The 137,368-nt window shown below is 26.7% G+C and overlaps 4 protein-coding genes across 8 annotated transcripts; 2 read left to right on the forward strand and 2 right to left on the reverse strand.

Annotated features, from left to right (window-relative positions):
- Nucleotides 1–1,541: 1,541 nt before the first annotated feature.
- LOC135929598 (fasciclin-2-like) lies at nucleotides 1,542–34,393 on the reverse strand. The gene is made up of 17 exons (XM_065466254.1): nucleotides 34,308–34,393; nucleotides 21,756–21,918; nucleotides 17,224–17,360; nucleotides 15,831–15,965; nucleotides 15,486–15,623; nucleotides 14,911–15,023; nucleotides 14,486–14,645; nucleotides 6,536–6,681; nucleotides 6,033–6,195; nucleotides 5,411–5,605; nucleotides 5,183–5,275; nucleotides 4,778–4,978; nucleotides 4,048–4,301; nucleotides 3,725–3,920; nucleotides 3,004–3,298; nucleotides 1,923–2,031; nucleotides 1,542–1,821 (listed from the first exon to the last, which is right to left on the reverse strand). The coding sequence occupies exons 1-17, from the start codon at nucleotides 34,351–34,353 to the stop codon at nucleotides 1,810–1,812; spliced, it is 2,556 nt and encodes an 851-aa protein (XP_065322326.1). The 5' UTR covers nucleotides 34,354–34,393; the 3' UTR covers nucleotides 1,542–1,809.
- A 13,394-nt stretch (nucleotides 34,394–47,787) lies between these two features.
- Nucleotides 47,788–70,150, reverse strand: LOC135929547 (uncharacterized). Of its 4 annotated transcripts, none has more exons than XM_065466179.1 (2): nucleotides 70,049–70,072; nucleotides 47,788–49,228 (listed from the first exon to the last, which is right to left on the reverse strand). In XM_065466179.1, exons 1-2 carry the CDS (start codon nucleotides 70,055–70,057, stop codon nucleotides 47,993–47,995), a joined length of 1,245 nt encoding a protein of 414 aa, XP_065322251.1. In that variant the 5' UTR covers nucleotides 70,058–70,072; the 3' UTR covers nucleotides 47,788–47,992. The 4 variants fall into 4 exon arrangements, with proteins under 4 accessions (XP_065322251.1, XP_065322253.1, XP_065322254.1 ...); XM_065466181.1 differs by lacking the exon at nucleotides 70,049–70,072 and adding an exon at nucleotides 69,578–69,811; XM_065466182.1 differs by lacking the exon at nucleotides 70,049–70,072 and adding an exon at nucleotides 67,014–67,032.
- A 5,598-nt stretch (nucleotides 70,151–75,748) lies between these two features.
- On the forward strand, nucleotides 75,749–87,777 carry LOC135930500 (uncharacterized). The gene is made up of 18 exons (XM_065467305.1): nucleotides 75,749–75,908; nucleotides 77,981–78,201; nucleotides 78,254–78,300; nucleotides 78,659–78,831; nucleotides 79,264–79,370; nucleotides 79,690–79,783; nucleotides 80,114–80,267; nucleotides 80,646–80,761; nucleotides 80,876–80,996; nucleotides 81,295–81,383; nucleotides 81,488–81,580; nucleotides 81,623–81,709; nucleotides 81,997–82,161; nucleotides 82,458–82,724; nucleotides 83,342–83,623; nucleotides 84,303–84,629; nucleotides 84,851–86,416; nucleotides 86,696–87,777. Exons 1-18 carry the CDS (start codon nucleotides 75,888–75,890, stop codon nucleotides 87,734–87,736), a joined length of 4,971 nt encoding a protein of 1,656 aa, XP_065323377.1. The 5' UTR covers nucleotides 75,749–75,887; the 3' UTR covers nucleotides 87,737–87,777.
- A 23,669-nt stretch (nucleotides 87,778–111,446) lies between these two features.
- On the forward strand, nucleotides 111,447–137,066 carry LOC135930074 (oxysterol-binding protein 1-like). 2 transcript variants are annotated; one of them, XM_065466862.1, is made up of 14 exons: nucleotides 111,447–111,706; nucleotides 117,316–117,521; nucleotides 124,452–124,969; nucleotides 125,162–125,396; nucleotides 125,527–125,659; nucleotides 126,085–126,325; nucleotides 127,238–127,501; nucleotides 128,270–128,515; nucleotides 130,007–130,149; nucleotides 130,510–130,684; nucleotides 131,813–131,982; nucleotides 135,448–135,595; nucleotides 135,675–135,747; nucleotides 136,382–137,066. In XM_065466862.1, the coding sequence occupies exons 1-14, from the start codon at nucleotides 111,492–111,494 to the stop codon at nucleotides 136,531–136,533; spliced, it is 2,919 nt and encodes a 972-aa protein (XP_065322934.1). In that variant the 5' UTR covers nucleotides 111,447–111,491; the 3' UTR covers nucleotides 136,534–137,066. The 2 variants fall into 2 exon arrangements, with proteins under 2 accessions (XP_065322934.1, XP_065322935.1); XM_065466863.1 differs by having other exon boundaries at nucleotides 111,447–111,655.
- The last annotated feature ends 302 nt before the right edge of the window (nucleotides 137,067–137,368 follow it).

Raw genomic sequence — 137,368 nt, forward strand, 5'->3', positions numbered from 1 at the left:
TTCGCTTTTAGTTTAGAAAGCTTGTGGGTGAGTTATAATATATATGTAAAGCATCGTCGGCTGACTAATATTATCGATTTATTCCAACTTTATAAGTGAGCATTCTTCGTAATTGTGACCTTGGCTATGTTTTATTTTAATAATATCCCAAAATTTTAAAATTATATAATTTAATATTCACTATTCATTATTCAGTTTAATGAATTCCTCATGAATTTATTTTATTGAATGCGAGATTAATGGTAAAGCAAACTCGGACATGAGCCACCAAAAATATTTTGGTTATATATCAAGGAGGACAAACAATCACTCAAAAAGATAGATAGAAGCAACGGAAAAATTTAAAGTTGAAAATCTATTTAATTAAATATATAGTAAACGTAAATTTTTTAATTTGCTAATTTTATATTCAATAAGTTGTCCCGGAAAATCTAGCACCATTTTTGTTTAATTCTATATCGATTAATGACCGAGAATGACTATAGATAACTGTTAATAAGAGTCATGGACAGTTGGAATACTCTAAAATCATGAAACATCAAGAAGTTAGACATTAAATACGGAAAAACTAAATCAAGTAATTATTGCTATATTAAATATTTATTTTATCTAACCATTTTCTTAAATCTTCTTCCTTTACCAAAAATTCCCCTTAATCTAAACTAACTTGAAAAAAAAAATTAATATAAATTTTCATTTCTAAAAATCGTGTTTTTAAAATTTATTTACTAATTCTTTTACATTTCAAAGAGGCTGGCATACCAATATCATTCACCCCATCTATATGATGGATCCCTTTTAATATAAAATCATAACTACATACCCGTTCAGATCAAATATTTCCTCGTGTAGGGAATGTATAAATTTAAAAAATATTTTATTGGAAAAATGGAATTGTCCACAATAAAAATGAATATTCACCAATTTAAATTTATCATTTTTATCGGGAAAGAAATATCATAAGATTTCCGTCAATTGGTATCTGCTCCGAAGATCTTTATAGAAATCCATCGTTCAAATTTCCTATTAAGTCTAACTTGGGACAAAAAAATCAAACTTTATAACAAAAGTTATAGGAATCGTTATACTTTTAATTCAACATAAAGCAAGTTTTTAATATGATAAACATAAAACATTCATAAGTTGCATGTTTCTAATGACATATTTTCAACTCATAATTTAATTTCTCTAAATTAGGATTATCCTATATTAATTTAAAATATTAAAGGTAAGCATCATATAAACAAACATTTATCTTAATTTTTTTTATTTAATAAAATAAAATTTATACAAAAATTTTTTTTATAAAAATAATATTAAAAATTGATATTTCTAAATGTGTACAAATAATTTTTTGGTTAAATTATTAAATATATAGTACATAATATAAAATACGAATGAATATTATAGTACAAAAACTATTTGAGCATATAAATACAATGATTATTAGAATGTAGTTTTAAAAAAAATACTAGTTAATTGGTAATTTTTTAAAAATTAAAAATTTCACATGTGTAGAAAGTGGACATAAGCAGGCAAAGTTATAAGCGTTTTTAAATAAAAAAAAAATGCTATGATTTTAATATGATGATCTATGAAGCAGATTTTTTGTATACGTTAATAAATATATATATTTTTTGTTAAAAACACGAAAAAATTTAAAATAAGTTTTAAAAAGAGTATAATTTATGGAATGGCGAAAGATTATTTCTAAGATTTTTTTTTCCTTGTGAAGTTGTGTATATACAAAATAAAATGCTATATTTATATCCAATACTTTAATGAATCTTCATGTCCATTTTCTTTGATTTAAGCTTCATTCTTTATCCAAAAAATATATTTTTTTAAAAAATTTATGATAATGGAGGTAAAATATTTAGAGTCGAGAAGTGTATATAACAACTACTATAAGAAATTTAAACTTGAGATAATGGTGTCGAAATCATGGGTGCATTTTCAGAAAATTCGGATAAAGCAGGCATATAATTTTCAAATGGTTTTTCCTCGTTCAAAGGTTGCAAGTGATTATTACTAATTTAAGTGAAGTGACAAAATAAATATAATATTTATTATTATAAATATCGTGATGTTTAATGTGAATTTAATATAGTGAAATTGAAATGTGTGTTTTTAAACCCCGGTTTTGTGTGAGTAAATAAATAATATTAAAAATCACGCATTTAATATTTCATAGTATCTATTACATAATAAAATTATAGTTTTCCTGCCATGGAATAAATACGCAAAGGATTAAATACATTATTATATAATATATAATATATGTTATATTTTTTATTAATTAAAATAACATTTTTATTTTTTTTATAAATACATAGTATATTCTCAAAATATTATTACACAAATTTTTTGTATCAATTTGTAATATACTAAATATTTGTTTAGAATAAGATAAAATTAGTGTTGTTAAACGGCTCGTTTTGAGCCGATTTTTAAAAACGGCTAACTCAGTGTTTTATCCAGAAAAATATTATACAAGCCTGAAAATTTTGCTCTTAGAAGAAGCAAAGGTCTAGACATATAGTATCGAAATTTCGAGGCTTAGTCAATATTTTTTTGGCGAAAATATTGAGTTAGCCGTTTTTAAAAATCGGCTCAAAACGAGCCGTTTAACAACATTAGCTAATATAATTGCTTATTAAATGATAATACTCGCAGAAAAATATGATAAAATACGAAATAATAAATTTTTCGTATAAACCAGGTCGAATATAATTTTAAAAAAATTCCAAAATTTTTGAAAAAAAATCCGGGCGAGGCCGAAAATTTTTTAATCTGGGCTGGGCCGGGCCGTACAAATGGTACATCTGCAGGTCTCTGATATTTATAATGTTATGGATATTAAATTTAAGGCAAATTTTTTCGCTATACCTATAGATTGAAAAATTTGAAATTCTCTATTCTTAAAATTAAACTCTCATTACATATTAAAAGTTGAGAGAGAGGGGGATTATATTTTAAGGATAATAAGGTATATTGTGAAACCCGTGATTATTTAAGGCGTGTCTATTGGTAGAGGATATGGTTGATGAGTCATTTTTGTCGATATCCTTGGGCGATTTCAGATCAATTCCCCCGTTCTCTCGCACGTAATTTTTGCCCCTAAATTTGATAGAAAGGAACATGATGAGCCCGCACTTGTTGTTGCAGTAACAATATAAATCCACGAGTAAGAGGGCCAGTAGGCAAATCAAAATAATCAGTGCCATCCAAGCTATTTTAGTCAGTCCCCTGTGACTGGGATTGTAATCACCCGGGCCTAAGGGTGCAGATATTTGATCTGTAAGGGTATTTGAAAATTTAAAGTTTAGAAGGTGGAATTTGGGGGGATTCGGAATTTTTTAATAATCATTTTCTCGGGGCGATTTTTAAATTTGATAAATCTGATTTGATGGGAAATGCATTCCAACGTGTGTGTACCCACCTAATGAATTTGTGATTATTACCGCCATTAAAGTGTAAGAAAGTTTAAAAGTTAAAATGCGGAAATTCTTAGGAGGTACCTTACGCATGTTGGAATACATTTCTGGTCAAATAAATCGCCCTGAATAAAATATTTAAAATTAAAAGTTTCCGAATTCCATATCCCAATAAGACACAAATACAAATTAAATCAATAATATTTTTTTGTAGTTTATTGCCAAGATAGAAATAAAATTCATTTATAAAGCATAAATAAACAAAATAACTATTATATTTAACAAACCTGACATGATTCTGATGACAATACTATCTGGCAGGCTTAGGCCTATTAAATTTCTTGCTCTAATTTCTATTTTGTAAATCGAATCTGGCAGCAAATATTTGATACGAAAATGGTTTATGGGTGCTTTTATCCATTCAATTTGGTAAACTTTTGACTTATGAGGCTTGAATTTAGTGGAGTTTTTAGATGATGTACCCTAAAAATATAGAATAAGAAGTAAACCTATTTTATATTTATTAGTATATTTAAAAAATATATAATAATTGTTCAAAGAAAACTTCAAATTGTCATTAATTTCCACATTAAGTGAGTGAAATGAATACCTGGATCCATTTAATTTCATAGTCTAAGACCGGTTTACCACCATCTAAGGGTTCTTTCCATATCAAATCGTAACCCAGTTCTTCCTTACTTGTCTTAGGGGGAGAAACAATTGTTGGAGAAAAAGGAACCCTTTCTTTTGAGGTTTTTACGTGAAAATCTTTTGATTCCTTGCCGTTTCCTACTTCGTTTCCGAAGTATAGCGTGAAAATATAATCGGTATCAGCCCGTAAGTTGTCTATGATGTAGGGACCACCTTTATCGTATTTATTAATAATGATAATTCTTGGTAAGATACGATATATTGTATATTATTGATAATAAATATCTTGGAAGCCTACTAAATATGCACGATTGGAAAAGATTTTATCGCATTATCTAACTGACATAAAGGATTTTTTTTAGATAAGCAAGGATTGGAATATTTTTAATAAAAATAATCACAAATTATATTTTCATAATTTTTATCGAACGCGTTTTATTTTTCGAAATTTGATTGAAGTCAGAGTTTGTTATAAATTCTACGTCCAAAGTTGGTTTACTTTTAGTAATGAATAATGTGTTAAGATGCAGCTGTCCTAAGTTTTATGATAGACAGTTATATCCTATTACATTATTGCTTAAGAAAAGTAAATTAGCTTTGAATGTAGCTTCAATCTTTAAAACCCCTAGAACTAAAAGATATATTTTTTAAAAAAACGCCTAAAAACAGTTTACAAAAATAAAACTGACCAATCATAAATTTTTTGATCTGATCGTTTTTCGTAATATCATTAGGTGCCTGATTGAAAGTTTTAAATTTGACGTATATATCCGTGACATTGAGGATTGGATTTAAATCGTCGTGAAATAATTCATTTTCGGATACTTGGAAATTGACGGTAGTTGGGGTTACGTGTGTAAAGCGAACAGTGGAAGGTGGAGATGGTGGTACTTGATGTGTAATATTTTGAAATTATTAATATATATATATAACAGAGCCTTGTTTCGATCTCTCATTTATATATTCAATGGCGTCATTTATTTTTGTAGTTTAGTAGTTACTAAGCCTGCTAAAAAGACAACGTCACTGAATTTTGTATTTTTTCCTATTTTAACAAAAAATGTAATATTTAATAATGAAGAAAAATATTTTACCAGCTTCTTTGATAATAAATTCATGTCGATCCGTGCCGTAAATATTGGAAGCTTCGCACCTCCATCCATCCCCATAAATACGGGGATTATGTTCTACCTATTGGATGTAGATATTTTTACATGATAAACAAATCATACATGACTAGATAAAAATAAATTAAGAGGGCCATCTATTTTATATTTTTGACTAATTAAAGATTTACAAAATAGAATTTTTTGCAAAGGAACCTACCAAAAAGTTAGATATTCCATCTATAGGATCATAATAAATTTTCGAGGAATAGGTAGTTAGATCTCTGTCTCTAAAATACCACCTAAAGATGGACATTGGGTTTGAATCAGCTTTACAGGTAAGATTTATGGAATGACCTGCCCATAAAAAATATACGCTCCTGCTAATTAATTTGTCGATTATCGGAGCGTCTTGTATAATATTTTAGAAATAAAAAAAATTTAATAGAAAGTTTAAATTCATTATATGTATAAAATTATTCTAAATGTAGACTTAGTGTTGTTGGAGGGCTTGACAGCCATTTTTTCAAAATAATCGGGTTGTTTAAATCGCGATTTAAAACAGTTTCATTTAAATCTGCAATCCCTAATTTGGGGTAAATATTTCACCAGTCGCTAATTTTTTTTCACCTGCTTTCTCAAGGATTAAATTAGAAGTTAAGAGAACCTCCTAATCCAAATCAAAAAAAAATTTTAAATCTCCTTGGCCTCAAATGACCATTCAATTTTGTTGAAATGTTATTTCATGGTATAATTATAATTAACCAACGACGACATATCAATTAGATAAAAAAAAACTTCCTTATACAGCCAAATTATAAGAAAATATTATATTTACATTGAACAGTCACTAAGTTGTTTTGCCTACTATTTCCCGCGTTGTTTTCAGCTACACATGAATAGGTACCGGCATCTGACCTGGATACATTTTTTATGATTAAAATCGCATTGACTATTTGAGAAGAGAGAAGGAATGATTCGAATGATACCCTGGAATTGTTCTTAAAAAAATATATTTTACTGTTAAAAAAGATTTGTAAAAATAAATTTTAATAAAAAAATTATTCTCTTTTTTTAATAAAAATAATTTGTGATGTTTGGGAAACAAAAAATTTCGTTGTGTACAAAATCAAAAATAAATAAAATTGGAATTTTCAAAAAACTTAAATTTTTTACTATTCGGTCAAATTTCTAGTATTAGGCAATATTATTATTATAAACCTAAATATAACTATAGTTTTTTAGATAATTCAAAACCACAAAATTCATATTTCAAAATGTAAAAAAAAGACTTTAAAATCCAGCTTTTTATTAAAAATTATTTTTTAAATTTAACTCTACTTCATCGAGTATTTGTGATTTTTGATCATTTGATTCTTTAACGATATGGATTGTAGGAGACGGATCACCTTCAGCCATACATTCCACAGTAAGATTTTCGTTTTGTTTAACTGTATGATTATCAAATCTTTTGATAATAGGAGGTTCTGGATTTTTTTAAATATTAATTAGATATATAATCTTATGAATATAAAATTTAAAGGATCTTTAAAAAATGAGTTATTTTTCTAAAAAATGATATGGCTAGCTAATATCGTTTAAGCGTGCGAAAATCAATTTAATTAATTTTAAAATTCTCTCAAATAGAAAATATTTTAAGCGTGTTATGGACATAGTTTTCTCTTTCCCATAGCTACTGTTGTTAAATGACTAGATTTTTTGAAACGACTAACCTTAGCCAAAATAGTAGGCAAACCTGGAAATTTTGCTCATAGATGGCAAAGGTTTAGACATCTATTAACGAAATCTCGAGGCTTGCATAATATTTTTTGGTTAAATGTTGAGCCATTTTTAACAATCGAGCCGTTACAACACTATCCATAGGCCACTGAATTCGCCTTTAATCATATTCCTAACTGTAAATACTAATACAAAATTAATAAAATAAACAATTTAAAAATCTTTGGTATTAAAAGATTACGAAAAAGGGTTATTTTGCTTACTCGTTTCCAAGCTTAATCAGGGTAATTCCACCATCATTTTTAAAATGAATGAAACTTGGCATAAAAGTTAAAGAGATTGTATATTTTATATAAATTTAAATGCCCTAGCTCAAATATATCCCGAATTATGTGCCTTCAAAGCCTTTTCCTCTTTTAACGAATTTTAAAATACTCAAAATGTATTTGGTCTAAAGTAACAAATTTATATCATTTTGTAGCCCTTAAATTTCTCCAGAAAATAAAAATTATTTTAAATGAAATGTGCTTATTACCAATATATTTATATACTTAAATAAAAATATTAATGGAGGAAAAAAAATTAAAATTTATTTAGTATTTTATAATTTTAAATTTTAAAAATAGAAATAGAAAAATCAATTTTAAAGGGCCTTTATTGAAACGATGAAACTTGTCAAATATGTTTATTATCAATATTTTTAAATATTTAAGTAAAAAAAGTATTAATGGAGAAATAAGAATTAAAATTTTATTTATTTTTTTAATTTTAGAAACAAATAAAGCAATTATAGAGGGCGATATCCATAAAGATAATTGTAATATATTTTCTTTTTATTGGGTTATAAAAATATCTAGTGTATATAATAATTTTATATTAATGGTTATAATCAAGTTATTAAAGTATCTAGATATAAAAAAGTGGTATCTGATCTAGATAGATTTTGTTTAAAGTATCTTTATCTAGATATTATCTTAGAGGTATCTATATCTGTTTTTCGATACTTTTAAGATAAATTTTGATATACTTTTATTTAACGCTTTTTTACATTACAAATAAAAATAATTGAATGCAAAATTTATTTATTTCATATGAGCATATAATTTAAATATATATATATTAAAAAATATTAAGACTACTATAATAAAATATATATATATATAAATATCATTAAATATTGTGTGCAAGTTTATCAATAAACCAGACAAATTTTGATATTACAATCCATCTCAAGAAATCTGCCATTTTTATTTTCAATATCTCGACTTTCATTTTTGGAAAAATTATTCTAAAATTTGTTGAGTTTGAGTATTAAAATTTAAATCATTATTAACAATCATATCGGCTGCTGTGGTGTGGGATACCTAAAAAATTGGAATATTAAATTATTTGTTTTTTTTCACAGGTTATTTGTTTGCAATCAGTTGAAGACCTTGATAATTCATCAACTAATCTTTGTATTAATTGTTTTTTTCATTAACAGTGTTAGATGCCTTATAAATTTAAAATTACAATTGTACACATTTATTTAGTATCTACCAGGGTTGGCAAGTGTCAATTGACCAGTCAAATTCAGTCAATTGACCGGAGGAGTATTTGACCTGTCAAATACGGTCCAATGCTCTAAAAAATTTAAAGGAAAAATGAAATAAAAATATGTTTAAAAAAGGGAAAAATGATGTAAATACATGTGATCACAATGTTTGCTTATTTGGGTCCACAATATCAAGAGGAGAACTCAATAGCAGTGAAATTAATGAAGTATGTGATATAATTCAAGTATTAGCTATTTTACAAGGTAGTGATGACCAAAATATTTTAAGTGATATAATTAATTTCAGAAGCAAAAACAGCATGTTTAATATAGCAAATTATGTGGAAATTAGTAATTTCCAGAAACAATCAATTCCGACCTCAAGTTAATAGATTGTCTACCTAATTAATTTCAGAAGCAAAAACAGCATGTTTAATATAGCAAATTATGTGGAAATTAGTAATTTCCAGAAACAATCAATTCCGACCTCAAGTTAATAGATTGTCTACCCTGCCCAGAGACTAACAATTCCTAGTTCTACTTCTTCTTTAGAAAGAAATAGGTCGATTTGGGTTAATATTCTTATGAAAATAGAAATCGATTGAAGAGACATCTGGAAAATTGATTAAAAAATATTATAGAAAATGTTAATATTGAATATGAATCAGAACAAGACTCTTAGTTAATGAATGACAATGAATTTAAAAAATTAATATTATAGATTCATTTTACTCAAATAAAAGTTAATATTAACTTAAAAAAACATATATTTTAATTTGACCACATTTGACCGGTCAAATATCGGTCAATTTACCGAAACGTATTTGACCGGTCAAATGCACAACCCTGGTATCTACATCCTTAAATGTTAAACAATGTTGTAAGTTGAGGTAATGCTAACTGAAATTTTCGTATTTTTTGGAAGACATGGCAAACCTTTTACTATCAGAGATTTGTTTTTTTTATTTTTAGATATTATTTTAAAATATGCTCTATAAATTGACCATGGAAAAACAATGTCTGTGTTGATGCTTCATTGATTATTACATCTTCCTCTTCTTCATTATTAATATTAATCTAAAATAAATTTTTAAAATTAGTATAATAAAATAAAATTAACATAAATCATATATTAGTATAATAAAATAAAATTAACATAATCACTTAATCATATATTAGTATATTAAAATCTAAAAATCATTATTTTAGTTATATTTTGATAAATGTGATATCTAGTCAATAAACTTTTTAGCTCATTTCATAAATTTTAACAATATAATCCTAATTAAATTTATGCAGACCTTAAAAGTATAATAAAAATTGTATCGGTATCTAGATAACTTTTTAACCGATGTATCTGTATCTAGATAATTTTTAGACGATATATCTGTATCCAGATCCATTTAAAAATTATATTTTAACAACTCTGTATATAATATAAAATGTAGGGTTTCGAACTGAACCCGGAAAAGAAAACCCGGATTTTTGGGAAAAAATCTGAACCCTAACCGAACTTGAACCCCGTTTATAAATTTTCAAAACCCCGAACCGAACCCGGGAATTTTATTTGAACCCAGAACTGGGTTCAGTGTATTGTTTAAATTAATATAAGATATATGTATTAGAGGTGGGCGCGGGCCGTGAAATTACGGGCGTGAGTGTGAATAATTTTAAATTCCAAGGCGTGGCTGGGCGTGACGGGCCTTCCCAAAATTTTCCCAGGGCGTGATCATAAATTTCCCGTGAATTACGGAAATTTTAATTTTTAAAATTGTTTTTTTATAAATATAAATTTGCAATTTTATAATTATATTATACATTTTCTTATTTAATTTAGTTCTTTTTTAAAAATGAATAATTTATGAAAACTATAAATTTCCGCATTTTATAAACAACATCCGGTATCATTTCGTTAGTTCTATTTTCTTTTTATGTTTAGATGTTTTTTATCGCGAGACTTTATGCTAAATTTTGCTTAAACTTTTTATAGAAAAGTCAGTTATATTTTATTTGTGAAAGTGAAGAATTTTACAAGCTAGGCCAAGAGATATTAGTGTTACATATGGATAGCAAAATAAAAAAGTTGTGAACCTGAAATCTCTCATGAATACTATAGGTCCAAAAATATACCATTAAATAAAATTTTAGATTAAAAGCATGATCAATAATAATTACTTGTCCATAATCACTGATATTTGGACGGATGACTATAAAAATCTAAGTTTTTTTTAACCATTATAGGACATATTATCATTAAGAATTTTAATTAAAAACATTTGTTTTGGCCACAAAGGCAATGGATGAAAAAACGTCAAAATTATATGTGTAGTCAATTCAATTTTAGGAGAATATACAGAAGTAGAAAATTACTTAAATAAATGTATAGTCGTGAGTGATAACGGAGCAAATCTTATAAGTGCATTCAAAGATAGCGAAATGCTAGCATGTATATGCCATATACTAAATAATATGCATTATATTTTTGACAATAACTGAAATAGCCTTAAATATAAATGATGTAGAAAAATATTACAATATTTCGAACAATCTACAGCTAATAGCAAACTGCCACACCCTTAAACAAGATGTAATAGCGAGAATAACGAGATGGAACTCTGTATATATCATGATACAGAGTTTCTTAAAATCATATTCTGAAATACAGGTGTACTTGTTTAGCAAGCAAGAATTAAATAGATTAGCCACAATTGATATCAGCATCATACGCGAGTTAGATAAATTTTTATAAATATTTATAAGAATGCTCGGATAATCTGAGAGCAGATTCCCGTCCCACAATAAATGAAATTTGTCTATGGAAACAAAAATTAATAAAATTTTGTTAACCTTCTGAACGTGATACAATAATAAACAAAACCTTAAAATACAAAACAAGATTTCTTTTAAAAGATTATTATGCAGCCGCTACATAAGGTAGGCTTAATAGATATTTCAAAAGACTTAAGTTTTTAATAAAAGAAGAAAACGATAATGATATTAAATTAGATGATATGCATAAGTCAATGCCAACTATCATTTATAACTTTCCTAACTTATCCGAAACTCATAAAAAACCGTATATTCTAAATGATCAATACCAACTATCACTTTCCTAATTCATCCTACACTCATAAAAGACCGTATATTCTAAATAAAAAATTTAGAGAATTTCTAGATGATTCTGATGAAGCAACAACATCACCGATGGAAGCTGTGAGGATGAACTTAAAAAATTCATATAAGATAAATAACAAGACAATATTTTGAAGTTTTGGAAGCAGGAATATTCATTTCCTTTTTTGAGAAAATTAGTCCCGACAAGTTCGGCTTCTAGTGAAAGGTTATTTTCTGTAGCCAATCTCTTTATTAGAGGAAAGGAGTATACAATTGAAATAAAAAAAAAGATGGACATTCTTCTTTTTCTAAATAAATTCCGATTTATAGATTCTATTTATTTTTTGTTATTAATATGGATTATGAAATTAGAGAAATAAATAGAATGAATTCAAAAAGGTGTAAAATTATAGCAATAGTTTCTAAAAATTTAAGAACACCGAATTTTCGGGCGTGAATCAAAATATTGCTTGTCGTGAGCGGGTGGGTCGGGTCGAAATTTTTAGTGATAAGCGTGAATGGGCGTGATATTTTTTTATTTCCACCGTGAGCGGGCGGGCCGTGAATGAAAAATTAGGCCCGCGCCCACCTCTAATATGTATATTGTAAATACAAATATTAATAATTTATGACATTTTATAATATTTTCAAATTTCCAATTATGTGAATTGTTAATAAATTTTAAACAACTTATTTCATTTACTTTATAAATTTTTTCAAATTTATTCTCAAAGATTCCTATTGGATTGTTAATAAATTTTAAACAATTTAATTCATTTACGCCATTTATTTTTAATTTTTAACTTAATCTCAAAGATTATGAATTAGAGGAAAATGAAAGTGAACAAGTCAAAGTAAAAATTAATATATTGGATAATGTTAATTTAAAGAAATACGTCTAAATAAATAATTTTAAATTTATACGTGACTATGCTTTGTATTTTTAACTATATTTTGCCCATAAATAAAATAGAAATTTTATTATTTATACCAAATTTATATTTATGTCTAGTTTTTTAATTATGATTTAAATATAGAATATTTTTTTTTATCAATTCAAAAATTCTTAAACCCGAGCTGAACCCGGAACCAAACCCGGGTTCAAAAATATTTCCCTGAACCGAACCCAAACCGACCTATTTTTTAACCTTAAACCGATCCCGGGCAAAAAATTTGCCGGGTTCGTATCTCCGATAAAATGTATATTTTATTTATAAAATATATTAAGATTAACTTTATAAATAGCGCCCTTTATAATTGCTTTTTCTATAGCTAAAATTATAAAAAAAACAAAATAAAATTTAAATTCTAATTTTGTCCATTAATATTTTCACTTAAATATACCAACACATTTCGTGAGTTTCATCATTTTAAATAAGGCGCATTTCAAAATAATTTTTTCCTGTTTTACCGGAAATACGATGTTTAAGATATTTTTTATATAATTTTTCATTTTCTTAAGTAGAATTTTAAGGTCTACAAAATGATATAAAATTTGTTACTTTGAACCAAAAACATTTTGAGTATTTTAAAATCGTTAAAAGAGAAAAAGGCTATCATCGAACTTTGAAGGCTCATTACTCGGAATATATCTAAGCTAGAGCATTAAAATTTTGATTTGTGTAAAATATACAATTTATTTAACCTTCATGCCAAGTTTCATCCATTTTAAAAATGGTCGTCCGAAAATCACGTTATTTTGGTCGATTTATCATGGAATTACCTATCAGTATATTTTAATTTGAACTTCCAACATAAGCCTATTCAAATATGAATCGAATAGTAAATTATTCTTATTCGATTTTTTTTGTACAAAAAGTATATAGTAAAATATACTATTTTTATTTGATTGGTATAATTATGAATAGTAAATTGTTCAATTCATTTAAAAGAATCAAATTGAAACAATTTATTATTAGATTCGTATTTTCGGACATCAATGATTAATTGAATTTATTAATAAGTGTATACCTGGTGTAAACTAATAAGTAAAGTAGGCATTTTATTCTAATATTTAAAAAATCGTGATACAATTTGGGTTTCATTTTTTCCAAATGTTTTAGTGTTCAATAAACTGTAAACACTGGTCATTAACTTTACATATAACATATAATCAATGACATTTAATTATAGTAATCTCTTTCCCTATCTAATTTGAAAATATTTAGCCTTACGAAATATACTCATTATATATTAACCTTTATAATATGAGCCCTAGGAACTCAAAGTAGATATTTTACACAAATATTAAAAAATGGAATATTATACACCCAGGGATGAATTTTCACAAAATGCATTCGAATAAATGTGTCTTTAAAAAATTTATTTTAAATATAAATACCCCCTAAAAGATTGAAAAAAGTATTTAAATATAAATACTTTGACGAATAATAGAAATATATTTTTATATTACCAATAACATTTTTTTCTTATTTAATGATATTTTATTAACCATTTTTTTAAAATTATATAAATAATAAAATAACATAATATCAAAAAAATAGCAGGTATTTTTTTTATTTTTAAATTATATTATAGACATTAATATAATAGAATAAACATGATTTAGGAAGATATTTAAAAATTTATTTCATCAGTTTCATTTTCAGAATGAACCTGGTTTATTTTAATAAAAGAGTTAAAACAGATAAGATCTCGATTTTTGTCTCTAACTCCAATCATAAAATTAATATTTAAAGAAATAGATTCTATATTTATAATTTAATTTTTTATTAAAAAAATGTCTTTGTAATAATTATTTAAAATATAAATACTCCCTGAATTATTCAAATAAATACTAAACACAAAAAAAACTATTTGTATTAGCATTTTATATACAACTATTCGCGAAACTATCGAACTCTTTATTCACCTAATGTTTATTTATTTTTCAAATTAAAAACCTAGTAAATTGATTTTAAAATCAGACATGATTGTTCCTGGTCTGTTAACCGCCTCGCACTTGTAAAAGCCTTCATCGTTTTTCTTAATGTCATTTATGAGCATATATCCTTCACTTGGATTAATGCGGAAATTGGAATCATTAAATATTTTGACAGAATTCTATTAATTAAAAAAAAATATTTAATTTTAGTATATTAATATAAACATTATCACATTTCTCTTATTAGATAAATAAACCATGTAAAGAATAAAAGGGTTTGTTGGTAAAATATTATTAGTTATATCATTAGAGATGAATACTGCCCGACGGATCTTTAACCGAAATAATTTTTTTACAGGCTGCCGCGCTCGATTTATAGGGAGGGGGGGGGGTTTCTGGCCGTACAAATTTTGTGATAATCATGATATATATTTTTTAAATAACCTTGTAAAAGGTTATTTCTGGTTGTGGTTTACCGTCCGCCTGGCATAATACTTTAATGTTAGTTCCGATATGTGCAGTAACATCGCTAGGAGGATTGACCCATAATGGAGGAGCTAATTTATATTTTTAAAAATATGGTTTTCATTCCTTTTTCTTTTTCAAATTATTCGGATAAAAATGTAAATAAATCATTGATGATTAGTTTGATCTAAGTATACTATATATAAAAAGTTTTAGGTATAAATTATCAATATAAATTGATAAATAATATATATAATTATATTGGTTTTCGAGCTTAGCTTTAACAGGCCTAGAAGCCATATTAATATCTGGTAAGGATCTTATATTAATTTTTTTGTTAAAACTTTTTAAAATAACGACTATAATTCAAAATTTTTAGAAAGTGAAAACTCAAAATTTTATAAAAATATAATAGCCAAAGGCCTACAATAAGTGGACCTAAAGAGCTCCAATAAAATTTAAACGAAAAACCAACAACTAACATGCCACCCCCCCCCCCTTAGCAAAATCCTGGCTATGCCTTATTTTAAATTCAAGACCAAAATTCTTTTTACATGTAACATTGACGCGTATGTGTTTTTCCATCATAGTTCCTAACTCGGTGCTGGTTGCTAAGCATATGTATTGGCCTCCATCCGAGGGCTGCACTGATTTTATCAATAACCCATCTTCTTGAAATAACACCCTATCATCTTAGGTGGATCAAATTAAAAAAATTAATAAACATCATTCTTTCAGCATAATACTCAATAATACAGAGTTAAATTCAAGTTTAGGGCATATGTATCAAACAAATTTATATATACTATTTAATTTCACTATAAAAAAATTATTTTATAATGTTATCTAAGTATTATTTTAGAAAAGCCCCCTTTTTCTTAATCAATTAAAATACTAACTGGGTGTTGTACTGCCGGCGACAAGAGGCCAAGTAACTTCGAGAGGTTGTTCTCCTATAACGGAACAATAAACCTTGGATGTCGTATTGACTACCAACTCCTGTTCTTCTGGGGCATGTATAAATTCTATCGGTTCTGAATGAAATAATAATTGTTTTACATAGCATTTTTATGGCTATATAATTATATATTTGACAAAACAATTTTAAGATTTTTTGATTATTCAATATTTTCTTAATAACCACAGCAACTTTATTTTAGTATTTTTACCCCTTTTAATCTATTCATCCTTTTATTTTAGACTTAATTTGTTGGTATAGCTTCTCCTTCAGTGATAATAGTCATAAAAGAGCAACTAATGAGCTTAAAAGAAGCTAATTGGGCTTAAGAACGCCCATATAATATGGGTTATTGTTAAACTATGTTATAGGCTAAATAAAATGCGATATATTACATTTTTAAAGTTTAAAGGTAAAAACACTTAATTCTCTTATAATAACGTTAATTTAATGTTTCGAAATTTAATACATTTGATCAAGAAAGTCACAACTTGTTTTTCTTTCTATATTGAAAAATTTGTTTAAAAAAGGAAGACAATACGTTTTATCAAAACCCTTGTATAAATGTTTTTCAGGCATTTAAAATAGCTATAAATACAAGCTTATAAATCGTTTATAAATGATAAAATCAACTTTTTATAACTCATAAATATTATTATCTTTTAATCTTAATTACCTAATATATCCCTCCCCTTCTCCGTTTTTTTTTTCATTTCAATTTTCGAACTCACATTGTTTATATTTATGTAATATAATGTATATGTAAACTTAATCTTTAATATAAGAAAAAATAAAAAAACACACAATCTACAAGTGTCGCTTTTTTCGAATTGAATTTTTATAATTATAATGGAAAAATTGAATGCAACTTTTTAAATCATTTCATAATGATATCATCAAATTTGTAGATCTGGGTCTGGGGGAAATTAGCTTATTTTCATTTTATTTATTAATATAATGTATTTTTTTAAATGGTTCAGAATTTCACAATAAAGGAACTCTTTCATTAATATTAATATTATAATTATTCTCGTTCCAGATTTTATTAATAATAATTTTTCTAATATTAGAAAAATATTTATTTATAATATTAAAAAAATAAGGTTAATACTTATTAAATATACTATAATTATATAATATTTGAAAAATTCGCAAACTATGATATTAAAGATCTTTTTTAAATTACAAAAATCTAAAAAAAACCCTTCGTTATTTTCCAACTAATTGATTCTTAACCCAAAAATAAAATTAAATTCTTAAATTGCCCAATTATTTATTAAAAAAATGCAAATGAAGAGATAACGCTCTAAATTATTATTCGCGTATTGTTTTACGGTAAGTAGTGAGTTCAATAGTTTTCATAAGTTTGGAGCCGCTGATTTCTGCCACGCATGTATATACGCCCACATCCTCTCGGCTTATGTTGTATACGTATACACGCGCCTTTTCTTCAGTGTGTTCTGCGTAATTCCTAAAAATAATTTGAAAAATGTTTTTTTTAGTCAAATAGTGTTTTTCCTAAAAAAATAAGTGTCTTATTTAAAAATATATTGTTCCTTTTCATGAATTGAATGATGATTACCCGAAAAAGGATATTATGTGACTAAGATTTTCCCAATTTGTAGGAACATTGCAAATACAAGGCAAAAATGTCCTACTAATTCGAGGTTAAATATTATATAAAATCAGTAGCGTATTTAGGAAGGGAAGGGGGTCAAGGGGACATTTGCACCAACCGAAATCTAACCTAAATGAGATAAAATATTATATAATTTTTAATTTTGACCACACACCCCCCCCCACCCAGCAAATTATAGATAAGCTATTGTGTGCATCAACCAAGAGATGGTTATGATAGTCTAAAAATAATAAGAACTCAACGAGCAAATCAAAGAAAAAAACTTTTATGAAAACTTGTTTATTGGTAAAATTAATTTTCGCAATATCTGAAATGATTTTTACTATTTTGTTTATTTAAGTAACATTATGATCTCTATATTGGGCTCATAGTGATCGGTTCTGATAAAGAAATTTGATAAAGATTACCTATAAATATTATAAGTTAATAAAATTTAAATAGTGCCAGGTTAAACTTAATTGATATAGACGGTAGTGACATGTAAGTGCCAAATCTTCGTTTTTTTAAAACCCTTTTATGATGATATTTAATTTTAAAATAGATTTTTAAAACGTAATAAATATAAAAAAAAGAAAAAAAAAGAAGGGGGTGAACCGAACCAAGTTTATATAATATAAGGGTTTTATATTATTATTACGTGATATTTTATGCTATTATATATTTATTTTACAAAGTTATAATTACAGAATGTGCAGTGCATGTTTTTAATCTAATAATTTCAATTTGAAACACATCAATGGCAAAGCAAATAACTATAATATAAATAAATAAAATGATAATTTTGAAGAAAAAAAGAGAAGGGAAGGAAGTTCTATAACTCATATCAAGTCCAACAAAAAAATAATAATGATATTTTATATGATATAGTAATAAATCAATAAATTTGTGTTGGTTGACAAATAAGAGGACGGGTAAAAACAAAGCGAAATAAATTATTATCATAATGGTCCCGAATTAAAAAATAAATAAATAACAATATATTTTACAAGATATAATGTTAGTAGTCAGACTCAATATAATCAATAGTTTATTGACGTTAACTTTTTTTTCGCAAATAACTAAACCTCAATCCAATCTAAATTTAAGATATTTATCAGTTTGGAAAAAAAATCCTAGGAAAGGGGACAAATCCAAGAACTAAAGCCTTTTTTTAAAATTTACAAGAAACCAAACCTGGTCTTATTTTTACTTTTTATATTATATTTAAAGAAAAGATAAATAAACTATTTATTTTATCTTTGTTTTTCCCCTTTCTCATTAATAATAGATTGGTCAAAAAATAACAAAGCAATTTTTTTAAGAGTTCAAAAATTAGGTCCCGTCGTACATCTTGTGAAATGTATACACCTATTGCAATTTGAGCATTATAATATTTTCCACATTGTATTCATTTATTTAAAGCAACTTTTTAAAAAATTTTTAAGGTAATAAGTTTTTCGAGGAGGGTTTTTAGCCCCGGGAAATGTGAACGATTGGCGGGTGGGTAAAAAATTGTTTTAAACATTGGCGGGGTGATAAAATATGAGCAGGACGGGTAGGTCGGATTTATGTTTATTAAAAGATGTCTTTATTTCAAAATTTAGAATTTTTTTAATATAAATTTTCTGGGTTTTGAACCAAGCCTTGGACTAGAGGTCTGCATTGGGCGGGATTTAGCCCACCAATCTAAGTGAGCGTGCGGGCGAGCAGGTTTAATTTTTTAGAGAACGGGTGGGCGGTGGGACGGGTTAAGAAAAATATTTAAACTATGCGCGGGCGGGCGGGTTAAAAAATTAACAACTTTTATTTGTTATTCATAATCATTTATGTGAATAATAAAAAAATGCTCCATGAAATTCAACATCTTTAATACCAATCGATATCTGAGCATGTGTTGATATCGAAAACATGTAGTTGCATGGAAGAATATAATATCAACGTGAGTGAAAATCTGATTTTACCTGTGTCTCTAAAAGAAAAGAGAATTCAATAGGTATATAATTAAATGCCAACCTTACCTAATGACATAACAAAATATTTAAATCTTAAAGTAGCGAGTTTTTGTATAATTTAGCGAGATTCAAGGCTACTTGGTTTAGTTTAAGTTTACATATATAAACAATTAATTTAAATTCTTTTTTTTATTTATTATTAATGGTTTCACTTTTTATTTAAATATCTAATTAAGTGGAGGATATACTTCAAATGGATATCCTACTTAAGTGGAAAGGACAAGAAAAAGATTTATCAAATCCCTCAAGTTAACTAGTGCTTCTTCTGAACGAGTAATTAACATTGCTGAAAGGTTTATAGAACAAAAAGGAAATTGCATGAATCCAAAAATGTAGATTCATTATTATATTTGCATTATAATTAGAAATAATATCAATAATATTAATTTTATATTTATATTTTTTACATAAATATTTTATTAAATTAAATAAATTCCTGTAATTTAAATTGAATATTTTTTTGCTTAATATAGCAATTCCTAAATTGTAAAACATTTTTGTAGGGATGTAGAGCTGAAACTGAATCATTTTTTTAAATTAAATTTTAAAAAAATTGAAAGAATGAGCTGATAATTTTATTGGCGGTATGGGTTAAAAAAAAATTTATATAATGGGCGACATTTTATTAACTTAAATAAATTCCTGTAATTTAAATTGAATATTTTTTTGCTTAATATAGCAATTCCTAAATTGTAAAACATTTTTGTAGGGATGTAGAGCTGAAACTGAATCATTTTTTTAAATTAAATTTTAAAAAAATTGAAAGAATGAGCTGATAATTTTATTGGCGGTATGGGTTAAAAAAAAATTTATATAATGGGCGACATTTTATTAAATTAAATAAATTCCTGTAATTTAAATTGAATATTTTTTTGCTTAATATAGCAATTCCTAAATTGTAAAACATTTTTGTAGGGATGTAGAGCTGAAACTGAATCATTTTTTTAAATTAAATTTTAAAAAAATTGAAAGAATGAGCTGATAATTTTATTGGCGGTATGGGTTAAAAAAAATTTATATAATGGGCGACAGGTTAGAGACTAATGGGCGTGCGGGTAAAAAATTTTAGACTCATGCGTGGGCAGTCGGGTATAACTTTTAAAAACTATAGGCGGATTGGGCGGGCGGATTTAATTTTTTTAATATTGAAAGGGCGGGCTTGTGGGCTAAAAACCCGCCCATTGCAAACCTCTACCTTGGACTCTTGATCTGGGATTAAAAAATATTTAAGTTTATGAATGCGGACCCAATTTTTTTCTAAACTAGTATCGAGACCGGGTTCAGTAATTTTTAATTTTTTTGTTTTTACTTCTAATGTTATAAGATAACTGTCCTAACTTGATTACCGTTTTTCCAAATTTATTACCAGTAATAGCTTGTTTGTAATTAACTAGTAAAAAATAATTATATATACCAGACCTGGACCAAACGGATCTGAGTTCTGCCTGTCTGAACTGTACCCTAGTACTTTTAAAATTTAGAACCTGGACCCGTACCAAACCCGGCAAATATCTTATATATTATTATTAAACAATGGGCAACGGACGGAACAATATTTATAAACTAAGTTTCCATGTTTGCATAAAAAAATGATGAGACATAATAGGAATTTTATGCAGTCCTCTTGTCATAAGATAAAATCAGATCAAACAGTCATTCACGAAAATGGAGGTACTTATTCAATATGAAATACTAAATTTAAGATCTCATTTTATAATATAAATTTTTCCACCATGATATTTAATTTAGTCCGCTAAAAAAAATTCAATATAGTTGAATATATCCTTAATAATATATCTCAAACTCTTAGATAAACATGGACACCTGGTATACAATAAGAATTTTTTTAGACAGTAAGAAAGTCTAGTAACATTATTGACAAAATTGATATAATTTTCGGATATCATTTTTATGAATGAATATGATTAAATACAAGGCAATGTTTCATAAGTTTTATTGAAAATTTCAGGTGGTGCCAAACGGCCATTGTAAAATTCTACCTATCAGAGTGCATTTTCACAACTCAATCCTCCAAATATTCGGGGAATTTGGCACAACCCAATACTCCAAATAATCGGGGAATTTGTCACAACCCCGCTTTCTAACCGCACTAACTATTAATCGGTTCTATTTTGTATTAAAAAATTATTCTCCGACCGATGATAAATTTTATTAGCAGGGTATGCAGGCCTCCGGAAAAAAACTGAGTATAAATAAATTTAAAAAATATGCTAACTTTCTATTTTCGTCGGTCATCTCTTCCCCGGATGGAGTAAACCATTTTATGTTGTAGGGCTTGGGGGTGCCATTACCGGTACATATGGCGTAAAAATTTTCCCCTAATTTTCTGGAAATTTTGGGGCTGTTCGGGGTTATAAATATGCCGTTTTCTTGGGCATCTATGTTTTGAACCAAAAATTGTTATAACAGAAAAAATTATTATTAAAAAGAACGATATAATAAAAAAAAAATAAGCATAAATATTTAAATCTATATATCATTTAGCGTTTTAATCAAGATCAACATGCTTATAAATTGAACTGTCAGTATAATATAGAAACTTACATTTAGGCGTAAAATTTTTTAATTTCATTAGCTAAGTATTATAGCGTTATATATCCACCTTTTTGTAAAATGCTTTTTTTATATAAATAAATTCTTCAATACCATATTCTTATATATCTACAATAAAAATGTTAAAATGTAATTGAAAATAATTGATTACATTATTATTCCTTGCAAGAAATATATTTATTTTTAGCCCCCTTGACAATTTTAAAAAAAAATAGATATAGAACAGTATAATATTCAGCCGACGATTTGATAATAAAAATCATTGAATATTTTTATAAAAGAGTATTTTGGTTATTGGGATAGAACTAATGGCAAGGATGAATTCGATAACCTTAATTTTTTTACACCTGCACTGGTTAAAACGCGCCAATTATTAATATAAAAAAAGCAAATGGTAAGTGATTAGCACTGGCCTATTCATTATTTTTATTCCCTATAAATTAGTTTGTTTTTTAATAAAAAAATATAATATAATTTTTAAATAGTAAATTATTGCGATTTCGACAAGTTGTACTCTAAAGGTTAAAGCACTTTTTTTCATTATCAAATTAGGGAAACTTATCATTTAACAGCTATATATTAATAAAACGATTTAAAATTATAGTAGCTTCGTATCATTTCTTTTATCTTTCTATTTGCGGCTTTTTATTTTTCTGAATAAGATGTGCCAATACCACCTTTTTAGCCGATAGACTATCTATCGATCTCTTATTATATATCAAAATTGAGTGTGAAATAATACGAAGAATAGTCGATTGAACGTATGATTGTAAACTGCATATTAATCATAGTAAAACGCAAATTCTAAAAATTTCCATTTATTTTAGCTTTTATAAAATAATCCGGTTATTGAAACTCAAATATTTTATTAATATGATCCAACATAAAATTATATGTTAGATCTTATTCAAAAAACCTTATAATTTCTACTTGATACTTTTATTTTTAAGATGAAAGGCTTCCAAAAACACCCATTCAATTAAAATTCAAAGAATCTTCGCGTGAGACTAAAAATTATAAAACATTCAAAGGTAAAAAAATATATATATTTATATTAATATTTGCTTCATTAACATAGGTATAAAAATTTGTGTAAATTGCTAAAACATTTTTATAAATAATTTGTAAGAATAATTTTTTTAATTAAAAAAAGTGACAGCCAAACATAGTTACAAGTTGCTATATTAAAAGGAATGGGTTATTGATCGTAAATTGAAATTGCGTTTAATTATTTCATATTTTTATATTGCTAATTATATAATTATGAAAACCTATCTTTAATTAAAAAGCGCAAACAATGTAACTATTTTTACCAAAGACTCCCTAACAATCTAAGAAAGGGGTTGGGGGGGGGGGGTGATAGTGCCACATTTATTGACTCTTTTCATACTTCTTTATGTCCTTTTTTTAGAAGAATGGGAAAGGTCAAAAACTAAAATTCCTGTCAAATGACCCTAATCGGTTTATAATTAAAAAAAATTGAATTTGTATTTCGAGGTGACTAAATGCTTTCGGAATTATTTCCTCTACCTATTCGAGATATTTCCATAAAATCATATATACATATACCAACCTATTTTTATAATATTAACATTTTTTGTAATAAATATATATTAAATTTGTATTCATTAATTGGTATTGCATTTATTTATGATAGTATTTTGTATATTTAGTAATATATATTTACATGAGTAGAAAAAAAATTTACAATATAAAATATAGTATATCATAGAAAAAGAACAGATAGCGTCATAATCGATATTTTTATCAAATCAATATGGCAAACAGAGTTACGTATTTTTTTTATAAGTCGAGTTCAAGAGTTATGTTATATTAAGTCTATTCTTATTTACAATAAAACCTTGCGTCGGCGCTCTTATAAACAAATAAAACTGTAAAAAAACATTAAGAAAATCCCGAATAAAACATTTTGGCAAGTGCCCAAGTCCGATCTTTAAGAGTTCGGGTGGCGGATCGATAAATTATATAATAAATTAATATTGAAATAAAATATGTTTTTCCCTTGAGGTGGTGTCCAAAATATCAAAAAATTCGATTCACATACTTTTGATACTTTATATTGAAAAAGATATAAAAATAAAAAAAGTCCAAAATATAATTAGAAAATTTTTAAAATTTAACATACGAATTTTCATTAAAATTTTTTAAAAAGATTTTGGACATGTCTGAAATAAAAATTGTCTTTAAATTAATATAGGAAGATAAACTTATTTACTGCTTCTTTCTTTCTTTCTTATCCCAGAGATGCCTATTTTATGAGGAAAAGACTTTCTGTAAAAACTATTAAAGCTTTATTTTATGGATAAAATAAAAAAATATCCATATTTAATAACTACACTACGTTCAGTTCAACCAATAAAAAATGTTAGACAAAATAATTTTGAGCAAATAAATCATATAGAATATCTAAAATTTGTCAAAGGCAGATGTACCAAACACTACCACACCCCCTAGTGAGTATTGTATGTTTAAAAAAAAAATTAAATATTCAAATTTTTCACAATGCATAAATTAGTAAATGATAATAAAAAAAACATTTCTATTTTCTAAAATATAGACTCCGAATTTTACCATCGCATATTTTACAACCCGATTTTGATATTATTTCTAGAGAATAGGCAAATAAATATGATTGCCTATAAAATTTTAAATGATTAAATTCTGGTAGTATAATTAATTTTTTCGTTTTCAAATTTAAAGATACACGAATTTATTTTGTTCTAATATTGGCGCAAAATTCGAATTTAGTGCTGATCTGTCCCTTTGTTCCTTATAATAATCAATTTAAATATTTTTATGGCCATGAATATTCCATAAATCGCCACTTAACAAACAGGAATTTTAAAAAATATATATTACGAAGATCCTGTTTAAGATAACTAAAGCAATACTTTTAATATCTGGGTAAAATTGCCTTAATTTATATGCGTTGTCAAATAAAAATTATTTAAGAATTGAGACGTGAGTTAATTTATTTTCACCAAATTGCTATGTTTTTTAAAAAAACCTCCGAGATAGAGGTAATATTTTTAGGCCAAAAAATAGAGCAATTATCTAACTATACTCCTTAAATATGCGACATTTCGATTTTCGAAAGTCAGTTTGAAAATAAAAAAATTTGATCAAATTTTACCTAAAAATGTCAAAATATTTTGTAATTTTAAATGCAAAAAAAATCTTTCAAGATGAAATCAAAAATTTTTAAAAAAATATCTTTTGCTCAAATTATTTATATCTGGTATATATATTTGTATGAAGTATATTATCCTATCCAAAAAATTTATTTTTAAACAATATTAAATATTTATGGGGGTATTTCTGTCCGATAAAAATTAGGCCCATAAATTTTTTCGCCCAAACCCGTAAAGGCCAGGCCCGAAATTACTTTACCCCTGACTGTTAGACTGTCCGATGTCTACTTTGCCCCGAGTATATTTTTACTATCCTATCTCTCTATCTATTACAATGGAAAATTGCTAGTTTATAAAAACATAAAACACATATCACTTATCAATAGATTTAGATAAAAAAATAAAATATTAAATTTTTTTTTTAAAAAAAAGGATTGTTTTTAAACCGCTTATTATTATAGGTAATAATTTTACTATTCTTTTTTTTTGCATTGCATTTTTGTTATAATAAATATACAGTGAAAAACTTCTCAATTCACAAAAATAAATAAAATAAATTATTATAATATTTCATATCTTTTGTTCAAAAAAATTGTCAAGAGAAAAATAATTTTAAAAATTTTTTTGTTAAAAAACAATATATTTTTACATATAAAACATTAATAATGAATATCAATCGAAAAAGTGTCACGATAAAGGTAGCCTATCAATTATTGTAATCAGGGTTTTTTTGTCACAAGGAGTAAGTGATTCTTTGTAAAAAAAACTTGCCTGTGGTCGAATGGGTATGTTGATGTTAAAATAAAAATGCAGGATAATATTTTTATAAAAATATATAAATAAAACAAAAATATTTGGTAGCTTTAATTTTAGCTTAGGAATATTATGGCACGGATTAATATAAGGTTTTTATATTTTTTGAAATGGAGCTACATTTTATAGAAGAATTGGCACTGAATCTATTGATTCGGACCGATTTTTAAAAAGATCCGATTCAGATTTTAGCTAAAATAATATTAAATAAGTTTATAAATTTTGCCCATAGGTGGCACAAAGGTTTGGACCTCTAATTGAAAAATATCGAGTCTTACCATAAATTTTTCAGATTTATAACATTAATTAATATGATTTTAAATGGCATTTATAAAATTAGAGAGCATGTTGATAGTTGTTCCGTGAAACGTTAGTTCTGTTCATTATTGCATATTTATTAGGGCGGTGCTGATATAAATATCTGATCGGCATTGAAATTTAGCGTTTTCAAAAAATTGTGTTATTTTTTCAACTTAAATCATTTTTTGAAAGCCTTTTTTTAAATTTAACAATTTACCGGAAATGTATTCCAACATGTTTAGAATACCTATCTTATGAATTTTGGAAATTTTGAGGTTAATCTTTGAGTCATTTATAATTTATATAAAAAAATCTAAGGAAAAACTAATATAAATTATATTAAGTTCAGAAGTTCATAGCGAAATTGTCACATATTTATAGGGTAAGTATTCCAAGCATGATAAAAAACATTTCCGGTTAAAATCAAAATTTTAAATAAACGCGCTAAAAAAATGATTTAAAGTTGAATAAATAACACAATGACGCTAACATATATAATTATATAAAAAAATTTATAATTAATGAAAGAAACTAAAATTCAATTTATTTTGTAATATTCAAAAAATAATTAATAATTTTATATTACTTTTTGTTATACTATCTGCAACAAGAAAAGAAGTTTAAACTATCTAATTAAATTCAGCTAGTGTTGTTAAATAAATTTAACCCATTTTTAAAGGTTAGCGAGATTTTGGCCAAAAGTAAATTACTCAAACTTATTGATTTTGCCCATTGATGATAAAAAGGGTTGGACTCCTAATGGCGAAATTTCGAGGCTTATTGAAATAATATTTTGGCTAAAATTTTGATTTAGTCCTTTTTATAATCGGTTAGAGCTGTTTAAAAACCACATACACCCATAAACATTACAAATATTTTAAATATTATTAACTTTCGAATAATAAAAAACAAAATACACTTAATCATTTGGATAATTTTATGAGATTAGTTCAAAGATAGATGGTAAAATCAATATTATTATTGAATCAGTTTTTTAGTGATATCGGATCATTTAAAAATTTGTGGATCGGCATGGCCTTAATATTTATATTTAGCTAGCAAACTTAAATAATTTTAAATGAATATTTATCATCTAATGTAACACAGTCTAACAACTTCCGAGTTCCTTATCCCTTGGATGTCCCCAAGCCTTTTTATTTTTTCAAAATATTTTTATAGTCCTTTTAAAAAACCTTTTTATAAATTTATTTTTAGTTATCCTATTTTAGAAAAAAAATTTTATACAATAAGTTTTTTTTATAAAGAATGTTTCCTGTCATATATTAATCCAAGATGTAATGTCTAATATAAACCTTTTTAAATTGAAATCGTATTAATTGAATAAAAAATTTTACATTAAATATACTTTAAATAATTTTCATTTTTTTCTATCTAAAAATCCCTAAATTAATTATTGTGTTTTATGATAATCAGTAAATTATTATATCTTAAAGTTGTATAGTATTATAGCAATATCATAAAATATTTTAATTTTATATTTAGGTTCTAATTTTTTTTATGCTAATTACCTATTGATAGACCAACGTACCAATTAGAGATCTGCAAAGTTAGGCCCGACCCGAGTCCGGCCCGAACGGGCTTCGGGCCGAATCGGGTCGGACCTTGGAAATTTTATTAAATATATCTAAATTTATCAATTTTATATTGAATTTTTTATGTAAAACAAAAAATTTTGATTTAATTTATTGAAACTAAACGCTATATAACATATGTCTTTTATTTTAAGTAATTATATATATTAATTTCTATATTTAAATAAATTCGGGCCTGGCCGGGCCGGTAAATTTTTTTAAAATAAATTTCGGGTTCGGGCTGGGCCGGCAAAACTTTTTAAAAAAAATTACGGGCCGGGCCGGGCTTGAAAAATTAGGCCCGATGCAGATCAACCAATAGTAAGGGAGCGTTGGTCCAAAAATAATTTCCATCAATAAAATATATATTAACTATTTCTAATAGCCAATACTTTGAAGATTCAGTATGTGAATTTATCCAGATTAAATTAGGCAGGAGGAAAAATTCCAGAGATAGTAGTCGCGGTTATAAATTGACCCAAAAAGGGGGTGGGCAGCCTTCCGATTGAATGAAAGTGGTGGAAGAATAAGTCGAAATAATAAAAAGATTTGCGATTCACAATATATTTTTAAAAAATATTTTCGATAACAATTTGTGAGATTTGGGTATTTATCAATAGTTAATTCATCATTTTTATTATTGAAAATAATAGTGTAAAAACTGGGCTAATATGAGTTATTTACGATCTGAGAAACTATGTACTCTAAGAAAATGTTGCGGGTAGAGCTTCACATGATAAACTTGTAAACGTTTCAAAAAATTTGACTCATTAATACAAGAAAAAATTTCTTCATTGTTGCTAAAACTAACCGAACATTTTTTTTTTGAAAAATTAATACGTTGTTTCGAGAAAAAAAATAAGGCGAATTAATTGCGTTTTAAAAATAGGATTTTTATTTTCGATTTTAAAAAATAATGAAATGGTAAAAAATTTGGGAATGGATTGATGGTAGTAGAATATTATAATGTTAGGCATTATAATCAATGATTGTAATTTTTAATTAGTATATAGAAGTGTCAAATTAACCTTTTTTTGAATACAATTAATTCTCTTTTCCTATCTAACTGGTTAATAATCATAAGATTGTTATCAAATGTTTAAATAATATGGCATAGAGATTTAAGATTAAATAATAATGAAAATTAAAATTCTTTTATAATTATTTCAAATGAATTATTGATAATAACCTACGAATTATGTTAAAATAAAATATACTTAGTTATGAAATTAATATTTTAATAAATTTTATAGAAATAAAAATATGATCTCTAACCTAAATAAAATTTTCATGGTGTAAAAGTAGTAGCCTTTGCTTTATGCTTAAATTAAAATCTTGGTAAGTAGTTAACCAAATTATATCTTTATTTATTAATTAAAATTATTGATTGATACTACATATTATATTTATGACCAATAACAATAAGATAATCATAATTAATGTTGTTAAACGGCTCGATTTGAGCCGATTTTTAAAAACTGCTAACTCAATATTTTAGACAGAAAAATATTGCTTAAGCTTAGAGATTTCACTAATAAATGTCCAAATCTTTATGCCATCTAAACCTTTAGACTTGCGTAATATTTTTCTGATTAAAACATTGAGTTAGCCGTTTTTAAAATTCAGCTCGAATCGAGCCGTTTAACAACACTAATCATAATATTATGGAATGGATTTTATTTATAAAAAAATCTCTTATCAGATTGAAAGATATATTTAGTTTTTATTTTATAGCAAAAATTTGATGATTGTTGATAAAAAGCGCATGCTGAAAATTTTTGCAAGAAATATTACTATTCATAACTGGAAAAACAAATTAAATATTCGTTATGGTTTATTCCGTCGAAATTTTACATAAATTATTTAAAATACCCATCGATTTATCATATTTTTTGACCAAAAATATTCCATTTTTTATGATTGCATAAACATGAAATTTAATGAAGCACATCTTGTACAAAATTCAAATTTATATACTATATTATATCCTACTCATTTTTTTAGACAATGTGTATTGATTTTTTGGGGGGGAAAGGGGGGCAATGAGGACAACGAATTTCGGGCATTTTTTGGAATTTAAATTCTATTTGTCACGTAATGATGTTGTCTCATGAGTTTGAATAAAAGAAAATAGATAAACTAGAAATTACATCAGTGTTATTTCTTTAAAAAAGAATTGGCCAGTTAGTATATTACACACTAAAAATCCATTTAATGATCGTAATTTAATGAATAGCATTAAAATAGAAAAAAATAAAATAAATGTTTTGAGATTTTTTTTCCATTATGAAAAATTCTGGGCCTAGATTATAAAAAAAAATTTGCACCGAATCGCGAACAGACTATGGCCAAAAAACAATTAGAAAGGTCTCAATTACTTTAAAAAAACAGCTGGTTCCAAAAATATGTCACAAGCTTGGGTTTTAATTTTTTTATTTAATCTCAGTTGTTTAACCAGAAAAAAAATTGTGCCCGAGGAAGTCTCTACTCTAACCATAAATAATAAAAAAATTATTCCTAATAATTTTCCAATGTTGAAAGAAACGTGGTTCATTAAATCTCTGAGCAACATTTCAATTGGTATATTTAAATATTATATTGGATAGGAACTATTTGAGCGAATTCCCAATTTAGGCAAGGTTTATGGAAGTGGAAAGGATTCTTATTTTATCTATTGTGGGAAGCGTTTAAGCGAAATTTCTTTTCTGGGATAAAAATTATCGGTCCCTCTAATTCAAATCTCAAATTCAACAGGTTTTACTGGATTTGCTTTGCTATTTTGAACATGTAGACAATCAATAATATTCAATTTCCTCATTTTATATTTTTAATAAATTCAAATCTTTTTGATTGGCCAATCAAAATATTATGTGGAAATGTGAGATCATATTAGATATACTTACCTTATTAAAATATCAATTTAATCATATCATATAACAATCAAGCCAAAATGCCTTTTGTTTAATCCTGGCCAACAATTACTTTTCCATTTTCCTAAAACTTACGGAGCTGGTTCCTATTTCTGCGTCATAGTTTCCTTTCTCTCATATCGTTATCACTATCAAAGACCTTTTTCGCTATATAATCTATCTATCACTCCATAGAGTATTTTTGTTTCTCTGGAAAAAGGAAAAAATAACCGTTTGTTGTGTGGTGTTCGTTGCTGGATAGTCATAATCCGATTACTGACTAGTTTTTGCCTATTCACTGGAATTATCACCTTTTAAACAATTTGTGGTAAACCCATTTTAGCTTTTCCTTATTTTCATGAATAATTTCTAATCTCAATGGATATGAACATATTCTCAATTAGTTCTAAGTAACTATCAAGGCTTACATTAGATGTTAAACTTAAAATTAGCCACCACCCACCCTTAAAGTAATTAAATTATTTTGGCAGTTCATGGGTATAGGCTTTTGTTTTGCCCATTTCTTTTGTTGATTAGCCTATAGACGTTTAAGCGACAGTTCTCGGACTGTTGCGCGTACAAGTACGTGCGGCTTGCCCACAAACGTGTGAAGGGCTCCTCATTTTTTTTCTCCCCTAAATTAACTATCCAGTTTGATGGATTTTGAGGAAAACCTAGCGTAGCTCTGTTGTATCCACAACACGCTTTTATCACCGTATTCATAAAATATTCCAAGTATATTTTCGAATGGTCCTATTTTTAAAAAAATTATAGCTTTACGAAATATTTTTTAAAAAATAGAAGAATTAATTAAAAGTTGGAGGGATAATTAATTTTGGTTTCCTACAAATCTCATATTAAAGTTTATTTGATTTTATTATTTAAATCAAAAAATCGTTATTATTTTTAATTTCTCATTATATCTAGTAATATAATATAATTAGCATATTACACCAAAATGAAGGGATTATTCCCGATAGTGTATAACGCGAATAGGAACAATTTTTAATTACATTACTTAGATTATATTTATTTTATTATTATAAACTCTATAAAAATATATGGAATTTAATGCGGACTGATTATAACTTTAAAAAATTGTGTAATTCTTTCTTATTGTTATATGCTAATTACGTAAATTTAGGTTGATATGTTGAGCAACGTGCCGTTTTGAATGGCAAATATTAAATTTTAAATGCTTAAGGACCCAGAAATTTCCTCTCAAATTAGACTTATTCAAATATTTAAAATGATTTTTGTAAATACTTGAAAAAAAATATTATTTAAATAGACAGGTATAAATCTAAGATTGTAAATGTCTGAAATGTATTTCCATTAAAATAAAAAAAACCATTAATGGAGATTTAAAATTTATAGTTGAGAATTGAATTATAAGATGATTTTAACAGAGACTTTACATAAAAATCATATGTTGACACTTTCCATAATTTTAGGCCCGTTTTTTTCCATCCTATGCAGTGGGGATTGGTTGTTTCTCTTATGCCAATGAACTATAAGAATATATTAATTTCAAAGGTTTTAATATATATCATCTTCAGGTGGTAAAGGTAATTGATAAATGTAAAAAATATAGAATATAATATTTTAAAAAATTTTTCATTGATACTTTTAAAGCTCAAATACCTATATTTTCATTGATTTATAAATATAATGTATTTAATTTATATCTGAATAAAATAAGAAAAATCTAGGACTAAGAAGCAGTTGTAGCCATAAGATTTTAATATAGCTTAAAGATACTTTTACACATAAGCATATCCAGGATTTTGCCAAGAGAAGGGTGAATTGTCCCCATAAATATCATTGGAGATTTGTAGGTCCATTTATTGTTGGCCTTTGACCATATTAGATTTTTATAAAAATAAATTTGGGTTTTCATTTATTTAAGAATAAGAATACTAAAATTTTGAATTATGTTATTATTTTAAAGGCTATTAACTTTTACTAATTTTTCTATCAAAATCAACATTTTTTGGGGAGAAGAGTGTATGTATGGGGAAATTTTTTTTAGCTTAAAATGATATTTATGAGAACAAGCAAATTTGTGTTGGGGAGGGGAGGGTTTCTCCCTTTTCCCTCACCTTGGTTTATTGCCTGCCTCTTCCAATAAAAATTATTCAAAAAAATAAGGAAACATTTTAAAACTTGAAAATATAATTTCTTTTATTTAATAAGAATAAGACAGCTAGATTTTTTTGGAAAAAAAATTAATTAAATTGATAAATTTTATATATTTGTAAAAATTGATAAATAATTCTTAATAATATATGAAATTTTGGCAGAAGCTGATAACATATAAAGCTAAGCTATGCCAAGTGTTTACTTTTTTTAGTAGTTTTAACTACTCAGTTACATTTATTTAAAAGTAGCTGGTAGTTTAGCGCAACTAACATCATCAATAGCTAACATATATAAAACATTACTTCAAGGTCCACAAATGAAAGGTCAGAGGCAATATTTAATCTAACGCTATGAAGAATTTGCTATTAAAACTAGTTTGGACAAGGATAGTGATATTAAACATGAAGTATTAACTTTTCCCAAAGATAAAATAACTGATGTGTTAAATAATTAAGTAGATTTTCTTGTGATAATTGGATCTTATTATATTTATTATTTTGTGGACAAAATTTTCTAAAAAAATAGGAGTAGATTACCAATATCCAGTATTCATAATTTTGAGATAACAGATTTTAATAAATGTTTTTTAGTATATTTAATTGTTCTTTCATAATGTTTTACTTTTGATTTGAAGTTTTATGGTTCAGATAACTATTTTTTTCTTATTTAAAAATAAACATTTATTTTATTGGGGAAGGGGTCAAATGGCCATTTGGCATTTTTTTAAATAGGCCAATGCATTATTATATTGCAGTGGTAAAATAGTCATCCAGCTGCTTCTATGAGAAATAAATTTAATTGACAAAGATGATTACTTTAGAAAATTGTCACTAAAAAAATATTAATTATTTTTTACATCTTGGATTAGCATATAATAAATGTATGTATGCTATGTAGGTAGTTGATAATTTTCGTGTTTATTCATTTCTTTTTTTAATGATTCTTGCATTTATACATTATGTATCCAACTAATAAATTAATTTTTATTTAAATAAAACTTTAACTTTGGACATACCTAAATTATTTTTTGAGATTTTTATTTGAAGGTAGCTTAATAGATCATATAATGTTTACTCTGTCTATGAATAATAGCTATAACTAAGCTTCATTATACCCACAGCAGCATGTAGCTCTAGCAAGGATACATTTTTTTGAAAGTGCTTCCAATTGTATCCATCCTTGTTAAAGTAATAACTTTTATTAAAAATCGTTATCTTTAAGAAACCAACAAATTTATTTCGTACCCAGATATAATTTATAAATATTATACAATTATATTACATCAATATACAATATATAACATTACTTGATAGTGCTACAGATAATAGGAATAAAATCAAAAAATATTCCATGCTTTATAAATTTTTGAATATTTAAAATTATTCATCAAATAATGACGCACAAGAAAACTAAAATACAATAAAGAAATATCATTACAGATAAATAAAAGAATAAACAAATCATAAAAAGTATTTAAAAAATTATATATTTATTTTTAATTAGACTTTATGTAAATATTAAATATTTTGTTTTGAACAGGCCAATTGTTAGTTATATAGACAATCACAATATTATATTAGAAAACCCCAGCTATGCTGAAAGACCGTAAAACGGTTAAGTTCCCTGGCAAGGGGAGGGGGATAACCTCATGGGTTGGTGTTATTTATTTATCCATTAATATTATTAGTGTTTAAATGCATTAAACTTTTTTTTCAGGCATTTTTTGCTAGAAACCTAACTCATCCACTGAATAAAAATTTTCTTTATTGCTATGGCGTTTAAGATACAAAAGGTTTTTATAAAAATAAAATAACAAAAAAATAATATATAATTTTATTTTAATAAAACGAAAAAATAAAATATACTTTAACAATAGTATGTATATATATTTATAAAATGCATTAACGATATATCAATTAACATATCCTTGAGTAAATTATATCCTAAAACAAAATAAGAATTTGTTCTTTGTACAATGTTTATACATTAAAGTTACACAGTAGAATTGGGATGGGAAAAGGAGGGTTAATAGGTAGTCTTTTCTGTAAAAATTCGCTAATAATTTTTAATTCTAGTTATAATATAATTAAACTAACCTTTTTTATTAAGATTTCGATATGTTGTATAGAATTATTTTATAATTTAGATTTTTATTATTTTCACAGTATACTTCTTACCCATGATGCCTTTGGACTTATTAAATATAGGGTGCTAATTGCTTATTGAAATCAAAAAGGGCCCCCGTCCCACCCACGGGATCAAAAAAAGATGAATATTACTTATTTTTATGATAAGAAAAATAATCAATTAAATTATTAAAAGATTATATTAACATAAACATAGATATTTATATATAACTATCAGGAAATATGAAATCGCGGCCCAATTCTGGAGAATATTTTGGTTGACAGGAAGTAAGACATAGTGGGGTTGCCCCCGTTTTTTTAATATGTCATAAAATCGGATTTTGTAACACGATTAAAAAGCTATTTACATTGTAAATCATAAGATGTAAGAACATTTAGAATCTGAGATAGAGCCCTGTACTGGCTGTCCGAAGCCTGACTCGAGCCTCTATCTCGGACATAGGAGACTTTTTCTTCAGGCTATAAGCTCGAAAATTAATTATAAATATCCTCATTAATCATATTGTTTTATCAAAATATTAATCAGAATCCCATGTCATTCTTCAACTAGCACATTTTACTTATTCATTTATCTATTTTTTTTAACAATTTCCTGTGGTTGTGTTGTTAGTTAAAACTCTATTACTTACACACAGCATATTCTGTCAGGTTAAATAATTATTGCCAACATAAAATTTGGAATATTAATTAGTTATATCAATTATGAAATATTTTCATCTGATAATTTTTGTCATACCTAAAATCTATTCAAAAATTTTTTTAATTGGGCTCGGGTCAGACTGGAACAAAAAATTTGTGCTCGAATTTAAGGTGGGCTTGGACCAATTTTTAAATTCGGGCTCGAGTCGAGCTCAGGCCGCAAAAAATTTAATTTGCAGGTCTCTAAGTATAGACACTGTACAGGTATCCATACCTGAACCAAACCATCTAAATACTTGTATTTTTTATCCGCCCTAAACTGTAAAAAATTTTTAGCCGAACCTGAACCGAACCGCTATAATGTTTCTGAAATGGTTCGAGTCTCACAATTTTATGCTTATAAAATAATGTGTAAGTTATTACTAGTATATTGCAAAATTTTTAATTATGTTTGAATTGTTTTAAAAATTATTATCAATCACATTTGATTGATAAGTATCAGTCATTTTTTATAAACTTTAGTATATTGCCATTTTACAACATTTTTCAAGCTTATAAATAATAATGCCTAGAGAAAAATTAAATCCAATATATAAATTATTTACATATAATATTATAAATGATACATCAAATCTGATATCATACTGACAGTGTCGGCTACCCAAGTTAGTGTGGAAAGAGTTTTTCAACAATTAAATTTATATTATCTCCTTACAGATATAATTTTAGTGAGACGAATTTTGAAAATATATTAATTGAGCGACTTAATAAAAAAATTTGAAGTAATTGTTTATATTAAAATTAATCATTGATATTTATTTGTTATATTTATAAATTAAATATCATTTTTGAAAAGAATCATGATAAACGTGCCAGTATGTAAAAATATCTTTTATTATTATTAACTTTATTATGTCTGTTTCTTTTTCTTTTCTTAAGGTATATATACATTTTCTAAAATGTAAATTAAAATATATATAAAAAACAAAAAGTAAGATTACAAAAAATAAAAAGTAAGGTTACGAAAAAATAAAAAGTAAAGTTACAAAATTAGATTATAAAAAGTTGGTATGCAAAAAAAACAAAAGTAAAAGTAAGGTTAAAAATTAGACTATAATGTAACATTCTCCCTCTTCTGAAAGCCTTCCCAAAAATTCATCTGAGAAGTCATAGAGAGTTTGTTGTCCAAATAGTTAATCGTTTTGGTAATCAAGTTGTATCACAAATCATCATAACGTTGGCTTGTCCCAATCGTTGGTTTGTTTAAATCGATTTTTCACGTTGGTTTGTTTAAATCGCAAGCTTGATATCTTTATCGTAAGTTGTCTTCATTAATCATAGCTTGCTTGGTAGTACTCAGTTGTTATTATTATCATTTTTAAAAATTGTTATTATCATCAGTAAGTTGCGAATAATAAGAAATAATAGTTCATCATATTGGATATAAGAATAAACGACGAATGATAAATCAACAAGATTGTTTTATAATATTTTCAGCGTTTTAATTTTTTGCGTTTTATTATAAGCGTTTTAATATTTAATTTACTTTATGCAATTTAATATTTATTTTATATTTTAAGTTATGTAGTCTTTTAAATTATCAGGTTTTTGTTTAATTCGCACAGGTCTAGAAATAGGTGTTATATCGTTATTATCAGTAATTTTTATATTTTTGTCCACACTTCCCTCCTTAAAAGAATCCTTAGAGTCATAGTTGATAATTGTATTAAAACAGTTTCTAATTCTTATTTGATCTAAATGTCTCCTCAAAATACCTTTCTCTGTCTTAATTTGGAACATCATGTCACTTTCTTTATGTGTGATCATGCCTTTGCACCATTTATCAATACCTTGTACTTTATACCAAACAAAATCTCCTACATTAAAAGTTCTATTACGTGGTAAAGTAACGTTTATCTTATTCTCCTTCTCCTCCAACGGTTTTAATAAGTCCCATTTAATTCTAATATCTCGATTAAACATTCTCTGTGAAGGTGTAACACCTGTAGTATCATTACGCGTATCTGTAATTAAATAAAAATTTGCCAAGTGTGATATCTAGGTCAATTTTAATATTCCTTTTCATATGTGTTTTGAACGTTCTCACCATGCGTTCTACCTGGCCATTGGATTGCTGGTGATAAGCAGATGTAAGCACATGTTTAATACCAAAATTGTTGCAAAATTTTTCAAAATCGTTACTCGTAAAGTTAGTGCCGTTATCAGTAACTATAGCTTCAGGTATTCCATATAGCGAAATAGTTTTAAAGATTTCTTTTAAAGTAACATCAGTCGTAATATTTTTAACAGGAATAATAATTGGAAATTTGCTGTAGGCATCGACTATTATCAACCAATTTTTTGTGAAAAACGGACCCGCATAATCTATATGTATCCTTTCAAACGGTTTGGTAACCGAAACCCATGGTTTTTGTATCTTTATAGGATTATCATGATATATGTTACAATCGTCACAACTTTTCACTTCCATTACTATATCATTATTTATACCAGGCCACCCCATGTAATCTTTGGCTAAGGATTTTATTTTTCCTGCTCCCAAGTGACCTTCATGTAATGACTGTAGTATATTTTTTCTCATAGAAGACGGAATTATGATTCTGTTGCTTTTGTAAAGACAATCCTTAATTATACTTAATTCCAATTCAATGTTTTTATAAATGTATTCATTATAGGCCTGTTGTTATTAATATCATTTATAACTTGTTTTAATTCAATATCTTTCAAAGTTTCATCTCGAATTTGATTAAAATTAATAGGTATAACTCCCCATATTCATTTATTATAGTGATATTTTCAATAGTTTCATCATGACATTCTTGTGGTAATCTCGAAAGACAATCAGGAACAACATTGTATTTACCGGCTTTATACTTTATATTAAAATCATATCCTCCTAATGTAATATTCCACTTCTGGAGTCTTATGGTACTATTATCCTTAAGACCCTTAGTAAAGATGTGAACTAGAGGCTTATGGTCAGTAATAATTGTAAATTTTGTGCTGATTAAATATTCCTGGAACCTTTTTATAGCGAACATAATGGCGAGAGCCTCACGCTCAATATTGGTACAGTTCATTTCAGATTTTAATAAAGTTCTCGACGCGAAAGCTATTGGTTTTTTTTTACCGTCTTTTTCAATATGAAATAGTACAGCTCCTAAACCACATTTCGATGCGTCAGTGGATATCCCTATAGGTAATTCAGGGTTAAAATATGTCAAAGCAGCAGGAAGACTAATCAACTTCTTAAGATCATTAAAACTTTTAGAGTGTTCAAGGTTTCAAGCCCATTTTTCTTTGTTGACAATCTTATATAGAGGATCAGCAATTTCTGCAAAATTGTTCAAAAATTTTCTATAGTAGCCAGCCATTCCCAGAAATGTTGATAATTCAGCAGCTGATTTTGGTTCTGGCATATTAATTATTGCTTCAATTTTGTCGTGATTAGCATGAATCCCCTTAGCGTCAATATCATGACCCAGGAACCTCACTTCGTTTTTAAAGAACATACTTTTATTAAAGTTAGGTATTAGCCCAAACGATGATATTCTATCAAATACTTTTTTTATGTTGTTAAGGTCGGTTTCATCGTTTTTTCCAGTTATAAGTAAATCATCAATATAAAATATGATGTCATCCATATCACCAAAGATTTGATCCATAATCTGTTGAAAAATTGCAGATGAGGTCTTAAGCCCAAAAGGAAGTATAGTAAATTTGAAAAGAATAAGGATTCTAACGATATGGCGCGAGGTGCGAGTCAGTAAAAATATATTTTATTAACTAACTTCATTCTCTTTTCTTAAGGTATATATACATTTTCTAAAATATAAATTAGAATATATATAAAAACAAAAAGTAAGGTTACGAAAAATACTAAGTAATATAAGTTGAATTACAAAAATAAAAAGTTGAATTGAAAAGATAAATTTGAATTCATAAAAAGTAATACAAGTTGAATTTGAATTCCTAACCAAATAAAAATATAATGAACGTATGCAATATAAAAAATACTATTCAATAACCAATATTTTAATTTATTAATTCCTATAATGTAACAAAATTGATAATATCCCTTGTGCGTAGATATGGTTAAAATATTTCTGCAACTTTTATCAATTGGTATCTGTAAAAAAGCATTTTTAAAGTCAATCTTCGTAAGTTTCTTTTCTTCTGAAAGTTTAGCTATTAGATCATTGATTCGCGGTAAAGGGTATCTGAAATCTTCTAGAGCTGGGTTTACAGTGTCCTTAAAATCAGCACAAAGCCTAATGCTCCCATCATCTTTGTAGACAGCGGTAACAGGACTTGCCCAACGGACATCATTCACCGGCTCAATTATTTTATCTTGTATCCATTTCTTAAGTTCATTGCTAACAAGATCAATTTTTGAATAAGGAATACGTCTCGGCGGTATAATTTTAGGTTGGGCATCTCTTCTTAAATATAACTTGACACTTGCTTTATTGATTGGCCCATTAGTCAATTTAGATTCACACTCTTTAATTAATTTTTTTATTTCATCTTCGTAATTAGTGTCAACATTAGCTATAAATTTATTTAAAATATTTTTGAAAGCATTGATCCATGTACGTCCCAACAAGGCATTTTTACTTGATTCGACGACTACCGCTTGTAAACATTTTGAGATACCTTCATAAGTCACTTTGACTTGAGTAGTGCCGATGATCTTGATTAAATTTCCGTCATATGCGGTGAGTTTTAGCTCGGATTTCTTAAGATCTCTAATACCAAGTTTTTTAGCCAGACCATGAGGTATAATAGTGTGTTTGGAGCCCGTATCCACTTGCATACATGTAACAATATCGTTCACTTTTAAGGTAGTCATAAATGCGTTATCTTTGTCATTGAGCATGTCACCAGATAAGTTGTTAACATTGAAATCATTATCATCTTTGTTCTTTGTAGAACCAACTTTCTCTTCGATAATTTCTTCAATATCCATATTATAATCATTGTTGTATTGTATTTGCTTTCTATTATTGTTGTCGCTACCACTATAATTATTTGAGTTATTATTATATTGTATTTGTTTTCTCTGATTATTGTCATTACCTCTATAATTATTTGAATTGTTGTAATAGGATCGGTAATTGTTACGATTTCCGTCACTGTATTGGAGCTGTTTTCTTTGATTGTTATCATACCATGTATTATTTCTACCATAATTAGATTGATTATTATTGTTATAGAGATAGTTGTTGTAGTTATAGTTATTATAATTATCGTGGTATCTTGAATTATTATTACCGTAATTGTATCTAAAATTATTATTGTAATTCCCATTTCTATTATCGTAATTATTTCTAAAATTATTTCTAAAATTATTATTAGGTCTAAAATAATTATTGTTGTCGTTTCTATTTTTATTGTAAAAGTTTTTATCTTTATCAGACTTTTTATCATTATTTATATAACTTATATTATTATCATCTGACTTAACGCTAATACAGTCCAGTTTCACCCCTAATTCGACCTGGTTTAATGCTAAGTCAATATTTTTAGAGAACTTATATTTTATCTTATCATTTAAGGTAGATGTATGTAATTTTTCTTTTAATCTACTGTCGTCCAAAAAATTACATTTTTCGATAGTCTTATGTACCACAGCATATAACTCTCTGACGAGTTTTGCTGCAGCAGATTAAATTTATTAATTTAAATGTTTTTATCTTGCACAGGTAAAAGGTAAGTTAACTTTTTAATCACAATTTTAAGATCTAGAATGTCGGTATCAGAACAAATTGATTTAATATTGTCAAAAACCTCGTCTGATAAATTATTAAGCAAAGTATTTATTTTAATAGAGTCCGATGATGTGCTGGTAGAAAAATAATTTAATATTCTGTCTAAATAAATCTCGGTAAGTGGTCACACTAACTTAGGAATCTTATGTATAAACTCTTTATTTCCATATTTTATTAATAAGACATATATATAGAAAATTATAACATTTTATGTTTCAACAATTTATATTTTGATGAACATGTAATTTAATTCAATAAATTCAGATTCATTATATATGTAATGCTTGCCATTAAGCAACTCGAAGCAATTAATCATATCTCTTAAATTAACAAATTCAAATAGAACATCTTCAGTTCCCCTAATTCTAGAGTAATTTACATCACAGTTGTAGGTTAAATCAAACAAAATATCGTAAATCGAAATTTCATGAGGAATATTGATTAATTTAAAAGCGAACATGATATATATAAAAAAAAATATCACAATGATTTTACCTTTTATTTTCTTCCTTTATATACAAATAATAAATTTTTTTATTAACCATTTTTAAAAAAAATTTTATTTTTTAAAAAAAATTTCCATAAGGCGAGTTTTTTATGCCTAAACTGGAGGGGCACCATGAAAAGAATCATGATAAACGTGCCAGTATGTAAAAATATCTTTTATTATTATTAACTTTATTGTGTCTGTTTCTTTTTCTTTTCTTAAGGTATATATACATTTTCTAAAATATAAATTAGAATATATATAAAAACAAAAAGTAAGATTACAAAAAATAAAAAGTAAAGTTACAAAATTAGATTATAAAAAGTTTGTATGCAAAAAAAACAAAAGTAAAAGTAAGGTTAAAAATTAGACTATAATGTAACAATTTTAAAATGTGCAATTAATAAAAATGAAGGTTTTATGTATGTGTTTTTTATTTTAATAAAAAAAAATTCGTTACATAATTCGAATGTAGGTTTGAATACAAAAGTGTTCAAACCGGTTTTTATAGGTTCGAACCGAACCAATATTTTTATTTTTTGCGAACCGAACCTGAACCTTGAACGGTTATTTTTATCCAAACTTAAACCGAACTGATATTCGTTACGGTTTGGATCTCTGACATTGTAATATATTTATATATAAATAATTTTTAAATAGTGATTAAAAATCCGATAATAAGACAAAGAATAAACTTATTAACAACAATATATGCTCATTTTTTTTAAACTTTATACAATTGCAAAAACTTTTTATATATTTTACAAACCTTTTCAAAACAACTAAATAATTATATATCAAAAAACTATTTTAATTTTATTCATTGCAAACTATATGAGATTAAATTCTCCCTATTTATTATTCCTCATAGATGACTAAGTAGACTTTCTTTTAACTGTTAAGTTGCCCTCTCCCCACTATCATAAAAGGTTGTTAAAGTACCGCGATATTGAATGTGATATTTATTTCTGTTCTGGTATCATGCTCTATATGCGATACATTTGACATCTTTATCGTTGTTATAATTTTTTATCTACCTTTTATTTACAAAATTTATATAAAGCAATTCCTAGAAGCAGCATCGGGAAAGTAGAACCATTTTGCTTCCAAAATTTTGAAGGTGGTATGGGCGAGGCATCTGAAAGGGAGTAGGATCAGAAATCTTCATGGGCCTTAATTTTTTGATCAGGCCTAATCTAGGCCCCAAGTATAAAAAAATTTTAGGCCAAAGCCCGACCAATATTTATTATTATAAATTCCAAATTCCGGTCAAAGTCAAAGTTTCAAAATTTTCCTAAGCCTCAAAAATTTAATTTATTGGTCTTAATAAAGATCAATATTTGAGTTTATTTTCATGCAATCATTTTGTTTACTACAATACTAAAGTTTATTTAATAAACTTCAAGTAGAAAATAATTGCAATATTTTTTTATGATGGCAACTCTTTTAAATAAACTAAATTTCTTTAAAAAATTTGGCCCAAGCCCTAAAAATGATTTTCCAAAACCCAAGTCTGATTTATTGCAGGTGTATCAATTAAATATTTGGATGAAATAAGGCTAAATCATAGTGCTTAAAACTGCTTCGTTGTCCTAAAAACACCTTCAATTGGCGCAGAGGGTGGGAGGGTTGTATTATATTATCTAAATGCAAAAATCTCATTATATCGGTATATACACTTTTATAAAAAGCCCTGTTGCTCTGTTCTAGATATTATTTTAGAGTTATCTATATCTATCTTTATATGCATTTTGATATCATTTTATTTTATGTTTTTATTAAAAACAATAATATTATTAAGATTCAAGTCGTAAATTACCTTGACGATTATCAATTTGACTTTAGGGTCAAAGAGGGTAGCGAGGCTGTTGCCCAAACCCTTCGGATTTATATCGGTAATCCTCCACTTAATTCAGTTTTAAGTTGATTTTAAATAGGTTTTTTATAGACCTGCATTCTCCTTAAAATTCTTTGAAAGATTTCCTAACTATTCCCATTATATAAATTCTTGTTATGGCCAGAATTCTTTTTTTAGTTTTTGGGGACAATGTTTGAATTCCGAGGAGGGTATCCAACAAGGGGATTCTTTTGGCTAACTCCTCTTTTGCCTAGTATTCATGACATCGTTTCTAATATAGTCAGATTTAATCTTGACCATAACCTTTGGTACCTGGACGTCGGAACCTTATGTGGTCCAGAGTCTAATGTGTTAGAAGCCATTAATTTCTTAATTGATGAATCCAAAACCATAGATCTTGTTTTATAATTTGGACAAAACAGAAATTAGTTTTTAGATGGATCCCCATCAGGTTTTAATTGCGTTAAGGTTATTTATCGGAAGTCAATCTCCCTTTTAGGATCCCCGTTATAGTGCTATCCCCATAATAGAAAGTCTATAGAAATAAACTCTTTGCTTAACTAAATAGAAAACAATATTCCCGCCCACCTATCTTTATATTTAATAAGGAAATTTAACATCATTTTTAGGCTTCATCTTCATTTCTAAACTTTTCCTTCCTTTCAACCTTAGACATGAAAATTAAAAACTTCCTTGAGGTTATCTTAAACATTTATTTTTCTGAATTTAGTTGGGTCATTGCCCAACTTCCGACCAATTTAGGGACACTCTCTCTTAATTTAGTTTCTTTATCAGCCTTCCTTTCTTCTCCTCTTCAATGCGAGGAGGTCTTGTGAGGGGTAGGGATAGTCTATTTGAAACTGCCTGTGACTTATGAAAGAAAATTTTATGCCTTTTATCTCTTCCACAGCCCTCGGCAAACAGAGACTTTCTTAACTCCCATCTGACTAACTTTAAGAAATTGATGAGAATTAACCCCTCCATTGAAGACACTCCAATCCTTAAATACTTGGGACAAAATTCAGGCCATGTATGGTTTGAAGCTGCTTAGTGCTGATCTCGGCCTTCTAAGGGTAGAATATTTGGCTGTTACAAATCTACCCCAAATATGCAAAGGGTGAAGGGAAAACTCTGACCCTAAGGACCGGCATGGTTTAGGTTGTTTGCATTCTAAAGGTCGGTTCAGTCGACATAGGGTATTTAACTCTATACTCGTATAAATTAGGGTTGACCAACTACCCTAACCTTCTGGAACCAATCCACTTATCCCTGTTGGATGGAAAAAGACCAGATGGGCTCACTAACATCCTTGGTTTAGAGAAAAACACCTTATTTGGGATTTCACTTGTGTCTCCCAATTTTCCTCTAACCCAAATGATCAGATTATTACAGCTGAAAGATCAAAAATTATAAAATATCACGACTTTCTAATTTTCACTTTATCCAAATAGTTATTTCTAGGCACTAGACTATCATTTTTTTTTTAGATTTTATATAAATAAATTTCTCAAATTAATTTGGATTACGGATCCGCGTTTAAGATTGAGTGATCGAGATTATTTTATATTACGTTTTATTTTATCGTATCAACATTATTTTAAAATTGAATTTAACTTGATATCAATATCAATTGTCAAAATAAATTGATTTTAAAATAATGTTAATACGATAAAATAAAACTTTATTATAAAATAATCTCGATCAATTATTTAACAAAGATGTTACATTCAACTCAAATTGCTATATTTCGAGGCAACTATCTTAGTTTCCTCGGATCTCAATTAGACTCCTTTTTTGCCCCCCCCCCTCCTCCTCCTCATAAATTTTATTTTAAGCAATGGATGACGACAACATGGCAAATTTTATATTATCATTTATTTGATTAGGAAAATAATTTCTCCACGAATATAATTCCCCAAATAAAATATTTTAAAATTTTGAGAAAGTCAACAAAATTAAAAAATTTCAAAATCCCAAATAAAATTGTTAACCAAAATTATTAACAATAAAAAGTAGTTAATGTTAAACTAAATTTAATCTAATTTTTAAAATATTGTCGAATAACCCTAAACCATATAATTAATAACTTTATGGCCTTATCTCGAACCCAGTTTTAGTAAAATTTAAGCAAAGAAATTATTATAAAATAAACTAATGCTTAACTATATCATACCCCTAATCTTAATTATCTCTTAGATACGTTGCTGTGGTATTAAACAAAATATTATTATAAGTTAACATTTAATTGCAATGATCCGGCCCGAATTTTCTAAAAAAAATTTAAAATCGATTTTTTGGCAGACAGCCAGGTTTTTGATTTAAATAAATATAAATCTGAAATTTGTGTTTTAAATTCACCTCTCGAAGTTTCGAGGCTTAAATTAATTAAAGGATTATTAAATAAATTCTTGTTTGCCTTTAAACATTTTCCCCAAGTTTTAGATATTTATGGGAAAAAATTTAAAGGTTTATAATGACTGGAAGAAATTTTATAAAAAATACTATCAATTTTTTCTTTTAAAAAATATTTACAATTTTTAGAACATAGATTCAAAATTATGAATTTATTTATCATTTTCTAAAAGTTTTTTAAATATCCTAATGAGAGATTTTAATTGAGGGTTTTCTTAAAAATGGTTAGTCATATAAAAAAATTTCAATTAACTGGAAAAGTGGTTTGACATAAATTTACTCCTCTCTCCTTTCCATTTATAAAATAGTTACCCCTATAATATTTTATCTTAGCTTTTTAAAAATAATCTTTTGTAATTGTTTCATTTTCATCGTAGCCACTCTTAATTAAGTGTCACACTTTATTTATAAAATGTCAAATTTCTTATTTGAATCTTTTTATGCTATCGCTGCTAAATAAAAAGATATCAAAGATACTACCAAATTTATCGAGTCTCATATTTTATTAACCTATTTAATAAATCAGAATTTAAACGGAAACCCCCCTTAAACATTGAGAATACTCAAAGCTCAGAAAAAATACTGAAAGAATTATTTCATAATGCTCAGATATAAAACGGAATTGCCCAGAAAAGGGATATTCAGTTATAAATTGCCCAAAAAAATATCTGAAAGAATAAAATAACTTTTTTCTATTGATTTTAAGAAAATAATATATAAAATTTGGGCCAAAATTAAATAAATTAGATTAAGGCATCTATACGGAATAAAATTATATTAATTTAAAAATAAATATCTCTGGCAATGGATAAGTCTAGAACATGTATCATTTTAAACGTTCAAAAATGACGAAAGAGAATAGCGCCCAACACACTGAAAAATGGATAAAAAATTTTTATAATTAAAATTAAATTTTTATCATAGGAAATATGATTCTTTTATATATTAAGACTAAAAAGCATAGAAATACTTCCCTAAATTTTATTATTTTGATATAAACAATAGTAGAAATTTTACGCCTAAAAAGAACTGGATGTTATATTCAGATTATATAAACATTTTTTAGATATTTCTTATATATTCACTTATATAAAAGTAATCTCATAGTCTTATCTATTTTATTTGAATTACGCCCAACAAATAGAGAAAATCACAGGGATGTGAACCCGTACCCTCATATTTTTGCTGAACCATAACCCAAACCCTTTTTAAAACATGAGGGTTCACAAGGTATCAAAAAATATTTTCTGAAAATAATAAACTATAAAAAAATTCACAAAAACATATTTTCTTCGCATTTTTCAAAATTTTCAGTTTTCCTATCTTATAGCTAAAATAAAATTTTATTATAAATACTATAATATTCACAAGTTTATGTTCTTATTATTATTTTATAAAAATAAGACTAAACTATAATTTATTGACTAACTTATCCGTATAAATACCACCAATATGTTATAATATTTATATTATATATAAAAAATTTAAACTGGATGATAAATACCAAGAGATTAGTATTACTAGGTCTAATATAGAATCATTGCAATAGTTATAATTAATGCATACAAATGTTTAACTTCTTTTTACACGCCGCCTTACTACATTGACATAATAATCGTCATTATACATTTACGAAAATATAAAAAATAGATAATATTAATCTTGCTCATCTCGCTCACCTTCAACCTTTGCATAGTCTAATTTTGCATAAAACGCATTCGTCTTAGAAATTTCGCATTTCACTTCGGCTTCGTTAAATTTTTGAGCCCATAACAAGGCTTTATTTTTTTTGATTTCGGGAAGAGAATTAAGCGACACCATTTTAAACATAACACCGATTCCGAGAAAACCAGCGCACTTCAAACAAAACTCAGCATTTTTCGACACCTTGAAATCGTGAAAATAGGCCACGTCTATGAATCTCGCCCATTTCCATCCAAATTGAATATTTTCTACATTCATATGAGCGCGATAAAAACGGTCAAATCTCATGTAACTATCGATAGTATCATCGGATGTAAAATAAGAAAAAAGTTTGTTTTTACTCCAACCTTCTACTTCCTCCTCCTTAGCCTTTATAACTGCGAGTGCTAAAGTGATCATCCTCATTCCGTTTTCCCTACTGTGAAACATGCAAGTCGCGTCCAAGATATCAACGATTGGCTTATTAGGAGGATGGGATCGTTTGCAATGAACATATACGGCTGTTAGTATGCTAAATACGTTCCTACATAATGGATGCCCTCTATAAAATGTGTTCTTTAATTCAGATAAACATGTTTTGTGAGGATTGGGAAATATAACAAGTTTCATATACAATGATTTATATAATCTTTCAAGATCTGAAAACCGTTTTGAAATCGAGTCTACAGTTTTGACAGTAATCCTTATCAAAATCAAAGCCATAAATCCTACAATTCTTTCCAAAAAATTTAATTTTTCTTCACCCTTCTCTTCTAAAAATCCGAAACTAACGTAAGGTAAAAAATTGCTATTTCGAACATCTGTTAATGTAAGATCAAGACAGGTTGGATTAAAATTTTCAATCAGCGGCACAAGGATAGACCCCTCGCTAGAAAAATGATTTTGAAAAATATAAGTTCCAGTTTTATCTCTGGCCAAAAACATCGCGGCTCTCAAAATAACCCCCGCTTGAAGTCCTTGCGTATCCCCTGTCGAGAAAAATTTCAGAAATCTGTAACATATTTGTTTTCTAACAGATATAGTTAAGGGTTTGAATTTGATTTTATCAGCCTCTACCAAAAAGGATGCATCGTCCCAAGTGTTAATGGAAATAATAGGATCTAAAATTTCACAAGTGGAAGGGCCTTGAAGATTTCCAAGTGGCTTTATTATACCTTTATATTGACGAACCATGTTTAAGAGGTGAACCTATAATTGACAGGGAAAAAATGTATATAGATAATGAATGATAATTAAAGATTAGGAAATGCACTAATCTTGTGTATAGTCTTGTTAACGAATTAATCAAGAACTGAAGCCAAGTTTTGGGTCGAAAAAACAACCTACAACATTCGAGTTATGAATTCGAGCCGATTAGAGGACGATTATTTCAAATTAGTATTTAAGTAACATTTGTTCGGTTCTTTTTCATGTGGTATATTTTTTACTTGAGTAGTGAATATGAGTTATAAACTAGAGTCGTGGACTCGATTCATTTGAGTCGTAAACTTGTGTTGACTAGAGTATGAGTATTCAAATTAGTAATTATCAACAACATCGAAGTAATTATAATGAATTTAAATTAAATCCCATTTTTACTAATTGTACTATTCTTAATTTGAAAATATTGTATATTTTTACTTTACGCTATCAATATAAACGTCGCCCTAGTTATAAATAGAGGACGACCAATTCTATATTAATCGAATATAAAAAATTAATAAAAATTAGTGAAAATGAATATATGTAAGAGATCTGCAAAGCCCGGCCCGTAGCTAGGTGGAGCTTAATATTTAAAAATATTTGGGCTGAGCTTACATCTTGAAATATAAATTTTGCAGGAAAGAAGGCACCAGTATTTTTTTAAATAATTTTCTATATTTAAATTGGGCCGGAGAGTTTTTATTTTTATCTCTGGTCTAGTTTTTAAAGACAAATAAATAGAAAACTCCTGATATTTTTTTAAAAACCGATCCGATCAGATATTTTTTATTGTTTTTGGTTGTTTCATGATTGTATATAAAATTATAATTTTTTTTTATTTTATAAATAATTTCATAATAATAAATTAATAAAAGGAACTAATATACAACCTATTTGTTGGAATGTCTAGAAAAATAGTTAAAAATTTTACACTATTTTTGGTGATTATCTGCCACAAGAAAAGAATTTTAAAATATCTAACGAGTCACATTCAGTCAATGTTGTTAACCGGATCAATGTATTCAATTTTTAAAAATGGTCATCTCAATATTTTGATCAAAAGTAAATTACTCTAGCTTATTTATCTGGCCCACATATGGCAGAAAGTTGTAGACTTCTATTGGCGAAATTTTGGGGCTTAGGTAATAATATTTTGGCTAAAAATCTTGATTTTGCCCTTTTAAAAATCGGCCAAATGGAGCTGTTTAACAATATTACACATTCACCCATAAACATTGCAAATATTAATGAGATTATTAACATTTGGAGAAAAAGAAAATATTGATATTTTTATAATATAAATATAGATTCGGTATTAGATCGGTTTTTTAGAAATATGGGATAGGTGAATAATTTTTAGATCGGCACAAAGCCCTGTATTAAATCAATATTTATTTTGATATTATTTATAAATTAAATTCCAATATAAGAATAACAGTGAATCCACACTTTTTTCGATTGCAAATTCTTTCCAGCAATGCTAAATCATAATAGAGAAGAAGCGGTAGTTGCTGGAATTGCAAATATTTTTCTAGCTAATCTTGATAACTTTGATAATTCATTTTCCTGCCATTTTCACCAAAGTAAGATATCCTTTTAAATATATCTCCCACTTGAGATGAGATCTAGAAATAAAAAAGAAAGGTTTTATCTTAACCCCTCAAGATATCTTGTTGGGGTAAAATGGCTATGGATTGTTGTTAAAAAGTCGAATTCACCCGACTCCGACTCAGAGTCTGAAGTCGTTAGTCGTGAACTCACAAGTCGACTCAAGTCGTGAACTCAAGTCGACTCAGGTCGTGAACTCAAGCCGACTCAAGTCGTGAACTCCAGTCAACTCGAGTCATGCACTCAAGTCGATTTGAGTCGAGAACATGAGTTTTCCATTTGAGTCGTGAACTTAAGTCGACTAGAGGACGAATATTTTGAATAGGTATTGTATAATATTATTTTTGTTACAATTAATTTGTGGTTTTCATGCAAAATTTGAATTGATAAGAATTTAAAATCTTCTTTTTTAATTAATATTTTTGTGAATTATAAATCTTTTAGTTGAAATCTTTTATAGGTTTATTCTTATCATTTTTGTAAAATTATCTATTTTTTTAGTATATTAAAAGAATTAGTTTAAATAATTTATAAATATTTGTATTAAATTTTTATGTTATTTATAATATTTTAATGTGACAATTGTCATGCTATTTTTTAACATTTTTGAAATTTTTAGTACTAAGGGTAAAAATATAATTTATATTATAAATATGTTAAACTATAAATTCAATGATGATGTTCCTTTGTAAAAATGACAAATATCATAATCTATATTTTAAACATATTAGTTTATTTTTGACGCTATAATGGGTAAAAATATAGATTGTAAATATGTTAAATTAAAATTTCAGCGAAAATTTCCCCTAGATAAGTGACAATTGTCATAATCGTTATTTTTAAAGTTTTTTGAAATTTTTTGACGCAAATAAGTATAAATATAGGCTGTAAATACGTTTAATTTAAAATTCAGTGAAGATGTACCATAGATATGTGACAATTGTCATAATCGTTATTTTTAAAATTTTGTGAAATTTTTTAAAGCAAATGGGTAAAATATATATTGTAAACATGTTAAATTAAATTTTCAATGGAGATCTACCATAAAGTGACAATTATCATTTTTAATTTTTTATTTAATTTTTTTGAACTTACAGGGTAAAATAATAAATTGTAAACATGTTAAATTAAAATTTCAGTGAATATGTACCATAGATAAGTGACATATCTAATTCTCAACTCCCTTTTGAAATTATTTTAATATATATATTTTGAAATTATCACATTACTCATATCCATTATTTTTAAATTAGGTTAATATGATCTTGTTGGGAAACACTTAAACCTCTGGGCAGATGATAATACTATCATATATGTTAAATTTTTTGAGCCAACCGGAATGGAGTTGAACTAGAAAGATGCATCAATATAAAACATGATATTTTTGGGAACAACAAATTTAAAAATATTTTTTCTTTAATCTTTTAAATCAATTTTAGATCTTAGAAACTACTATTTGGATATATCTAGTAAAATATGCCCCTCTCTGATTATACTATTCATACAAAAAATCTATTTATATTGTTATCATCTAAATCAATCATATATATGAATTTTAATTTATTAAAATTTCAATGTAAACAATAACTTTATAATGAAATAGGTTATATAAATAATGATTTAAAATATCACATTATTTAACAATGTACGATTAAGCTTTATAATTAAAATATCATCAAGTATATCTTTGTCTAATCTTGTCCTTAGAGAGGTTACAGTTAGTGCTAATGCACTAAATGCTCTCTCAACTGAGACCTGGGTGCAAGGAGCAGCAAGAATTATTTGAGATAATTTAAATAATTCTGCATCTTATTTTTTTTATTTTGCATTATATATAAAAAAAAAATTTTGTAATTTTTAATTTTAAGTTTAACTTTCTTGTTTTTTCCTTTTATTTTTATTTTCACTTATTTATTATATTTTGAAATAAAAAATCAGGAATTAATAATGTTATATGAAATAAAAAAAATGAATAAAATAATTGTTTTATAATAAAACCCCCATTTATAAATTTGGGTGGGATACATTTATTTAATGTTTTTTTTATTTATATTTATAAAAAATCAAATGTTAAATGAAGATAGTGTTGTTAATTAGTTGATTTCTTCCGACTAAGACTAATAGTCGTAGTCGAGGAAATCGACTAAAAACTTTAGCGACCTCGACGACTAAAACGACTAATTAGTCGACTAAAACGACTAATTTAGTCGACTAATCAGAGAAGATAAACAAAAAGAAGTAAAGTGAGAATTTGTCATTAAAATAACTATATGAGTTATATATAAGTTTTTTTAATATTTTTTGAATTTATTTTTCTTTGAAGGAACAGGTTAAAATTATAAATTGTTATTTTTGAACTTTTTTTAAATTATTTTAAAGCAAGGTATAAATATATATTGTAAACATGTTGAATCAAAATTTCAGTGAAGATGTACCATAGAAAAGTGACAATTGTCATAATCGTCATTTTTAAGTTTTTTTGAAATTTTTTGAAGCATATGGGTAAAAATATATATTGTAAACATGTTATATTTAAATTTCAGTGAAGATGTACCATAGAAAAGTGACAATTGTCATAATCGTCATTTTTAAGTTTTTTTGAAATTTTTTGAAGCAAATAGGTAAAAATATATATTGTAAACATGTTAAAATAAAATTTAAGCGAAGATGTACCATAGAAAAGTGACAATTGTCATAAACGTCATTTATAGGTTTTTTTTGAAATTTTTTGAAGCAAAAGGGTAAAAATATATTGTAAAAATGTTATATTTAAATTTCAGTGAAGATGTACCATAGAAAAGTAACAATTGTCATAATCGTCATTTTTAAGTTTTTTTGAAATTTTTTCAAGCAAATGGGTAAAAATATATATTGTAAACATGTTTTATTTAAATTTCAGTGAAGATGTACCATAGAAAAGTGACAATTGTCATAATCGTCATTTATAGGTTTTTTTGAAATTTTTTGAAGCAAAGGGGTAAAAATATATGGTGAATTCCATATCAAATCGACAAAAAAGTCAATTTTCAACCCTATCCTCTTCATTTTTTTTAAATTTTGCACATTGGTAGTATATACTATTTAAATTAACATGTTTACAATTTATTTTACTGTTACTTCAAAAAAGTTAAAAAAAATAATGATTATGAGAATTGTCACTTATCTATGGTATATCTTCACTGAAATTTAATATAATATGTTTACAATATATATTTTTACCCATTGGCTTCAAAAAATTTCAAAAAAACCTAAAAATGACGATTATGAGAATTGTCACTTATCTATGGTATATCTTCACTGAAATTTTAATATAACATGTTTATTTACAATATATATTTTTACCCATTTGCTTCAAAAAATTCCAAAAAAACTTAAAAATGACGATTATGACAATTATTACTTTTCTATGGTACATCTTGACTGAAATTTAAATATAACATGTTTACAATATATATTTTTATCCATTTGCTTCAAAAAATTTCAACAAAACTTAAAAATGACGATTATGACAATTGTCACTTTTCTATGGTACATCTTCGCTTAAATTTTATTTTAACATGTTTACAGTATATATTTTTACCTATTTGCTTAAAAAAATTTCAAAAAAACCTATAAATGACAATTATGACAATTGTCACTTTTCTATGGTACATCTTCGCTTAAATTTTATTTTAACATGTTTACAATATATATTTTTACCCATTTGCTTCAAAAAATTTCAAAAAAACCTATAAATGACGATTATGACAATTGTCACTTTTCTATGGTACATCTTCACTGAAATTTTAATTAACATGTTTACAATATATATTTATACCTTGCTTTAAAATAATTTTAAAAAAGTTCAAAAATAACAATTTAAAATTTTAACCTGTTACTTTAAAGAAAAAGAAATTCAAAAAAAAATATATTAAAAATAACTTATATATAACTCATATAGTTATTTTAATGACAAATTCTCACTTTACTTCTTTTTGTTTATCTTCTCTGATTAGTCGTTTTTAGTCAACTAATTAGTCGTTTTGGTCGACCAAATTAGTCGACTAATCGACTAATTTAGTCGCTAAAGTTTTTAGTCGAATTGTTCGACTAAAACTATTAGTTAGTCCTCAACACTAAATGAAGATATAAAAAATGCATTTTCTTTTCTTTTCGTTTTTCCCAATGTCTCTCTCTCTCCCTCCTTTATTTATTTTATATTTAATTTTGACTTGGGAATGAAATTATTTAAACAAAAAATAAATATTTTTATTATGGAATTAATTTTTGGGGGGAAAAAAAGGGAGGGGAATAGAATTGTTATTTTTTCATTGATAGAGAAAAAAAAATTTTTTTTTTAAATATTAAATCAAGGAAGGAGGGGGAGGGGTATTTTTAAGAACAAAATTATAATACATACTTTTAATATTATGTATATTTTTTTATTATGTTTTATTCTTAATTTAATTAAATATCATGAGCATGAGATATTATATATCTCTTAAAAAAAATTCTCTATGTAGGGGAGACCGGGGTAAAGCGATTGACGGGGTAAAAATGTTAACGCGAATAACTTTTTAACCCTTGAGCACAAAGATTTTAAATTTGGTGTGAAGAACAGTGATTTTTACCCAACCTTGTCGTTGATAGCTAAAGATTTCCTGGCACAACAAACGACAAGTTTCCAAGTGAGAGAGTCTTTAGCAAGGCAGTAGACTTTTAGACAAAGAAGCGAAATCGGATGTCAGAAACAATCCTTAAATATTGTATATGCCTAAATAATTGGGATATTAGTCTTACAGAATAAAATATATTTTATATTATTTATTGTATTGTGCAGTGTTATTGTATATTTACAAAATAAATTTTAATATTGAAAAGGCTAAATATATTTTAAAAAATATAAACCGTAAAAATAAAAAGAATATTAATAAATTCTTAGATTTTTTTTTGACTGTCTCATTGGTTACTTTATATAAATTGTAGCAAATATGATATTATTAAAAAAGAATGGCATAAAATAGATTTTTTCTAATATAAAATAAAGACTCTTGGATAAAAAAGACACCATTTAATCATTTTTTTTTAAATGTTAAGAAAAAGGGAAAGCTTAAAAAAAATTTATTTTCCATACATTCACTAAAAAAATATTTGGTTAATAAGTTGTAGCAGTGTTCGCTGGTTTTAAAAGATGGTTCACATAAGTGAATTAATGGGATATTGTTATTTAAAGTTTGTGACTAAAAAATAAAACTCGTTTTAAAGGCTATAATCCAAAATTTTTAAAAAAAATTTCAAAAATTTTAAAATTGTATATGTTTAAGTATTAAAATTTAGAAGTCAAGTATGTTTTGTAAATGTTTTTATTTTTATGTTTAAAAATATAGACTTATCTTATTTATATATTTTCAATGAAGTTTCGAAAGTTTGTGAATTTAATTTTTGATAATTTAGGACACAACCCAATGAAAATTTTTTGCAGTTTGATAAATAATTAATAAAAAGATATACAAAAAAGTTGTTATTTAATTGACATCTGGTAGGTAGTGAGTTCCGTCAGAAACTAATTTTAGGGATCCCATTTTTCTGAAACTAGCCGGCACTAGCAGTTAGCCAAGGATTATCCTGAATTCACAGTAAGCGCGAATTCGTGGTGAAGTTTACAAAAATATGCTATATAATTAATGCATTTTTTATCACGTGTTTAGAGGGTTATGAGCGGGTAAGCCTCCCACCCACAACTATAGTTGGGTAATGACTAAATGTCCGCTCAATCTATAAGCGCCTGCCGGAGAAAGTCCGTTAACATTAAGGCGTTATCATTTATATTTGTTTCTTTCAAATCTGAGCCGCTATATTTCAAAGAAAAAATCCCAAGGTCAAAGTGATAGCTTTAGGCTAAAAACTAGGTTTAGCCGATTTTTTTAGCCTGCTAAAAATTGACTTAAGCTGCTATATAATAATTAACCTACAACCCCCCCGCTAACTTTGAACTTTGAAAAATCCTGGATACTCCTATTGTGGGCTAGGATAAGTCTGTATAAAATTTTTGGATGAGTTGACGGTAAACCTATTTCATTTTTTTGGCGGGTAAATTTTAAGATTGATTTGTTTTTTTTAAAAAAAATTAATAAATAACAATAAGAAATATAATATTTTAAAAAAATGCTTATATCTCTAAAACTAATTATATATCATATTGTAAGTAAAAATATTCTCTAAAGGGCTATCAAAAAATAATAAAAATTGGCGCCAAATTGAGTCTTTAACATTCGGTTTACCTATAATGCTTTACCTGTATTTTTAAGCAAAAAAGGGAGTTTGTTTTCAATGATATAATAAAATATATATTTAATAAATAATGTGATCAGGATTTCCATTAGTGTTGTTAAACGGCTATTTTTGAGCCGATTTTTAAAAACGGCTAAATCAATATTTTAACCAGAAAATCAATAATGTCTAAACCTTTGTGCCATCTATCCGGATCTGGACCTTGGGTCTGAACGCCGGGTCTGTGCTCGGGGTTCGTGCTCAGAGCTGGTTTTGTCGATATTTTATACCCAAACCCCGGGTCTAGGCTCTACACAACCAACCAATTAACAACACTACTTATGCAGGCAAAAATAATTTTTATGTAAATAGGAAAATATCAAGTGCAGAAAAGGCTAATTTTATGTAATATTAAAGAACTTTTCATTCACTTTAGAGAGACTCATAACGATATACAGTTAGGTCTGAGTAGATTTGCTTTCTTACGACCTAAAAACTGTGTTTTAGCAGGTGGTCCAGGTACACATACCATGTGTATCTGCACATTACATTAAAATTTTAAGCTTATTTTAATAGGTGGAAAATTAAAACAGCTAACAAACAATATTGGTCATTATAATTATCCTGTGTAAAAACAGAGCAAATAAATTAATTAATAATAACTAATATGAAATATTCGTCCTCTAGTCGACTCAATTATATATTTCATATTCATGGTGTCAAGTTGAAAGTCTACAGTAAATAAATGTAAAAAATAGATCACAAATATCTTAATTAATAAAATTTGAAATATTCGTCCTCTAGTCGACTCACGTTCATATAAGTATAACTTATCGTCCTCTAGTCGACTCAAGTATATAATTCCTATTTTCAACTAAAGTTGGAAGTCTAAAATAAAAAAAGTAATAAACAACAAATATCTTAATTAATATTAACTAATTTGAAATATTCGTCCTCTAGTCGAATCAAGTTCATAGAACTATTCGTCCTCTAGTTGACTAAAGTATATTATTCCTATTTAAATCTCAAGTTGGAAGTCTAAAATAAAAAAATGTAAAAAACAGAACAAATCTTAATTATTAATAATTAATTTGAAATATTCGTCCTTTAGTCGACGACTCAAGTTTATAAAAATATTCGTCCTCTAGTCGATTTGAGTTCACGACTTGAATTCACGACTAGAGTTGATAACTCATGTCAGTTTGGGTCGATTTTTTCGACCCAAAACTTAGACACAGTTTTCGACTAGGTCGACTCGACTCAGTCGATTAACAACACTAAATAAATTAAATATTTATGTTTATTCTGATAAAAGCCTTTATATTCTAAAGAATATAAATCCTAAATTGACAGAGCCGTAGCCAGGAATTTTCAGCTTGAGAGGCCAGCCCACTATTTTTTAAAAATAAAACAAATATTTAAGCATTCATAGAAATGATATTTTAATTAAAATTTATGTAATATGAATATAAAATAATACTATAATATGATTACACTAAATAATACTATGATATAATACGACGATTTTTATTTTTAAATTTTAACATAAATGAATTAAAGGATAAATTTTGTGTTATTTTTTTTCATAAGCCATCAATACTAAATTTTGCTTACGTTAATCTTTCATCGACTCTCTAGTGCTCGATAGAACTCTCTTTATTGTAGAGAAAGAGGCCACACAAGAAGCCGTTGGTAACCTAATGATGATGGCTGCTGAGTAGCATTTATACAATTCTTTAAATGCATGATATTTATTTAATACAAATTAGGATATTTTCAAAATTATGTTTTTCTTTAACTTCAGCGGCTAATAATCCTTTAACTATTTTCATTTCATGATGTAACGTTTCCATATTTAAGTTATTCTAATCGGGCCATTTTATCCGATATAAAATAATCAGGGTCAAACGGGGGCAATGTATTAAAACATGATAGAAAATTATAGTCATCTAGTGTAAATCGATCTAAAAAACGATCAACACAAAGTAATCAATAATTTCATAATAATTTCTTTTTAAAGAATTCTATTTGGAGTCTTTTTCACAATCACATTGTAATTTGGTCTCGACTAAAAATCTTGAAAATTTATAGGCGTTTTACGTACCCTTGATGATTTGTGAGGAGTGAGATTAAATTTTGCTAAAAGTTTTTCAGCCTTAATTCTAATCAAATCAAAAGAATTATCGCTTCTTTTATTTTTAATAGTGGAATCAATACAATTTTTAGCATCCACTAGATTAGTACCTATTGACTGTAGATACTTATTTAGTGGATCTATTGTTATTATATCTCATAAATTATAATGGTATAACGTAATTTATATTAACGCATTGAGATAAAAGACCAGAGGCTTCGACTGAATCATGAGTGGAAACCTCTGAATTAAGAGTATTAGAAAAGTTAAATAATACTTCACCAATAGCCTCAAAATTCTCATAAATGATGCGAGATGTTTTTAAATGACCAGTCCATCTCTGGTCTAAAAGTCTCTTAAGTTATGACCTGCATATTTATAGGATACTTTAAAATGTCTAAAAAATTATGCATTAGATAAATTTTAAAAAAATTAGAAATGATAATAATATTATACCAATTTTGAACCTGTAGCTTATAAAAGGAACTTTTTTATTAAATTTTTTTGAAGGATTTGCACTCCTCCATTTCGATCCTGGCTTATTATGTTCGTTGAATTAATATATAACTCATTAAATTGCTTTAAAATGCAATTAGTAATGCTTTCAGTAGAAAGACTCTGTTTCTTTCTTTCTTTTAGTAATTCCTATTAAATTTTCTTGAATTTCTCCCCAATAAAATATAGCGAATAATTATGCTCAGGTTTTTACAAACTGATGTATATTTTGCCTCATCAGCCTAGATAAGAAAAGGCACTCACTTTTGTTATATTTATCTGAGATATTTAAAACACCATATCTTCCATACTTTTAAATCTGGGATGATGTATATTGGGCATTTTTGGGTATTTCATAATTTTATTTTATCCAGGATCTTTTTGGATGGTGTATTAAACAGCTATAAATAGTCCAGAAGAATATATTATGTTTTCATCTTTTGCAGCATCCGTAATTTTTGTTGAACCATTCCCAAGAAAAGGTAGCTCCTGTATGCTAAGAAATAACATCAAATCAAATATTGATTTAAGAGAGTAAATATTATATTATCACTTTTATTTTTAAAAAACTTGAATGCACAGCTATAAAAATAAAACAAATGATGAAAATACTATTTAAATGGATATCAAAATTATAATTGACATACTATGTCTATATTCTATATAAAAATAAAAAATTAAAAGAAGAGAAATTAAAATTAATTTAAAATAATATATTTAGGTATGGTCGGCTGGGCTTAATGACCCATGTATGGATATGCAGTTGGATCGACAAATTTCAATTGATATGTCGAAGGTAAAAGCCTACTTTTGGATCATCTGTGATCAAACGTAACCTTATTACGGTTAATTTGTTGGCTTACCAAAATTGTCGTTATCTCAGTATTTTCTTCATAATTCTAAAATATTCACCGCTGTTTTAAATAACAAGTTATATTATAATAATAATATATGATTGAAACATAATAAATAAAATAATTATCATTGAAATAAGTACAATTTCAACGTGATTAAGCGCCTATAAAATGTCATACACATACACACATGAAAATGATAAAATATGAATGTATATTATTGGATAAAAATAAAACAGGATAGAAAGAAATTCACAAACTAGACTTTTTTTTGAACAAATAATTAAAATTTCTTTTAAAAATATAAAAATAATATATTACAAAAAAAAATTTAAAATTTGGAAGGCCGGAAAAATTTATGGGGGCCATTTTTGGGGGTGAAAAATATTTTTCTTAGGGCCAGGTTAGGGGGCCAAAAATTTAAAGGGGTTGCCCCCGGGGCCCGCCGTGGCTACGGCCCTGTAGCTTAAATTCAGTTGGGCTTGGACTATATTAGTATAAAATTCGTTTTATTTTTCACCGATCATTTTGCCCTGATCTTCTATATTTCTAATATTATGTTTTATCCGAATAAATAGCAGAGAGAAAAAGATTTTAAATCTAAATTTATTTATTTCATATGCAAAATAACATACATTTTACTAATTTTTTATTCACCATTTTTTTCATAAAGTTGAAAATAAAATATTTATTAAATTTTAAATCAAACTATAAATATTTTCTGTTTAAAAATCTTTAATTTTATCTCATATAATTCTTTATTTATTACTAGCAATAGTCTAGTAGCCAATAACATAATATTATCTAAACTGGCAGTTCATTCATAATAATGCAGGGTAATTCCATACCAAATCGATAACTTGGCCCGACCTTTTTAATTTCGATAAAATTTTGCATACTGAGACTAAGGGAATATCACTAGAAAGCATCGAATCCAAAATTTTAGCTTCCTAATACTCATAGTTTCTGAGATATCAATTGTCAAAAGTGCTAAAAATGACCTTTTTCGAAAAATACGATTTTTTAAAATTGAGATAAGTTAAAAATAATGATTTTAAAAATATAAGTTATATGTCATTTAACTCTATCAAAGGCCTTTTGTTAAATATTAAGGATTTTTTTAAAACAATATTGTGGCGGTTTTTATTTACGTTATAAATTTTAAACATGAAAACTCCAGGTGTTTCGCTTTCCAAATATTTTTGAATTTAATATTTTCTTATTCTCTATATTATCCATAAAAAAATTTTTAACTTGGGACCCATGGTTTTATAATTATAAAAATAAATGACACTCCTTTATAAAATAACGCGTTTTATTAAGATTATTATTTTTTTAAACTTTTCCCATTTTTAAACATAAATAATAAATTTTCCAGCATTAACATCATGAAATGAGATAGCTGCGATTATAATTATTTTTTTCTTGTAAAAAATTTTAATTTTCGTAAAATTATTTTATTATTTTGTAAATATAATAGATAATTAAAATTCATGAAAGGTATTAGAGATCTGCAAAATTTGGCCCGGCCCGTACCCGTGGGCTCCACTATACAAACAAACGGCACAATAGAAAAAGAGATAAAGAGTAAGATTAATCAAGGGTGGCTAAAGTGGAGATCTTTATCTGGAGTGCTATTTGATAAAAGAATCCCACCCAAATTAAAGGGAAAAATTTACAGTTCCATAATACAACCAACTATTCTATATAGTTCGGAAACATGGCCAACCAAAGAATCAGACGAGAGAAGTCTACAAACCATGGAGATGAGAATGCTGAGGATGATTGCTGGGGTAACAAGAAAGGATAAAGTGCGCAGTACAAGAATACTAAGTAGTTTAAAGGTAGTGTCCATTAAGACTAAGTTAATGGTAAACAGACTTAGGTGGTATGGGCACACAATGAGAAGGCCTATGAACTACATAGGAAATAAAGTTAAGAGTTTGGAAGTGATGGGCAAACGTAAAAGAGACTTCAATGGAGCCATAAAGTTAGAGCCAATATAAAGAGGTATAAAAATTAGATAATGTTGAAGGAGCTTACCACCAGAAAAGGTGAAAGCTAAAGAGAAAAAAAAATGCTATATAACATATGTCTTTTATTTTAAGTAATTATAAAAATTAATTTCTATATTTAAATAAATTCGGGCCTGGCCGGGCAGGTAAATTTTTTTAAAATAAATTTCGGGTTCGGGCCGAACCGGCACAACTTTTTTAAAAAAAATATCGGCCGAGCCGGGCTTGAAAAATTAGGCCCGATGCAGATCACTAAAAGATATTACCTATTTTTGGTTTTTCATTAAATTTAGTTTTTTTGACCGCATGACAATTTTGTTTTGCGATAAATTATATGTAAGCCCAGTTGCCGTTGATGGGCTAACTATTGTTAAAATATTATTTTTTGGTGTGAAAAGAAGATCTTGTGCCAGTAGATAAAAGAGCTGGTCCTTTAGGGTGAAGAAAATTAATTTTTATTTTATCTCGAATGATCCTAACCACCAATTGTTTTCATACACACAGGTTACATATACTCTACATCGATCAACAGATCCTCACGTGGATATACTATATTCTCCACAATAAATGTCTACGAATTAGAAGATAGTTTAGTGTTGAAGTTAAACCAATTGGAAACACTACGTGAATTTTGTGTCCCAGGTATTGAGATAAATTTACTATTAGATTTATCTCTTCTTCTTCATACTCTGGTATGATGGCATATGAAAAATTTATACCATTTATATACTCTTCCGCATATTTGTAAAATTGTAATTATTTGATCAGTATAAGGTCTTTGTAAGCTTTTGGCAACTAACCTTTTTACTGTGTCGTCTATGCCGTCGCAGACACTTTTACCATGTGCCGTAAGAAAAAATCATTCTGCTTGAACATCAAAATAGATTTCATAGTAACAAACATTGATAAAGTTTTTCCTATTTTTATATTGCACGGCTGAATCATCAGAAAAGTAGTGAATTTTTTCTGGTGGAGTGTCGAATTTATTTTTAAAAAATGAATCAAATGCGATTGTAATAAATGGAATGAAACAGTATTATGAATTAAGGATTCTGATATTACACAAAACTTAGGTTGTTTATTTGATCTTCGATTTTATAATAAATTGGAGAATCGTGCAACGTAACTTGCGAAGTGTCCAATGATAACCCTGAACTTCGTCTTGGACAATAAAGGAAACATTTTCTAAAAAGTCGCAAATATTATAGTGACTATCTTCTAAACTATTTATAAGGTTATTGTGAGATTTACTTTGTAGTTCACAAATAAATGAATGGCGTATGAGATATTCATTTTATCGAAAAAATAATTAATAAATTAGTCTGAAGGAGAAATAGTCTCCAGTTGTTCTATACCGAAACCCAATGTTTAAACGTAATAAGAGCTATATCATTTTTTATAAATAATTTTTCGATGCGTTCTTTTAAGAGTGCCGAGCCACACTCGTTGCAGTCACCAAAATAACAAAACGGGGGATTGCAAATCATTCTGCCTATAACATCTTTATAAGTTGTTAATATATTCTCACCATTTTTAGTCAATGTTGCCAATTCACAGCCTAAAATCATAAGTTTAATATTCTGGTGTATGCTACAAACGCATACATTATGAGTTCCGCTAGCCCCTGCTAATATACCTGGCCCTCTCATGTCCAGGTTCACGAGAAGGAACTCTTTTGGTCTTAAGCTAGCAAATTTTGAAAATCCAATTGTTATGTTTGAATTACTCTCCTTAAAATGATTATATAATTCTTTTAAATTATTAAGAACTAATCTCTTTTGAGCGTTCACTCGTTCCCCCTTTTCAGTGATAGATATGCAATCTTTTTTTCCTGGTAATACCCTACTAATTTCATCGCTGCAATAAAAATTTTAATGATATTGTTTTTGGATTTAGATATTTTGCAGGCTTTCGATTTGGAGTTGAAAGAATTCCTTATTCTTCTAAAATGATTTGGGAATTATGTCAAATGATATGTAGCGTTGAATTCCGTTTTTATTTTATTTGCACTCCAATTATGAGTCAGAATGGTAAGCAATTGATATTATTTATTTTTAGATAAATTAGGATTAATTTCTTAAAGTATATCATTATTGTCTATCCGATTCTGGATTGTTAATTATATATCTAGAATAGCTTTTGATATTTTCGCTATCTTTTTTTTGAAAAATTTTTTTCAGTTACTCTTTTTTTCAATAGGAAATATTCTAATTTCTTTAAGTTATTGATTGTATATATTGATGTGGATGCTGTGGTGATATTATTTACATATTCGCTATCAGAATTTATATTTTCAATATTTTATTTGTGATAAACGTTTACATTTATCACAAATATAGTGTTCCGCCTCAATGTTTGGAAATTGTGTCATCCACGTCATGACTTTACGCAGGTTCTTTTTATAATTAAAGTGTTTAGATTCTTTAAAATGATTTGCGCATTTATATTTATACATCATAAATAATTTTAAGAAAAAAATTAATATCGAAATATTTATAAAATAAATATTAATTAATATCAGGGCAGGTGCATGAAAACTTGCTTTTATCTTTCAACAATTAATTATTAATTTTCTTGTAGGAGATATCGGAATCGTAACTATATCTTTTTAGGAGATTTAGACATTTATTATAAAAACAACTCATTTCTACAAGTTATCAATATAGTACTAATAATAAGTAAGCCTATCAAACGATCTAAAATCGATTAAAGTTTAAAAAACGATAATGAATTTTATTTGTAATTCTTTTGGTATATATACATTTATATAATTATCCAATTTAATTTCTAATAATATGCAATTTGATTTGTTTATTGAAAAGTTTTGAATTTTATAGCTAGGTTATATTTTACAAAAAATATATTTTAATTTAGTAAAGATTTTGGCTATATATGAGAAAATAATATTTTTAAAAAAAATATATACTGTGAAAATGGCTTATTTGAATCATCATCGTCTCCAATAGCCTTTTCTAAGCAACAATTGTAGGAAAATTTGTCAGAATTTATGGAAAAAATTTGTTATCTCTTTTTAAGTGTAAGTATCCAAAAAATTTCTAGACTATGGATTTTTTATTTTCCAGAGTTAGGATATTAAAATTATTAATAGAATTATTAAATGTAGATGCATCTATTTTAAAAATATGTAAAATTATGGTAACTTTTAGAATTTTAGATTTTTGATTGATTGAATCTATAATGACGTCAATATAATTTTAATTTGATTTTAAAACAATAAAAAATAAAAATTCATCAAAATCCTGATTGACATTAAAAAAATTACAATAGTGATGTTGATTATTAGAATAAAAAGGTATAAAATATGAAAGTAATTTTTACGCCGGCCGTGCGCAGCCCATATGAAAATCGGCGGTGCGCTGGCGAGATTTTCTAAAACGGCGGCGTTTTCGGGGTGACCAAAAAAGGTCGGCGGCCGGCCCCTAATGGTAATAAATTTTAATATTACAAACAAAATGATTGCCTAAATACATTGAAATATTGTTTATTTTCATTGAATACAATAAATTACATTTTTAATATGAACTTGAGCGCCTGGGCAAAATTTTTGAAACTTTTATTATGGGTTTTCAATATTAAATATGGGCCCGGCCTATAATTTTTTTTTACTGTGAGCTTGGGCCGGGCCTGATCAAAATATCCAGGCCCTATAAATCTAGCCTTTATAATATTCAACACATGAATAGTTTTTACAATTTTTCCCCAGCCATACCTAAATCTATTGGTGGGTTGTAACTGCCTGAGGCGCAATTAAAATTTGCTATTTTTAGGCCATAATTAGAAGAATAAAATGTTTTCGAGTTGCTTGTGCCAAAAAAAGGCTAGGCCGAGTATTATAAAAAAATAATTTATCATTTAATCTATAATCTTTTGATAGGTCCAAAACTTAAGTGTTTATTAATATAAAAAAAATAACTTTATTCTATCAAAAAAAATCATTAAATCTGCAATTCCAGGGATTAAAAATTTTTTTAAAAAAAATCAGTTAATGCTCCTTTTTAAAGGGAGCTAGTTCCCGCTCCTACCTTCTCGGAAGCTAGCTCCCGTTCCAACTACTAAATTTTTAAAAGGATCTAGCTCCCGCTCTAGGTAATAGAGTGCTACTCCATAGCCGCTCGAAGTACGCGAAACAAAATCATATTTTTTAAAAGTATTATTTATAATAAATGGTATAACAAATTATTTATAATCTTTTATTAGCTTTTAAAAGTAATAAATTTTCTAAATTTGAATATAAAAAACATCCATTCATCTCCCCTAAAATCTATTTAGCACTACTAAATAGGCGCTCAACAGGAGCCCTAGAGGGAAACGGGGTATTGTATTTTATAAAAATATTTTTTAATTTAGGAAATTTATCAAATATAGTAATCTTGATATCATAATTTAAAAAATATTTGTCCAATAAATTATCTTACTGATGTTCAATTTTATGGAATCTAAAAAAATCTTCCAAATCATTGCAGAGTTCCTGTGGACTAGTAGCTATTTTTGCATCAGGGTTTGTTTTCTTAAAAAATTAATTAATTTATATTTTAGTTTTATTTTGTGCATTATTTTATCCATTTCCAACTTAATTTGAATGCAGGATGGATAATAGCCGCAATGATATTTTCATCATTATATACATTTGAAAATCTGCAATATTTTTATTTCGATTTCTTCTTCTATGATGTCTGCATCCATAATATCAAAAACTTATTTTTATCATATATCTATAAAATTAATATTAATATGACTTATAAGATTTTCAAAGAAATTTACAACATAAAAAGGAAGAAAAACTTGATGTTTAATATTTTAACTGATTAGAGTAAAATCAATCTAACTCGACTCCATTTAGTATTGCATAAATTTATATAAAATAAAATTTCATTTTTACTGAATTTTAATTAACAAATAAATAGGTATTTTAATATTTAAAAATAATTTATTATACATTAAATTTAAAAGAGCGATGGAGCAGCGCTCCTCAACTCCAGCCCTAAAGAAGCTAGCTCCCGCTCCTGATTTTTAAATTTAGAAAAAGTGTAGCGCCGCTCCTCTGAAAAAAAATAAAAGCCAGGCAGATTTAAAGATTTTTTTAAACTATATAAATATTAGTTAAATAATCGTAGAGTACTCATATTTTCAATTTGGAACAATTTGCAAATACAGCCTAAATTAAAATAACGAAATTGGAAAAAAGGCCCAGGCCAAAAAAATGAAATGTTTAAAAATAAAATCTGAGAAAATTCCTGGGTTGAGTTTGAAAATAAATTTTTTTTTTAAATTCAGGTCAGGCCTAAAATTATAACCTCTGCAAGTCTCTGCTATGCTATGCTTCACTAAAAATGCATAAATTTATTTATTCATTTTCACATGTATTTTTGATGAAAATATTATTTAATTTTTATTTTATAATAATTAAATAATATTATTATATTTATAAAATCAGTTTAGAACATAAATCCTCTGAACAGGAACAAATCTAGATACTGAAACAAGAACCTGGAATCCTTTTAAAATTGATAAGAACCAGAACCCATTTTTAAATTAAGGGCTGGTTGTAAGAAAATAGCAAATAAATATATATAACATTTAAAATCTCCATACTATATAGTATATAAAAAATAATCATTTTAGATGGTTAATTCATTGTTTATATTTCTTGATCATTTTAACAGTATTTGCATATTAAATTTAAGAATAAGAACCAAGATCTCATTTTTTAAAATTTTAGGAACCAGAACCATTTTTTTAATTATTCAGAACTAGATCAGAACCCTTTTTAGTCCAAGTTCAAAAACACTAGTTAAAAGGACATATTTTAAAAAAAATGCAAGAGGTATTTCATTTTATATATTTGGAAAATTTTTGGAAAGTGCACATTTTTTCCTTCAATTATAGTGTATGGCATGCCCCTATTTAGTGTTGTTAAAAGGCTCGTTTTGAGCCGATTTTGAAAAACGGCTAACTCAATATTTCATCCAGAAAAAATATTACGCTAGCCTGAAGATTTTGCCTATAGAAGGAACAAAGGTCCATACATATATTACCGAAATCTACGGGCTTAGGCAATATTTTTCTGGCCAAAATATTGAGTTAGCCGTTTTAAAAAATCGGCTCAAAACGAGCCGTTTAACAACACTACCCCTATTTAATTAGGTATTTTACAAAATTTATAGGATTGTCTCTGTACTAAACAACAATATTTATATTGTATTATTAAATCAATATGCTTTAAAGATAATGAGATTTGGGTATTTTTTAATTTTAAAATTTAGGTACCTAAATAGGAAAATGGTTACTTAAACATATTACTCAAATCTTACCCCTCCTAAATAGGAAAAATTCCAATTTTACTAACTTACCCTCATTAATCATTATGTGCACAAACATATCCAGGATTTTCTGCCATAAATTTTAGTGGAGGCCTTTAGGTCAAAACTTATTGTAGGCTTCTGGCTATATTTTTTATAAATAATCTTGGGTTTTCACTTATTTTTTATAAAAATGTTTTTTTTCTACAAATTTTGAATTATAGTTGTTATTTTAAAAAGTTATCAACCGAGCTTATTTAATTTTATCTTGGATTATTTATCACATTTGTCACCTTTTTTATAATATTTAATATTTGAATCATTATAAAAGAAATAATATGTAATTGTTAAGTATAATATGGTTAATTTTTAGGTCACTATGATTATGACCTCCTAACTTATATAGATCTATATTTATTAAATAAGTATAAAATTGAACCAAAAAATTTTTTTTAATTCCCAATCAACTTTTATCATTCATTATATTTCTTATCATATTGTTGACTTAATAATTTATTTAACTGAAACAATAAATAATTTTTAATATTAAATAAATTTATTGATAATATAACTATTTCAAATCTATAAAATAGAGGTGAATCTATAATATTAAGCATATAAATATATAATACAATTATATAAAACATATTAAAAAAGTATCACATGCATTATTGCCATACTTTCTTCTTTTATTTATTACCACGTTGGTCATAGATTCCACAGAGGTGAGTGTATGTGAATTTTATGAAGAACACATCCTCCATAATGCCAATTTTTTTTCTCAAGGATACCAACAAATATTGTAACCCAGAAATGAATTTAAATAAACGTGGATACTTCCGAGCCATATATAAACGTTTATAATAAGTATAGCAATAAAAGAAGTAGAAAATAAGAATATAAAGATCCTCCTTCCAAAAACATAAAATTTAATAAATATTATTTAATTAAATAGATTTGATTAGAGATTTGCAAATATTAAATTAGGATAATTGTTTTATTAACTATTTTAAATTTATTTTATAAGTAATAGATAATATTAATTGCTCATGATAATAATTAGATTTAAGAATTTAAATTAAGATTTATATATAATTTATAATCAAAAAAATATAAGATATTTAGGATATAAATTTAAATAATGAAATTACATTTACCATCAACAGTTATTCGTTAAATAGTCATAATCAAAATCTTCTTGAATCATTATTGCTATACGAAAATTTGAAAATTATCTGTCAAAATCATATGCATCTAAAAATAAAAGTAATATTCATTCATTCATTACACTTCAGAAAAAAAGAAAGGCAAAAGTAGAGGTCTACAATGTTCATGTTTTAGCCAACAAACTCGCTTACTCGTTGTTCCGAAATATTTTTGACCCTCTCTTCCATTTATAATTTATTTAAAAAATTATCTGCTAGCCCATTTACCTATAAATTTTGTTTAACCCACTCTCCTGCCCAATGATTAAAAATAATTTTAATGGTTGGTTTGGCTTTTTATTTATTTAAAGTATTTTTAGATATTATGAAACTATTTTTTTTAATAAATTGAAGTCTATTATGTTATTTCGCCATTTTGCCCGAAAAATATTTAAATTCAACCACTCATGCCCGCCCATTACTTATACAATTTTTTAACCTGACCCTACATGCCAATTATCAAATTTCAGAGGTACTTGAAGAAAATTGATCCAGACCGTTGTCCTAAATAAGACCAGTCTAAAACTGGTTAATTAATTTTTTTTATATTAAAAAAGAATTTGTTTTTTTATTTTTTTGTTATTTTAAAAAAAAATTTTGTTTTTATATAATCTTGTTTTGTCAATTTATTTAATATAAGAGTATTACGTTAACAAATAAAATTAATTATGAATAATATAAAAAAAATTTGCAAGTTAATAATTAATTAATTTTTATTAGCCTGGGATTATAAACTCTAACTTTAAAATAGATAGAGTTGAGAACCAAAAAATCCAAATGCTGTTTAAATAGAACTATATAAATAATGGCCAAAAAGGATTAATTTTTTCATAATTATAATACTGCTTATTTTGATTATGCAATAGAAATATAATCGTTGATATGTTTATTCATCATACTAAAGCTTCTCATTCACATAATTATATAACATCATTGAATCCGTAATAATACCATTGAATAATACACACTGTTAAATAATAGTGATTATACCTTCCGGTCAAAATTTTATATTATTTTTTTTATATATATCATTTTAATGTGACATTTTTTTATTCACACTGTATTTAAATTTAATCAGTGAAAATTTTATATTAACATTTTTTTATACATCAATTTGTATTAGTTATTTATTTTTTTAATTGTTTAAAAAAAAAGATATATAAAGAGATAAAAAAAAATGTAATTGAGATTGGAAAATGATAATGTAATATATCATATAATAAAATTTAAATTATGACAAATAAAATATATAAATCATGATATTATTACTTAATGGAAAACTCTATTTAATTTCAACACACACCATATAAAACATTTTAGAAATAATGTAACAAATTTAGTACCACCGATATTATGAAAATTATATATTATAAAACCAATGTATATCATTGTATAAAACTTTACTAGAATAACGCTATAACTCACACAATTTACCAACAAAACTCTAAAACTAAAATTAATATATTTTCAACTCTAAATTTTATTCGCCAACTATATATATATCCATAAAATAGTTAAAAAGTCATTATAATTATAAAGTTTTGTCCCTTTTATATTTTTTCTTTTGGACAAAGAAATTACGAGTTCGACATGTGATATATAAAATCAGGCGACTATTTATAAATGTTATAAATATTAAACAAAATAATTTCTAAAATTAAATTGCAAATTAAAATATATTTAGATATGAATTTAAAAAATTTCCATAAATCTTTCATTTCTTCTGTTTCTTTGGATTGTATTGTTTTAAGATTTCATTCGTCCAATGTGATTCCATTTAGGTGTTTCGATTTATGAATCTGGAATCCATTCCGATATCGAAGATAGATTAATATTTATACTCATATAAGTATCCACGCAGTTAAATATTTTTTTTAAATTTTTATTAGGAATGTCTTCATCAATATATTGTAAGCAAATCATATACATTTAATTTGAATCTTTGGCAGATACTTTTTATTTTCTTTTTGCAAAATCGAGCATCGGGAATGAAGTATATATCGGAAAGAATTTCTGAAAAAAAAAATTATCAAAATTTATTTAGGTATTTTACTCTCGTTTTCAAAGTTATCCATTAGACGGGATTGCATGATGCTATCTAGAGAAATTAATCATACTAATTTTAGATTTTAAAGAGGGTAGGAGCGATTTACCTTCAATTTTTTTTTGAAGAATAATAGGAGGTAGACATACAAAGAAGGGTGAGTAGGATAAAGTAAAATACACTTTATTTGTAGATTAAGGAATATAACTTCATAGGCGTAGCCAGGGGGGGGGCAAGGGGAAATTTCCCCCACCCCCTTCAGAAATTTATCACTTTTTGTGAATATCATTTTAAGCTAATAAATATTATCCCCCTTAGTCCTCCCCTCACTCCCTGACCCCCAAAAAGGTATGCATATATCTTAAACAATAATTTAAAAGAAAGAATGTAAAAGTTGATATCTTTTTATGAAACTATTCATCATAATTTATACATTTTTGAAAAAAGCATTTATATAAAAAAAGGAACCAAAAATGTTTTTTAAGAAATGGAATATAAGCCAAAGATAAGTCTTAAGACACAAGTGAAAAGTATTATAATTATTAATAATAGAACCATAAAATACTAAATAATATAATATATCAAATATAATTATTTATAAAGTGAGTAATTTTAATTTATTTATCTTAATAAAAGTAAAATATAATTGTAAAACTATTGATAAAATTAAATCATAAAATTAAATTTAAAAAAAAAAATTTAAGCACTATACAAAAAGTGGAATATTATATATCGTAGATTTACAGTATATCTAATTTTATCAATTATCATATGACAATGTAATTTTTACCAATTTAGTATTTTACAGTAAACTATAAAATATTGATAAGGATATCAGAAAATATCTTTTAAAGACATTGTGGGATGAATAATATAAAGATTAATTTTTAATATCATTTTTTATTTAAAATAAATAGATGACGCTAAATAATGGAATGCAAATTGTTGCTATATTTATTATCAAGAGCATTGATTAGTAAAATGTGTTAAAATATTAACTGTAATATATTATCTAACTGTCAAATATGTCTGTAAAAGTAGAATATTACCTAGTATTTTGTAACTAATTCTATGTAATAGAGGAATATAAACTATATATCTATTTTTATAAATATATTTCTTATACTTGTTTGGAATAAATTATTATTACCATGCTTTTATATTAATGTATATACAAGTAATTTGTTATATTTTATATAAACTAATAAAAATATATTTCGTATTTGTTCCAGGCTTAATTTTTTTATTAAAATTAACCGCTTATCTTGTAAAAATATTTTACGACTATATATCTAAGGTAACCAGGCCGAAGGCCTGGAAAAAGGCGGGTCGAAGGCCCGCCCATTATGGGGACTGGGTGCGAAGTTCCCAGTAATTTTTAACCTCCCCCTCCCCCTTTAGGAAAATTCTAACTGATAAAAAAAAATTATTATTAAATATATATTTCTCATTCATTCACAAGTAGCATTTTAGTACAGTTTGAAATTATACATGCGGGTGTCTGATATTTAGAATATGGTAAATAACAACTAGTTGATTATCACAAACTAATATTTATTTATTATTCCTGGTCTAAATAATCAGGAGGCCTAAAATAGTTTAAAATCATTTTGAGGTTATAAATGATTGATTATTATAAGATTTTTAAAATTAATATCATGTATTCATTGGATAATATAGCATGGGTAAATATCGCGACCGAAGGGTTATATACATTAACAAATGAACGAAATAAAATTTAACTTATAAATACTATTTATTGACCAAATTTATAATTAAACACTATCTTAATTTATTAATTTCTAGTAAATAACAATCGTCATAATGATTTATTTTTTTACATATCAGTCAATCAATAAAAAAAAATGGTTAATTGGTAAAAGGACACTAAAGAACCTAGGAAAAAAATATCCCAAGTTATTATTTCTTTCGTAGTAGCTTAAAACATCCTACCTATTTGTTAATTTTAATTACTTATATAAACATTTATTAGATTTTGTTAAAATTGGGATATTTCGGCTAAATCCAAAATGTTGAAAGAATATGCGGCTAAAGTATATCTTTCAAGTTTAAATTTCGATCGAAGCTAAAATAATAAATTTCACTTAAAAATTTGGTTTAGCATCTTTAAAGTTGTTAAAAGTGGATCAATTTAACATAAATTTTGCTTAAAAATTTGGTTTAGCATCGTAAGTTGTTAAAAGTGGATCAATTTAACACCATTACTTGTTGTAGTAAAATCTATACTTTAAATAAAATAAAAATAAAATTAATGAAAATAAAAATATTGATAAATAAACTTTTTATCTCTCTATCTTCTGTGTGGCTATAAAAATTATATTAAAAAGATATTTGGCTATATAAAAATTTTAATTTGTATAACAATAATAAGGATAAAGGGATTAAAGTTTAACACTTTTGAAAAGTTATTGCAACTTATTGGCGGAAAGGTGAAAGGGCAACCCCTGCTCAAAATTTGGAAGGGGAGTTAAGTTTAAAAAAAATTAATGCCGTAGCTCATCTCGTAACACATTCTTGTTAGCTTTCAAGTGCTTAGATTATTGGGTAAGGCAAAGCTTATAATATCTTTTCGTCGCTCTAGGCTTGGGGATGATGATATAAAAACGATATAATTATCAAAATGCATCAAAAAAAATTATGCTTATATTTTAATTTATTTAGTTTATAATTTAATTTATTATTTATTTGTGTATATAGATTTTATATATAAAAGTAGGGTAATAGCGAAAGTTACTTTCTAAAAATGTAGCTAATAGCGCCTTACTTTTTTTGTAGAAATAACAGTAGCGCTTTATTTTCAAAAAGAGCGTCTTACACTAAAGAAGGGAATGAAAAGAATTATCATGGGAAAACTGTCCATCAACACTGGTCATTCTTAATATCCTAACATTTTGATGTATGTAATATTACCAATTTTATAAAAAATTTTATACACTCAGAACTTCAATATTCGAGTTAATCGTTTATCCAACGGAACAATATATTGTCTACCTCCATTTAATTTAGACCCTTGTCTTTGTCTTAAGCCAATATTGATTGTTACATTACTCTGTATCAGTGTTACTATCTTCGCCTTCTCAGATTTATATTCCAAACTTCTCCACGTACATCGAATTCAATCATATTCAAACAAACCTAAATGCAACACCTTTTTCCTATTTATTATTTGTGCTCTGCAAAATTGAACTATTTATAATATATATACATTAATAAGAAAGATTATTTAACATTCATTGCAACCAAAAATAGTTTAAACATAGAATATGATTGTTTAATTATTTTTCTTTATTAATTAGGAAATTTACGGCATAATTTTATGATTTAAATTTATTCAGGTCTCCATAATAAATATATATAATATTATATTAAATAAATAAAGTAGGATATGCTCTAATATAATCATTGATATCCTAGAATATTCGTTTTTATTTTTTTCTGCATTTATTCAATTTAAAAAAATATTATTTTTATTATTTAATTGTCTTATCTGTAAAAATCTATCATTTTTATATTTTTATTGTAAATAAATATTTTTAATATTAATGAAATTATATTTTAAACTTTAAAATATAATTTTACAACTTATAATATTTTTTATATCTTCAAAAAATTAATTTGTTTCATTTCATTATTTAATTTTAGCGTTAAAAAGGTACCATTTTGTTTTGAAGCAAAACGATTGGATAGGCTTAAAATCATTAAAAAGATCAAGCTTAATAAATGGATATTAGAAGAAGCTTGGTACATATATATTTTTATATATACTTAGGATTGAGGTTCTTGAGATAGATTATATTTTAATATTCATATTTTATAGATCCTAACAAGCAACATGAAAATATGTTTTTGATTTTTCAAAATCATTACCTTTACTTGATCAAATTATTTTAAACATGTAAAATATTTAGGAATATTATGTAAGGATGACTTTTAATTTGATTAAGCATTTTCACTTATTAATGCTAACGATATATTGAAAGTAATAAGCATAGTTTTTTATTGGGTAAAATTATAAAGCGATTTTTAGAATGCAATAAAGAAAATTATATTTCATTAATCATAATTTTATTTCTAAAAATGTTCAAATTAATTTTTTAAATTATTTATATCAAAAAAAAGAATTAAGAAAAAATATGTAAATGTTATAAGATTAGATTTAACATGAGCGTTTTTTTATTTTAATATTATTTTTGCAATTTATAATGCAAGTGCATTACAAATAATTTATGTAAATAAACGATATTTTAAATTCTATAATTTTATATTAAGAATTTAAAAATTATACATTTTTTTTCTCTTCTACTCTTGGTATTTATTTAATTATTAGTTCGTTTTTAAATATTGATTATAGAAAGATTGATGAATGAGGAAAATTTATAAACGTTTTTTACATATTTTTTATTTTGACCTTAATTTTTTTTTTGAAATATATAAAAAAAACGAAGATGAAAATCCCATTAAATATTATGCCCTATAATATATTGAGTACTTTTTAAATGAAACGATTATAAAAAAATATAAAGAAAAAATTCATATTAACTTTACATGCATACCTTTTCAAATTATATATCTATAAAACAAGTTAATTTTTGGTTTATAAATATTTTTTTATTAGGATTCATACAACAAATATTTTCATTTAAATAATAATTTGTCTCACCTAATAACCTTAAATTAATTATATTCATTTCGTTTTTCTTTATAAGAATAAAACTTATTACCACCTTGACCTCTTAGTTTTTCAATATGATTTTACAACTATTAAGATATTTTGATTCTTTATTTATCTTAACACTTTTATATGCAAAATTTTATGAAATAGCTCCATTTTCTGAAATCAGAAAATTTAATAAAATATGTTTTTAAAAAAATGATTTAAAGGATTTACATTAAAAAATTAATAATAATTTTGAAATCCTAATTTTGATGTTCAGGTCTAATTGAAAACTTACTCACTCCTAACCCCCCCCCCCCCATCCTCTTTATTTTTATAGCGATAATGTTTTCACGACTCTCCCACCCCTTTCGAAATTTAATGGCGGTCTTGCATTTTACCCCCCCCCTCTCCCCCACCTACCTCCCGTGTAGAAATGTCTATTGAAATCTAGAGGGGGGGGGGGTAAGAAGATAGTTTGATTTAAGTGATAATTTTTAACGCAATCGTTTCAAATAATGGGGTAAATAAAAAATTAATTTTTATAATGTTAAAAATATCTTCTATAAACTATAACAATATTTATATCCATTCTACCACCCTATTTCCAATCCAAAATTTAATGTAATTTTATAAAAATATTGAGTAAAATAAATAAATACTAACATGTTATATTCCTTCTTGTCATTTTATTTATGCCGAGCAAATAAATGACATAAAATTTGCTCAAGGTAAACCCCATTCAAAACACTCTAAAAAATTCCGCGTTTGGCCATTATACTTTAGCTAATCGATGTGTTAAATTAAAAAGATTTGTTTAGGATATTAATATTAATTTATGATATAAATAACAAATTAAAATTGACTGGTTATGATTTTAATATTTTAATGAAATATAGAGATTTCGATTATGCGATTTAATTGAGATTTTAGGAAAAATGATAGTGAAAGGGGATGGTAATTTTCCGCTTCATCGAGGCTCAAGAGCCTCTCTCCCCATTTTGGCTTTATGTTATCGGGTGGTAAAAATAGGAGGGGTAAGTTCTAGATAAAATGGCCTAACATATTTCTGAAGAATTATGGTAGATAAAATTAACATGAAATGATTGGATAAGATTGAATGGAGTTCAAATTTTCTCATTTATAATTTTTTTTAAAGCGTAAAATAGAGCGCCGTCATTATACCGATGAAGGCATGGGAGAAGACGAGATAGATGGCAAAAGATGCTACGATTTAACGGAAAAACTAGCCGACCCAAAATTTGAACTGGAAACTTACATTCGGGAATTAAAAGGGGAAGATTTTACCGTAAAGTATATTCAAGAGAACGGTTTCGAATATCCGCTAATATTCAAGGACAAAAGCGGATTAGGACTTAGGTATCTTTTAGTTTTCTTATTTATTATATATAATTATCAAATTACTTTTTAGGGTCCCAAGTCAAAATTTTAACGTTGACGATGTTAGGCGTTTAGTAGGTAAATATTTATAATTTTATATATATTCGACGTTAATGTCAGCAAAGTATGGGCTGGTGTAGGCTTATCTTATCTAGTTTTTATCATTTTGATGTTGAATTGTTAAAGAGTGATCTTCATGTAAAAATTAGTTTATGGTATGTCAGTTCAGCAATGTTATATAATTTTTTTTACATATACAAACTAACAAACGTCCGTGTTCCTTGACAACCCTGAACCAAAAAATTGTCTGAATAAGGGTTGACCCGTTATTTAGAAAATATTTAAAAACTGATAGCCAAACTTTAGGACTTTACGTAACTTTATAAATCTTAATTAGCTTATAATAACTTCTAAACATTTTATAATATCATCCTAGGAAGTCACCGGCTTTTAGATGTCATGGACGTCGAGACGCAAAAAGATTTGGTTATGACCATGAAAGATTGGTGCAAATACTTCAAAAACCCTGTTAAACATAAACTTTTGAACGTTATCAGCCTTGAATTCAGCAAAACTAAGTTAGAAGATTACGTGGAAATGCCTAAAGTGGTAAGTATTAACATTCTTAGATAGGAAGGAAAATATTTTATATAAATATAATTTTTACAGATAAAATTTGTCACAATATTAATAAGATCCCGTAATCAAGAATGTTCACTTAGTTAATATTCATCTTTTTTAGAGGGATTCAGAAATTTATACGAGGAACGGCCTCCCAAATACTTCCCGTGTACGGTCCTGCAAATCAAATTTATTAAAAATAAAATCATGATCTAAAAATAATCAAAAAAGAGAGAAATTGTAATTAAGTTTTGTAAAAAATGATAAATTAGGGACATATTGAGTAATTATGAATATATTTTAATATTTAGGAATAATTTTCAATATTGTAAATATTTCAAATAACTAATAATTCGTGTTACGTCTGCTACTACTACCATGTTTTTTAGATTGATTTAATTTTTTTAAAAATAATATTAGGTGAAGGATATAGATTGGGTCAATTCGGTTTGGCCCGTTCACTTGTTAGAGGCTCAAAATGTAGCTACCAATAATTTATCCGAAATGAAATATCCCAAAGTCCGGAAGTAAAATGTTGTTTTAATTGATTTTTATACAGTTAATTACCTCAAATTATCTCCTCTTTTACAAAAACAAAGAATTATATTTAATTATATGGTAGTAACACAACAAGGTGCACATCGTTAAATTTTATGATAATTTTTATAGCAGATATCTTTTAATGAGCTAAGAAAACAGAAAAGACAGAAAAATAGAAAGAACGTAAATGATATGAAATTTATTCGAACTAAATCTCAAAAATTACTTTTTAAATAAATATAAATTACTTAAATTTTTTTTACTACTATCATTCATTTAATCTTTAAATAAATTTTCATAATACAGATATGTCTTAATGAGCGTGGCCGGGTGTTACACCGACTTTCATATCGATTTCGGCGGGACTTCAGTGTGGTACCACATTCTTCACGGGGCTAAGGTAAATAATTTTGATTTAAATCTGGCCTTAATTAAAATAATAATAAAAACGGAACTTAATTTAACTCTTGATATCACTAATTACTTATACAATTCCACTAAACCAATGACGTCACTATAAAAGAACAAAACATTGCTCAGCATGTTAGTGAAACGTTTTTTTTGAAGACGTAAAAATTGACGCAAGTGTCCCTAAATGATAAAGACTAGCGGCCCTATTGCATTTAGTCTTTAATTATATAAAAAGAATGTACCTCACGTTAAAATTTTACAAATGTTAAAAAAATATATTATATGATTTTTTTTCCAAATCATGTCATTTTCCCCCCAGATATTTTGGCTAATACCTCCTACCGAACGAAATCACAAACTTTACGTGAACTGGACGCTCTCAGCTAATCAGGGAGAAATATTTTTTGGTGACCTAGTGGATAATTGTTCTCGGGTTTACCTATCTGCGGGGGATACTTTTATGCTACCCACCGGTATAATACAATCTACTTCTTCCTTTTTTTTTAAAGTTACATTTTTATCAATTAATTATATACTAAAATTTATACATCGACGATTAGATTATTTTTTCTATATATCATATTAGGATCTTTAAAGCACTTGACGATATTATAAAATGTTTCTCAAAAATTGTTGATGAGGTGAAATGATATCAATTTTAAAAAAATTTTTTGTTTGGTTAATTTTCGTATTATATTTAAAAATATCTTAGTTTTTTTCTAATTTAGATTGTCTATAATATAAATTATATGCCGTACAACCTATGAAAATTTTATATTACAAGCTTTAAATTAAATTGAAAAATGACTTATAAAATAGCGAAATTATATGAATATACTCATATCAATTAGGATGGATACATGCCGTGTTTACTCCCAAAGAGTCATTGGTGTTTGGAGGAAATTTTCTGCATAGTTTTTCCATAGCTCAACAACTGAAAATTAGCGAAATTGAAGATTTAACCCACGTAATCATTATAATAACAATACTTATTTTACTTATTGAATTAAGGAACTAATAAATTAAGAAATAAGATTAACAAGAGAATATTAAAATTATTAATTTGTATTTTTTTACAAAGGTTAAATTGAAATTCAGGTACCCATTTTACACTGAAATTCATTGGTTCGTTTTGGAGAAGTATATCAGGGTTTTGACCGGAAAACCATACATCAATATACCCAAGAAGAATTTGGATAAAGGTTTTACAATGAATATAATAATATGTCAGATTTATTTAGGTTTCTATCTTTTAATTCTTAGAATTTAATTAATAGCTCCTGTTATTTATAATGATTCTTCTCACAACTTAAGATGTATTTTTATAATGCGTAGTTTTTATCATTGACTCATTGACTATATAGGGTAAGTTATGCTATTAAATCGTTATATAATTCGCAGCTATAGTATCCAAATTTACCAATCAAATCATAATATTTTGTAGGTTTTTAAAATATTCACGCATTGATAAAAAAAAGTTTTTCTTATTGTAATATTTAGATACAATATTTGAAAATCAACATGATATTTCGTACGACCCTGACAGAAAAATGTTTAGTTTGACTAAATGGGAACTTAATAGTCTCAGGGTAAACTTAATTGCATTATTTTTACATTGATTTTTATTACTTCCTTACATCCAGAAAAAATATTCACTAATTAAATCGCTTTAATTTTATTTACAACTTTGAAGGCACTTCTGAATTACCTTATCACTCGACCTAATGGAAAACAATATATACCCACTCTTATATTGGAACCCGAAAAATTATTGCAGGAAGCCAAAGTAATATTTTTTGTATCTATTTCCCACAAGTTATTTTTTTAGAATCAATTAGCCATTCACTTTAATGACAACCCAATTGCTGCAAACACTGGTAAACATATTTTATCCAGACCAGAAAACTATCTTAAAGTTAATATTATTTATATACAAAATAATTTGTTATACTCAGAAACCTGCAAACCCGAAACTCTCATATTAATCGGGCTTTAAAATTAATTTTTTAAAACCCGGACAGGCAGAAAAATATCACTTTACAAATCTGGACCGGGCAGGGCCAAGCTAAAAAAAAATCGACCAGGACACCCAATATAATTAATTTAAGCCTCCTAGATTTTAATAGGAATAAATATTTTTAAAAAATCATATATTTTTTAAACAGGCCCAATCATTTTATAATTCATGATATTTCAATACAGAACTATTCCTACTTTTCCGACAGTGGATTGGACGAGGAAGATTTCGGTCCTATTTCAAACAGGGCCTTTTTGTCCTACAACGATGATAAGTTACTAAAATCATCCAACGCCGTTTTAAAATCCGCTACGGCTGGGAGAGGGAAGGGTAGAAAATCTAATAACAAGGTTTTTTTTAATATTTCGACATAAGTTATTAGTATAATGACTTTTTATTAATAGTTGTTGCACGAAAAAATACTAAATGTTTTTTTTATTGTTATATATTTAGAAACCAAATTAGATCTTAATAACTAAAATTAATAGGTAATTATTTGCGTTTTTATAAGTTTTACTAATAATTTCTCCAATATGTTATCAAATAAAATATCATAAATTTAAATTATTAAATTTTTAATAAATCTTCTATTATAATATAGATATAAAATAGAATTTACTCTTTATATTTGCTTTGCTCATATCAGAATCCCAGTTTCGGCTCCAACCCCCATCTCATATTTCTGACCACCGATCCATTTTCCTTCGATTTCTCCTCAAGCGCGGGCACGATTTCCAACACCAGTAAAGAAGACCTTTACAAGAGTATAATGAGGAAACGTAGGATAAGGTGCCAGCAATGTGAAGCCTGTATACGCGAAGATTGTACCGAATGCGTTTTCTGTCGAGGGATGACAAAATTCGGAGGACCGGGCACTCTTAAAAAACCATGCATCAGTCGAAATTGCATGATGGTTTTGATTCTTATTTTTTTGACTATTATTCAATTGCTTTAAAAAATGTTCGAATTAAATTCGGGCTTGGTTGGGTCGGGCCTTAGAAATTTTTTAAAATATATCTAAATTTATCAATTTTATGTTGAATTTTTTATGTAAAATAAAAATATGTGATTTTATTTATAGAAAGTAGACCCCAAATAACATATATCGTTTATTTTGAGTTATTATAAAAAATAATTTCTATATTTAAATAAATTCTGGCCGGGCCGGGCAAAACTTTATAAAAAAATTTTGGGCCAGGCTTGAAAAATTAGGCTCAATGCGGATCAATAATTTCAGCCTCTATGCCATTAAACTTTTTATGGAATATATAAGAGAATTATTTGTCATAATTCTATTTATATTTTAGTAACTTAGTATAATCGTATTTTTTTCCCAAAAAATGAATGCCCCATTTTCCAATCTAGACAAACAGGATAAGACACTATGTTTTTGAAAAGCCAATATTATTTTGAAGGACACTGGGTTAAAAAAGGTTATAAATAAGAACAAAGGAAAGGTAAACAAATCCATGAAATTAAATATAGCATTTTTAAAATTGAAATTCTATTATATATTTCCTTTTCCAATAGCCTTTACTACCCCGCACAGCTGCTTGTTACATTTGCGGTCACAGAGATGCCCCAGACGGAAAATTAGACGATCAATTCAACCCCTTCAATATTAACGAGTGCGTGTACTGTCGAATGATCACCCATCCTATCTGTTGCCAGACTCAATTCAGGGACCAAAAATTGGCTTACATTGCTAAAAAAGGAGATGAAAAAATGACCAAGAAAGAAGGGGAAATTTGGTATGGGGGTGTTGACCAAGAGCGGGTTAAGGAGAATGAGAGGATGGATTCAATGAATAAGGTAGTCTTTTTTTAAGCTATTATCATTAGAACAAGACATTTTACAAATACACTACAAGTTTTCTTATTTCATTTAATAAAATATTAATTTTTTTGGAATAAAATAATATAAATATAATGTTTTTAATGAAATAAATGATTTTCGATTGAAGAGAAATAGAATTGTTAAGAAAAAATTTATATTTTAATATCTACAACAAACCAACCCAAAAAATTAAAATTTTGGAAAGTTACTTATACTTGTTTTTTTTGGAAGGGGATGGTGGTTATTTGTTTAAAATATTATATACTGAAACTTTAAAATTTGTTAGGGGGGGGGCGGTAGCAATTCTTATTAGCAATATCGTATTTATATGACTTTTTAATTAAAATATTTTGCTTATATTTTGTTAGATATAGATATAACATATAGTATAAGCACTTTGATTTTAGATTTCAATCAAATTTTATTTTAAACTAAGGTTTATTGCCATACAGTAAAATATAATTTTTTATATTTATATTTTTTTATCTATAATAAATAAGCTTATTTTAATTTTTATTAAATAAAATTTTTAACTCATTTTAATTATTTAGTTTTATTTATAGAGATATTATTGATATTTTCTCGTGAATATTCACTAATTTGGGAATTATAATTTTTTTAAAAAATATAGTATACTTAAATTTTTTTTGCCCAGATTGAAATGATCACGGAATCACTCATTTCCCCAAACCCTCAACCCGAAAATACAATAATACCAACAACCAATAATATAGAAAATTTGTTAAACAACGGAGAAATAATGGACTTTGATGAGGTTTCCATTGACATTTTAGGAAATTTGTCAGGAACTGATACTGGTAATAAAAATTTAGAGGAATCAAACCTACTATTTGAAAATAATGAAATTAAAGAACCCGAAGATATTAACTTTTTAGAATTAGGAATCGTTAACGAGGATAATGCTTGTTGGTGGGAATGTCCTAAATGCTTGACCATATTATCTAAAGGCAGTGCTAGAGAGGTTAAAACATTTTATGACTTTAATTCAAATTTAATTTTTGGCGTTTTTATTATATTTATAAATATGCTTTTGTTTTAGATAAACACCATCATTACTTTATTGCTTTTAATTTTAGGGATCGAAGCATCTTTTTTTCTTCTTCCTTCATGAGTTGTCAAACTAAATAATTTTTCATAATCGATAACTAAATGTTAGTAATAATATCTTATGTAATATGAAAGGTATCTTCAATACTCGAAAGTTTGCCAAAGAGATTGCAGATGCTTAGCACGGCCTACCAAATACTTCCTTGTTTTAAAAATCGGCCCTCTAACCAAACGGACGAAATGTGCTCGGTTAAGCTAAACATAATGAATGATGATATGAGTATTACGTTCAATGAGAGCACGCGAGATTCCTTACTAACCACTTATACCGGCGACGACCAAAATTCTTATGAATTTATACCGACTTTAAATATGAATTCCCAAATATCGATAGATTCTGTCGCGTCAAATGTCGCAGAGACCTTTGTACGTTTACCCAACATGACCAGCAATCTCGATAACCATTTAATCAAACCAAATGATCTAAATAATCATATTGCCGACACCAACCTAGGACATAACATTGGAAACTTACCCGTTAAAAAGAAAAGAGGTCGAAAATCTAAACATAATAAGGAGGGGGAGATGCTGGCTCCTAATTTACTACTCAAGACATTCGATAAACATAATCGGCTTTCCTCCTTTCCACTTATTAGTAATAATGATATCGATCTTTATCCCGCTCCAAATACTAATTCTTCATACGACTTGGAAAACCTTACCCCATCTTGCCTATCGTCATCTTCGTCTAATGATGATAAAAGCGGCGGTAGCAAAAGATACGGTATCAAAAAAGCGAGACACGACATGCTACACAATGTTGAGTACGAATGTGTGGACGAAAGCCGGGATACCAAAATAGTCATTCGTAAAAAACATCGACCGGGTCCTCCAACTTGTTCTTTTGAAAATAATTTAAAATTAACAGATTCTTTTAATAATAATATAAATAATATTGAACTGGCCCAAGTTGACCCATGCCTTTACAGACATTTGGACCAATTACTGAGACACTATTCATTTCATCTCCATGGAAAAGTTCAAAGCCAGGTTAAAATAGAGGACGGAATTGGTTATAGACAGCTGGAAAACAACGAGAAGAATCTTATGGAACAAGTTAGACAATTGGAAGAAGCGGTGAGTATCGTTATTAAACAAGAGAAGGAAAAAGTAACTATCCGCGATAAAGATACTATTATTTCGAAGGCATTTATAGATTCCACGTTTCTAGAATCGATCGTGGATAACCCATTAAGTTTAGTACAGACAATGTCATCTGTATATGACAACTTTTTTCTCCCTACTACTACACCCATTTCTAATAATGATAACAAAGAAACAAATTTGCTTCAAATAATTCATAGTCCTATTACCCATAGTGATCTATCATCCTTCATTTCTTCTCCTTCTTCCCCCGATCATTTGCCAGATAACGATCATTTATTTGAAGACATGAGTTCAATAAATCGCCATAGAGTCATATCGGATCAAGTCATATCTAGATCCAAGCCTAGAAATTTTCCCATGTGCATAAAAAATAACAATAAGGGAATTACAAACGGTATCAAAGATGATAGTTTTATTGACATTGTAAATGATGGAGCCATCGCCTATCATAATGGGAATGTATCGATCGGGAATGTTGTCAATTCTCAGTCCCATAGCTATGCGATTAACAAAGAGCCTGCTACGAATGTCATTGTAAATTTATCAAAATAAATTTTAAATTAAATTTATTAACTAATGTTATGATTAAATTATTAAGCCAGACGGCAAACAGCTTTTGAATAGTAACCTTATTTTGGCTTGTTTTAAGGGGTTGGTGGCATTGTTATTCTTCTTATTTTTTTCTCATTTCCTCTTTTAGGCGGTTTTGGCGAAGCCATTTAGCTGGCTAAACAGCCAGTTGTTTAGTAATAAGTCGAACCAACCGCCGAAGATATTTCTTTTTTTTACTAATTTGTTATTATTAATTTTAAGGCTACTCAATCTCGTAATTTTGCCATAAACGTTGCAAAACGTAGCCACATATGTGATCCGTCATACAATATCGGCTCTCGAACTAAATATATATTAGAAAAAGCTATATGGATTAAAGTTTTCAGCTGTTTGCAGCCAATTGATTTAACTAAGTGCATCTCATGTTGTAAAGCTTGGAATATTTGGGGATTGGACCCTCTTTTTTGGAAACATATACGCAACGATATAAACGCAAATTTCAAAATTAATTTTGATTTACTCAAAGGTCTCATTAAAAAGCGACCAGAATCTTTAACATTTGAAAACTTGCATCTTAAACCTAGCAACATCGAATTTTTGTTAAAATGGCTCCCCGATTTGACCAGCCTTCATCTGGTTAGATGTACTTGTTCTGCTTACGAAATTGGTAATATTTTTGCTAAGGGTTACACCTGGAACATGAATAGCTTACAATTATCTTACATAGAAGATTTGGATGATCATTCTTTATGGAAAATTTTAACTTTTCCAAAGGATGGGTGCGACATCGATAAATGTATCGTTAATTGTGATAACTATAATTTAAACGATGAAGACATAGAGAAATATGATGCTAGCCATTCGCATTCAGGTTTAAAGCTTTCCATAATGCCTAATATTACCCTCTACGCTCTTCGAGATATCAACTTGACTGGAACGCATATAAGTGATGTCACATTGAAATTGATAGGACAAAGCTGGATCTTGCCACACTTGATTAGAATAGATTTCAGTTATTGTTTAAAGATAACCAATGTCGGTGTATTAAACTTAATATTAATGGGTCATAATTCTTCACTTTCATTTAATACCAAAAAATTAACTCCATTAGCTAAACAATTAGTAACCTTAAAATTAAGAGGTAATTACAACATTACGGACAATGCATTTTTGATACAGGATAATGGTAATATTGTGTCCATATACCATTTTTGTCCTAATTTATTGAATGTTGATGTGAAAAATTGTCCTAAAATTAGTTTAAAGGGAAGACAAATCTTACACAAAATGGATAATGTTTAAACCTATTAATCAAAAAAACATCTTTATACTTTGAGATTTACACGCTAATTTAAATTTATCGTGGTTATAAATGTTTTGTCACGATGTATTGTATAAATCAGGATGATTTATATTTTATATTTTTTACATCAATTTAATATATAATTATTAATAAATAAAACTCTTTTAATACATTTATGTAATCTGACATATCCTTATATTATTTGTTTTTACATAGATTGGTAGATATAGAAAAGGTTTCTAAATGAAGAACGTTCATGATATCATTTATAAATGAAGACAGTGTCACCTATACAAAGGGGAGAGTAACCCTCTTCCTTCACACCTACTTCCACATTAAAAATATTATGGGTAACTAAAATGAAGTGTTTTCAAAAGTTTTTACTTTACATTGATACATTAAACAATTAGGGTGTGAGGGCAGGCCCGATTTTAGGCTTGGGAAGGGGGGGGTACAAAATTTTGCACCTGCCCCCCCCCCCATTTGAAAATTATTTTAGTTAAACTTTTAACAAATAATTTTTTAACAACCTTGATTTCATTTGCTAATCCTTCTTCAGTAATATTATTTTCCAAAAAAGGTTTTTATTTATTTACGTCTAGTAAATTAAAATGTCATTTTGATTAAAAAATGATGTTCAAATTACTATAAAAAAATTGGAAAATCATTTGGCCTTAGGACCCTCTTCTCTTTATTTTTCTTATCATGTTTTTCAAGGCCTTTTTTTCAGGAGCTTTTCCCAGTTGGTAAAACCCGTTTTGGTATAAGTTGATTCCTCATTGTTTAAGCTAAGATCTTACAAGGAAAGCAAAAAACTGCATCAGCGTCAATTAATTATACGCATTCCTATTTATAAAACTTTAAAGAAAATTTTCCAATATTACAGCAGTCTTTTTGAGTGATGTTGTTCTATTTGGTAATACCTGATTTAAATCAGTTGGTTCTAAAAAATATTTGAAATATGAATAACTAAAAAACTTAATCTATCCTTTTTGTTTGTGAAAGCTCAAGCTCATTTTCCTTATTCTGAATCTTGGCGCCTTGATTATTTTCACCTTCATTTATATTTTCCTTATTCCTCATTACAATATGGGGTGCGGTTGGCGCTATTAGGTATTTCAGGACATGAATGAATATTTTTTTAAACTGATAGTGGTTTGAACAGTAGTCTCCTAAATTTTGTCAAATTTAAATACCCATACAAAAATATATTCCATGTTTTCCAAATATTTTGTCAGTTTTGGTCATCACATCGAGTTGTGACTTAAATTTTTTTTATCATTAAAGAGAATTATTAAATCATAAAGTTCGAGTAGTGATATAAGAAAAGTTAACTTGTTTTTATTAGGACATGAAAAAACCATTAACCTTGGATGTGTTTTTAAGGCATTTAAAAATACATGGTCAATCAAAATTATATTGTTAATGCTTTATTTTTATTGGTTTTAACCAGGAATTCGAACCCGAACCCGGAGATGAAAACCCGGTTTTTGGAAAAAAATCTGAACCCGAACCAAACCTGAACCCTGTTTATAAAATTTTAAAGACCCCACGAACCCTGGAATTTTATTTGAACCCGGGTTCAGGGTATTGTTTAAAATTATATATGATATTTGTATAATTGTAAATACAAATATTCTAATTTAATTGAGATTTTATAATATTTTCAAATTTTCCAATTAAGTGAAGTGTTAATAAATTTTAAACAACTTAATTCATTTACTCCATTTTTAAATTTATTCTCAAAGATTCCTATTGGAGTGTTAATAAATTTTGAATAATTTAATTCATTTACGCCATTTATTATTAATTTAATTTTTAACTTATTCTCAAGTCAAATAATTAGAGGAAAATGAAAGTGAACGAGTCAAAGTAAAAATTATTATATTGGATATTGTTAATTTAAAGAAAAACATAGGTCTAAATTAAATTTTTAAAATTGATAAATGATTATGCTTTGTATTTTAAATATATTTTGCTATAAATAAAATAAAAAATTATATAGAATTTTTTTTTTCAATTCAAAAATTCTTAAACTCGAGTTGAACCCGGAACCAAACCCGGGTTCAAAAATATTTCCCTGAATCGAACCGAACTCGGGCAAAAATTTTGCCGAGTTCGCATCCCTGGTTTTAACACAGCTCGATCTTTGATCATTACTGATATAAACATTTCTAAAGAAATGAACACGTTCAACGTTCATTGATAAAAATCAAACGTGTTCACGTTCACCTTCAAAAAAAGGATAGCGTTTCACGTACTCCTTCAACAAAAGGAATACGTTCACGTTCATTCAAAACTATTAATTAATTATTTTTTAAATATAAATGATAAATACCATATATTTTTTAACACAATATAATAGCCATGTTATTAATAGTTTTTAACTGAATAAAAAAACTTTTATTTATAAAAATCATATAAAATTTAATTATTTATAAATTATATAAATTTATAATAATTTAAATTTGGTTCAACTATTAAAATATAAAACCCTTGAGAAAAACATAAAAATAATAGCAAATTTCAAATAATCACATTATAAAGAAATAAATCGAAAATATATTAACTATTTAATATCTACGTATATAATAATTAATTTTTTTTATTTTTGATCTATTATAATGATCATGATTATTTAACAAGCCTATGAAATTCAACAATCTAATATAATTTATTAATAGCATAGTTATATTATATACAGGAATGGACTGGCCATAAGACCAAGTGTGCATTTTGCCCATGAGGCCGCGAGGTCGATTTTTGAGGCCGATCAGTAAAAAAATGAAAAAAAGAGGCCGAACAGAAAAAAAAATATAGAATATTTATTTTTCATTTTTTAGCATTTAGATCATATTAATACATTTTTTAAGGTTATCATTTAGATAATGCTATTTTATAAAAAAAAAGATGCGTGTCCTTTTATAAAAGTCAAGCTTGATTTATATTTTTATAAATTATTTTATAATTTATTATCTAAATAGAAACTAATTAGTTTTAAAATAATAAATGCAATAATGTGCATGTTTGAGATAATACAGTTGTTAAGCAAAAAATTCTACAGAGAATTAAACTATCACTTATCAATTTTGAAATTGAAAATTTAAAACATGGGAATTTCCTTGAGATGATACAAATCATATCAAAAAAGGATAAAATACTTAGACACCATTTGGAAAAGGTTATTTTCAGGAGAAGAAGTGAAAAAAGAAATCTGAAACTTCCCAATAAATCAAAATTCAAGGGAAGAATTCTCTAATAATTTTATGTCAAAGGCAAATTATTAAGTTATTAATGATGTTCTAGTTAAAATTAGGAATTTAATATTATAAAATGGCAACAAACTATTAGTTTGCAAATATATAGTACGAGATTGAAGCTGATCTTGGCAAAAATAATTTATCTGATTAAGGTAGGCTGCCAAGTCTTCGAAAAAATAGGAAAATAAGATGGTGGACACGTGAAAAAAACCTTAGATAATTTTATGATGAAGAGAACTTACTCCCTATCTCTAAAAGGCTATATCCTACCTTATCATTGGCTAAATCTTTTATTGAGAATCTAACGTTAAATCGGTTTTGAATTTTTTAAAATAATTAAAACTAAAAATTTGAAGATTTATCAGCTTGAAAAATGATTGAAGATGTCAAGTCTTCTGTATTTTTTATAACCTTCACCTCCATTCGAAATTAAGTTAAAAATGGCTACAAATCGAAATGAAAATATTCCTATTTATCGAATAAGTCTAACAAAGAAGATGTATAGTGATGAATACAAAGATGAACTCTCTAAGATTTGGTTAATCTATATTTTAAAGCATTTCGTCCTACAATTGATCAAATTGTAAATAGTTTAATTTAACAACCATAAGATTTTTGGTAAATTAGGAGATTATAGCGAATGTGCAATATTTGTATCTGAAGAATTTTGATGAAATAAATATCTAAGGCATTTCTGACATTAAAGAAAGTTTCACAATTAGAAAATATTCAGTGACAAATTACGACAGGAATTGTCATCACTAGCCCGTAATTTACAAAATTCAGGTTAATGAAAATATTGATATAAATTGTGATAGTGATGAGGCTAATAAAATTTTAAATATTACAAGAATAGTAAATTCAGGCTTATTAATCGATCCTTTTAAAAGGATCGAATCGTGATCTTTTGAAAAGAAGGGATCGAAATCCAGGATCAACCTTTTAAAAAAAAGGATCGCGATCACAATCATTTTCTTTTTTTATAAATTTCTGAAGGAAATTTGCTCTATGCATAATTAACCAATATAAAAATATATTAGATTTATAGTAATAACAATATTTATTTATTATCAAAATTAGCCTGTAAATAATGAAATAATTTATAAATTATTATCATTCAAAATCCGCGTTCATAAGGAATATATTTAGCTTTATTAAAGCACTCCAGAGAAGCGCTTGATGGCAAAGGTGTTATATATTTTTATTTATATCAGTAAACAAAATATCAATTAAATTATTTTTTGAAAAAAATTTTATTAAGATAAAGCGCATTTTGCGAAGAATTTAAAAGTATCAGTTTTTTTTTCTATACAATCATTTGAATAAGCATCTGCATGTAGTTGATCCTACAGGTTTTTCAAATGGGTAATTAACCTACCAACAGATTTTTGCAGATTGATATGAGGCTAATAAAGTTTAAATTAAGGGAGAATTATTGCTGCTAATGTGCTACGGTTCTCACAGAGTGAAGGAAATCTATATTTTAAGAAATGATCATTAACATTATTTTGGGAATTGAAGAAAAGGTAAAAAGTTCTCGTTTCTATCTGTCACTTTATTAACTATGTACATTTTCTTCTGGTAAATTACATATAAGAAAATATATTAGTTGACAATTAAAAAAGGGAAAAACAGAAAGACCGTCAAAAAAATTGTAACGCATTCATTTATTTAATTTTTTTTTATCATGAATATATTTGTTAGTGATCTGCATCGGGCCTAATTTTTCAAGCCCGGTCCGAAATTTTTTTTAAAAAAGTTTTGCCGGCCCGGCCCGAACCCGAAATTATTTTAAAAAGTTTTGTCGGCCCGAACCCGAAATATATTAATAAATTTACCGGCCCGGCCAGGTCCGAATTTATTTAAATATAAGAATTAATTTTTATAATTACTTAAAATAAAAGACAATGTTATATAGAGTATAGTATCAATAAATTAAATCATAAATTTTTATTTTACATAAAAAATTCAATATAAAATTGATAAATTTAGATATATTTAATAAAATTTCCAAGGTCACCCGATCCGGCCCGAAATTTTTTTAAAAATATTAGGCCCGGCCCAAACCCGGTTATTTTAAATAAAATTAAGCCCGTTCGGGCCGGGCCTAACTTTGCAGATCTCTAATATTTGTATTTGAAAATATGGAATAGAAAAAATACACTGATAAGACAATAAAATAATTTATATATACTTAATTGGCGATATAGATTGATATATATTTGTTTTAGGTATATAGGAAAGAATTTACAATAATAATAAAATACAAATAAAATCAATGACATGACATTAATACTCATTGAATAAAATAGTAAATGTATAAATAATTTATTTTATTTTTAATTCAATAAATAAAGCGTGAAGTTGTATCAGGGAATCAAACCGAAACGAATATCAGTTCGGTTCAGGTTCGGATAAAAATAACGGTTCAGATTTGGTTTGCAAAAAATAAAAATATCGGTTCGAACCTCTAAAAACCGGTTTGAACTTTTGTATTCAAACCTACATTCGAATTATGTAAAGAATTTTTTTTTATTTCATAATTAAAATAAAAACCTTCATTTTTATTAATTGCACATAATAAAATATTATTTAATTTATAAATATAACAAATTAATATCAATGATTAATTTTAATAATTACTTAAATTTTTTTTAAGAGGCACAATTAATATATTTTCAAAATTCGCCTCCAAATTACATCCATAAGAAGATAATATAAATTTAATTGTTGAAAAACAACATTCCACACTAACTTGGATATCGGGCACTGCCTGTATGATATCAAATTTGATGTATCATTTATAATATATGTAAATAATTTATATATTGAATTTAATTTTTCTCTAGACACATGCGGGTACTCAGGAATTTGGTGTAAGGGAGGGGGGGGGGGGGATTAAAAATTTTTTAAAATAAAATTATTGTTATTTAAAAATATCAAGCATAAATTTTTTTAGGACTAATAACTATTTCTAATACAGAATTTTAAATTAATGTGAATTATAAAAAATAAATGTATAAACCGGCATATAGAAAACTATAAAATAAATGTGAATTAAAAAAATATTAAACAGATATAACCGGCGGCATATGAAAAACTATAATAAAAATGTGAATTATAAAATGTTAGGTAAATAAAACCAGCATATAAATCAGAAATCACTATAAAATAAATCACAAAATAGAAATTTAAATTTGAGCCTTTAAAATTTATATATAAAGTATAAAAATTTAAATGTTGGAAATCTAAATTATTACACAAGTTTCTTAGGAATAATTGTATTTTGTATATAATAACTTAAAAAGTATTAATGAAAAAATATAATTAAAATATTAATTCGCACATAAAATAATTAAGAAGCATATTAATGTAAAATCCAATCTTCATTGAGATTGGGTTTATTGTTCAATTATCTCATCTGTGCTTGGCGTCAAATGACTGAATATTCAAAAGGGCCAAACCATTCAATATTGTCAGAAGTTGTACTCCTTAGGTATGTTTTTATTCTTCTTAAAGAAGGGAATGTTCTCTCATTAGTTGCAGTACTAATGTGAAGTGTTGCTAATATATATAATTTATTATATATTGGGAAAATTATCTTAAAGATGTTTGAAATGATGCAAAGCATCCATAGCATTTTTTGGGACTATATCAACCATAGTTAATCTTTTATATACTATAGTTGGCATTCAGCTAATAAGGCATCATAAGATACTTTAACATCTTCATGAAAAAATCTGATAAATATTTTATTTTTTTTCTATTACTATCTGAAAAAGGTTGGTAAGGCTTTTTCAGATTGTATTATCTGCAGACTGCTAAGTGCTGCCTGATGAATTAAAACCCGTTCTATTTGGGTTATAAATGTATCAAAGATAGGGATAAAGACTTTTATTTTATAATACTCTTCTACTGACCCTATATTAATGTTAGGACGATGAGCTTGCCTCGCTGCAAGTCGAGGTAGCAAATGTTAATCTCATATAGCTCTGCTTTTGACTCAAAAATAACATATAAAATATGAAATTTTTCAACAACATTAGCCCTAATTTCCCTGAGTTCTAATAAAATGCTCTCCTCTATTCTCATCGTTTCAATCAAGTCAATGTTATGTTTTTAAAAATACATAAAATAGTTGTATAATATATATTCTAATGAGAAAAAAAAGTAAGTATTGAAACCAATGATATGCTTTGCTTCTGAGGATATATCCTTCAGGTGTGATTTTTCAGTAAGAGCATAATAATCAACTCTTCTAACTATATAAAAGCTGTTTTGATGGCAAAGACTCCATCTCATTGGACAAGCTTTTTGCAATGACTTTCTCCTTGTTGGACAAGGAGTTTCAGAAATAATTCTGTTTACAAAATCTCCTAATGCTTGAAATTTTACAAGACCACGAAAGTTACCTTCATTATAATTATTAATGAAATTTAAGCTTCCCGAATCCAAATGACCATGTAATTCTGGGCCCTGCAATCCACAATATAGTATAGCCTCAATAGTTAGCTTGATCTCTATTTTAATCCATTTTTTGTCAATATGCGATAAAATATGGCCTAATGGGTAAGATGTAGGCTTGGAAACACTAGTATGAACAAGGACGCGGGTTTAATCCTGGTAAGAACCATAAATACTTTCAAGTTTTTCTTCGATGACTGATGTGTAAAGACATATGGTATGATGAATTTCGGAGCTTAGAGATGACACCCCGGTCACCGACAGGCCTGGACAGCCGGGTGCTAAGGATACCTGTCCAATAAACAAATGAAAATATGAATATGAAAGCTAGGGCGTTCCCTCCATGCGACGCGCAGGGTGTAGACCTCCATCCTGTGAAAAATAAAGTAAAGGTCAAAGCAAAGAAGACAAGACTGGCAAGTTTGAATATTGGGACGCTTAAAGGTAAGACGAGAGAATTGGCATCAATGTTGAACAAGAGAAAAGTTGATATAGCATGTATACAAGAGACGAAATGGAAAGGACAGAAAACTTTGATGATTGGAGATGGGTATAAATTGTACTATAATGGACTTGTTAGTAATAGGAACGGTGTCGGCATCATCCTCAGCCAAGACCTAACCTCTTCAGTAGTAGAAGTCAACAGGATCTCTGATAGACTAATGAAGATAAAACTCTGCATTGGTCAATCAATACTACACATCCTATCAGTATATGCTCCTCAAACGGGTTGCAAGGAAGAAGAGAAAGATGACTTTAGAGCTATCCTTGATGAAGCTGTAATGGAAATCCATAAGGATGACTTAGTCATAATTGGTGGTGACTTAAATGCGCATGTGGGGAAAGCAAGAGATAGCTACAAAAGGCATCATGGTGGTTTTGGATACGGAGAAAGAAATGATGAAGGAGAGCACGTACTGAAATTTGCGCAAGCCTTCGACCTTGCCTTAACCAACACCTACTATAGGAAAAAAGACAGTCATTTAATAACATATGAAAGTGGTACTAGAAAAACACAGATAGATTACATGCTAATCTCTCGCAGAAGATTAAAAGATGTAATAGACTGCAAAGTCATCCCAGGAGAAGATATCGCCGCACAACACAAGCTACTAATCATGGATTTACAAATCTCAAATAAATCCACTCAAAATAAGATAAAACTGGAACCATGCATCAAATGGGGCAAATTAAAAACAATGACAGATGCCTTTGCAATCAATGCAAACATTGAAACAATAAATTGCTCACAAGTCAGTGAAAAAATCTGGACAGACCTTTCATCCAGATTAATAGACACTGCAAAATCGACGCTAGGCTTGACAAGAGGAGGCAACAAATCACACAAAGAACTATGGTGGTGGAATCAAGAGGTACAAACCACTATTCAGGAGAAAAAAGCCCTTTATAAAATATGGTACAAATCCAAAAATGCAGATGACAAGTCAAGATACAAAAAATCCAAGAGATTAGCTACAAAGGCGGTGGCTAGGGCCAAATCTATGGCATACGATGACATGTACGAAGATCTACATACCAAAGAAGGGCAAAATAAAATATACAGATTAGCCAAACAGCGAGAAAAGAACTCTAGGGATATAAACGGAGCTCCGAAAGTAATCAAAAATAAAGATGGGAAATTGATAATAAAGGAAAAAGAAATAATGAATAGATGGAAAGAATATTTTCAGGAGCTTCTCAACTTTAATTCCCACATATTGCATCTCGATGAACACTCCCCTTGTCAAAACCTTGTACAATCTATAACGGAACAAGAAATAATCACATGCCTCAAGCATATGAAAAACAACAAAGCTAGGGGTCCAGACGATATTCCAATAGAAAGCCTTAAAGCACTAGGAGATGATGGAATACATCTCCTCACAAATCTGTACAATAAAATACTTGGAAATGAAGAGGTTCCCCAAAAATGGAGGAAGAGCTATCTAGTTCCTATCTTCAAAAATAAAGGGGATCCACACAATTGTCAAAATTACAGGGGCATAAAACTAATGTCACACTGTCTAAAACTATACGAAAAAATAATAGAAAAAAGATTAAGAGATATAATCGAAATAGGAGAGACACAGTTTGGCTTTATGCCTGGAAGATCAACAACTGATGCTATCCATGCAATTAGGCAAATGAGTGAAAAATACAAAGAAAAGAACAAAAAGCTACACATGGTCTTTCTCGATCTAGAAAAGGCCTTCGATAGAATCCCAAGAAAACTTATCTGGTGGGCGCTACGCCACAAAAAAGTTCCCGAAAAATATATAAGAATAATACAGGATATGTATATGGGACATACAACAATGGTCCGTAGCACAACAGGTACTTCAGCAGGCTTCACAATAGCCGAAGGAGTTCATCAAGGGTCGGCTCTCAGCCCACTTCTCTTCATTACAGTAATAGATGTATTAGCACAGTCTATACCTCAAACAGTCCCGTGGAATATGATATTTGCAGATGATATTGTGATACTTGCCGAATCCAAGGATGAAATGAAAGAAAGGTTAGTGAATTGGATAAATATCCTAGAAACGCACGGATTAAAAGTAAATAGAGAAAAGACGGAGTATATGGTGATAGGAGGAGATGAAACGGAGAGTATTGATATATATCCGCAATTAAAAGCTGCAAATATTTGGGCTCCACTATACAAACAAACGGCACAATAGAAAAAGAGATAAAGAATAAGATTAATCAAGGGTGGTTAAAGTGGAGATCTTTATCTGGAGTGCTATTTGACAAAAGAATCCCACACAAATTAAAGAGAAAAATCTACAGTTCCATAGTACAACCAACTATTCTATATAGTTCGGAAACATGGCCAACCAAAGAATCAGACGAGAGAAGTCTACAAACTATGGAGATGAGAATGCTGAGGATGATTGCTGGGGTAACAAGAAAGGATAAGGTGCGCAGTACAAGAATACTAAATAGTTTAAAGGTAGTGCCCATTAAGACTAAGTTAATGGTAAACAGACTTAGGTGGTATGGGCACACAATGAGAAGGCCTATGAACTACATAGGAAATAAAGTTGAAAGTTTGGAAGTGATGGGCAAACGTAAAAGAGGAAGGCCAAAACTTCAATGGGGCCATAAAGTTAGAGCCAATATAAAGAAGTATAAAATAGATAAAAGCGATTGTATGAATAACATAAAGTGGAGAGAGATGTTGAAGGAGCTTACCACCAGAAAAGGTGAAAGCTAAAGAGAAAAAAAAAATAATATCCCCACAATTAATTTGAAGAAATAATGGGTTTACCGCGTTTGTGATAAATTTGTTTTATTGTCAAAGATTTATCCAGCATCTTTGTACTTGTTGACTTAACTAACAGAGAACTCATAACTTGCAATAAGCTCCATTGTCTTGGATAGATTCTAGCCACAACCATCTAGTAAAATAGCTGTTTTGAACTTTCAATTAGCACATAAAGTTTGTGTGAAATTTGAGGGGTGGAATATAAATCTATTATTAAATAAAATATTAATCTTATATTACCTTTTTAAGAAACTTATGTATTACTTCTAGGCTAATTATGAAATGTTATAAAATTATTTGTACTTTTTTGTAAGATGACTAGGATTTTCATCATCATCAATATGTTTAAAAAAATTTCTTATGTCTATAATTATTATTTGACTAGAAAATAGACAAATATTACGCCAAGAAAAAGTTGAAATCGAAATTAATTGATAAAATAACTTAGTAAATGAATGTGATAAATAAATGTAATTAAATATATACTTAAAATGAAAGAGAATAGATTAAATATTATAAAATACAACTTAATATAAATAATAATATTTCTGAAATATTTATCCGGCATCTGCATTTTTTGGCTTTAGGGAGGGATTTGTCCCCCTACGCCAATGTCTAGACATTATAATTTATAAGCTTAAAAAATGTTGTAAAATGGCAATATACTAAAGTTTATAAAAATTAGGACTGACACTTATCAATCAAATGTGATTGATAATAATTTTTAAAACAATTCGAATATAATTAAAATTTTTGCAATATACTAGTAATAACTTACACATTATTTTATAAGCATAAAATTATGAGACTCGAACCGGTTCAGAGGCATTATATCGGTTCAGGTTAAGCTATAAATTTTTTTACGGATTAGGGTCGATAAAAAAATAGCGGTTTAATGGTTCGGGTTGGATCCCTGAGTTGTATATCAAATTCATAAATGTTGTCTTGATAAAATTTATGAGAAAAATATAAAATATGGTAGAGAATGCTAAAATATGATGGTGATTAATATTTATTCTATACTTTTTAAGTAAAAAAAATTAAAGGATCGAATATTTAACAAAATGATCATGATCCTAAATTTAAGAGCAAATCATAAATTCGGGTATGCCAAAATTAGGATGGAACGATCTTTTAACAACTGAGTAAATTCAACGTATCTTCTAGATTCTTTGAGGCTATGATATGCACACAACCAGATTTGGGCATGGTACTTAATATAAGTTAAAGTTACCATTATGAAATATAACAGCTAAGTTATCATCGTCATTTTAAAAAAGTTATCAGTTATGTTATCTTTATTTAAAACATGTAACACTTACAAAAAGATTCTTCCTTACATAATTAAAAATAATAATAAATAAAAATAGAATAATGCTATAAAGAATTTAATTGATTCATTTTTCTGTAAAGTCGAAAATAAAAAACAATAGTAAAGAAAAGAAAACTAATTTATTAATATTTTATTGTATGATTTAATAGAAATAAAAGATTATCAATTTAAAGCATTCATTCTACAAAGGATTAATTTATCAAATAAAATTATTTTTGTGTCCTATTTGGTCTTTCAAATTGCAAATCATACGAAAATGGTAAATAAGTATAGTAATGAATGAATATTTATATTATTAGATATCTATGTTGTATATTTATTTAAAATGATGGATCGAGATATAGGATTCTTTCAATTTATCTTTGTACTACAAACTCTGGAAATAAAAAAAATCATTTTTATCTGTTCTCTTGTAAATTAATATAATTTTATAATAAAAAATGTGTTAATGCCTTTAAATGAAACTTTAAATAATCTGTTTTTCACAATTGTACAAAATTCATTTTTATCAAAATACTATCATTGTCCTCTTATGCTGATAAGCACTTTTTCATTGGCTCATTTTTTTTTAAGAAAATAAACGTCCACTATAATAAAACGGGTATACATCATGTATAGGATCTATATACTAGTGAATATATATGGTGCACGCTACAACTCCTGGTGGGTGATGAAATTGCATGAAATGCAATTTCTGGCGTGGTAATGAATGAATGAATAAAAAAATATATATAATTAAATCCGTCAATGAAAAGATTTGAAAAATAAGAAATCCTGTTCGCAGTTCTATCCTCTGTTTTCTGTTAGCCAATACAATCAGACACTCAATTGTAACGTTTAAATATATTTATTAATAATATATTTTTATATTGAAAAAATCGTAAAAATGTTTTATAAGTAACGAAAAACAAACATTACTTTAAGTTGCACAGACAAATATATTGGTTACAGAACTTCTTCGTTATATTTTTTAAATGAGAGATATGTTATGTAATAAGAAAGTTAATTAATATTAAAATTAAATGATAGTTAATTAATATGAAAATTAAAATTAAATTGAAAATAAATTAATTAATAACAAAGTTATTTAATATGAAAATTAAAATTAAATTGAAAATAAATTAAATTGAAAATCTCTTTACCTTTATTAATTAAATGTTTTCTTGGTATATTCTTTGTTAATTAAATATTTTCTTGATCTATTCTATAATTTAAGAATCTCCATTAATTATATAATTTTTTGGTTTCTTTATTAATTCAATCTTTTCTTCGTATCTTCAATAATTTACAAATCGTAAAATTTTCTTCTTTTTTAAAACAAAAAACCAATTAATGAATAATAATCCTTTTCCTTTGTTGCCACTGTATTTCTTTTCACAAAAATCAACAAAATACATGGCTAACTGTTGTAAATGTTAGATTTAATTTGCATAAAGAATTCTTTTGGATTTTGTTGTACTTTATATTTAATTTGCATAAAGAATTCTTGTGGATTTATTGTTATAACGCGTGATAAAAATATTATATTTGAATAGTTATGATTATTAGTTATAAGAAGATTGAAAAAGAGTATAAAAAAGACAATTTTTACCATACAAAGGATCTTTTTTTAATTATTAACTTTTTTGTATTTTATGTTTATTTTCTTTTTTTATGATTTTTACTATTATAATTTTGTTAATTTGATAATGTTATAATTTTGAATAAAGAATTAAAGTGGATTTTATGATTTCGTGATTCCTAATTATTATTAATTTCCTTTTTATATATAAATTTGTTTTCTATTTTTATATTTAGGTTTTGATGAACAATGACAATCGCCTCATTGTGACAATGGTGTTGGAGAGCGGAGGAGACCGGCCCTTTACAACTTTCAGTCTAATGCAAATCACGCATTGTGACCGGTGGGACAACAAGGAGATGTGTCAAACTGTATTCTAATACAAAAAAAAAATTCCAGATGAACGTAAGAAAAATATGTAAATAAAGGTGAAAAGGAAAAATTATGTTGTTAAGATTATGTTTAGGTAGAATATAAAATCTAAAATTAAAAACAAAGAATTATATAGGTAACATTCATAGTAGATATGATATAAAGAAGTTTGTGTTTAGTTATTTAAAGGTGATAATTAGGAATTTTATATTTAGAAGTTACTGGTAAACTAAAACCATTTGAATTTTGAAACTAATAGAGACTATGATATTTTAGATTTTAGAATTATTATCAATTGATCACTAGAAATAACTTTGACAAAGAAATAGAAACATAAATTGCGAAAGTTAATATTTAACTAATAGGTTGCTGAGATATAATAATTAAAAAATTCGGTGAATAAGATTAGAATATAACTTTATTGTTAGGAAATAGTTGATTAAATTCTTATTGAAGATTTACGTTTAACTTTTATTTTAAGGGCTGCGAGAGATAAAACAGCCGCAAGGATTAATGTGAATGTAGTATATTAGGTTGTAGATTAACCAAAAATCTTCATAAAGAGAAACGGCTTTCGTCATTAGAAAATTTATGCCGCAATCGAGCTCAATTAGAGATCGGATTTTTATTTTTTTTGAATCATAAATAAGATTTGAGATCAATTATGCAACATTATTCTAATAATAACAGAAAGAAAAACATGCTTTAGAAATATACATATCAGTTTTCAACAACGGTTGTGCGAAAAATTATAATGATTAGAGTTCATAAGTTCTTCAAAGACGTGGGGTGAAAACCATAGTGATTAGAGTTAATAGGTTGTTCATAAACGTTAGTATGAAAACTTTTATGATTAGATGTCATTGATTTCTCCACAACGTATGTATGAAAAGAGATTTATATATTTCAGCAGTTTTTTTTTTAAAGACTTGAGTGTCAAAGAGTACATGAGGAAATAATTTTTTTAAAAGATAGATTTTGATATATATTTTAGAATAGGATTTTTAGATATAAATTTAGTATAGACATAGCTGAAAAGAAGATGAGGATCAATAGCTAAAGGATGAGTACAAGTAAATTTTTCAATGAAAATATGGGTCTAGGCTTCATTAAGGGGAGAGGGGTGATAGAATTTGATATATTTATATAATTTATTATAGATATTTTTGCTACGTTTTATAAATTTAAGAATAATTTACGCCAGTTATTAAAGAAATAATTAGATTAGAGGAGATAAATGTAGACATTAGGATGAAGTTGGTATATTTATATATTTTATTAGTATATTTGTATTAGGTAGTTTATATTTGAGAATAAATATAAAAAAGTGATAAAATATTTCAGAAGTTATTTAAATAGATTATTTTAGGTAGAAGTAGATTAGAGGTGATTACCCGATATCTCAGCAAGGGCAAACTGTTGTAGAAGACACGGAAGTCTAAAAGATAGATACGATTACAAGAATTAGAGGCAACAATCAATCGATTACAAGAGAAAGTATAAAACAAGCGAAGTGATAAAAAGAGGGTCAAGACGTTATGCTGCAATCGTTAATCGCGGACCAATAATAGCCAATTATTACCGAGACTTGAGTCTAAGATACGGAAATCGACAATCATAGGAACAAGAATTCGTGAAAACCATAGTTTATCGCAGACCAATCAATTGTTTATCGAGATAAAGAGCTAATCGTGGATTACCAGAGAATTTTAGAAAACAAGCTACGATGAAACTGGATGTCATCGATAATCGTTCATCAAGCGTGGATCGTGGAAAACAGGCGTGTATCAAGTTCGTCAGTGGTCTACAGAGATAAAAAGCTGATCATTTCCCAGGGTGACAAGCGATAGAAGATAGAATCCAAAAATTTCAAGCGACAATCGGATACAAACGGTCGTTCGAAACTAAGAATACTAGACAAGAGTCAGTCTTCGTTAGAACTTAGAAGACAGCAAAGATTAAGAAGAATAAGTCGAGATCGAAAGAAGATAGATCATTCGCAGAATTTTGGGTCTAATTTAAGTAGGGAGGTGTTATAAATGTTAGATTTAATTTGCATAAAGAATTCTTTTGGATTTTGTTGTACTTTATATTTAATTTGCATAAAGAATTCTTGTGGATTTATTGTTATAACGCGTGATAAAAATATTATATTTGAATAGTTATGATTATTAGTTATAAGTAGATTGAAAAAGAGTATAAAAAGGCCAATTTTTACCATACAAAGGATCTTTTTTTAATTATTAACTTTTTTGTATTTTATGTTTATTTTCTTTTTTTATGATTTTTACTATTATAATTTTGTTAATTTGATAATGTTATAATTTTGAATAAAGAATTAAAGTGGATTTTATGATTTCGTGATTCCTAATTATTACTAATTTCCTTTTTATATATATAATTGTTTTCTATTTTTATATTTAGGTTATGATGCACAATGACAATCGCCTCATTGTGACATAACAACAGGTTCATAATATATATATATATATATATATATATATATTATAATAATTAATTTTATCGTTTTAATACAATTATAAATAAATTTAAGATATTACAACTATGTAAAATAATGCCATTTGTAACTCTGCACATACAACTGCATACATTAATCTATTTTTTTGCCAATATATTAGTAAATTATGAAAAAACGTCAAGTAAATTTAAAATATAAAAAATAGGCTGGGGGAAAATATGGGACATGATTAATTGAAGGCATTTTTATTGATGTCTTATGAAAAAGAATGGTTGATGCAAATCGAGCTCAAATATTTGTTTATTTGCGCCAAGGCTGAAGGTTAATGTATTTATTAGGTTAAAAATTATAAAATATTCGTTTATTCATTATCAAAATTCTATTTGGGAAACTATATTTGCAATATGCCCAATTTTATGTAAATCATAGGCGTAGCCAGGGGGGGGCAAGGGGAATTCCCCTTCAGAAATTTATCACTTTTTGTGAATATCATTTTAAGCTAATAAAAAATATCCCCCTCCCCCACTCCCTGACCCCCAAAAATGTATGCATATATTTAAACAATAATTTGAAAGATAGAATGTAAAAGTTGATATTTTCTTATAAAACTATTCTTAAAAATTTTTGGAAAAAAGCATTTATATATAAAAAAAGTGAACCAAAAATGTTTTCTAAGAATTAAAACATAAGTCTTAAGAAAAAAGTGAAATGTATTATAATTATTAATAATACATCCATAAAATTACTAAATAATATAATATATCAAATGTAATTTTTATAAAGTGAGTAATTTTAATTTATTTATCTTAATAAAAGTAAAATATAATTATAAAACTATTGATAAAATTAAACCATAAATTAAATAAAAGAATTAAAGCACAATACAAACAGTGGAAGATTATATGTCGTAGATTTACAGTATATTTAATTTTATTAATTATCATATGACAATCAAGTAATTTTTACCAATATAGCGAATTATATATGTTGTATTAGGAAAATTATTTAAATTTAAATTAACTTTGAAATTGTAACTTTTAAAATTTTATAAATTATCACTGTGGGATATTAAAGATAAAAGGTTATAAAATTTGAATATTAACTTTAAAGTATATTGTGATTATGACTTTAGGTTGTTAAAGTTTAATTTGTTTTTATAGATATATATAGTCGTGTTTTTTGTTAATAATTAGAGTTAGGTGTAATATTATGTAATAAAATAAATATTGAATAAAATACGTTACTCGTTTTCAAGTTGTAAATTTATCGAAACAAATGTCTTAAAATATATAAAAATTCACTTAAATAATAATTGCCTTCCGTATAATTTATTATGGTGGCAGCGGTAAAAGTAGTATGATGAATAAAAAATTAATTATTTTATAATTTTTCAAAAAAATAAATAAATAAAAATTTAGGTATCAATGGTTGATGGAATTGATACAAGTGGAAACTCATGGACAAAATGTTATGGAAATGGATTCTTAAAGATCATATTTAATAAATTCTAAAACACGTAAGAGATATAAAATAAATATGAAGTATAAATATAAAAACTTAAAGTAAATTAAAGTAAATTAAAATAAAATTAATCAAAATGGACCATCCAGAATATGATAATGATGTAAATAAATATATAAATGAATTGGAGAAATTTTTTTGATATACGAAGTTGAAAATAGTGCTAAGGTATTGCTTCAAAATCTTCCAGAAGGTCTATATTTGGAGATGGACGTATTAATGGAAGCAATAAGGTTACCAACAGGGAGAGATGCAACTTTTGAGAAAACTATGACAATATTAAAATATTTATCTGGCTATAAGGCAGAAAAGGAGATAAAAGAAACACCTAAATTACATCATAATTATTTAAATGATAAAGTGCAAACCAAAAGTTATAGGAATAATTATAATAATCATTATGAGTGTAAAAATTGTTACGAAAGACATTACAATAATAAGGAATATAATAATTATGCGAGATTTAACAGTAGAAATAATAATCATAATATCAATTACAATAAGTATCGATATAATAATGATAATAATTATATATATAATAGTATAAAAAATAATGAAGTAAAAGTAAAAAAACCAATCAATGAAAATAGAAGTAAAAAACCAATAGTGAAGGATAAGCCAATTGATGTAGAAATAGTATATAGTTCTTTATTTCGTAGTGATATTAATAGTAAGTCGTATGAAGAGTGGAAAACGACTAATGAATTTAACAAGAGACATTTTTGTAGAATTAACGCAGAAAAAGTAGACATTTATAAAACAAAAATTGTAGAAAAGTTAGAAATTAAAACTAAACATTTTGAAATTACGTCGGTAAAAATATTAAAAAATGATATAGTAGAAACGTTTATATATAGTTATACGAATCACATAGTAAAATTTGAAGAAATAATAATAAAAGAGAAAAAATGTGATAATATAAATAATTTAATTAATATTGATAAAGAATCTAGGAAATGCAAAAATTTTAAAAAAGTGAAAAATATTACTTGTAAAAGTAGGAATAATGTTAAAAGAAATAGGAGTAGTGTTAGGAGAAAGGATGACAAAATTAAAATTGAACATATAAAAGAATTCTTAATGAAGGAGAGAATAAAATTGTTGAGAATAAAATTTATTTTTAAAAGTTTGAAATTTGATTTTAAGGAAATTTTTATAAAAAAATTTATTAAACTAAAGAATAAAGGAGTTAAATTCAAATTAAAATAAAAAGAATAAAAAAAGTACGTAATATAAAATTTTAATTACTTCATGGATCAAAATTATTAATATAACATGTAAATTAATACTATAATATAAAAAATTTAAACAATACCAAAACGCGATTCTATAATCAACAATATATTTTACAAAAAACTATTAAATATTGATAAGGACATCAGATAATATCTTTTAAAAACATTGTAGAATGAATAATATAAAAATTAATATCATTTATTAAGATAAATAGATGGCGCTAAATAATTGAATGCAAATTGTTGCTATATTTATTATCAAGAGTATTGATTAGTAAAATTTGTTAAAATATTAACTGTAATATCTTCATATGTCTGTAAAACTGGAATTTTACCTAGTATTTTGTAACTAATTCTATATAGCAGAGGAATATCAACTATATGTCTACTTACTTTTTATAAATAAATTTCTTCTACTTGTTTGGAATAAATTATTACCATGCTTTTATATTAATGTATATACAAGTTATTTATTATATTTTATATAAATTAATAGAAAATAAATTTCATATAAACTAATAAAAATATATTTCAAATTTGTTCCAGGCTTTTTTTTTTTTATTAAAGTTAACCTCCTATCTTGTAAAAATAGTTTATGGCTTTATATAGACTAAGATAACCAGGCAAAAGCGGGCCGAAGTATTTGTGAATATATATTTTATTATATCCGCAATTGCGATAAGTATGTTTTTATATGATCAATTAGTATGAATTTATATGTGCAATTCTTAAAATATAATATGGGAATCTCATCTTCACATGAGTCTTTTTTAAATAAAAATGTGATAACTCTTGTGTTTAACCCATTTTTATCCAAAAATATAAGAAATAATAAAAACATGATAAACAAACCATTGAAGGAGTCTCGACCTAAAGCCGGGTAAAAGCGAGCTGAAGGTCGCAAATGTGGATATGGGAGCTGAGGCTCATAAAAATGAGTAGAGATACATTAGATTAAATTTTTTTGGATATAAAATTTTCTTATGTCTATTAGTGTTTAAAGTTTATAAAAATATAATTTAAATTTTCGTGGGATAAGTATTAATAGGGAAGAAATATTCAAATTAATTTTAATTTTTGTTAAATTTAAAAAAGAATTTGGCTTATTTTAAATGGAATACCTTAAAACCTTATATAATTTCTTCAAATTATATTGCTTTTAGGAGGAGGAATTTCTCTCCCTGTCTCCTGTTGTCATCCTTTATTAATATTTATATTAAAAATGATTTTTCAATGTTTATTGACCATCTATACAAAAAGTCATAACATTTTTTATTTATGATTAAATTTCCAAAATTTTTATAATTAAGTTTATTAATAGATGTCTAAAATATCGAAGCTTAATATAAAAATATGAGTGAGATAAGTTTAAAATGTGGATGAGTTGAGCTATGTTTCATCCAACTAATCACGTTATTTTATATACATTATCACTCAAGGGGAATAATTTAAAGAATCTTGGGTTACATTTTATTTAAGACAAGTGTTTTTTTCTAAAACAAAAAATTATTTTAATGAATTATTTATATTTTTACCTTTATAATGTTTTAAATCTTTACAGACGAAAAAAAATCATTATAAAATTATATGTTATTGTAACATTTTGGTATTTTATGGAGACTGAATATGTCCATAGAACATAATGTTTCGGCCCACAAATGTAGTGGGTGAGAAAATTTAAAGCATAAAATAAATAGTATAAATAAACTACTAATACTTTAATTAATTAATATAAATACTAATTTCATAATCATAATTAAAATAAGAAATTAAAATAAGAAATTAAAATAAGAAATTAAAATAAATTGAAATTAAAATAAGAAATTAAAATAAGAAATTAAAATAATAAAAAAAAATTAAAATTAAAAATTAAAGATTAAAAAAATTTAGTTCATAAAATCATGATCCCTTTACAATAAAAATATCCCCGATATACTTTTCTCTAATATTCATTTACATAATGTTTAAAAAACAAACTGAAATAATCTTGAACTTTATTTAATCTGAATAATAAATCTTTTTTCTTCATTTTTCTTTAACTCATTTGAATATTACAACACCCTTCCACTTAGATTAGACCCCACATTCTGCGATTAACGATTGTTTTCACGAATTCTTGTTTCTAAGATCATCGATTCTTTATCCTATACTAAAGTTTTGATAAGCAATTGGCGATAATTTGTCAACGATTAACGATTGCATCCTGGTCTTGACCACTTGTTCTTCCTAGTCGCTTGTCAAGATATCACGTTGCCTTAAGATCTCTTATACGATAATGATTTCTTGTATCATTCGATCCAAAATAAAAATCTGATCTCTAATTGAGCTCGATTGCGGCATATATTTTCTAATGACGAAAGCCGTTTCTCTTTATGAAGATTTTGGTTAATCAACAACCTGATATTTTGCTAAATATTATCAACTTAAATAACAGTTAAAAGTATATCTTTAATAAAAATTTATCACGAATTTCTTTTAGCTACCTCGATCATATGTACGTATTACGATCTCTTGTGACGAATTCTTTTTAGCTAAACGATAACTTGTACCTATAACGATCTCTTGTGACGAATTCTTTTTAGCTAAACGACTAATTCTATTCTTTTCCGAATTACGATCATTAATATTGATACCATTGTTTTATTGCTCTCATTCTTTGTCTTAGTCAAGTCATTTCATACATCCCCTTCCCCCTTTATTTAGAATTTCTTTTCAGAGGTAATTAGACTGAAATGTTGAAATTGCCCCGTCGCCTCCTCTCTCCAACACCAATGTAACATTTTGGTATTTTATGGAGACTGAATATGTCCATAGAACATAATGTTTCGGCCCACAAATGTAGTGGTTGAGAAAATTTAAAGCATAAAATAAATAGTATAAATAAACTACTAATACTTTATAAATTAATATAAATACTAATTTCATAATCATAATTAAAATAAGAAATTAAAATAATATAAAAAAATTAAAATTAAAAATTAAAGATTAAAAAAATTAAGTTCGTAAAATCATGATCCCTTTACAATAAAAATATCCTCGATTATATATACTTTTCTTTAATATTCATTTACATAATGTTTAAAAAACAAACTGAAATAATCTTGAACTTTATTTAATCTGAATAATAAATCTTTTTTCTTCATTTTTCTTTAACTCATTTGAATATTACAACAGTTATAAATTGTTAAAACAACTTTATTTCTTATTTCATACCAATATGAATCGCTGTAATATATGTCAAATGATATAATATATGATACAGTGACGAAGCGTCAAGTACTACTAAGGAAGCAATTGAAAAAATTTTTTTATTTTTATTTAGTCAAACTATAAAAAAAATCAAAATATAAATAAGTAGAATTCGTCTTTGTTTGAGTAAGATGATCAAAGTACTGAATTATAAAAGTTATTGCTAGATTTTAAATTTTTTAGTAAGTTTTTTTCAATCGAAATCAAAAATAGATTTAAAATTAAAAAAAAATTTATTAAAAACAAATGATCGATATTAAATTTGCTTCTCTCATGTTTATTTTTTAACGTAGTAAATTAAATAGTAAATTTTGTAACGTAGTATAAATAATAGTAAATTTTTTAACGTAGTAAAAATAATGGTAATTCTTCTTAACGTAGTAAAATTGTAAAATGATTTACCAGGTGTAAAATAATAGGTGAGTTTATTATTAAAATAACTAAAAATTATAAATCCATAAGTTATAATTGCTTTGCATCATTTTATATCATGTATAATTTAACAAAAAGATTAAATAAAATATAAAAATAGGTTTAGAATACATAAATAATATTAATGAGCTAAATAATTTAACGCGAGATATAAAAATTCAACTTATTACTTATTTAATGACAAAATATTTATTAATATTTCTATTATATAACAAAAAATAATGGTTCTTCTTAACATAGTAAAAATAATATTAATATTTTTAACGTTATAAAAATTGTATTAGTTTTTCCCAATGAATTCAGATTAGTTTTTAACATATTATAAAGATTAAGTTTATTTAAGAATTTTATAGGAAAAAATTTCAAAGGGAGCACTGGAAACTTAGTCACTAATATAAAATCATAACATCTCATATTTTTTACAAATTTATATTACAGATTTTCCTTCAGCGATTTTACCAAAATCATACGCCTTGATATGATTGGATATAAATTTAGATAATCAATTGACGGTGTTTTAGTATTTCTACCCCAAAATAAGGGATAAAGATTTAAAATATATTATTACTTTTTTTATTTCATGCAAGTTAGTGGAGATTCGAGTTATATCACTCCACTAAATCCATTACATTATAATCTTGCTAATAGTAAATATCAATCAAACTCTACAACCACGTCTCTATCAATAAAGCAAGAATCTGATTTCAAAGGTTGGCTATATAAATGGACAAATTATATTAAAGGGTATCAAAAAAGATATTTTGTTCTTTCTAATGGAATTCTTTCATATTATAGGTAAATCACAATATATATGTTGTGAATATTTATATACATAGCAAAAGGTATTGATAAACTCTTATGTTGGTTTACTATGAAATATTTTATAAATTGATCATAGCAATGCATTCATAATATAGTTAATTCCGGAATATTTGATTATACTCAATATTTTGACAAATTATGTTTATTTAATATTTTACCTAAATCCTTGAATTATTTTAGACAACATTTTAGAGTTAACTAATTGGAAACTATTCAAAAGAAAGTATAGTTCTATAATTATGTATCAATTGGGGCATTATTACCTTAAATTATCTTAATTCTGGCCAATAATCTATTTTTTAAACAATATTACTTGAAATGTTAAAATTGCATCATAATATTGGTTAAATATAATTTATTATTATATTTTATATCAATTATCTATAAAAAAATATCCATATTATGTTTTTCAATAAATTACTATTTTAAAGAAGCTTTTTATTTGGTAAATGATAAATGTCACAACAAAATGTGAGACTTTATAATTTTTTATATAGCATTAAAATTTATTAACTATTTGATAATTCACTTTTCAGATAATGAATATGAAAGGTTGTCCCAGAACCAAAACAGGGTTGGAGAACTTGGGAGAAATATTTTTATGGGCTAGGTCTGTCCAAAATTTTGTAAACATTTTTAATGTTTAGAATTAAGTCCTTTTATGTTTTACTATTGGGGCATTCTTCATTGATAAATCACAAAAAATGAGATTTTTGATCACCATGTATTAAAATGAATGAAACTTCATATGATGGTTATATTGAGTTCAAATATAATTTTTAAAGTTTAAAGCTTCAATTCAGTGGATATGGAGTCAATGGCTCTTAAAGTCCAAACAAGTGTAATCTCGATTATAATAATCTCAAATTACTCAATAGATATTTAGTCCAAATGTATAAAATGTACCAATTTGTCTCGTGATTAAGAAAATATAATATTTTTTAATTTTTTTTACAATACATTTCCAGTAAAACAAAAATGAATTATTCAAAAGGAATTAGTCCAAAAATGGAACCCCCCAAAAGGAGGGTTTTTTATCAATAAATGTTGGTTTATTTTAATCAGAGATCAGCAGACCCAGCTCTAAATCTGCTATAAGTGCACCAGCCAGGGTGTATTTTAATTTTTAAATATTCAGGTTAGGCCTAATTTTTTTTAAGATAACCTGGGCCAGGTTTAAATTTTTTTAAAAAAAAATACCTGGGCAGGCCTTATTTTTAAAACTAAATTTTTAATTACCATTATTAGCTATAAAAATTAAAAATAAATATATTTAAAAAAAAAATATGGACTGGTCCTGTAAATATAAAACACTTACCAGGACAAAAAAATTTTGGAAAAAAATCCTGGCTGGACTATGTAAATGGTACCTCTGCAGGTCTTTGATTTTAATTCCAATTTTTTAAATAAATGATTAGCATCCAAATGACATATAATTATACCTGTAACATATATTGGTGGTACATTTATAAGTAATTGTAATAGGTGCTTACAATATTGAATTAAGATAAAAGGGTTATTTTACAAATAATTATAATATATTTTATGTTTTAATATATATTCCTCCATTCTAATTCTTACTTAAATAATTTAATTTATTGAAGTAACTTATTTTTGTTTTATCAGAAATACATTGAAACTAAATTTTAAGAGCTAAGAATTAAGGATGGACCAATATTAAATAAAATCGGCACCAATATTTTTTTAAAAAGAGATTCGATCCGATATTTTATAGGTTATTTTATGATGGTATATAATCATATAGGAACCAAAATACAATTTGTAATGTTTAAAAAAATAGTTTAAAACTCTACACTTATATTATCTGCAACAAGAAAAAATTTCTAACGTATTACATTTAGCTAGTTGCTTAACGACTCGATTTAGCTAATTTTAAAAACGGATAACTCAAGATTTTGATCAAAAGTAAATAACTTATGCTTACTGATTTTGCCCACAGGTGGCAGAAAGGTTTGGACTTCTTGCCGAAATTTTGAAGCTTAGATAATAATATAAAATTTAAGCCCAAAAATCGACTAAATATAGCTGTTTAACAACACTACATTCATCAATAAACTTGCAAATATTTTAAATGAGATTATTAACTTTTGGAGAATAAAAAATAAATACGCGTGAAAGTTAGTTGGTTTAAAAAAAAATAGACTTGTTATTTTATGACATTGATACAAAAATAGATGGTTATGGTTTATAAAAATTTATATAAATATCGGATCGGTATCGAAATCGGATCGGGATTTTAATAATATCAGATCGATGAAAAATTTGTGGATCGGTACAACCCTACTAAGAATTAGTATATAATTTGTACCAAATATTTATTGCGTGAGATTCTTAAAACCAAAATCGTACCTGCATTGTAACTCTGGATCCATTTGAGTTACATTCAACATATATAACTAACACATCAAGATTAATTTTAAAAAAGATCCATCAAATCGTTGGTCGATTTGACATAGAATCATCCTATTGTTTTATGGGCTGGGCAAAAAAATTTATTCGTCGGGTCGAAATACCTTTTCAAAAATCTTCACGGGCCAGGCTCTTTTGATCTCTTAAAGAAAACATTCTCCCCCTTTTTTATGCTTTACATCTTGATAACTTTGAGATTTTAAATATCTTACGCTTTAGTTTATGTTTAATCTAGGTTGGCAAGTTTTTTTCTCTCCATATTTTACAATCAAGGATATCCCCGAGGGAGTTTATCTTTTTGAACATGTCCAAATCAGAGTTCAACTCAACCCATTTCTCGTTAAACAATACCTATCACCATGCTGATCCTTTTATTAAATTTTTTACTGGTATATCTCACCCTATAACAAGGTGCATCTTCCTGTCCGATTTCCGTTTTTTCTAGTTTCCTTTTGTTTACTATTCTTATTGGCCTCTTTTTACTCAATAGCTAAAACTTTATGCCTAAATATTTATCATTTCCATGTTCAATATTCGCTTGCCAATGATCAAGCGTCCGACCTATCCTTCTCCCCACAACCCTGTTCAAACCCGATATTCTTGTCATGCTTTTAGCATTTTACATTGCAATCCTTGAACAATACCTTGCGTAAGCCTCTTATTAGAGGTAGTTCCTGAAATTTTGAAAAGTGGTTCTGATTTCGATTTCTTTTAAAAATTTTACATAATAAATAAAATAAACTAGGGCTGTGCGAATCCACAAATTTTTTATCGATCCGATTTGAAAATTCTGATCTTACTAAAAGTCGATCCGATCACTGATCCGATATTTGTATTGATTTATTTACCATCTATATCAATATTTTCTATTCAAAAATAATCAAAGAATTATGTGTAATTCTCTAAATATTAATCATAGCATTTAAAATATGGGCAATGTTTATGGCTTAATGTAGTGTTGAAGCCACTCGATTTAGTCGATTTTTAAAAATGTTTAAATTAAGATTTTAGCCAAAATATTATTATCTAAGCTTTATAGTTTCGCCAATATATGTCCAAACATTTCTGTTAGCTGTGGGCAAAATTTCTAGGCTTGAGTAATTTACTTTTGACTAATCTTAAGCCGTTAGCAATACTAGCCTAATGTGACTTTAGATATGCCTAATTCTTTTTCTTGTTGCAGATAATGTAACAAAAAATAATATCAAATATTTCGCTACTTTATTTTTTTAAAAATAATTAGATTTTTTTAAACAATTCGATTTTCGTTAAATATTACAAATAAATTGAATTTTGATTTTATTAATTTATTTTTATTAAAAAATTGTTTATAAAATTAAAAATAATATATAATTAAATATATAATCATAAAATATCTAAAAAACATTAAAAATATAGGATCGGGTTTTTAAAAAATATCTGTCCGATTCGCTTTTTAAAAAAACCCGAAATATCGGCACAGCCCTAAGATAAACCCTATAAAATGAATCATTGTTCATTTTAATCAATTATACATAAATTACTTTCACCTTTGTTATAGCCGGGTCCTGGGAATTTTCTACATTAGAATTGGCAGCTAATTTTTTCATTAAAACTTGTTACAAAACAAAATTATTATAAGGAAGCGTCAGAATTGGCTGATCAAGAATTTGTTCTGGATCGGATCGGCAAAAAATTGTTAAAAACCTATCCACAATATAGGCTTATTTCATTTGCCGATGCTGACTTCTTTCAAATATTTTTGTTTCATTTTAAAGTTTTATTAACATTCTAAGATGACTGCTTATCTTGTGGCTATTCCAAAATATGTACATTTACATATTTTAATATCGACAAAAATATTGGCACAGCCCTAGAAATGCATCCCGTCCATGTATTCTTTTCTATGGAGGCGGAAAAAATGTCCTTCTCAAATATCAATCTTCAAAGAGAGGTTTTCCATACTCCACAATCAGATTCATTCCAAGCATGAGATGCAAGGTGTAAAAATCACCATTTTATAATATATGGGATCTCGAGCCCTAGTTATAAACTAAGGGACTATAATAGTGTAATAGTGCGACCTAATTGAGCGTTTTCAAAAAGTTATTAATGTTTATAAATTGTTTTTCCAATTAGAACGATACTATGTGAAATGCATTGTTTGCGTTTTGCATTATGAAACGCAAACTCTCAAATAGTTTGCACTTAATACAGTATTTTGAAAAGTAATGTTTGAAAAAGGTAGATTAAATAGATTCAAATTTTTCTCAATACTATATAATTCAATTTTTTTTTTCTGTCAAGATAATTTTAAATAATCAAATTATATCCAAATTTAATTGAGACTAAGATTATTGCCCTGCAGATTCTTTTTTCTTTAAAAAAAATGTAGTTTATTATTCGAAATTATGTCATTATTATCTTGCTAATTGAATGCGTAATCTTATTTAATGATACTTGTCAGATTTAGATTTTTGCATTTTTCTGTTGAGGCTCCTGTCTCATAACCATAAATTTATTACAATTATAAATTTTATCGGCCCGTGGATACGTGGCCTACTAGTAAATATGCATTATAATTTAATTCCTATTTATTGATCTTCAATGATATTATATGCCATAGGTTAAAGCTAGTTCTTGCATTTATTTTAAGAAAATTAATTTGTTTTGCACATTCTTATATTTATTATTTTTAATTAATGTCAATTTGTTGAATAATTTTAAAGAAATTAAATGAATGAATGAGGGAAAGAAAATGCCAGAAAGAAAAGAATAATGAATAAATTAAAAGAAAACATGAATTAAACTTTATTAAATCGATTCGATCAGGAATCATTTTTTTCTTACAAATTTTGCAAATGTATTAACTCATAGATGATATTACAAATTACAGTTTTATATTTTACAAATAGCAATATAATTTTTATTTCTGTCTAAAAAAATTGTCGAAGAAGAAAAATTTTGTCACATTATTTAAGATCTTTTTCGACTAGAGCATAACTTACAAATTGTGACTCAAATATTTTTCACAAAATTTGACATTTTAAAAAGATAAAGATTATTTTCGCTTTATTTTGCATGAATGCAAATTTTAATATATTTATATAAACTATCATTTTTGATTTGAATTTTTATAATCATCACTCTCCTCCCCCCATTATTGTGACCAGATCACAATCGGAGATGGTTCACACCTGCCGCGGCAGCATCAGTCTCCAAGGCGCTTTCATTGACACAGTAGATTCGACGTCTTTTGTCATAACGAACGGTGGAACGCAAACTTTCCACCTGAAGGCTACTTCTGAAGTCGAGAGACAAAGATGGGTGACGGCCCTTGAACTCGCTAAGGCTAAGGCAATTAGGGAGATGGAATCCGGTAATTTGTGTTATTTTATTAGATGTTATAATAAATAAGTAAAATTAACGTAACATACAATCTAATTTAGGGTTTATGATTAAAATTTAGAAAATTTCCCCATTATTTATTTTATTACTAATAGTAATATTATAAGCTATTCATTTTATACAATTTGGTTCAAAATTTTTTTACGTTTTTATTATTTTAATGATCCAGCGAATAATAGATGGATTTCGATGGTTTGAGTTTGTTATAGTTGACTCACTCATTGTAAGCCTAATTGAACATTTTTTCAGTCCATTATTATTTGCGTATTTAACATCTCCTTTTTTATTTCTGGTTTGTTTCTAACAATTGTTTACTACATCATTATTTTAGTAGAATAAAACTACGAATTTGAATATTTTTGTTATTTTTTATGCAAATTATTGATTATAAATTTCAATTTTATGAAGAAAATAATATATAGTTTTGTTTGAATTGAAATTTTTTTTAGCCATTTAGAATTAATATACGTAAGATGTTATTCTGAGTCTGAATAAAATAATAGAGCAAAGTAGATGACCCATTTTTGGTTACTAGGCTATTAGGTTATCAAATTTATTTAAATCTACTAGAGGTGTATCGATACCATTTTAGAGAAATATCCTATTTTGCTGATATCAAGATTCTATATAATTGGGAATAGAATCAAATCAACCAAGAATATATTAAATGGGTTATTATTAGGGGTGTACTGCGATACCACTTTTTGGAGGCCTATCCGACCCAATACGATATTGCCGATATTAAATTGATATCGGTCAATTATCTATCCGATATCATATCCGATTTTTCTTATAATTTTTAATGCCTATATCTAGTGTGCAAAATCGTTTCATTTGAGTCGATTTTTAAAGGGCTAATCACTATTTTATCAAAATATTATGCAAGCCTGAAGATTTCGCTCATATATGGCACAAAGGTTTGGAAATCTATTAATGAAATCTCAAGGTTTTGGCTAAAATATAGTTAGCCGTTTTTAAAAATTGGCTCAAATGGAGCTATTTTGCATCACTACATACATCTACTCATCTCATACAATTTATTAATATAACATCTATAATTTAACTACACCAACATAAGTCATTTAAATATATTATATTATATTGATCAGAATAGATATTCGAATCTAAAAGTATATAAAATATTTTTATTGATAAATCACTTATTTATATAATATTAATCTATTTATATAATACTAAAAATATATTATCCAATTTTACCAAAATTTTTTAAAAATTAAGACGTCATTTTATCGTATTGGAAATTTTTATACTAGCTGATAACCTATATTTTAAAAAGATGAAATATCGGCCCGATCCGATAAAAATATCGGTATATTCCTAATTATTATATAAGAAAAAATGCAAATTTCTATCAAATATTTTGTTAAAAGTGTGTCATAATGTATAATTATATTAAATCTTCCATTTTATATTGGATCGGTCAATTCTTTAAAAAAATGCCTTGCCAAAAAATTCACTAATTCTTAATTTCTACTGTTTTAAAATTATTTTTTAATTAGGGAATGCATTGTTTACATTAAAGTTAATATCGGATTTAAATATCAATATAAGATAATATTATTATTATCTAATATATAATTAATTCTCCTATTTCCTGTTAAAAATATAAATAAGTATTAGATCAAAAAATAATAATTAATAAAAAAAATATTTCTATATTTATGTCGAGCTTAAGCAATATAAAAAATAAGAATAGATTCCATCTATCATTATTTTATTTATTTTTAAAGGGATTTCTGAGTAATAAAGATTTTTTTAAATGACAAGATATACTACCTTGGAAAATACAATTGATTTTAAAAAGTATATTTTTTTTAAAATATTCCTTATTCAAAATCAATTGATAATTTTAAATAAATATAAAACATCAAATAGTAATCATATAAAAAAATATATATAGTGGGCAATAGTGTAATATCGATTTTTAAATATCTGCCCGATTATTCCTATTTTGAATAGTATCTGTTGCCTTGCCGATAATCTTTAAATTGGTCCATCCGATATATCAATATGGCTGATAAATTTAAGACACGATGCAATTTTTTTAAAAATATTGTAATTATTTTAAAATTGGAATATCCTATTGGTTTTTTATATTTATTTTCAAATTTATTAAAACCTCGATTATAGACCATAATAAATCAAATATATTAATTTTATCATGTATTTCAATTTTTAAATTATTCTATCTTGGATCGGCCTTTAAAAAGCTCGTTAAATCTCTATTTGGCAACTGCATAATATCTGATAAATCATCTTCACATGGTTTGCTGCGCATTACGGTAATTTCTTTATGTTCTTAGTTTGGATAATTTTTTTTGGGCTGTTAAATTAATAAAAATGGGTAGTATTTTTATGATCCAAAAGTTAATCTTTTTGGGTAGTAAAATATTCTGTAACAAAATTATGTAAAGCTTAGTTGTAAACTATAATCAGTGTTTTATTTGAAAGTTGTTTAAAATTTAATACTATATCTGTAATGTAAAAGATGCGATGCCAAACTGTCGTCGTTAGGTTGGCATTCGCTACATATATAATGTAAGAAAAAGAAGACATATTAAGTGTTACATTAGCATAGGTTCATTTTTAAATGAGATAACATCTAAGAATTCATACCCCCCAATCTTAAAGGAATTCAGTGAATGTGGATTTAGCCAAAGATGGAAAACTCGATAGGTAATCAACAAAGCTTTTCACAAGTGGTAAATCCAATCTTTCTGTCTTGTACAATTCAGGAATTCGGCTGTATTTGAAACAGACCAGTGGCGTTATCTCTGGGAGGGGGCAGGAGCTCGAGCCATCTGAAAAATTTGAAGAGCCCCCTGCAATTAGAAGTTTAGCTCCTTAAGATTGTAAAGACTAGTGGCCCCACTGCAACAGACTGTTCAGTTTGTTCTAGTAATAAAAATGGGATCGAGAACTTAGATGATAGTTAATAATGTAAAGCGTTACTGCTTGGTTACATTTCGGCTATTTTTTTATCTACAACTATGAATCATTACTATATTTTTTATATGGCCAAAATTATTATATTCATTCATAATAATAACATATTATTTTTATTCATATTTTTAAAAGTAGAATCTTGATATCAAAATTATAAGGATATAAAACTATTTCTTTGACATTTCGAAATAAGAAAGTTTATTGACCGTACCATGCCAAAAAATACTCCTGATTAATTTATTTTTTAAATAATAAATATCGTTCTAATAAAATGAATTATTCAAATCTAGCCATCTATTCCTTGTAAATATTTATAAATTATTCGATTCGATTTATATTCCTTGGCTAAATAATTAAAATACACTGTTTTAATTTTTTTATCCGCCATTTTGATAGTCGATATTGCCTGATACCGATTTAAGAAATAATATGTACATATCATCCCTTAATTAAATGATTATGATATTATTAATTAAATAAAAATAATAAAGTTTTTATTCGACATTTCGAAATATCGTTAGTCCATCTCACGAACAAAAATATTTAATTGAGGGGGGTTGGTGGGGAGGTTGTATTTATATTTTGCTTAGATTTACTTTTGATTTTAACTTTTATTACAAGTTACAACATTCATTATATTTCAAAATTTAAAATATAGATTGTATGCTCTAAGCATAAGTAAATTAGCAAAGCAAAAATTAAGATTATTATTATCATCTCATTTCTTAAAAGAAATTTAAAAAAATTTAAACACATATAAAACATTGGACAAAATTTAGAAAAAAAAATTATAATAATATAGTAGTTTAGGCTACAAAAAATATGTCAGATTATTTAAATTAAACACATATTTTTGTTTATTACTATTATTTAAATCTCTAGTAATGTTTTTTAAATTAATTTAAAAAAAATTTATATGCTAAATATCATTTTGAAATATTTTCTTCTTTTTTGAATAAAATATATATTTTCGTTTAAAAATAGATATAAATAGAATTAGAAGTATTATAATGTAATTATCTGGTTTATATCTATTTACAAAAGAATATTAATAAATTCGGAATTTTGAGGTGAGACCGATGTCCTTACCAGAAATAGGTATTTTTTTAAATTTATATATTATTAACAGGGTTGGGCAATATCTTAAATAATTTAGAGAGTATTTAGTATTTTTTATTGTATATAACTAAACATAGAGTGAATATCTTTTATATATCATAGACCTGTAGAGGGACCATTTGCATGGCCCGACCCGGATTTTCTTATTTAAACATTTTTAGGCCCTGCCCGGATTATTTAAAATTTTTATAGATAATAAAGGCGATTTAAAATATGGTCCAAAAAATTTTTAGTCCCGACCCGGGTGTTTAAAAAAATATTTAAGGCCCTGCCTGGGTATATTTTAAAAAAATTAAAATCCGGATCCTTAGGGCCGGGCCTGCAGGTCTCCGATATATATTACTATTTGAAATAAATACAAAATGTTTTTATTTTTTTTTAGGATATTAATAAATTTAGGGGAGACCGGGGTAAAGCGATTGACGGGGTAGCAAATTAACGCGAATAACTTTTTAAACTAAAAGATTTTAAATTTTGTTTGAATATACATTTTTATATCTAATTTCTTACCTATGTTCATCTTTTGAAAAACTATTTTGCCAAAAAACCGTTTTTTATCCAGAAATTATAAAAACCTCCCTCTCCTTTAAACAGATTATATTAAGGGTCGGGATTTAAAATTTTTTATACATGTTCCTTAAAGTTTTAGCTATAAAATAAAATTTATCGGAAGTTTATATCTTAATTAGAAGTCACGCAGTAACGATTTACACACTATCACCTTGAGGTAAAGTTGCTATGGGTAAAACGGTTAAAAGGTTCTCTCTGATTTAAGGTGTAAAAAGATATAGTTCTGTTTTGTTAATGTTTCAAAATATTAAGGTAAAAATGCAAAATACCAATCGTTTTACGCCGGTCTCCCCTATAATCCGCAATTTATTTTTTTAAATATTAATTTTGTAATCCAAGTTAGAAAAAAGAATCAAAGATACTTTTAATTTTTAAAAAGGTATTATTTATATTTGTTTTTAAATATTTCATTTTGAAATGTATTTGTATTTATATTCGAATATATTTTGAAAATTTATCCAACTAGTGATGTTAAACGGCTCGATTCTTAAAAAACAGCTAACCCAATATTTTAGCTACAAAATTTTATTCAAGCCGGAAATTTTGTTCATAGTTGGCAGAAAGATTTGGACATCTATTATTGAAATCTAGAGGCTTGCATAATTTTATTTTAAATAAAATCTTAATTTAAAATTAGTAAAATCGAGCTGTTTAACAACACTAGGCCCAACCCTGATTATTATACTTTTTTTTACACCTATGGTATTTATTTCGATAGGATCCCTATAACCCCTAAAGTGATTCCTTTACAAAGTAATCCTGACTATACGTAATATATGCGCATAATTTGAACAAATGATTATTATTTCAAGTGTGGCATTTAAACTTACTTTTCTGTGTAATACGGGTATTAAACGTATATTAGGGGAAATATATATCTCATTATATTATAATAAATAGTACGTTGATTGTTTCTCCAATTTATGGCTATTATTTGTATTAAATCAAATATTAAATAAAATTAAAAAATATATATTTATTCATAAAGTTTTCAACGAATTTTCAATCAATGACATATATAATACCTAGTGCAAATCAGCTGGAGACGCCATCTTGGTTACACTAATTATTAAAATTTTAAACGAGAGCCTAATTTATTCCTATATCTGATTCAAACTTTAGAATTACCGGATCATCGAGATAATAAGGAAGCAAGTTATCAATTTAATAGTAGTTTTTAACATGAGAATAATTACTATATGTGTTACCAAAATGGCGGGTCCAGCTGATTTGCTTTTAACGACGCTTAAAAATGCATTTTAATAAATGAATCGTCAGTCTAAGTAATATACATGTCATTGTTTTCAATGAACTTTGAACGCGTTCTATTTTTAGAAAGTTAACAATGAGTAAATAATAAACTTCTGATTACAAATATTTCAAAATTTTTATTTAAAAAGTGCAATTAATATCCCTAGTATTTCATCACCTATGGCTATGAGGATATAAAATTAATTTAAGGGTCCAAAAATATTTTCTCCCTAACCCGTCTGATTGTGGTTAACTAGTGTTGTTAAACGGCTCGATTTGAGCCGATTTTTAAAAACGGCTAACTCAATATTTTAGCCAGAAAAATATTGTCTAAGCCTCGAGATTTCGTTAATAGATGTTCAAACCTTTGTGCCACCTATGAATAAAATCTTAAGGCTTGCATAATATTTTTCCTAATAAAAGATTGAGTTAGCCGTTTTTAAAAATCGGCTCAAAATGAGCCATTTAACAATACTACAACCTGGGAATATTTATTTATATATTTTATCTGAATTTAATATATTAAGCCAATAAATTATTATTGATTAAAGAAAATCGTATAATGAAAACAAAAATTGAAAGTTTTAAAATATCAGAAAAGTGGATAATTACCATATGTTAATACAAAACTTATAATTATGCCCATTTTTGCTGGTTCGGGTTCAATGCTAAAAACGGGGTTTAGGTTTAGTTCAAACCCTCCTGTTAAAACTTAAACATAGGGCTTTTAATAAAAGATAAAAATATTTTTTATGCCTCCACTAGCGCATAAACGTTACGATTAAAACATCTTATTTTACTTGTTTGGTTTTGCGAAGCAATGCAAGTCATCATTAAAAAGATTGGTTGTTTTTTTTTGATTATTTTATTTTAAAGTATATGTTAATTTTTATATATTTTTCTTATTGGGGATTGACTAGGTTTGTTTTGTTTTATAACCTTGGCAAAATAAGATATTCTCAAAAAATATATTATTATTTCGTTATGTTAAAAGATGAGGACGATGAAAACGACGATCTAGTGGTAGTCGGTCATGCCCCACACTACTCCCCGTCACTCCACACGCACCCCTTATCTACCCCTTACAACTCCTATAATTCGGGCATCTCGTCCAAGGAACCATCTACGGTCACTCACAATAACATAACCTCTTCGAACCTAGTTTTAAACCACACTCTCAATAATAGTCCTAACATTGTCAGCGGAAATGGTGTGAATTGTAATTTATCGGAAAGTAGTGGTTCTAGCAACAATATAATGAGAGCTCTCGTTGTCAAACTTGAAGATTTGGCAACTTGCGACGATTTGGTGAATAAACACGGGGCCGCACTCCAAAAAGCGCTCAATGAATTGGAAAGTGCCATAGCCGAGATTTCTGCCAGACATTCGGAAGACGGCGGAGCAGCGAATATTGGCTTGTCGCAAGAGAAAGACATTTCTTTGCCAGCCAAGATAAAGGCCGTCAATGAGAGAGCTACCTTGTTCAGGATAACGGCCAACGCCATCATTAATGTAAAGATTTACTAGTATAAGATGGAGAAAGATTGGAAAAAATAAGCCTTGAAAGAAAGGAAAAGAAAGAATGAGTAGGAAAGGAAGGAAGCGGTGGGTTATAATAGGGAAAATAGGTAATAGTGGAATGAATATAAAAAAACATACGAATGCTGACGCTCGATATTAATTTTTGTCATTATATTTTCCAAGGCTTGTGCCGAATATCTGGACCTGGCCCAGGCACAGGGCAAGCGCTGGCAACGAACTATCCAACACGAGCGTGATCAGAAGGCTAGCTTGGAAGAGATGGTCGAGCAACTTGCCAAACAGCACAGTCATTTGGAAAAAGTTGCGGCTCGAAATATGGTCATGATTTCAAATCCAGCCACCAATCCCTCTTCCACGGGTAAAGATAACGAAATCAATACCAATAATCCGGGTGGAGGTAAAAAAACAAATTATTTTTTTAGGTATTTAAAAACTTCCTATCGGTTTTTTCTCTTATTAAATTAAATTGGTGACCAATGAGGTATAGCATTTGATTAATAGAGCTTGCTATATATTATTATGTCAAGTATCCCAGGCCGTTTCAGACGAGGACGAATTTTTCGACGCGACGGACGTATCAGCCGCGGCCGCTGCCAACCTTGTCTCTGACGAAGAAAGTTTTGTTGTTACATTGCCTCGAAAATGTAAAAGTTACCACAAGTTAGTTTGCACTTATCATTCTTTCTTCTCTTTCCTAATTTCATCTTTATTTTATTATCACCCCCCCCCCCTCCCTTTTGACAAAAAAAAATGATCAAGAAAAAATCATTTTCTTTATTTCCTTTTTAAGAATTAATATAGTTTTTGTTTACATTTTCTTATTATTTTATTTCCTTTGGCTATGATAAATAAGAGACTCATTATGATAATTCTTTTTATTATAATAATAAATGATATAAAATACCGATATACTAATATGCATCCTGCCTAAATTATTTGCTCTAATTTGATACTTTCATTTAACCATTCATATTTCTCTATTCTTTCATACATAAAAATTTTGATTTCTTGACAAAATCAATTTTTATAAATAACTCCCCTGGTAATTTTTATTACATCTTAAATAAAAAATATTTTTAAAAAAGTCGTACCCCGAGCGGTATAAGTAACGTTAGCGAGGGTGCATCTCATCCTAATTTAATGAGTGGTTCGGCTCGGATTGGTCCTGGTGGTAACAAAAACGAAACTAATTCTAATAACTCTTCCGAGGGTAACAACGCAATTTGTGGCGGAAGTTCTGAATCGTCCGACCGGGACGAGCAAGAAACGCAAGAGGCCACAGTGGTGCTGACCAAAGACGTCAATAAAATAGGCCATAAGACTAAGGTTGGGAAACCCTACTATTTTTATTACCCGTTTTTTTGCCCGTTGAAAACAACCAAATATATTTTATTAATATGTGATTGAGTCTGGAACGTTATCACAACGCTTATAAAAATTATTAATAAATTGCGACCTAGTATAATATTATATTGCAAATTATATTTTTTACACAATACATTATTTACTAGACATATTTAATGTATAGTATAGTATCTCCTTAATCCTATTTACATTATTTTTGATATTACCAATGCGATAGTCGCCAGATTAATAAGGACTCTAGAACACTTGCTTTAGATTTTAAAAATCAATCAATAATTTTTTAGAGTCAAATTAGCCAAATTTGATTAATGATTAAATATATTTAAAATAGATATTTACAATTAAATTCGAGATATTAAAAAATATATTCATTATTCTCTTCCCTCCCATTGGCATCCCGCATTGGTCTCTCTTAAATAAGGTATACTGTTAACTTTTTAATAATAATAATAATCCTTTTAAAATAAGCTATAATATTCATATTATATCAGTTATTTTTATATGCATTATAATTCCTTTCGAGTTTTTAAGCACCAATGATTAAACATACGAAGATCGATCTTATTGTATTATATCTGTTGAATTCCTCTATGCCCTTGCTTCTTAAATAGTTTTATATAAAAATAAGTATATGATTATTGATCTAGTTTATATTTTATAACTTCACTATTTTTTCTATTAAACCCTCTTGTACAAAATGCTATGAAATAAGAAACTATTGAATTTCTCGGTTTATTTAAAAATTTGTAAAATCTTTATATTACTTTATCTGGAATATAAATCTGTCAAGCCTCCTTAATTATACACAACCTTAAATATCATAGCCTAATTTCCATTTTTTAGCAGTATTATATAATCTCTTTTTTTAAACAGGCCAAATCGAATACAGCCGAAAATACATCGGACTCTCATTTGCATTCCACTCCTACAGATTTAGTTCAGAATTCCCCGACCGGGAACAAACTCTTAGATTACACGATCCTTGTTGACAAGGCCCTGCTAGCTCAACTTAAAAAGAATGCCGGTCATCCTAGGCATAGGAGAACGTCCGTACCGGCCAAACCTAACACGTCGCTTAACCTTTGGAGCATCATCAAGAATTGCATAGGGAAGGATCTCTCCAAGATTCCCATGCCGGTATTGGTTATTGTGTTATATCATTTTCTTTTCAATTCAACCTTTAAAGAAACTAATTTGAGCTATTTATTAGTAATGAAGGTGACAGTTCGGTGCGACTCAAGGACGGGTCTTTTTTAAAAGATTGGACTAGACTGCGGTCTTAAATAAAAAGACCGGTCCAGGACTGTTATACTGTCCAATCATGTCACTATTTTAAAATTCCTTTTGTTTTAAATTTTTATATTTAACTTCAAAATTTTAACAATAAATTTTTATTTTTGAATAGAAATATATAATTTAAAAAATGCAGGAGTGTATGCACGCCCCATCCAAAGTTAAAAGTTAATATCATAATTAAAAATGCATGACAGAAATTTGTTTACTAAGTCAAAACATTTACAGATTCTTTTGTATGTTAACAATTTTGAGATCTTTGTTCATTATCTATGCCCCAGTTTAGATTTATCTTGAATAAAAGGTCTGCCTAATATTATTTCCGATTATATTATTTTGTTAAACAGAAAACCGATCTGAACCTCGTACCTCATAAAAAGATGGTTTATCAATCTGTTTATTCCTAATTCAATCTTAATTTTGCCCATTGACTTATTTATGGGTCTAATAATTTTACCAAAATTTAATAATTAATATTTTTTTAATATTATTTTAAATCCTTTACTCATATTGCCAATTTTCCTCAACGTTATCTATGAACTAAATTACTATTTTATTCTAAATGTTCTTAAACATCAATTTACGTATTTCCCCTAAATCTCACAAATCAAGGTTAACTTTAGCGAGCCCCTTTCCATGCTTCAACGCCTGACAGAAGATTTTGAATATTCTGAAATTTTGGACAGAGCCGCCAAAATTCAAGACCCTACTGAACAGATGTGTTATGTAGCAGCATTCACTATATCATCATATTCGACTACCATTTACAGAACTACCAAGCCATTCAACCCTTTACTGGGAGAGACTTATGAGTGTGATCGCAGCGATGATATGGGCTGGTGTATGGTAGCTGAACAAGTTTGTGCTTTATTTTATTTTTATCTGGTGGGGGGGGGGGGGCGTTGGTTCTAATAAACACATTTATAATGTTCTAACCACACTTTGATCAATTTTGGTAGGAGATTGATATTTAAAAAAAACGTCATCTGGTTAGCATTATTATAACTATATTTTAGATGATTTTATTTGAATCATTTCTAATTGATTAATAATAATTGTTAAATTTTGGTAATACATATACATATTATATAATTAAATAATAAATAAGAGTTTTTACATTTTAACAAATATATAAAATTATGTGATAATCATTTTTTCGATTATTAGCGAAAACCTTATTAGCAGATGGGACATGTCTTTGTCGGTTTTATGACTGACTATGATATTTTGACAATTTTTAATTTTTCTTTTATGACTGACTATAGATACTTAGATATTTTTTAATTTTTATTTTATTATATATCTAAACTCCAATAACAAAATTTACGAATTTTTAAATACAAAAAAAAACGAAAAATAATAATTTTTTAACAAAAAGAAATGAGTAATTTTTTAACATGTATATTTTTTTTCACGCCAATTATTATATAAACTAATACAACAGTGGCGCAATGTTAATTGCGAGTTAGTTGAGTGTCACTACCTACTAACTATACATTTCTACCCATAACCGCCACGACTTTAAAGTTATTGGCTCTCACATCCTACCCTTTTTTTTAAAGAGTTGGGGAACCGGATCTCTGCTAGGCCCGAGGATCCCAACGATGTTACTACCTGTGTCAGAGGCTGGATATAAACACAATAAGGACAACTATTTCAACTTTATACTATCAATGAACGAGACCCCGTGAATGATCATTTATGCCTTGGATACGCACTACTCAGCTCGCAATTAACAAATAATATTAACATTGCCTGACCAAAACATGTTCCACCTGTCCATAAAGTTTTCGCTAACGAATAATCATGGAAAACTATTATATTATTTTATGTATGTATTGTTATAGTGTAAAAATTATATTTATCATTTAATTTTATATTTTTTATATGTATTATAAAATAATTATTATTGATCATTTAGAAAAACTATATTTCATAATATAAGAAACATATTAAAAATTAATTTAGGGTTTTTTTAATACATAGGGATGGATAAATAAAATTTTGCTTTAACTTTAATTTTCTCCAAGAAATAGAGTTAGGATAAGACCCCATAATAATCAAGCGATGTGATATGAGATTAAAGGAGAGGTTATGGATAATTTATTGAGTACGAAATTTTATCTAACATCAAAAGAAATATATAATTAAATGTTGTATATCAAACTCAATTATATTTACTCTAAAAAAGATTCATTTCCTAAATAAATAAATAAAGTTACGAAACCTTGCACAATTAATACCATATTTTAAACAAATGATATTTTTATAGGAAGCATATTTTTAACTTTTTTTGCTAATGAAAGCAGTAGTAACTTAACATTTGACTTAAATTTTATTTAAATGAAGGTTAGTCATCATCCACCCACCGCCGCCTTTTACACCGAAAGCGCTGAATGGGTTTGTTGGCAGGAATTTACTATGTCAAGCAAATTTCGAGGCAAATACCTCAACATTATACCTCTGGGGATAGCACACCTTGAGTTTAAGAAGTAAATTTTTCATGAACCATATTTTTATTTAAAAGCAAATGAACAAATAAATTAAAAGCTATGGAAGGAAGATGTGTACATAGAAAATGAAATACTCCCCTTCAAATTTTTAAGTGTTAAACCCAAGGAGATTTCCTGATAAGAGCCTGATTTTTAAGCCTGGGTAAAACAAAAAGTGAAAGTAGATCTCGGCAGCGAAATATTTTCAAGTTAGAAATAGACTAAATAGAAAAATTTTCTAAACACGCCAACTAGACCGGTCTAAGTGTTACATTGTTATTATTTTTTGATAAATGATTGAAACTTTTAAATACTTCCAAATTTCTTTTTTTTTAAAAAAACTTTTGACTTTAATGTTAGATCCGGCAATCATTACACCTGGCGTAAAGTAACCTCAACTGTTCATAATATAATAGTCGGTAAATTGTGGATGGAACATTCGGGCGAGATGGACATTATAAATCATAAAACCAAGGACAACTGTCATCTCAAATATTATTCATATAGCTATTTTGCCCGAGAAGCTCCAAGGAAGGTTTAAAAAAAGAATTTTTTTTTTATTATCCTTTTGTTAGAATGCAAATTAATGATTAATTTTTTTGTTTAGCATCTTTTCAGACAGTTTGTAAAATAAAATGTTTGATAATTATTAGCAATGAAGGGTCCGAAGGAGCAAATGTAGCATTGTTTCCCTTCTAATTTTTCTTAAATAAAATTAATACTATTTTTTCCCCTAACAAAAAAAATGCATTTCGTGAAATAAATTAAAAATTCAACATTTTTTAATGTATAAGAAAAAATTCTTGCTAGTATGAATAAATTCTTTGGTATAATTTTTTTTATTACCTTGATAAAAATCAAGACCTGGTCGCTAAGCCCTTCCCGGGTAACGGCCCGGGTCGTATTTTAATGTAATTTATTTTTTTTAATAATTTTTATGTTTAGTAATTTATAGATCAAATTTTTGTTGGGTCAAACTTTTTTTTATTATATTATGAGGTCTAACTATTATTTTTTTAGATATCGGTTAAAATGATAGTATCAAATATTTCATTTAAAAAATGATTGCTTTAGCAATCGCTTCCCTGAGAAGATGTCTTCACCTGGTCACTTCATTAAGTTTAAAGTGGGCAAGAAAGCTTAAAAGTTTAACACTTCGTCATTGTAAATATTTGATTCGTATTCATTAGATGTCTGCAATAGTTTGGTAATTCACCCTCTCACTTATTTACATAAAAAATTTATAATCCATTCGCCCAATATATAAAAATTATTCGATTGATTTTTTATTTTATTATATTTTTACCTAAACTTTTAAAATATGCAATATTATGAAATAAAAAATTATTTTAAATATAACGCTCGTTTTGCTCATTTCTTCTGAATTTCAAAATCACTCCGTCTCCCCTCTCCCCATTGTTTAAAAAAATATTTTTAACCCATCCGTCTATCCATATTTTTAAAGGGCAGGCGAGTTAAAAAAACCCGTGCATTATAGACCTATAATTTACATACAATTAATATGTGATTATACAGGTTCCCTATATTTTATATTATTTTTGTGAACAATAAAAGAAACTCTCCTTATAAGGGTTGTTTATAGGTCCCCTTTCTATACATTAATTTAAGTGTATATTTCTAAATATAACAAAATATTTTCAAGGTAACGGGCGTGGTAACGGACTCTGCCGGTAACGCTCATTGGGTTCTCTCTGGAACTTGGGATAGCACCATTGAATGCGCTAAGGTCGTCGATTCTGACACTAACAATAAAGGAAAACCCGTGCTCGAAACGCTACCCTCTACTATGTTGTGGAAAGTCAGGACACCCCCGTAAATTCGAAATTATCATTTTTGCTTTATTTTTATATTACTCTATTATAAACAATTTCTTTATCATAATTTAAATTTTAATTCTTCATGTAGTCCACTGTATTAAGGGTTGCCTAATTTTTAAATATTAATACTTGAAAACTTTTTGTAAAATTTAGACAAGTATTATTGCAAAAAATTAAAGCTGTAAACATTTTTAAAAAAATCGAACGCGTTCAACGTTCATTGACAAAAATCGAACGCGTTCACGTTCACGTTCAAATTCAAAAAAAGGAACGTGTTCAAGTTCATGAACGCGTTCATGCGTTCAAAATTTTATGATAAATTTTTTTTTAAATTTAATTTAATATAAATAAATGCCTTATATTTTTCAACACAATATATTAGCCATGATAAAAAATAATAGTTTTATTTTGATAATAAAAAATTTTCTTATTAATTTTTAATAATAATTGCTTTTCAAAATTTTCATCTGATAGGCATGAACGCTTGGCAGTTAATACAGCGTTAGCTATACTAAAAACTCGCTCAACAGGGGCAGATGAAGGGATTGCGGTGTTATACTTGATAAACAATTCTTTTAAAAGGGGGAATTTATTAAAAACATTTAATGTTTTATCCTTTGTTTCAAAAAATTGAGCTATGTTATCATCCTCCAATCTGCCCTGTTCTTCCTCGTCAAAAAAAAAGATATCTCGGAATTGACAGTTCTTTCATTATCAATTCTTGGGGTTTCAATGCCTTTTTTCAAAAAAGCTATAATTTTATTCTTTAAAGGTTCATTTTGTGGAAGCTTAATCCAAGGCCATTGAAGCTTGAATATCGGATGTATAATTGCTGAAAGTAGATATTGATCTTCATATATATGTTGAAATCTTAAAAAAAATAAAATATATGTAATTAATTTGATAGTGATAGGTTTAATACCTTTTATTAATCCCATTTAATACAGCATCTATCAATGGTTGCCCATATTTTAGACCACTGAGTTTGTTTAATTTTATACTAACTATTGTTATTGTCGGGGTCAAATATCCCAAATGCATCTTTTCCTCACTTTCTAAAATAGTGAGAGCTGTTTCAATAGGCTCCATGATCTATTTTAATATTTAAAAAAATTCATTATAATATTTATTCTAAAAAATTTTGTTAGGACTTACAATACAGTACTCTTCCAAAAAAATTTTATCATTGTTTGAGAGTCTAGCTAATCCTCCCATATCACAGACTTTGTCAAACAAACTAGAATTTTCTTTTACTAAGGAATCTATTAATTTCAAAGAATTATAATAAGAATTCCATCGGGTAATAACAGGCCTAATAAGTAATCTTGACAAATTACTCTTTAGTCTGCAGCAAATGATGTTGACTGATTTTGTTTGTTCCATAAAATTTTGCATTTATCAAATGCACTATTTAATATTCTTTTAAAAGATACATCTTCTAATGCTTTTTCAGCATCAACACTTGCCACTAAATTAAGATTGTGGCAAGCACAAGAGTGATGTTTGGGGAGATAGATAAAGTTTTCCTCCCTATTTTGATTTTCAAACACCTCATTTAATGATAATGATTCAATTTCATCTTCCTCATCTTCAGATATTTTCTCAAATAATCTATAATTTTTTTTAAATATAAAAATTAAAATATAGACTATTTATTTATACCTAAAGGCCTTTAAAAAGTTTCTTGCATTATCAGTGACACATAATGTTACCTTATTATGTATTTTAAATTTCTTTAGAAGGTTTGAAATTGTTTCAGCTAAATAATCATATGTGTGTTTGCTAGTTAGCCTTTGGCAAGCTAAGCATGCCGATTTTCTTTCTAAAGTGACAGAATCTAACCAGTGTACAGTCATGCCTAAAAACGAAGTAATAATATAAACAAATTGATATATTCAAAGTTTAATGTACAAAACGATGGTATGATGACTATGAATCTGCTGTGATGCAAAGAATTGTTTGATTGCCTAAACAAGTTATCATTTTATCTATCATGATATTATAATCTTTTGATATTTTTGACACAAGGGTCGGGCGTGACATAACCTTTTTATTTGGTTGTAATGTGGTTATCATTTTTACAAAAGCAGGTTTTTCAACAATATTAAAAGGCTCTAGTTCTTCTATAATGAAGTTAATTATTGCATCATCAATTTGTGATTGAATCACATTTGATGCATTTTTTTTATAATTTAAGAGTGTCTGTTATTTAAATTTCTCAGCCTTTACTTTTTTTTAAATTGTATCACTATAATTTGTTAAATGATCATTAATTTCTTGCATCATACTATCATGAGAACTCTGTAAAAATTAAGGAATTTTTGATAAATTATGCTACAGATAATATTATTTTATTAAATTGGTAATAGCAAAGTTATGACTTATAAAATAATTCTAAAATCAGTGTTTGGCAGTACCACAAATACTTGTATCTAAGATACAAGATCCTTTTGTATCTTGTACTCAGTACTTTTTGACCTTTTTAACTAGTCTGAAAAGAATCTTTTTCATTTTCTTGACAAAAGATATATTCTTTTTATTTTTAAAATTTTACATATCACAGTATTCTTATTTTCCCCTATTTTAAATACATTGACAAACAAAATTAGCTCCCATAAAAATACTAGTTTCCCTTTCATATCTATGCTAAGAATGGACTAATACTAATATTAAAATGCCTTATTATAATTAACTATATATATATATTATGTAATTATTTTTACTTAGAACAATTAAAATAAATTATTAACTGGCTATATAGTTATACATATTATATAATATAAAATAATTAATGTTACAATCAGATGTCTTTTTAAATTGGAGCTTGAAGATGTTGACACTGATATAATACTTTTTGGACACATTTTACATTTGGTAACTATTGAACCTTTTGATTTTAAAACAGTGAAATATTTTTGATATTTGGGCCATGGTAATTCTAATTCATCTAATATTGAATTTTGATTTTCAGAATCTGATGATGAAATATTTATATCCATGCAAATGCTAATCTATTAAATTAAAATATAAAATATTCAAATTAATAAACTTTAATCTTATCTTCTCTAGCAGTAGCACGTTATGGTACGTTAATTGCAATATGAAAGAGGAAAAAGTAAAAACAGCTGATTAAAAAATATAAGACTTTTTTGTTAAAAAATTAAATTAAATATTAATTTTTCAAATAAATAAAAATATAAGACTTTTTTGTTAAAAAATGCGGATTAATATTAATTTTTCAAATAAATAAAAATAAAAAGTGTTTTTAAAATTGAACGAACGTAAAATTGAACGCGTTCATCAAAGAAAAGGAACGCGTTCACGTTCAAAGTTCGTCAAAAAAAAGGAACGCCGTTCATCACCTTTTTTCAAAAAAACGAACTTCGTTTACAACACTGCAAAAAATAAATAAAAGAATTTTTTTTAAAATACAACTCTCGCATATTAATAAAAAATAAAGAGCTCAAAACGAGGCCATGTATTACTTTACAGAATTCGCGATTCAATTAAACGAACCTGAGAAGGGTGTAGCACCTACCGACAGTCGTAATCGCCCCGATCAAAGATACCTAGAGGAAGGCAAATGGGAGTTAGCTAATCAAATGAAAGTTTTTTTTAAATTTTATCATTCTCTTTGATAATTTTCACAATGTACATTCTCACCGGCCATTTAAAATTTATAAATAGGTCAAATTGGAAGATAAACAACGAGCTGTTAGAAGAAAAAAAGAAGCGGAAATAGAAAAGGCCGCTATGGAAGGTTAAACATAAAAAATAATTATTAATTAAGGCTCGATTCATAGTGAGATTTGATCCGACACGATTTATCAACTTATCTATTTTTAAAATATATATTAATATTTATTTTATTTTTAATTCTATTCAAGGTAATCATCCAAGAATTATTGATTTTAATAAAGAAAAATTGAATAAAGATCGATCAGTTCTTAAATCGTGTCTTATTCAATCCCACTATGAATGCAACCTAACACTTATATTGGTGCCTTTCAGAATTATTATTATTATACTGTTATATAACATTATCTTAATCACCATGTGCAGCCTCTCTACATTTATAAGCATTGCGATAAAATAAATATGATTGTTTAATCTTTTTAAATCTAAATTTATTAAGTATGTTTTTATGTTATCTTTCATTAGAATTATATTTAGATCTATATAAAATTAAGTAATATATAATTTTACAGAATTATACGGAATATAGGAAAGTATTTAAAAAACAACCAATCTAATTATGTAAAATTAAACAACGCACATTATTATTTAATACCGCCTTTATTATCATCTTAAATTGCTATAAAAAAATATCAAATTTACACTCAGCAAAATAAATAAATAATATGTATTAAAAAAAATTTAAACTTTCTTAATAGGAAAACCTTATAAAGGGTACGATCCAATATGGTTTAAAAAGCAACAAGATCCCTATACTGGAAATTTGATACACCTTTACAAAGGCCAATATTTTGAGAAAAAAGCTGAACATGATTGGAGTATGTGTCCTGATATATATGGAATCGATTGATATTTTTATATATCTATTATTTTTTAATGAATAAAAAACCATTTATATATATTAAAAATTGATAAAATATATATATTTTTTTTTAAATCGGAATAATTAATTTGTAATAATTCCTTTTTTTAAAAAATACATATATAACTTATATAATATAACAAATACGTAAAGATTTAATGCATATTATATTTATAACAGATATGTTTATTAACGCTAACCAAGAATTCTGACATATTTTTTTTCGAAATCTTTATTCATAACGAATTTAGTTTAAACCTTTTTGTTAAAAATATGATAAATAGAATAAATTTATTTATTACACTAATTATAATGGATTATTACGCATTGCCATTTATTAGATCCCTCTTGCCAAATATTTTTTTGAAAAAAATGTATAAAAGTCTTCATTTAAATCGTTTGATCATTTATTTATCATAATTGGTGTTAGTATCTTAATATTCATTACTATCCTCCAAGTATAGTATATTTTCGTGCTTCGTCAAGTTTTCACTTTGCCATTTTTTTTACGCTGATTTATTGTAAATTTATTAAAAGCAAAATTTTATTATCTGTTATGGGAGAAAATTTAACCATTAATGTAGAGTATAATACATTCTTTATATAATATTTATTGCAATAAATGATTGATACTTTATGCTCGAGCGATTATTAAAACATAAATAAAACAGTATTTCATGTAAAACAAATCGTTTTTAAAATATACTATATTAGGCGATAATAAAATACCATGTAAATTATTGAAGTTTCTCTTTTAAAAGTAAATTATTGAATTTATGCAAATCATCTGGAGTTCAGATAAGAGATATCCTTTTGGTAAATT

The sequence above is a fragment of the Gordionus sp. m RMFG-2023 genome, chromosome 5 (assembly GCF_954871325.1).
Source record: "Gordionus sp. m RMFG-2023 chromosome 5, tfGorSpeb1-WG-v2, whole genome shotgun sequence".
In the NCBI taxonomy this organism is placed as follows: Eukaryota; Metazoa; Nematomorpha; class Gordioida; order Chordodea; family Parachordodidae; genus Gordionus; species Gordionus sp. m RMFG-2023.

Bases quoted from the DNA above. Each gene is read 5' to 3' on its own strand.
- LOC135929598 (XM_065466254.1), bottom strand. From the start codon at position 34,353: ATGGAATATTTTTTGATTTTATTCCTATTATCTGTAGCACTATCAA. The intron at 21,919-34,307 runs GTAATGTTATAT...TTCAAAACATAG, and splicing joins ATTATCTGTAGCACTATCAA to ATGCCCAAGAAAACGGCATA. The intron at 4,302-4,777 runs GTCAGTTTTATT...AATACGATAAAG, and splicing joins GATCAAAAAATTTATGATTG to GTGGTCCCTACATCATAGAC.
- LOC135930500 (XM_065467305.1), top strand. From the start codon at position 75,888: ATGGATATTAGAAGAAGCTTG. The intron at 75,909-77,980 runs GTACATATATAT...TTTTTTTTAAAG, and splicing joins TGGATATTAGAAGAAGCTTG to CGTAAAATAGAGCGCCGTCA. The intron at 78,202-78,253 runs GTATCTTTTAGT...ATTACTTTTTAG, and splicing joins AAAAGCGGATTAGGACTTAG to GGTCCCAAGTCAAAATTTTA.
- LOC135930074 (XM_065466862.1), top strand. From the start codon at position 111,492: ATGCAAGTTAGTGGAGATTCGAGTTATATCACTCCACTAAATCCATTA. The intron at 124,970-125,161 runs GTAAAGATTTAC...ATATTTTCCAAG, and splicing joins CGGCCAACGCCATCATTAAT to GCTTGTGCCGAATATCTGGA. The intron at 131,983-135,447 runs GTAAATTCGAAA...TAAAAAATAAAG, and splicing joins TGGAAAGTCAGGACACCCCC to AGCTCAAAACGAGGCCATGT.